The 134861-nt window shown below is 44.9% G+C and overlaps 1 protein-coding gene and 1 non-coding gene across 7 annotated transcripts; both read right to left on the bottom strand.

Moving 5' to 3' along the window:
• Positions 1-13474: 13474 nt before the first annotated feature.
• Positions 13475-133499, bottom strand: CDON (cell adhesion associated, oncogene regulated). Of its 6 annotated transcripts, XM_044281999.1 has the most exons (23): positions 133372-133499; positions 120000-120073; positions 95809-96055; positions 90350-90392; positions 50419-50545; positions 42273-42548; positions 42013-42159; positions 41329-41472; positions 40938-41213; positions 38053-38322; positions 36015-36371; positions 31664-31908; positions 31409-31583; positions 30335-30463; positions 28093-28293; positions 27832-28013; positions 27624-27753; positions 27364-27486; positions 26888-27112; positions 24182-24450; positions 24009-24088; positions 19325-19548; positions 13475-18217 (listed from the first exon to the last, which is right to left on the bottom strand). In XM_044281999.1, exons 5-23 carry the CDS (start codon positions 50480-50482, stop codon positions 18063-18065), a joined length of 3672 nt encoding a protein of 1223 aa, XP_044137934.1. In that variant the 5' UTR covers positions 50483-50545; positions 90350-90392; positions 95809-96055; positions 120000-120073; positions 133372-133499; the 3' UTR covers positions 13475-18062. The 6 variants fall into 6 exon arrangements, with proteins under 6 accessions (XP_044137934.1, XP_044137933.1, XP_044137938.1 ...); XM_044281998.1 differs by lacking the exon at positions 95809-96055; XM_044282003.1 differs by lacking the exon at positions 95809-96055 and having other exon boundaries at positions 27648-27753; positions 133372-133498.
• LOC122929809 lies at positions 98547-98650 on the bottom strand. Its single transcript, XR_006388028.1, has one exon. It is a non-coding gene; the product is annotated as a U6 spliceosomal RNA (small nuclear RNA).
• Positions 133500-134861: the final 1362 nt, after the last annotated feature.

Below are 134861 nucleotides of genomic sequence, written 5' to 3'. Positions count from 1 at the left end.
TGAAGCCTGATTCTCTGCTGACATGAAGCCTGAATCTCTGCTATGGGACCTCTCTCCTCTGTCTGGGTGCCGGGGCCTAAATATCTGACAATGGACTGTTCCAGTTTTGGCTGACGTGAAGCCTGATTCTCTGCTATGACATGAAGCCTGAATCTCTGCTATGGGACCTCTCTCATCTGTCTGGGTGCCGGGGCCTAAATATCTGACAATGGCCTGTTCCAGTGGTGGGTGAAGTGAAGCCTGATTCTCTGCTATGACATGAAGCCTGATTCTCTGCTGACATGAAGCCTGAATCTCTGCTATGGGACCTCTCTCATCTGTCTGGGTGCCGGGGCCTAAATATCTGACAATGGCCTGTTCCAGTGGTGGGTGACGTGAAGCCTGATTCTCTGCTATGACATGAAGCCTGATTCTCTGCTAGGACATGAAGCCTGATTCTCTGCTGACATGATGCCTGATTCTCTGCTATGGGACCTCTCTCCTCTGTCTGGATGCCGGGGCCTAAATATCTGACAATGGACTGTTCCAGTTTTGGCTGACGTGAAGCCTGATTCTCTGCTATGACATGAAGCCTGATTCTCTGATGACATGAAGCCTGAATCTCTGCTACGGGACCTCTCTCCTCTGTCTGGGTGCCGGGGCCTAAATATCTGACAATGGTCTGTTCCAGTGGTGGGTGACGTGAAGCCTGATTCTCTGCTATGACATGAAGCCTGATTCTCTGCTATGACATGAAGCCTGATTCTCTGCTGACATGAAGCCTGAATCTCTGCTATGGGACCTCTCTCCTCTGTCTGGGTGCCGGGGCCTAAATATCTGACAATGGACTGTTCCAGTTTTGGGTGACGTGAAGCCTGATTCTCTGCTATGACATGAAGCCTGATTCTCTGCTGACATAAAGCCTGAATCTCTGCTATGGGACCTCTCTCCTCTGTCTGGGTGCCGGGGCCTAAATATCTGACAGTGGCCAGTGGTGGGTGACGTGAAGCCTGATTCTCTGCTATGACATGAAGCCTGATTCTCTGCTATGACATGAAGCCTGATTCTCTGCTGACATGAAGCCTGAATCTCTGCTTTGGGACCTCTCTCCTCTGTCTGGGTGCCGGGGCCTAAATATCTGACAATGGAATGTTCCAGTTTTGGCTGACGTGAAGCCTGATTCTCTGGTATGACATGAAGCCTGATTCTCTGCTGACATGAAGCCTGAATCTCTGCTATGGGACCTTTCTCCTCTGTCTGGGTGCCGGGGCCTAAATATCTGACAATGGACTGTTCCAGTTTTTGGTGACGTGAAGCATGATTCTCTGCTATGACACGAAGCCTGAATCTCTGCTATGGGACCTCTCTCCTCTGTCTGGGTGCCGGGGCCTAAATATCTGACAATGGACTGTTCCAGTTTTGGGTTATGTGAAGTATGATTCTCTGCTATGACATGAAGCCTGAATCTCTGCTATTGGACCTCTCTCCTCTGTCTGGGTGCCGGGGCCTAAATATCTGACAATGGCCTGTTCCAGTGTTGGGTGACGTGAAGCCTGATTCTCTGCTATGACATGAAGACTGATTCTCTGCTGACATGAAGCCTGAATCTCTGCTATGGGACCTCTCTCCTCTGTCTGGGTTCCGGGGCCTAAATATCTGACAATGGACTGTTCCAGTTTTGGCTGACGTGAAGCCTGATTCTCTGCTATGACATGAAGCCTGATTCTCTGCTGACATGAAGCCTGAATCTCTACTATGGGACCTCTCTCCTCTGTCTGGGTGTCGGGGCCTAAATTTCTGACAAAAGCCTGTTCCAGTGGTGGGTGACGTGAAGCCTGATTCTCTGCTATGACATGAAGCCTGATTCTCTGCTATGACATGAAGCCTGATTCTCTGCTGACATGAAGCCTGAATCTCTGCTATGGGACCTCTCTCCTCTGTCTGGGTGCCGGGGTCTAAATATCTGACAATGGCCTGTCCCAGTGGTGGGTGACGTGAAGCCTGATTCTCTGCTATGACATAAAGCCTGATTCTCTGCTATGACATGAAGCCTGATTCTCTGGTATGGGACCTCTCTCCTCTGTCTGGGTGCCAGGGCCAAAATATCTGACAATGGCCTGTTCCAGTGGTGGGTGACGTGAAGCCTGATTCTCTGCTATGGGACCTCTCTCCTCTGTGTGGGTGCCGGGGCCTAAATATCTGACAATGGACTGTTCCAGTTTTGGATGACGTGAAGCCTGATTCTCTGCTATGACATGAAGCCTGAATCTCTGCTATGGGACCTCTCTCCACTGTCTGGGTGCCGGGGCCTAAATATCTGACAATGGACTGTTCCAGTTTTGGCTGACGTGAAGCCTGATTCTCTGCTATGACATGAAGCCTGATTCTTTGCTATGACATGAAGCCTGATTCTTTGCTATGACATGAAGCCCGATTCTCTGCTATGACATGAAGCCTGATTCTCTGCTATGGGACCTCTCTCTTCTGTCTGGGTGCCGGGGCCTAAATATCTGACAATGGACTGTTCCAGTTTTGGCTGACGTGAAGCCTGATTCTCTGCTATGACATGAAGCCTAATTCTCTGCTGACATGAAGCCTGAATCTCTGCTATGGGACCTCTCTCCTCTGTCTGGGTGCCGGAGCCTAAATATCTGACAATGGACTGTTCCAGTTTTGGGTGACGTGAAGCCTGATTCTCTGCTATGACATGAAGCCTGAATCTCTGCTATGGGACCTCTCTCCTCTGTCTCGGTGCCGGTGTCACAACCAGACAGCTGAGAAGCTCTGACAGAAGCCTTTTCAGAACCTCCTCCTTGAGTTTTCTTTGTTGTGGTGTTCTGTTCCTCATCTCGTCAGCCTCTCTCAGCTGTCATGTAGTTGGACTGATTGCTTCCCTTTAAATTCCTCCCCATAATGCATTACTGGGCGGCTTATACTTCTTCCTGGAGTGTGTGTGCATGCTGATCCTATTTCCCAGTCTGCTACTAAGTTAAGTGCTTTACATTTATCTGTTATTTTCTGTTTGCTGGATCCCAGGTGACCCTGACTCCCTCCGTGTCTGGTGTAGGGAGCCGGTGGTTGTGTTTCCTCACTATTGTAGGGTGTTCAGGTGTTATATAGTCGAGGTACGTGGATATGCAACCATCCACCTTTGGGATTTTTGAATAGGCTGAGCAGCCAGGGAAAGTGCCAGGTCTTGTGCAGGGGTCTCCCTTTTGGTTCCTTAGCTTTGGATCCAGTGAGTCATATATGCATGTTGCATTGTCTTGTTTCCTGTACACCGTCCGTGACATTATAAGCCGCCAAAACCGTTTCAAGCATGGATCCGGTTTCACTTTTGACTGAACGCTTTCAGGGTCTTTCATTGGAGGTAGCTGATCTCCGTAAGACTTTTTCTCAGCTTCAAGTGACCGGTTCAGCTTGCGTTCATGGAGTTTGTTCTGAGCCTAAGATCTCGCTCCCGGATACGTTCTCCGGGGGTAGTGAGAATTTTGTGCGTTTTAGAGAGGCTTGCAAACTCCATTTTCGCCTTCTTCCCCATTCCTCTGGTGATGAGGAACGGAGGGTGGGGATCATTATATCGCTGCTCAGGGGTAACGCTCAGTCTTGGGCCTTTTTGCTGCCGGAGGGGGCACGGCCTCTCCGTTCAGTGGATGAATTCTTTTTAGCCCTGGGTCAGATATATGATGATCCGGATCGTATTGCTCTGGCTGAGTCTAGACTACGTCTATTATGCCAGGGTAAACAATCCGCAGAGATTTACTGCTCAGAATTTCGGAGATGGGCAGCTGATACTGGTTGGAATGATGCTACACTCCGAAGTCAATTTTGCCATGTTCTTTCAGAGGGATTGAAAGATGCATTTGCCTTTCATGAGAGGCCTATTTCCTTAGACTCTGCTATTTCTCAGGCCGTTCGTATTGACAGGCATCTTAGAGAGAGAGGAGAGATATCTCCTTCCTGTCATACTCAGTCCCAGGACAGTGCAGCGGTCTCATTCTGTGCGCAGGGGTCTCGGTCGCTGTCAGCCCCTTCTGAGCAGGAGCCCATGCAGCTGGGGTTGATTGCTTCTGACAATAGAAGATTCAGCTCGCATGGGAGGGTTTGTTTTTGTTGTGGAGGTATAAATCATTTGGCAAATGTTTGTCCCTCTGGGAGATTCAGGCAGTTTTCTGGGAGTAATAAAGAAACAAACAGGAAAAAATCTTTTAAAAATGTTCCGTCTGTTACTATTGGCAGGGTTGAGGCGGAAATTGAAGGTTTTCCGTTTGCTTGTAGTTCCCATTTTGTCCTGCCTGCTAGGGTGGCGCTAGAGAGCAAGAGCATTTTTTGTGAGATTTTTGTGGATAGTGGAGCAGCTGTCAATCTCATTGATAATCAATTTACAATAACTCATGGTTTCCAGGTGCGCACTTTGGGAAAGGATATTCCTGTTTTTGCTATTGATTCCGCTCCACTTTCTCAGAAATCATTAAAGGGCATAGTTCACAATATCCGTTTAATTGTGAGTGATGCTCATGTTGAGGATGTGTCATGTTTCGTCCTTAGCAGTTTGCCTACTCCTCTAGTGTTGGGGCTACCCTGGCTCACTAAACATAACCCCACCATTGATTGGCAAGCGAGGCAAATAAATGGTTGGAGTGACTTTTGCAGAGAGAATTGCCTCACGACATCTGTTTCTGAGGTTGCTACTAAGACTGTACCATCTTTTCTCTCTGAATTTTCGGATGTCTTCTCTGAGAGTGGAGTTCAGGATTTGCCCCCGCACAGGGAGTACGATTGCCCTATTAATCTCATCCCAGGCGCCAAGCTGCCTAAATCTCGTTTATACAATCTTTCCCAACCTGAGAGGATCGCTATGCGTGCTTATATCTCTGAGAGTCTGAGAAAAGGACACATACGACCCTCGAAGTCACCTGTTGCCGCTGGTTTTTTCTTTGTTAAGAAAAAAGATGGTTCTTTAAGACCTTGTCTGGATTTCAGGGAGCTGAACAGTATCACTATTCGTGACCCTTATCCGCTTCCTCTGATCCCGGACCTGTTTAACCAGGTTGTTGGGGCTAAAGTCTTTTCCAAATTAGATCTAAGAGGGGCATACAACCTGGTCAGGGTCAGAGAAGGAGACGAATGGAAGACGGCCTTCAATACCCCTGAGGGCCATTTTGAGAATTTGGTTATGCCTTTTGGTTTGATAAATGCCCCAGCCGTTTTTCAGCATTTCGTGAACAGCATTTTTTATCATTTTATGGGAAAATTTGTATTAGTGTATTTGGATGACATTTTGATTTTTTCTCCTGATTTCAATACTCATAAGGAACATTTACGTCAAGTCTTGCTCATCCTGTGGGAGAATAAATTATATGCAAAACTGGAAAAATGTGTGTTTGCGGTTCCAGAAATTCAATTTCTGGGGTTTCTTCTCTCCGCTTCTGGTTTTCGCATGGACCCCGAGAAGGTCCGCGCTGTGCTTGAGTGGGAGCTTCCTGAGAATCAGAAGGCGCTGATGCGTTTTTTGGGCTTTGCCAATTATTACAGGAAGTTTATTTTGAATTATTCCTCTATTGTTAAACCACTCACTGATATGACCAGAAAGGGGGTAGATTTTTCTTCTTGGTCAGTAGAGGCGCGTAAGGCTTTTTCTAATATCAAGGAGAGTTTTGCTTCCGCTCCCATCTTGGTGCAACCTGATATTTCTTTACCCTTCATAGTTGAGGTTGATGCTTCTGAGGTGGGTGTGGGGGCGGTCTTGTCTCAGGGTTCCTCTCCTGCCAAATGGCGACCGTGTGCCTTTTTCTCGAAAAAACTCTCCTCCGCAGAGAGAAATTACGATGTGGGAGATAGGGAATTGTTGGCCATCAAGTTGGCTTTTGAGGAATGGCGCCATTGGCTAGAGGGAGCCAGACACCCTATTACCGTATTTACTGACCATAAAAATCTGGCCTACTTGGAGTCAGCCAAGCGTCTGAACCCGAGACAGGCCAGATGGTCTTTGTTCTTTTCTAGGTTTAATTTTGTTGTCACGTTCCGCCCTGGAGTTAAGAATGTGAAGGCAGATGCCCTGTCACGTTGTTTTCCGGGAGGCGGGAATTTTGAAGACCCGGGTCCCATTTTGGCTGAAGGTGTGGTGGTCTCTGCTCTTTTTTCTGAATTGGAGGCAGAGGTGCAGGCAGCCCAGTCAGAGGCTCCTGATCTTTGTCCTCCTGGGAGGTTGTTTGTGCCTCTCGCTTTAAGACACAAGATTTTTAAGGAACACCACGATACGGTCCTTGCTGGGCACCCGGGGGCAAGAGCCACACTGGATCTCATCGCTCGGAGATTCTGGTGGCCTGCGCTTCGTAAGTCGGTTGAGGGTTTTGTGGCAGCCTGCGAGACTTGCGCTCGTGCCAAAGTCCCTCATTCACGGCCATCAGGTCCTCTCCTTCCCTTACCCATTCCTTCCTGTCCTTGGACACATCTGTCCATGGACTTCATAACGGACCTGCCTCGTTCCTCGGGGAAGACTGTGATTCTGGTGGTGGTGGACCGTTTTAGCAAAATGGTGCATTTCATCCCTTTTCCTGGTTTGCCCAATGCTAAGACGCTGGCGCAGGCATTTATTGATCACATTGTCAAATTGCACGGTATTCCTTCAGACATAGTCTCTGATAGAGGCACGCAGTTTGTTTCCAGATTCTGGAAGGCTTTCTGTTCTCGCTTGGGGGTTTGGTTGTCATTCTCTTCTGCTTTCCACCCGCAGTCGAATGGCCAGACAGAGTGCGTCAATCAGAATCTGGAGACATATCTGCGCTGTTTTGTGGCGGAGAATCAAGAGGATTAGTGTTCTTTTTTGTCCCTTGCTGAGTTTGCTTTAAATAACTGTCGTCAGGAGTCCTCTGATAAGTCACCATTTTTTGGTGCATATGGGTTTCATCCGCAGTTTGGGACTTTCTCGGGAGAGGGGTCTTCTGGTTTACCTGATGAGGACAGATTCTCCTCGTCTTTGTCATCTATTTGGCAAAAGATTCAGGATAATCTAAAGAGCATGAGTGAGAGATATAAGCGTGTGGCAGATAAGAGACGTGTGCTTGGTCCGGACCTGAATGTTGGTGATCTGGTGTGGTTGTCTACCAAGAATATCAAATTGAAGGTTCCCTCCTGGAAGTTGGGTCCTAGGTTTATTGGGCCTTACAAAATCCTGTCTGTCATCAATCCTGTTGCCTACCGTCTTGATCTTCCTCAGACTTGGAAGATCCATAATGTTTTTCATAAGTCCTTATTGAAACCTTATGTTCAACCCATTGTACCCTCGCCTTTGCCTCCTCCTCCGATTATGGTTGATGGGAATCTTGAATTTCAGGTCTCTAGGATTGTGGATTCTCGTCTTGTCCACGGTTCTCTTCAGTACCTTGTTCATTGGGAGGGTTATGGTCCTGAGGAGAGGATGTGGGTCCCAGTGACGGACATTAAGGCCTCTCGTCTCATCAGGGCTTTCCATAGGTCCCATCCTGAGAAGGTGGGCTCTGAGTGTCCGGAGTCCACTCGTAGAGGGAGGGGTACTGTCACAACCAGACAGCTGAGAAGCTCTGACAGAAGCCTTTCAGAACCTCCTCCTTGAGTTTTCTTTGTTGTGGTGTTCAGTTCCTCATCTCGTTAGCCTCTCTCAGCTGTCATGTAGTTGGACTGATTGCTTCCCTTTAAATTCCTCCCCATAATGCATTACTGGGCGGCTTATACTTCTTCCTGGAGTGTGTGTGCATGCTGATCCTATTTCCCAGTCTGCTACTAAGTTAAGTGCTTTACATTTATCTGTTATTTTCTGTTTGCTGGATCCCAGGTGACCCTGACTCTCTCCGTGTCTGGTGTAGGGAGCCGGTGGTCGTGTCCCCTCACTATTGTAGGGTGTTCAGGTGTTATATAGTCGAGGTACGTGGATTTTTGCATAGGCTGAGCAGCCAGGGAAAGTGCCAGGTCTTGTGCAGGGGTCTCCTTTTTGGTTCCTTAGCTTTGGATCCAGTGAGTCATATATGCATGTTGCATTGTCTTATTTCCTGTACACTGTCCGTGACAGTCGGGGCCTAAAAATATCTGACAGTGGCCTGTTCCAGTGTTGGGTGACATGAAGCATGATTCTCTGCTATGACATGAAGCCTGATTCTCTGCTATGGGACCTCTCTCCAATTGATATTGGTTAATTTTTATTTATTTTATTTTTATTCATTTCCCTATCCCCATTTGTTTGCAGGGGATTTAACTACATTTTGCTGCCTTTTGCAGCCCTCTAGCCCTTTCCTGGGCTGTTTTACATCCTTTTTAGTGCCGAAAAGTTCGGGTCCCCATTGACTTCAATGGGGTTCGGGTTCGGGACGAAGTTCGGGTCGGGTTCGGATCCCGAACCCGAACATTTCCGGGAAGTTCGGCCGAACTTCTCGAACCCGAACATCCAGGTGTTCGCTCAACTCTAGTCTGCATCCAATCTGCAAAAACTGCGGCTCGGATGCTGACCAAAACAACGGTCGTGTGCATGAGGCCTTATCCTGCAAATTGATCCAGAGGAAGGCAATACAAAACTGAGGCAGAAGCCAATTTTTCTCATTTTAGGGGAAAAAAATTCCGTCCCAACTCCAATCAGGCAATCAGAATAACTCCCTGGATCAAACGACCCCTCTCTAGTAGCTATAGCCTGTAATATTATTACACTCCAGAAATACATCCAGGCCCCACTTGAACTCTTTTAGTGTACTCACCATCACCACCTCCTCAGGCAGAGAGTTCCATAGTCTCATTGCTCTTACCGTAAAGAATCCTCTTCTCCGTTGTCTTTTTTGTAAACTGAATAACCCTAATTTTGATAATCTTTTTGGGTGCTGTAGCCCACACATTCCAGTTATTACTTTAGTTGCCCTCCTCTGAACCCTCTCCAGCTCTGCTATGTCTGCCTTGTTCACAGGAGCCCAAAACTGTACACAGTACTCCATGTGTGGTCTGACTAGTGATTTGTAAAGTGGTAGGACTATGTTCTCATTACAAGCATCTATGCCCCTTTTGATGCAACACATTATCTTACTGGCCTTGACAGCAGCTGCCTGATACGGGTTTCTACAGCTCAGTTTGCTGTTCCCTAAAATCCTAGATCCTATTCCATGTCACTGTTAACCAGTATTTTACCATTTAGTATGTACTGGTGACTTGCATTATTCCTTCCCATGTGCAGTGGTGTACCTACAGGGGTCGCAGTTGCAACCGGGCCCGGCCCGCCTGTGGACCCCCCTGGCCCCTGCAGTTAGTGTTCCCTCTAAGGCCGCACAGCAATTATTGTGGCCCCGCTCACAACTTTATAATCCCCGCGGGGTGGGGTGCACCGTATTGTGGGCAAGGGCCTTTGTGCACCTGGGGAATTGTGACAGGCATCATTCTCATGTCGCCCAGTTATCCTGGCATTTAGTAAGAAGCCCCTTCATATTAGACAGCTGGCAGTACTACAACTCCCAGCGAGTTATGTGCACTACTTTCCATTGGGTCACCGGATTCATTGCCCTTCTGTGTGTGGCAGGTGTGCCACCTACTTACGGTGCCCTAGTGTGCAAAACTTTTTTATTCTGCACTTTGGGGCACTGTTGCCGGGTGAAGGTTGCGCCATATTTCCCTGTTTTTCATATGTAGTTGTAGGTGTGAGGCGATGTGAGCTGCCACGTGGCAGATATCGCTTTTATTATGGTGCACACGTCTGCCAGCACCATCGTGTCTTACGTCATCGCTGTTTGGAGGTACAAAGATTGTAGGTTTTAGGGTACGTCCACCTGTGGTAGTCATGCTGTGGATTTTTTGGGAAACAATATTGCATGTGGACAGTCTGCAGTGTATACAGGAGAATCTCGTCTGGGGGGCGGCGGAAAATTTGCGCAATGGAATCAGCACATGGCTAGAGATGTGCTTTGGATTTTAAAGGGGTATTCCGGTTGTTAGAAGTTATAGTATATAACTAGTATATGGGACCCCTGTTCTTGTGATCAGCGGGGGTCCCAATGGTAGGACCCCCTACCAATCTGATAGTTATCCCCTATCCTGTAAAACTGTTGTTAAATCTGCAGCGCATTACGTTATTCCGTGTAGAAACACCTTTGACTAAGCATTGCTCATTTCTAAGCCAACCCCGCTCAGCAGCTGCCAAGGCTTTGAGGGAACAGTGCCTGCACTAGTGGTATAACTACAAGCCCTCATACAGCTATAATGGAAAATTATGTTATGGCTCCGGGAAGGCGAAAAGTAAAAAATGGAAAACTGCCTAGTCCTGAAGGGGTTAAAGGGGTTGTCCTGCCATATACATTCACAACCTATCACCAAGATAGGTCATCAATATCTGATCGACAGGAGTCCGGCACGTGGCACCTGGCCAATCGGCTGTATGAAGAGCAGGTGCCGTTTTCTGGTCATTACACTATGCGTCGTCTCCTCTGGAGCAGAGCCGTAGTATAATTACAAGCACTTGTTCCTTTCACCTGAATAGAGTGAGTACTTTTATTACATTGCACTTGTGAGATGACAATCAGTGTAATGAAGAGGAAGCCACGATCGCATGGAGCACTGCTTCCTCCTTATCCAGCTGATTATGGGGGGGATGTCAGGTTTCAGGCCCCCACTGTTCAGATACTGATGACCTGTCCTGAGAATATGTCATCAATATATAGGGCAGGAAAATCCCTTTAAACATATACCGGTATATATATATATATATATATATATATATACACATACACATACACACAAAATTTGGCAAAAATATGCGTATTTTCATTTTTATATACAGTATAATATATATACATACACATGTATATACATATATGTGGTATATATACACAGAATGTATATACTGTAAATATAAACATTTATATACTGTGTGAATATATAGATATATATATATATATATATATATATATAGTGAGGTAGTGACGGGGCCTCATAGCTGCTAGGGGAGATTTATGGCAGGAGTTTCCATGTCTTCCCCGTCAGTCATCAGGTCTGAGGCAGCACCAGGTGCCACAATCAGTCTGGGATAAGAGCCCAGCCCAGACTGTCAGAGGAGAGGGTCTTGGTGCAACAGAGTCCTGCTGGAGGCTCTGGAAGAGTGGTCTCAGCCAGGCAGGCTGAGGGGCCACGGGGCTAGGTGTTAGCCTGAGCTTTGGAGGACTCCGCGAGGTCTGTGAATCGACGGTCGCTAGCCCAGAGTCAGGCGGAATTCTGGGCCACAATCCCCCAAAGGTACTGGACTTTGTTACAGCCTGGAAGTGCTGGAGTATTGGCTAAGAAAGCCGCATGTTGGTATCGTGTGTGAACGGTGCTATAAGTGAGGTAGGGTTATGTTTTGTTTAGGTAGAGCCCAGACGGGCAGGCTTTTATTTTGTACTGTTTTGTTGTTGCTGTGAAAATAAATCTCACGTTTGGACCTGCAATCCAGCTGTGGTGAAGCCAATTGTGAGAATGACCCCCAAAAGAGAGCAATCCCCAACAATTGGTTGCTAGGAGCAATGACCTGACGAAAAAAGGCAGGTGCTGCTGAATGTAAGGAATTGCTGTGTTGCTGTGCAGTGATTTAAAGGGCCTGAAGCCTGCTAGTTCGCTGGAGCAGGTGCTGCTGGAAAACTGCTGGTGTTAATCTGGACTTTTTTTCTGAGGTGCAAGCTGTGCGGGGATTTAAAGGGCCAGTAGCACAGTAAAAGAAATTGACCTGTCAAAATGGTGGCTTGGGGGAGCCTATGGGAGAGATCCTGCGAGATGGCAATTGGGGGACTCACGGCGTGGGTTACGCTAGACTCCCGCCAACAAGTGTCTCGGGTCAGACACGAAGTTTTGGAATTTCTGGAGAGGGGGCAAAAAACATACCAAGGTGGCCCTGGCCTTTGTAATGGGAGCTCTTGATATGCAAGACCCTGAGGGAGGAATTCATACTGGGCAAAGACTTTCCGTTATTTTGGCAGCTATGGAGCGGAGAGAATGCTTCAAGTTCTAAGGATGAAGTTCCAGAGACAAGGATGTATGCCATTGCCAAGGGCAACCGTCGGGAAGACAAGATGGAGAACAGTGCGGTTTTCCGGAGTTCCTATATCACCTGTGACTGTGCACAGAGTCCTAAAGGGTGCGACTGGAGTGACCATGCAGGAAAAGTCAGGACTCCAGGCCATGCTGTTTCCATCTGCTATGGACGAGCTTGTTGAGAAGCTCCTCTATGTCGCGTGCAGCCATGGATGAATTTGGCTGCAGGGCAGAGCGGGCTCAGGGGGCGTGGCTTCAGATTATAGAAAAAAACTGGCAGATCTGCTTAATGACATATTAGGAAAGGTACTTTTTCCCTGCCTCCCACACAGTAGTATCAAATACATGGAGAGTGGCCAACCTCTTTAAATATAAGGCTGGGTTCACACCTGAGCGTTTTACAGCGTGTTCCTACGCGCTGTAAAACGCTCAACAAGGAGAAACCAATGATTCCCTATGGAAATGGTTCTCACCTGGGCGTTTTACAGCGCGTACGATTGCGCTGTAAAACGCCCGACGCCCCAAGAAGTACATGAGCTTCTTTGGGGCACCTTGTCGCGCGTTCCCGTACCTAGACTTTCGGGAACGCGCGACAATGGGCGTTCGCTTGTCTCTGTACGCGCGATCGCAAACGCTGGTACAATCGCGCATACAGAGCGCTCCTTTCAGAACGCTCAGGTGTGAACCCAGCGTAAGTCTGTCTGTCTAAGGCCTATTGCACACGACCGTAGGTGTCCCCCGTGGCCGTATTGCGGACCGCATATGCGGATCCGCAATACACAGGCACCGTTCCGTGTGCATTCCGCATCATGGATGCGGACCCATTGACTTGAACGGGTCCGCAAATCAGGAGATACGGAACTGAACCCTATGGAAGGACTACAGAGTGCTCCCGTGGGGTTTCGTCCTGTACTTCCGTTCCACAAAAAAATAGAACATGTCCTATCTTTTTGCGGAACGGGCGAATCTCAGACCCATTAAAGTTAATGGGTCCGCGATCCGCTGCCGCTGCCCCACGGTCGGTGTTTGTGCATTGCTGCCCCCAGCACGGTCACGGGGCGCACACGTTCGTGTGCAGGAGGCCTAAGACAGACTTGGACATTAAGGTCATATTGCAAAGATAACCACCCTCTGTTTTCTATCACTGACCAGTTACTTACCTGCACATATGCTTAGAACGGAGCCCGCTAAGTGTTGGAGGGTGCACCACCCATGCAAATCCGCTCTCCATTTCTATGGGTCTTCCAAAAATAGCCAAGCGCTGGGTCGGCTATTTCCAAAAATCTCATAGAAGTGAATGGAACAGTCCTAGCTATATGCCCCCAATGTCCAAGATGGGAATACCCCTTTAATTCTCTTTTGATCTTTTTAAGACACTGCTGCACTTCCTTGGGTCATTTAAACATGAAAATATAGAGGATCGGCACATCGATGGATCATATAATTGCATAAACAGACACTGGACTTGTAAACAGAGACTGGGTTGTATATTAGGCATCTGTTTTTTTTTAATAACATTATATTACAATATAACCAAAAAGATAAAACCCTGGCAAAAAAAAAAAAAATACTACAACAGTTACAATTCTGTACAAATGAGAAAAGAATATTACAGCTTTTGTTTTTTTCTTAGGAAAATAAAGTAATTTTCTATGATAAGAAATAACACTTTATACTTTGCAGAAAAAAAAGAAAAGAAAAAAAGGCAGCAAGTTCTGAGCAGAGGTCCTAACGCCTGAGCGGTCTCCACGTATGTGATTTCTAGAGTATGTACATACAGGGGGGTTGGGGAGGACACCACTTTATAGACTGACAGCAAATGACAAACTTGTACAATCCCAGAAAGTGCTGTACGACAGGCACATGGAGAATACAGCGGCAACGGAGAGTCGCTCTGGTATTTGTGGAACTACAATTCCCAGAAGACCTGTTACATATGTGCTTAGTGGCATAAGATATAATGAAAGAATCACTAGCACAGACTCCGTACCCATGAACAATGCAGCCTTCAGCTCATTAGAGGATACAATCTGTTTAAAAGATTGACGTTTCAGCAAATAAATATTCTTTGTATAATGAAAAGTTAACAGGTTTTCAATATCTTTGCTTGGTGTCATTCAGTAGGAACTTTTTTGGTTTGCTCGAAGGGGATAATAATGTGTCCCAGTCATGTGGTCATCCCCTGGAAGTAAACTATAGGTCCACATGCTGCCAACTTTTTTCGGCTGTGAATCTGCTTGTATGATATGGATGCGGATTTCACCCCCTGCACAAAAACCGGATGCAACATGGACATCATCTGTATTTTTTGTGGATCTGCGTTTTGCGGACCACAAAATACATATGGTCATATGAATACACTAAAAACATAAAGGTGCAGGAAAACTCCAGAAAAAAACCTATAAGTAAAAGCACTCTTAAATGGCAACAAGCAGAAAACTTTGACAAATCGATATGGAAGGTATTTAGGAAAATTTCATAACTTTTCATTCATCATACAAAGAACAACAATTATTTGCTAAAAAAAAAAAATAATATATTACTTCATAAGTGGACATAGGTGACACAGGGCACCTCTGTAAAGCTGGATTTCAATGGGCACCTGAAAATTTCATTTGGTGCCATGTAAAGGCTAATTCACACAGTGTAGTCAGATCATGATACATTTTTTATTTAATTTTTGGTAAATCGTGGCAAAAAAAAACACTGATAGACTATATGTGGTGAATAAGCCCTAATACACACTTTTTGCTGCTAAGGACCACTGGTGTCCATTAAAATCAGTGGCTACCCATTGATTGCAGTTAATACCACGTAGTTTCTCTGGGGCTGGTTAGACTTTACCTTGAGTGACCTACAGTCGGATAAAAATGTTGTCCTACATGAATTCAATGGCACTGAAAATCACAAGAGTAAAAGTGCAGCATGGTGCATGTAGAAATAACTGCTAGCCGCACCATGGTATTATCAAGCCTCCATGATACCTAAACATAAAGTAATAATATATCCTAGGGCAATCTCTAGAAGTCTCGTCATCTCAGATACGTAATTTTAATTGTTAGTCCATTGGTTGACTACGGCCTAAATCTCAAGCTGCCGACCTCCTATTAATATATAACAACCATTGACGAGCCAGCCGGACTATTAGATACTTCTGTCATAAATAATAATACAATAAAACGGGACACTTAGAACAGCGTCATTATAATAAATTACATAAAAGCAGCCGCACAGAAGCTGCACAAAGAAAATTGCTGTGGCTTAATAGTCGGCTTGGGGTTAGGGAAGGGGAGTTTTTTTTCCCTCTAGGTTAATAGGATTTTCTGTGGAGAACACTCTATACAGTCTATATTGAAATACGCTAGTGGAAACACGTGCAAAAATAAAAAAAATTACCGGTATATACATAGGTACATGTCATAAATTAGGTACTCTCATTACAAACATGGGCACTGGATGTAGGCGGGAAATGCAACTGGCTTCTAGGTATGCTTTGGATCAAAGAGATGAGTACTGCAGACAATGCGTGGGATCTAGCCGTGTCCGCCGTCCAGAGAAGACCTGCAGGGTAGTGTGTTAGTAATTAGGTGAGAAAGAATCTGCTTAGGGCATATTGCACCCGTCCAGGCTGGAGGCCACTGCTGCTGCACAGGGTCAAGTATCCATATAATGTACGGTATACGCGACTTCCTGTCTTCGCTTGCCTTCCCAAAAAAAGGAACAATATGCTCAAAAGTCATTTACTTTCTACCAACAGAACAGGGCTTGTAGGAATAATCCAACTCCACTAAAAATTCAGCTAAAGGTATAGCCAATGCCAATGTTCTACTCTGACCAACATGACAAACAGAATGGTCCAGGTAGCTGAGATACATGGAGCTGTCGATAGGGTCAAAGTGCTTCACAAATTTAGGGTACCTGCACACAGTTCAGCTTTGTGTGCAGAAACTCTACATGAAATATACACCAAAACTGCACTATTTATAGCAGCTTTGGTGCATTTTTTGTATGTTTTTTGTTGTTGTGGCTGTGGATTTTCTGTTTGTCAACAACCCCATTGAAGTCTATGGAGAAAACAACTTAACAGAAAGTGCGGAAAAACAATTGACGTGCTGCAAGTTATATCAGCACTGAGGAAAAAAGAAAAATGCACACGAGATCTGTTTTTTTTTTTCGCACAACAACCTGTGCTGAAGAACACACGTAATCCACACCGTGTGACTTCACACTAATGCCTTTTTCACAAAAACGCCTACATTTTTTTCATGGGCATATTTGGTGTGTAAATGGTGACTTGGTCTGAATCTGATTGAAAGCGTTCTGATCTGCCAGGAATCTGATGTCACAATGACTGTAGCATGGAAACAGCATGTCAAAGGCAACTCCATTGTAGTAAGTACAAAGGTTTTATTTTAGGGTGATCAGATGAGAAAGGTTCTAGCTAAATAAAATATCTGTGGGTGTAAATGGCTAATTTCATAATCTTGTAAGATCAGTCTGATTAGTCACAAATAAACTTTTATGGGAGCTGTAGGCCAGTGGATGAAGCCTTCTGCTTCCGGCTCTCCCCACTATTGAGTTTCTGGTGCTGGTGGCTGCTGAAAACAGCTGACCAATGGGGGGTGAGTGGAAACTCCCTTTAAGCCTATCAGTAACACGGAGTAATAAGGTTGTCACCAGGAAGCACCCGTTTAGCAGGGTTCTGTTTTGTTAGTCATGAAAATCCTCTGTGACCCCCATGTTCCCTTCGTGTTACAGGCGAGCACATGAACAGCATTACAGCGTGAAGACCATCACACTTTATATCTCAGCTACTGAAATCCTTTTGCTTGTGTCAGCAAAGAAGTTGACAAAGAGTTGACATTAAACCAACATTTTTAAAAATCTGAGTGAAGTTCTGCTTTATTAGGATTGTTACTTGCAGAGTGGAGGCAGCCACCTAGACACTGCCAAAATCACTGATCCCGAGACTAGGTTGTACGCTTCATTCTAGGCTAATAAGACGCGGCCAACAAAGTGGCTGCCACTACCATTTATAAAACGGAATATGTTCGATTGGAACCATATATTTAACACTTCTTCATTTTCGCTCTACTGACATAGCCCACCATCATTGTGCCGCATTTTGGGTGATGAATATTATGATTTTTCCCATGTCAAAACACAGAAATAAAAAAATTACAAACAAAAAAAGTCTTCGGGAGCACATGTGGATAATCCATGCTGTATACACATCTGTACAGGATTAGGTCGCTACTGGTTATTAGAACAGTCAGTTTAGTGCATAAGTAATATTAAATAGATATCTTTATATAATTTAATCATATATAACACGGACAGAGTAAGAACTAAAGTGCTTCTCTCTGCCATTGACTCATACGCCATCCTGCGATACTCGGCCACGACAGTCTTACAATATATTCACAGGCTGAGAAATGATCGTATCGACACCATGATACCTGCAGAATGTTACAAACTCATCTTCTAGTACCATTCAACCTAGGACTAACAAGGGGGGCGGGGGGTTCTTAACGGCGAGATTTAAAATAAATCCGTCATGATTGGTTGCACCAAAAGTCATGTGACGGATTAGGAAGCAGGATTAAAAAAGTATGATATTAGTTCAATTAGCTATTTCCAGCAGAGGTCTACCTCGGAAGTAGTTCCTCACTTATGCCACGGTATAGGCATGCAGTGGTATACGTTGCCTATAAAACGTCACTGAAAAACATAAAAAATATATACTGTGCAGTATACATTTTTTTACTGTATGCCTAGAGTAAAGTGCAGCAGAATTGTATGTATATGCCTACTGGCCTGGCATATGTATCAAGAGCTTTTAAGGCATCTCTATTGCTGGCCACAACTTGGCTGTCTGCACTGAATGGAGAAGGTGGATGTCATTTGTACTGTGACCGGCGTTTGGCAGGTGGTACAGCATTGGTACATACAAGTAATTTACTCATCTTGATCAACCCAAACCACGACTACAATTTACATTGTAATAGGTGTTGTCTTGTCCACAGTCACGTGACGCTGGTCTTTATAAGAGAAAAGAACAGTACATATAGTTCTGTTCATTCTTCTGGCATTGGCAGCTGCTGATGAAGGTCGTTGGTTGAGTTTTCTAACGTCCGTGTTTTGTTCTCATCACAGTTATTTAGGACAATGGGGAGGACAGGAGGAGTTGGTGATCTGATGCATTCCTCTTTTGTACTGGAGCAACCATCACCTGTAAAAACGACATGGATAAGTTCACCTTATCTATTCATGGATCTCCATCCTCTAATTAACCACAACCTTTGCTGTCTTCAAAACAACCATGAGATCTTTTTTTTTTCTCAACGACATAAAAAAAAACACACAACCCCCCAAATCAGTGCACAAGCATAATCCAAATGACAAATGCATCTTTAAGATAGACTCAGCTCTAAGGAAGGCTATTCCCCAGCCCAAAATTATGCAGCAGGCGGTACTGAAGCAACTCCACAACTCAGAATAGACACAAGTGAACAACTGATACATATATAACTATACCCTACCTATATCATTCTTCTACTACTCTAATAAAACCCCTGATCGTCTACATATTCCCTAGACCTTATCAAATTTAAACAGGTTCTGTGCCTTTGGTATACTCCTTCCTTCAGTCAAACCATAAGATTCATACTATCTAAGAATTCAGATAGAAAGGGGGCTTCACAATCAAGCCAATGTCTGGCTATTAGTTTCTGAGCCTGGTAGATAATACGTTGAAATCAAAGTTCGACGTATTCAAGAAGGAAGCAGAATCCGATAAACTGAAAAAAATACATGTGATAAGACTAGACCCAAAAGCAACCAATAGATACAAATGACCAAAACATATGAAGAACATAATTGTGAATGCCTATGAGCTTCGCTAACAGAAAGCTGAGGAACAGCCGATATACATTGACATCCACTGATCTAAAGACCATGAGTGCACTACCTACCCATGAGACATCCTCTATCCTTCCAAATTGTGTTTTTCCTCTTTGTACACAACATTGACTTTCTCTGTCCACTACCAAACAGTGCAACCTTATTCATCCTGTCCCCCAGCTTTAGAACTTTTGTCCTCTACTTAAAAGCATGATCTTAGTAATCTACTCAACTGTGACACCTTCTCAATCTTCTATCCAACCATGAGAGCTTCTCTCCACTCTACTCAAAGTTGGATTTGTACTTTCTACTCTATGCTCTTCCGATTATCTACATGATTATGTCCATTCTCAAAGCCAAACTATTGAAGAAATTACTGGTACTCTAAGCTGCTACAGCTGTCCTGCAACTGACAGTGTCCCATTAATACAATTACCTTCATGAGACATGGCTTTAATCTCTTGCACCCCATCATGGTGTGTCGGCACATCCTCTTCTTTAAGGTCTCCCTCTAATTCTGGTGTACACTCAGGTTCTCCAGCTGTTAAGTTCATAGGCACCGACACAGAACTGAGTGGTTTACCTTCTTGGGCCACCTCTTGGTATGGAGCCCTGGCTGTGCCATTGCTGATGTAAGAGTCACTGATTTTGTTAAAACACCTGACAGAAGAGAAGAAATATATCATAGAGTACAGTCATCTGGCTGCTGTAATGACTGGTAGATGAGCAATGCATTCAAGGCAGAGCAGTGGTGTGTTCAGGCTTTAAATGTCATCTCGACCAAATGTGTCTGAAAATAAGACGAAGTCTTCAACGAAGAACACATTAAACAATAGGTATGGGCTGCTGGGATCTAGGTAGTGTGACATAAAAAAAAAAATTGGCTCCTCCTATACAGGCTACACCCAGTCTACAGGTACTGAGCTAATTGGTTTGTACCCCCAGCAGTATAAGAAGCACAAAGGAACAAATTACAGATATAAAATGAGAATAAAAAGTGAGAACATAGCCTAAAACAATGGAAGAGTGCTGAGGACTACAAGAGACATTGTTTTAGGAGTGCAAAAACTCTCTTTTCTCGTACATATCATTGGGAGACACGTGTCCTAAAGCAGTCCCAAGAGTGGAAACGAGATTGTTTCAGAGGACAGATGAGCCACCAGTTTCTGTGCAATAATGGTCATATTTAATGATGCAAAAGTATGCACCTGGTAGAAAAAGATGGAGTGGATGCACAACCAGGTAGGCCTGCACACCTGAAGGGGCCCGAATCTAATAGCTGTATCTTGGTCAGTGAACCACCTAGGAAGAGTGCTCTGAATTCTCTCCCTCTGTGCAATTGTACAGTATTTCTCAAATCTTTCTGAACAGATCAAGCAGGATATGATTTATGAAGGTCAGGATCCCCTCATATCAGCCTTCTGGAATGACAATAAGTAGGCCGGAGTGCATGAAGCAAAAGGTGACCGAAGAAAGATGTAGAAGCTTATCTAGCAACTACGTTATGTTATCAACCCTGTTCGCTAGGATGAGAAGAACAGAACTATGGCAACATATCCCTTACTGCAGTACTGAAGGTGGAAATGGTGTGCATTAGGAAGGAAGGTACTGGATGCAGAAACACCTTATCCTGGGGAGCAACTAGAGAGCAGCCAAGTTAGGCTAGTTTCACACTAGCGTTCGGCTGTCCGCTCGTGAGCTCCGTTTGAAGGGGCTCACGAGCGGACCCGAACGCTTCCGTCCAGCCCTGATGCAGTCTGAATGGATGCGGATCCGCTCAGACTGCATCAGTCTGGCGGCGTTCAGCCTCCGCTCCGCTCAGCAGGCGGACACCTGAACGCTGCTTGCAGCATTCGAGTGTCCGCCTGGCCGTGCGGAGGCGTGCGGATCCGTCCAGACTTACAATGTAAGTCAATGGGGACGGATCCGTTTGAAGATGCCACAATATGGCTCAATCTTCAAGCGGATCCGTCCCCCATTGACTTTCAATGTAAAAGTCTGGACGGATCCGCTCAGGCTAATTTCACACTTAGCTTTTTTTTGCAAATATAATGCAGACGGATCCGTCTGCATTATTATGATCGGATCCGTTCAGAACGGATCCGATCGAACGCTAGTGTGAAAGTAGCCTTAGATGAAAGGGAGCTGAGGAAGATGGAGAAAAGTAAAAATAAAATAAATAATAATAATAATAATAAAACTTGGTTCTGGCTCTGTGCATGGATGGGAGTCATGACAGCCGCAATGACATCCAGCTTGGGGTAACGGAGTTTAGTCATTGGCTACAGTGGCACATATTCTGGAAGTTTACACCAAGACTTATGTACAAGGCTGCAAGTTGACAAATAGAGAAGTCAACTATATTTCTGGTTTACCTTTATGATTCTTGCCAGGGTGCTTCTATTTCCTGGCTTGGACCTCAATGAACTCAGAAAGTTTACTGAAGCATTTGTAGGAATGCTATGTGTGTTTGAAAGTGACCTTCATTTGAGAAGGTAGGCCCTCCAGGTGATGCGTGGACAGCTAAGATATGTCTGTCCATATGGCTTCCATCAAAGATGGATGGTCTGGGTTTGACTCAGATCAGAATTCAAGAGTGAATCCTCACCGAAGAACATAGGAGCAACAGGAGAACAGAAATAAGGAAACCTGAGAGATGTTTTCAGGCTCATAAGGACCCTTGACAGACACCAGGGAGGTGGATCTCTGGAGGGGTAACAGGAACTGCCAAGTGTTGGCCACAGGCAAGTATAAGCCTCTGATAAATCTTGGTGTGGGTAGGGTCTGCAACATACTGTAAGGGGTGTATTAGAGGGGCAGATTTTCTGCCCAATGATCACTAACAAGTGTTTGTATGAACGCTCCCTTAGTGATCATCTTGCAGTGTAATACTGCTGCCAATTGCAAATGCTTGTTTATCACGCAATCCATAGCTTTCAGCATTTTGAAAAAAAATCTGGATTTGCCGCCGGCAGATCGTGCTATCTAATAGCAATCTGCGCCAGCCTACCACTGTACAGCATGGGGACGAGCAATGGCATAGCGATCACTCCTCCCCATGTTGCTGAAGAGATCACTGCATGTAATAGTACCGGTCTCCTCAGCAAGCGAGCAGGCGATTGCCGCGAGGGAACACTTCCCTCCGGGCAATCATCTGCGTGATCGGGGGGTCTAATATACCCTTAACAGGGAGAGAACCCAGATGGAGAAAAAACACTGGGTTGAGGGTGTTTTCTTCCATCACAATGGTTTTTACCCTAACTCAGACTCACCCTAAGGCCCTATTCACACGTCCGCAATTTTAAACGGAATTGCGGACCCAATCATTTCTATGGGGCCGCACGATGTGCGGCCCGGCTCTGGAAATGCGGACCTGCACATCCGGGTCCGCATTTCCGTTCCCCAAAAAAATAGAACATGTCCTATTCTTGTCCGCAATTGCAGACAAGAATAGGCATATTCTATTAGTGCCGGCGATGTGCGGTCCGCAAAATGTGGACCGCACATTGCCATGTCCGTTTTTTTGCGGGTGCAGCAATACTCCCCAAAAGAGAAGGAACCAGAGAAAGGAAGGTTTCTATTCTCCCGATCTGTGAAGTGAGAGAAATTGGGTTTACAGAGATCGTGCTGAGGCCCCATCAAATAGGGTCATGTGAGGAGATTAAAAAAACTTCAAGGAACCAGAGCACAAACGCCCTAGAAGGGGAGCCACTACCAGAGTGCATAAGAAACAAAGAGTTTTACGGATAACTTGAGGCCTAGTTCCAGGACTTGACGACATGCACAAACTATGCCGCAAAAATAAGGGGAATGAGTCCTTCAAGTTTGTCCCGCTAAAGCATTATCTACTTGGGGTGAAGCTACAGGAACTGTAAGCTACAGCAAAAACCTGGAAAGGAGGATATGGAGCCATAGCAAGAGATGGAGTAAAGTCCCAAAAAAAGAAAGGGAGACATACATCCCGATGATGCTGTCTGCATATAGCTGGTCTTGAGGCCTCAATGCAACACGCAACACTCCACACTCCAGACCACTGTCTTCATCGCTGCAGGTAAACAGGGCAGCCAGAATTAGCAGCCTATTCTTGATTAAAGTCTGACCACAGAGAGACTGTGCGACTTAGTCGGCACTACTCTGTTGCCTCGTTGTTTGGGAAGGAGGAAGGGGGTGGAAAAAGAGAAAAACAAACTAAACACAGAGGCAGAGCTATGTCTGCCTCCTACTAACATGAAGGTAAAACCGATTAGCTCGTTGCCTGTTGGCTGAGTATAGCCCACGTAGGAGTCTTCTAGTGACAGCAGCCTATACCCATGGCTTCCAGTGTCCCCCAAATATAAGTATAGGAAATGTGGCAACATGGTCATCAATATGATTAATTGATGCGCAACATAACCTTCACCCCCAACCTTACCGCAAACCCAAATCTAAACTCCGAACACAAGACCTAACACTAATTCCAACCTGAAAACCAGTTGTAACCCCAGTACTAACAATAGTTCTACTCCAATGGTATTCCCTTAAAAGGGCTATTCCCATCTTAGACATTGGGGGGAATATTCCTAGGATATGCCCCCAATGTATGATAGATGCAGGGTCCCATGTGCAGCTGTCCTCCATTTATTTTTATGGGAGCGCAAATTTTTGCACTCCAATAGGAATGAATGGAGGGCAGCCACGCATGCGCAGTGTGTCCTACAGAACTTTGTGGGCTCTGTTCTAAGTATAAGTGCAGGTTCCAGAGGTGGGACCCGCACCTATCAGACAACGGGGGCATATCACTATGCCTCCAATGTCCGAGACGGGAATACCCCTTTAATGCTAGCCCCATTAATCCACATGGATGGTCTAATCTGATTTATATACCAGTCTGTGCTTTTCCCAACTACTATAAAACATAAGTGATATATTAAGTCAAGACTCAGGATGTCAACCATTAATATCCTAATCAATGAAAGAACCAAGTACCTTAGTGGCACCTATGTGCTATATACAAGGTGGAGTGGGGATATTGTTGTGAAATGGCAAATCGTCTTCTAGTCAGTGCTGTTTATTGGTTACTCAAATGCTAATTTGAAGTAAAAGATATAAAATATGTAGTATGTGGTGTCACAGTAACCGACCTGTTATTGTTGCAGCAGTTTCTGCATTTTTGACACTCTGATGGGTCCACCTGGGGTACAGATGAATAAATAACACCGCCCTGGAATACAAAATAGAACCAACGTCATTGCCTGTATAGACATATAAAGTTATGCCATGTTTAATAGATAGGTCCATATAACACTAGACGTACATTGGAGGTACTGTGTGGGAAGTGCTCATAGTCAGGACAAGATTTAAGAGAATTCAGACAGTTAGGATATAGTTCTCCATTTATGATGCCGTTCATTCCATTATGGACGTTATGATGCATGTGGGGGCAGCCATTGGTGATGGTTCCATTTCCCATATATCCTCCATGAATGTTTCCGTTGATCAGGCTCGTTCCTGGTAAGGTAGTATATTCAATCATTTGACCATTGAGATCTGACCCTTGGTAGAGGTATCCAGGAGGCTCAAATTCTATGGAAAGATGAAGTCCAATAGGCATATGAGTAACAATATGAAACAATCTGGTTATTACATACATGTAGTGTTCTAGTTCTCACTCCACAACTGAAGTGTAGTAGGGATCGTTAAAGCATATGTGTAATTGCAGCTTTTTCTCTCATTCACTTGAATAGAATAGGAAGCTGTAATTACACTGTGCTGCTGCTACAAGCTAGATGGAATGCAGGTAAACACTAAAGAGGACGCAGCGCTTTCACGAGTCCGCAGCCTCTACCGACAGCTCATTGGTGGAGGTTCCAGGAGTTAGACCCTGCCAATCTGATACTGATGACCTATTCGGGGGATAGATCTTTAATATTTGACATTAGTGATGAGCGAAGCGAGCTTCAGATCCTAGATCCAAAGTTGCTTCGCTCAAAACTTCAGATTAATGCTGTAAGGAGATCAGTCAAAAACGAAGCAGCGTTCAGATCCAAGTTTTAAGGTGTTTTTTTTTTTTCACTTTAAAGATCAAGTGCCGAAGTCTCGCTAGACTTTGCGAATAACTGACTTCGCCTCATCAAAGGCCGTACATTTTAATGCTGTACCGAGCCAGGTCTCCATACAGCATTAATACAAAGTTTTGAGCGAAGCAACTTTGGATCTAGGATCTGAAGCTCGCTTCGCTCATCAATATCTGAAATTGCACAACCCCTTTAAATATATCTTCTACTGTTCCCGAGATACAGCCTGGATTAATCCCCAGTGCTGCACTCACTATTCTGCTGGTGTGTTCGCAGTTTAAATACGTTAATTATCTTGTACTAATCTTGAATTACAGCCTGTTTATACTTCAGAGTAGAGATGTTTGAATTTCTTGAAATTCCTTTAGTCTCCTATTTGCTCAAAAAATTGTTGGGTCAGAATCATTTTGACCCAAATCAAATATACTCCAGTTGACCTGAAAATTGGTATGTAACACACTCTAAGGCCTCTTTCACACGGGCGTCATGGTTTTTGGCCGGATAAGATGCGGGTGCGTTGCGGGAAAATGTGCGATTTTTCCGCGCGAGTGCAAAACATTTTAATGGATTTTGCACGCGCGTGAAAAAAAAAAAATCGGCATGTTTGGTATCCATCCCAAACTTCTTTACAGAAGTTCGGGTTAGGTGTTGTGTAGATTTTATTATTTTCCCTTATAACATGGTTATAAGGGAAAATAATAGCACTTTTAATACATAATGTATAGTACAATAGGGCTGGAGGGGTTAAAAATTTTTTATTTTTTATTTAACTCACCTTAATCCACTTGTTCACACAGCCCGGCTTCTCTTCTTTCTTCAGGACCTGGGTAAAGGACCTTTGATGACATCACTGTGCTCATCACACGATTCATCACCATGGTGATGGATCATGTGACGGACCATGTGATGAGCGCAGAGACATCGCCACAGGTCCTTTTCCTCCTGCACAGCAAAGATGAAGACAGAAGAGAAGACGGGCTGTGCGAACAAGTGGATTAAGGTGAGTTAAATTTTTTTTCTTTTTTTTAACCCCTCCAGCCCTATTTTACTAAGCATTCTGTATTATGAATGCTATTATTTTCCCTTATAACCATGTTATAAGGGAAAATAATAATGATCGGGTCCCCATCCCGATCGTCTCCTAGCAACCGTGAGTGAAAATCGCACTGTATCCGCACTTGCTTGCGATTTTCACGCAGCCCCATTCACTTCTATGGGGCCTGCTTTGCGTGAAAAACACAGAATATAGAACATGCTGAGATTTTCACGCAACGCACAAGTGATGCGTGAAAATCACTGCTCATGTGCACAGCCCCATAGAAATGAATGGGTCCGGATTCAGTGCGGGTGCAATGCGTTCACCTCACGCATTGCACCCGTGTGGAAATCTCGCCCATGTGAAAGGGGCCTAAGGCTTTTTAGGACTCATATTTTTCTCTCAAAAGACAGAGAAAAATCTAAGTCCTAGAAGACCAGAGAGGGAGAAAACCCATGTGTAATACTTCTCGGAGTGAGGTGATTTTCTCTTGGGGCATTCAGTACTCTTGTCCTTCTGGAAGGAGAAATGGCTTGCACAGCTCACTCAGATACATATTACATGTGGGTTTCTCTCTTTTGGGTTAATTAGAATCCATGTTTTGGGAGAAATTCGGGGGCAAATTCTAAATCTGCAAAATCCAATTGCTCATCTTTAAATCTGAGCTACACTCACTATTTTCTGTTAAGACAAAATGTCTATTTCTTCACTCTGAATTGTCAGCAAAATCTGCCTTGACAGGCCAAGCCGAACTGTCATCTCCCCTGACTTCTGGGAAGACAGACACTGTACAGTCATTTGCTGTTGAAATATCTGCCCCCATACCTATGAAAGTATAAACTGTCTCCAACGTTTCCATGAGTAGTTACTAAGCTCCGAGACTGAATTCTCCCTGGCTGTATTTACTTACTGTGCAGGAGGCTCTGCTGCCGGTGTTTCAGGAGACATATAGCAATGAAAACCATCAGGATCAGGACCATCCCACCTAAAACACAGCCCACAATCACATAGAGCATGTCTCCGCTCCGTGCCGGTGTACTGGAGGAGCTGGAGCTGCCCATTTCAACTCGCTTTACGACAGCTGGTGTACTGAGCTCCAACACCGGGTACTCCGAGGCCCCAGGGCTCCTGCGCGCTGTAAAGCAAAACAAAGCTACATGTAGGTGCAAGTTATAGACTGACATTAGACACATAGAATCTGCCGTTGTCTCGACCCCTTCAACCATAAGTGTTCATGCATCGTTGTCTTGACCCCTTCCCCCAATTGTCCATTTATCATTGTTTCGTCCCTCCAAATGTCTGTGCGTCATTGTCCTATCCCCCCAAATGTCAGTGTCATCGTCCTGCCACCAGGTGTTATAGTGGTTTAGCACATTTTGCTCTTACCTTTAGTCTCACACATCATGACATTGCTATAGTCGCTTGCACCCCGCTCATTGAAGCATTGCATTTTGATATCATAAGAGGTCTCGGGCTGCAGGTGACTTATCAGGTGTCGCTGCTTTGTGCCTGTTATTGAGGGAAAAAAATGATCACATTTCCAATTTGTTCCACCTCTATTTTATTCAGAATCTTATTTACGGTATATATCAACCGTATATCTCTATACTAGAAGAATCATCTCTCTCTGAACAAGCTATACATACCCCTCAACTGACCCCACAGCTCACCTTCCACGACCTCCCTCTTGTAGTCGCTGTCATTGTCGCTGTCGGTGGGGCGGTAGTAGATGTAGAATCCTTGGATGGGGGTGTTGTTGTTGTTTGCTGGGGTGTACTACAATAAGAAGAGAATTGTAAGACATCCCATATGTATCATGAGAGAAAGAAGAAGAAGAAGTGGAGAGGCACTCACAGTCCACTTCAGCATGATTTGTGTGTCCGTCACTGCCTCCGTGTGGTCAATATGAGGGCCAATGATCAAGGGGTTGGGGAGGCGACTGATGTATCCGGGTACTTGATAAGGTCGGGATACTGTACTGCGCCGACTCTCCCCATATGTATTAATGGCAATTACCCGGAATTTATACACCGCTCCTGTAAAGAAGAGTAAGTACACTCAGCAGGCTGCAACACAAGCCCAGGTGGTCATGGGTACTGGCAGGTCTTATTATACCTGGCTCTAGGCTGGAGACCTCCACAGACAGCTTAGATGGGTGAATGTTGTCTGCAGCCGTCATCCAGGGCCTCCCTGCTTTCTTATATTCCACCTTGAAGGAGGTTATTGGGGAGCCTCCATTTGCTCTTGGGATCCATGTCACAAATACAGAGCTCTCAGATGCAATAAAGATGGTTGGACGGTCAGGGGCTTCAGGAACTAAGGTAGATATGAATACAATGCAATTAAGAACAATGAATGCAGAACAAATAATAATACATTAACATCACCAGCTCCACTACTTCTGCTGCGTTGCCAACCACACTGCTCCACTGTGAAACCTACCACAATTCCACCTCTGCTGCATCACCAAGTTTAAAAATATATTAATAAAATTTATGAATTAATACATGCATCCCCATGTAAGTCAGGGTGCGAAATAAGTTCACATAGAAGATTTTGTCTCTTCCGGTATCCCACTGCAGAAATCACTGCGCTCTGCTGTGGTTTCTGCCCTGGGTTTTCATGCAGGACCAGCTGTAGGGTTAGCTCCATTGAATGAAGCTAAATCACAAGCAGGCTCCCGCGGCAGCTTTGCGCCGTAACCGCTCCAAGGATGGACCTGTACATTCTTGAGGCGGTCTGGAAAACTGCATGGAAAAACCCTCGGCCCCATGACCTGCAGTATGCCCTCCCATTGAGAATAATGAGAGGTGGTTTCAGCAGAGATTTGGCCTGGTTTTCGGCACAGAATAAACGCTAAAACCCAAGCCCAAAATCCTCCGTCTGAACCTACCCTAAGACGGCAATGAAGCATTTATTAAGGCCACAAAGATGAAGGGATTGGGACTGTACAGGGTTAGTGACGGGGGAAGTGATGAATATGGTGGTCATCTCGTCCATCACAGCAGATACTTACACAGCACAATTCCCTTGGACAAAGAGAGCAGAAAAAGGCAGGAAACAAAGAGAAGAATTAGTAAGGAAAGGAGAGGGTTAATGAGGACCTGTCACCTCTCCTGACATGTCTGTTGACATGGAAAATATATTCTTATGACTATGTTGTGGCATTCCTTAAAGGGGTTATCCCATCTTAGACAATGGGGGAATATCACTAGGATATGCCCCCATTGTCTGATAGGTGCGGGTCCCACCTCTGGGACCCGCACCTACAAGGAGAACAGAGCCGGGGAAAGTTGTGGCCACCAGGTGCAGCTCCCCGCCTCTCCCACTGAAGTGAATGTGAGCGCACCGCTCCCATTTATTTCTATGGAGCCGACGGAAATAGAAATGAATGGAGGGTGGCTGCGCATGCGCAGTGCGCTCACCTCAACTTTCTCCGCTCCATTCTCCTTGTATCAGACAATGGGAGCATATCCTAGCGATATGCCCCTATTGTCTAAGATGGGATAACCCCTTTAATTACTCCTGCTAGATGTTATGAACAAATTACCAGCAGTTTGCAATGAAGGTCCAGATGGGCGATACCAGTTGGAGGGATGTGTTCTTGTACAGTCAGACACTATTTTATCAGTGCTGCCAATGTCAGACTGTGCAGGTATATACACCCAACTGGTAACACCCGTCTGGACTTTCATTGTAAACGGCTGGTATTTCATTAATAACTTCTAGCAGGAGTAATCTAGGAATGGCACAACATATAGTCATAAGAATAGATGTCGCAGAATTGTTATTACATGGGGAGTGCAAGTGGTTACTAAATCAGATGTGTCAGGAGAGGCGACAGGTCCTCTTTAAAAACAAATATCACATCAGGAACAAACCCCCCATCTTGATTCAGTGCATTACTGTGAAAAGTTTAAGGTTAACACAATTGATGTCGTGAATATCAGCCATTTCAGAGTAGAGCCTGTTATCAGTCTGGAGAGTGGATAAAGGGTGTATTAGACGGGCAGATTTTCTGCCAGATGATCCCTGATAAGCGTTCTTAGCAATCATCTTGCAGGGTAATACTGCAGCTGATTGTGCGACGGACAAGCAAACACTTGTTCAACGTGCAATTCAGATCTTTCAGCAAGGTGAAAGATTAGGATTTGCCGGCGGCAGGTTGTGCTGTCTAATAGTGATCTGCCGCCAACAAACCACTGTACAGCATGGGGACGAGCGGTGGTATAGCGAACGCTCCTCCCCATGTTGTGAAGGAGAACTCTGCATGTAATCATCTGTGTGATAACCTTTAGAGGGGAATACCATCTACTGATCTCTAGGGTTCCAGTGACGTAGCCGTGAACAGACATACCACTGCTGTGTCGGAAGGAGTCATGAACCAGCCCAAAGTTGGAGTTGAAGTTTTCCTGCAGAATGTCTTGATGACGTCTGCCAATTGGAGGGGAAGGAGCCTGTGTGTTCTTGGAAGACGAGCTCTTCTCTGCTCAAAAGAAGAAAAATGTCAAGGAATCACGCTGAAAGAAGCTTGCACCAAAATTATACATTAGCTCAGGGCTGGCCAACCTGCGGCCCTCCAGCTGCGGCTCTCCAGCATGCCTGAACAGCCTACAACTATCAGCCTTCAGCAGAGCATGGTGGGAATTGTAGTTTTACAACAGCTGGAGAGCCGCAGGTTGGCCAGCCCTGCATTAGCTGATATGTCTAAATGGCCAGACATTCACAATTCTACAAGTTTTTATTGGAAGCAGTCAGCAGTTAGGTGGCAGACTTCCCCCTAACAGTTTAGCCAAATTTCAATTCAACTGCTCAGATGACAGTACAGCACCTGGTGTAAAGACAACATTTCCCAGAATACAAATTACCACAACAAGTTCTGCACAGCTCCTGAACAAGCAGGAAATGATGGGAGATTTCAGCTCTGTAGCCCACACAATAGTGAGTGCACCAATGGAGTATAGGACAGGATGCAACTTCAGATTAGTATACAATAAGTAGTGTAAACTATGTACACAATAACTTTAGCGTGAGTGTACTGAGTACAGCTCTGGAGTATAGTACAGAATGTAACTTCAGATCAGTATAGAATAAGTAATGAAATGTATGTACACAGTGACATCAGCGGGAGTGTAGTGAGTGCAGCTCTGGAATATAATGCAAGCTGTATGTAACTCAGGATCAGTACGGGATAAGTAATGTTTGTAAATAGTGACTCCATCAGCAGAATAGAGAGTACAGCTCTGGATTATAATACAGGAGAGTAATATAATGTATGTATACAGTGACTCCACCAGCAGAACAGTGAGTGCTGCTCTGAAGTATAATACAGGATATAACTCAGGTTCAGTACGGGATAAGTAATATATGTACATAGTGACTCCACCAGCAGAATAGTATAATACAGCATGTAACTCAGGATAAGGCTCACCTTTGCTTGTTCGGAAGGTCAGCATAGCTGGTTGTCCCTCGCCTGCTGCATTTCTGGCCACCATCAGCACCTCATATAGGCTGGAAGGTTCCAGTTCTGAGAGAGAGAACTCGTTCTCGCTGGCTGGCACCCGTATGGAATGCCAAGATCCCGCCACATTTCCATCATCATCCAACTATAGAGGTGAAAGATAATTTTACAATTTGCTGGATAACTATTCAGGACATCCTACTGATGCTTAAAGTATAATGTTACCTTTCGATAGCGCACAAAGTATGCATTTATTGGTAGACCGCCATCCCGCCCCGATCGCCACACCAAGAAATAGGTGTCCGGCTTGGTGGCCTGTGGTGGACTGAGGATGATGGGAGCGTCAGGTAACATGGCAACATTAACAGGCTTTTCTGTGGGGACAGCGCTGGTAGGGATGGCATCTTCGGATCTTGACCCTCCTGGTGTCACCGGGAGTACCGACCGTATCGTGCTCATATCATAGGGAACTAAATGAATAAAGGCAACAAATCAAATACATTCCACTCATTACCATATACAGCACATAAGTCAATGTAAACCCTTTCAACAATATGGTGGCTATTACAGATGTCACAAGGGTCACCACCCAGTGACTGGAAATGGGAGTGAGACATGCATCAAAGCGTAATTAGGCAGTCATGCCATTCAGGAATGTAGGAAAGCTGGGTGACATCAATAATGGTGGTGTTGTCACCCAACTGTCCTAGTGTACTGAAAGGCAAATATTCTTCACATGAGCCAGGGATATAGTGTTTTCTTCCTAGGCACATTTGCAATGCAGAAGTCTGCGGAATTTTGGTGACAATCTCAGTGGAAGCTGTAATGGCGGCCGTATTGGAGGTCACACTGCTGTCCTAGAGCTTGAAATGCAAATTGTGCCATGCTGGTCATCACCCAGCTAACCCAGAGTCCTGAAAAGCAAGTCAGCCCAGTGGTGCATAGGACCAGAGTATTTAATATTGCCTAACTAGGCAGTTATTTTATTCAAGAGTCTAGGGAAACTGGATGACAACCAGTAAGGGATAGGTAATGGTGGCCATATTGGTTGTCACCTAGTGTCTCAGAGTTTTGAAAGACAATTGTGCCTGGAGATACATAGCACATTGGCAATGTCATAATGTGGGCAGCATGGATATTACTCAGCTTTCCCAGTTAAAGGAGACGGGGGTGTACACAGATCTCATGGGGTCATATAGCAAAACATATTAAGACCCCCCTGCACCTAGTTTCCTACTGTAGATCACTCCCAGGCAATGCAGACCATGCGCCCGACATTTCTGACAAATTGACTTTTTTAATCAAGTGGAAAAACTTTTAATTACATACAAATTGTAATAAAAATTAAAAAGTTGCCTTTAGCCTCACCCAGTTTATGTTGGAAATAGTGGAACAGGTGCTTCAAATATATGGCGCTCATTCTGACCACCATATTTGTCAATAAATTTACACCAGAAAACTGGCAAAAATACGTTGACAAATCTCCTGCTTTTTTTCTTCTATTACAAAGCTAGCTGGCTGCCTGCAGCCACCACTAGGGGGAGCTCAGTGAATAAGAATGATTACAGCTACCATGAAAGTTGTAAAAATCTCTTTGCATTGAGCTCCCCCTAGTGGTGACTGTGTGAAAATGCTGTGTTTTCGCATAGGAAAGAGAAGAGCAAGTTCCATGCCGACCCCTTCACCCTCTGGGCCCCATAGCATTCGTGTGGTCTGCCTCTACTGAGGGTACGCCACTGACAGGAGATTTCAGCTCTGTAACCCACAGAATAGTGAGTGCAGCTCTGAAGTATAGTACAGGAGATGTCACTGAGGAACAGCTGTATACAATTTTTGGTAACCTGAGGATAACACACGGGTTGGCATTAACTGATTTTCGTGGTGTGGGCGTGTGTCTGTACAATTCTAGCTGAGCACATATCGGCTATTCATACACACGTACAAAGCGCAGTTTATTTTTCTTAGAAACCTAGTGCACACAAATAAGGCAACTGCCATGAATCACATCTGCAGACGGAAACTAGTGGTAATAGTTTCCCAGCATTGGCCGCCTGCAAGGCCGTGAAAATACCATTAGCAAACAGAGGGGCCAGTATGAGACGCTATATAAAAAGCGCCTAAAACGTTCAACTTTTCCACACTGGGTTTCAACAACCGAGGTTGCTGGAGGATCCACACATGAAGGTCTCATTGTTATGTGGCCCAACTCGTACGAATCCTGACAAGTGGGACAGCGAGATACTGAGAAATAAAGGCACCAGACATACTATACAGGACGTAATCCCCAACCTGATGCAAGACAACAGTAGGGGGCGTAATACGGTTCTAACCAAACCCCACCAGTTACATCTTCAATGGAAACTCCTTCTAGGGGGCCTGAAATGCTGTGTATGATATCTTAGGTCTGTGGTCCACTTTATAAGGCAAAGAGGCCTTTAGGGTCACTCACACATCAAGGAACAAGGTCAAATATAACTTACAGTGAGGGACAGAAGTATTTGAACACCCTGCTATTTTGCAAGTTCTTCCACTTAGAAATCATGGAGAGGTGGGAAATTCACTTGTAGGTGCATTCCCACTCCGAGACAGAATTAAAAAATAATAATCTGGAAATCATATTTTATGATTTTTTAATAATTTATTTGTCCTGCACTGCTGAACATAAGTATTTGAACACCTGAGAAAATCTGTGTTAATATTTGGTACAGAAGCCTTTCTTTGCAATTAGAGCTCAAACATTTCCTGTAGTTCTTGACCAGGTTTGCACACACTGCAACAGGGATTTTGGCCCACTCCTCCACACAGATCTCCTCTAGATCTGTCAGGTTTCGGGGCTGTCGCTGAGCAACACAGAGTTTCAGCTCCCTCCAAAGATGTTCTATTGGATTTAGGTCTGGAGACTGGCTAGGCCACTCCAGAACCTTGATATGCTTCTTAGGGCTCTTTCCCACTTGCGTTCTATTCTTCTGGTCTGGAACTGAAGAATCCTGATCAGTTTTATCCTAATGCATTCTGAATGGAGAGAAATCTGTTCAGGATGCATCAGGATCAAACCACTGCCGCTATAGAGTAATGCGCCAGACTGCGCTGCGCTTGATAGGTGATGGCGTGTGTCCACACGTCTTGCCGGGGATGCGCATCCCTGGTTAGACGTGTGGACACACGCCATCACCTATCAAGTGCAGCGCAGTCTGGCGCATTACTCTATAGCGGCAGTGGTTTGATAAAGGCCATCTGGGCCGAAACGTCACATTTTGACGCTGCTCTTCAAATAAACAGAATATCATTTGACGCATAAAGCTGGAGTTTGTCTATTTCATTACTATACAGGGTGGGAACCCGACTCCAAGCGACTACTTCCAGAGTGCCAGGAGGTTGACATCTCTACTTAATACAGTGCAGTCACCCTGTCCCCTTCGCAGAAAAGCACCCCCAAAGCATGATGTTCCCACCCCTATGCTTCACAGTAGGGATGGTGTTCTTGAGATGCAACTCATCCTTCTTTTTCCTCCAAACATGACGAGTGAAGTTTAGACCAAAAAGTTCTACTTTGGTCTCATCTGACCACATGACTGTCTCTCATGCCTCCCATGGATCATCCAGATGGTCATTGGCAAACTTCAGACGGGCGTGGACATGTGATGACTTGAGCAGGGGGCGTGGACATGACGGCGTAGTGTTCTACCGACAGTGACCTTTGAAACTGGGGTCCCAGCTCTCTTCATGTCACTGACCAGCGCCTCCCTTTTAGTTCTGGGCTGATTCCTCACCTTTCTTATCAGCGATACCCCATGAGGTGAGATCTTGCATGGAGCCCAAGTCCGAGGGAGACTGGACAGTCGTCCATTTTCTAACAATTGCTCCAACAGTTGATCTACTTTCACCAAGCTGCTTGGCAATTGCCCCGTAGCCCTTTCCAGTCTTGTGGAGGTCCACAATTTTGTCTCTGGTGTCTTTTGACAGCTCTTTGGTCTTGCCCATGGTAGTAGTTGGCGTCTGACTGACTGTGGGGTGGACAGGGGTCTTTAAAGAGCTCAGACAGGTGCTACTAAGTTAGATTAATGAGTGGAGTAGTGGTGAACTTTTTGAAGGCACAGGTCTTTGAGAGCCAGAATTCTTGCTGTTCCTCAGGTGTTCAAATACTTATGTTCAGCAGATCAAGGCAAATTTTTGTTAAAAAAAAAATCATACAATGTGATTTTCAGATTATTTTTTTGTATTCTGTCTCTCAGAGTGGGATTGCACCTACAATGTGAATTTCAGACCCCTCCATGATTTCTGAGTGGGATAACTTGCAAAATCACAGGGTGTTCAAATACTTCTGTTCCTCACTGTAATTAGAACTAAATTATAAACCATGATTCTAATCTTGCCACCATATATATTTCCAGTCACATTCAAAGCCAAGTACAGAACTGGATCGGTTTCAATTTACCAAAAGACTGGTGCATTGTAGGAGCCAGGATAATGCACAGAGTTACACCTAAGCTGTCATTGCAATGCTGAGAATGTTTATCTTTTCACTTTGGATGTGATTGGAGTAGAAAATTCACTTTGGGCATAGAAAGCAACTCACCAACTGTCAAGGTGGCTTCTGCTCGTGTCCAGCCAAACTGATTGGACGCCTCACAGACATATTTCCCAGCATGCTGTACTGTGACTGCTGGGATATACAAGGAGCTGGATCCGGCCTGAGACATGATCACATGCGCTGGGTCCTGGTTGGAACTGACTGAAGTTCTGGACTGCGATGCCTTGCGAGGTTTCGGACGCAGGATCTGGGAAGGGTGACTACTAATTGCGCCATTGCTGTCGAACCAGCGGATGAAGGGTGTGGGGTGACCAGTGGCGTTGCAGGTCAGGGTCACCCAGTCTCCAATCACAACGCTCACACTTGTAGGGGGCAACACAATAGTGGGCCTGGAGCCTGATTCTGCAAGGAGTTAAGGTTTAGGGAGTCAGTGATAACAATTACATAGGATTCAACACAGCAATTACAGTTCCTATAAGTTACCTAAAGCCCTGAATGGTAATCCCCTAAATGCAATTCAGGAATCACCCCCATGACTGATGACACCCGTACTGGCTGAACGGAAAACAGCAGCGATTATAGGTATCATCCAGCTCACCTCGAATCCTGAATGGTAAATCACATCCCATGTATCCCTGTATAATTTGCCATTTAAGAGTTAAATGTGTTGTCTGACTTCAGAAAATGACATCTATCATGTAGAGAAAGTGAATACAAGGCACTTACAGACAACTCCTTTAAGCCCTTTTACTACCATGATGATTGGCAACAGGATTCGCAGAGGAAGTTAAAACTAAGAACCTCCGGACGGTCTGTAGAATTGGCCAGACCCTATGGTCTAGTTGATCATCCATTTTGTGATTTCACCCCCCCCCCCCCAGTCAGCTGTAGTTTATCTTTGTAATTTTTTTTCTTTTATTATGCTCGTTATAAACGGAGAAAGTCCTGATTAGCGTCAAAGATCTCAGGAACTGTTGCAGTAAATATTTCTATTATTTAAGTCCAAAAAGGGAAATCCTGCCACTTCCTGTTTGATACAATCTGGGTTCTCAAAGTCAATTTTATACAATTTGTTACTTTGTATTGAAGATCTGTTTTTTGTAAGATCTGACAGCAGGTGGCGCTAGTGCATTGCCCTGTATGTAATGGACAGGCCACCGTAACAACATTTAATGGAAGAATCAATCAGAACCAACAGTAAATGCTGCAAAATAAGTATCTAATTTGCAAAGGAGGGAATACTTCCTTAAGGGTCCATTCACACGTCTGCAATTCTGTTCCGCATTTTGCGGAACGGAATTGCGGACCCATTCATTTCTATGAGGGCCGCACGATGTTCTGCCCGTATCCGGAATGGCGGATCTGCACTTCCGGGTCCGCAATTTCGTTCCCGAAAAAAATAGAACATGCCCTATTCTTGTCTGCAATTGCAGACAAGAATAGTCATTTTCTATTAAGTGGCCGGCAATATGCGGTCCTCAAAATGCAGAACGCACATTGCCGGTGTCTGTGTTTTGTGGATCCACAGATCCGTGGATCTGCAAAACACACACGGACGTGTGAATGGAGCCTTAGGCTACTTTCACACTAGCGTTTTTGCTGGATCTGGCAGGGTTCAGCAAAAACTCTTCAGTTACTGAGAATACAACCATCTGCATCCGTTATGAACGGATCCGGCTGTATTATCTTTAACATTGCCAATACAGATCGTCATGAACTTCATTGAAAGTCAATGGAGGACGGATCAGTTTTCTATTGTGGCAGAGAAAACAGATCCGTCCCCATTGACTTGCATTGCATCTGTCTTGCTCTGCATCCCAGGATGGAAAGCAAACTACAACATGTTTGCTCTCCGGTATGGGAACGCAATTTTGGAGCATTCCGTTCTGTTTAGTTCAGTTTTTTCCCCATTGACAAAAAATGGGGACAAAATTGAAGCGTTTTTTTTCTGGTATTGAGACTCTATGACGGATCTCAATACCGGAAAACTAAAACGCTAGTGTGAAAGTAGCCTTAGAAATGGAAAATGTCACCATGCCAAGTATGCTCACTGGACCCCACCTCCATCAGTCATTATGCCTACCTGATTGTACCCGGAGTCTTGCTGCCGACTGTACTGCTCCTACTCCATTATCCGCCATACACTGATACATCCCGGAATCTTCCCCCATCACATTGGCAATGTGAAGTTTGCTCCCCAAAGGGCGGAGGCGTGATGAAGGAGAAACCGTCTTGGAATTGTGCAGCCAGGTGATATTAGGAGATGGAATACCCTGTGCCTCACAAATAAAGCTGACATCGCTGCCTAGCACCACAGACTGGTCCTCAGGGGGCTGATAGATAGAGGGACGCTCTGCAAATAAAAATAAAAAATAGAAAAAAGGTTAAAAAAAAAAATCATACGATAATAAAATAGTCCAGACATAATCTATTAGCTGAAGCGAAGGACAAGAACAACATCTAAGGTAACAGGTCAGACTACCACAAATCTCCCCTTGTAATTCTTCCAAGACAAAGGCAGCGCATTACCACAGCAAATCACTATGAAACGCCACAGCTATTCCACGGTAATTTAGCCATTCACCATGGTGCATGTTCCCTTTAAGACAAACTGCACAAGACACATTTAACAAATTGCTATGAAATCCTATGTGATCTGCTTAAGAGGGAACACAGGCTCCTTTAAGTTTTGATATCTTACAGCTGCACAATGAACACTGCACTAGAGGGCGCTATAGCAGCCACTGTCAACCAACTCGCCATACAGTAGAGCCCAAGATGGTCAAATGACAATGCTCTGTGGCCCTTATCCCCAAGAAACCAGTTTCCTCCTGGATGGGGCCAACCTATTTAGCCCTTTAACCTGACCTCAGGTAACCAGCTAGTAGACTGGACAGGTGGCTCCCTATGTCAGTATTTTTTTGAGGTTTTAGTCCCAACTGGGCTACTTGTGTCTCCTGAACTACTCTTTACACAGAACCCATTGGCATAAGTACTGGTTTTTGGCTGGACAAAAAACGTTGCCGAATCAGTTTCTCATGGCTAACGATTACTCATGAATTGTTGGGACATAGGGGGCTGTTTCATGTGACATGGGATGAGGGGCAATCACCCCAAAACAGCTGTCTGAAGATGAGATGCTGGCTTATTTTATATTCGAGTCATGACTTAAGGCCTATTTAAAGGGTGGAACATTGACATATAGGATAGCTGCCTTATATTTGGTGGCATTAGAGGCAGAGCTCGTTAAGAGCTCATTTGCATCCCTTTCTTCCCAGAATTCCATAGGAGCATGTATGGCCTATAAGTCTCCCCACGCCGATTAAGGTGCTCTCTCCCCAAGGAGAGATAGTCCCCCCAAATGGGATATAAGGTCCCATATGATGTTCCTGCACAGGGGCCCACTACTATTTCCTGCCCCTGATGCAGCTAGTACATTATTGTAATTTTCCATGAATGCCAGATCAGAGGTGTTGCACTTCACTGTGGAGAAAATGAATAAAAACTGGGCAAATAATGAAACTGAGGATTTTCATAAAACATAATATCCGTATATTTTCTTAAGATTTTAAAATTTCACTCTGAGCTTTGTTTTACTGCTGAAATGACTGGAACCGGGACAATGTACATAATATATAAAAAAACTGTCGTGAATGTAAGAAAACAAGTCCAGTGCCAAAAGGAGCTGTAGACTGGTGCGAGCCACCACATCTGGAAGTGACACGTTCCTGCATTGTGCTGAGTTACACAACCGGAACACTCAGAGGTAACTATAGATCTGTGCCCTGAGATATGGGGGATAGCGGTAATGGATGTGATCAGGAGGTGGTATAAATCTCTGGCTTTAGCAGCTGTCTCCATGTGATTAAGGTTGGACTTTACTCTGTGGACATAATGCCAACTGGGCCCTCTGCACGCTCCATCCATCACCACGACACCTTGTCGAACATAATCGAGGGTTTGTTGTGGTGGCAACAGTAACGTGCCAGCAAGGATGTATGCTTTCTGCTGCCAGCTGCGCAGGGTCCCAATGCCAAAGTAATGAGTGTGTCTATTACATAAGCCTGGAAATAAATCCAGATAATTGCAGAGTCCAGACCTCAACGTCGACATAGGAAAAACTAAAAATGAAAGGCAATGTCCAACAATATATATGTGGAATAAAGCAAAAATAAGAGAAGACTGGCTTCTCCATTTTATCCCATGAGGCCACATATAGTGGGTATCAAAATCTATAAGATACCCAATATACTCTTATAGCATACGGTGCATTTTACAGACCTAGTGAGAAGTTGGAACCATTCGTCTATATGGTCCCTTGGACTTCCAGATTCAGGCATTCTTTCTGTAACACCATTATTGTGATTTTCTGTGGGCATACCGCTCAGATATCTACCAAACCTTTCTTGGGGGCAGGCTCTCTTTGGGCATCGCACCTGTCCTCACATTTCTGACTTAGCAAATACATGTATTCGAGTTATAATAACCGAGATATCTTTTCTCAAAATTTGTGATTAATAAATTCTGGAACATCTATTCTTATGACTATGATGTGGCATTCCTTTATTATTCCTGCTAGAAGTTCTGAATCAATTGCTAGTAATTAATTTATAACTTCTAGCTGGAGTAGTAAAGTAATGTCACAACATAGATTCATAAGAATAGATGCTCCACGGACATGTCAGGAGAGGTTACAGATCCTGTTTAAGAAACGTAGGACCTATAGCTGCAGTCAAGGGTTTAGTGGCTGTAGTCAGCTTTACCCAAAACCTGCTAAATAAGAGGATGCCAGTATTATAAATGGCATATGATATGCGAAGCCCTTGTACATATTTTGCACTGGGGCCTAAAAGATCTGTTCTTGAACTCCAAATTGCTTCTCATAGTCTAAGAAAATCTTGTAAAGTCAAGAGTCACAATATAAAATCTTCCATATAACAAAGACATAACAGGAGTTCTGGTTCTTACCTAGAATGGCGACTGTATAATTGACAGAAGTTGTAGCTCCCACCTGACAGGAGTAGTTACCCCCATCCAGGGCTTCCACATCCTCAATCACTAGATGGGTGTACCACAGTTTCCTCCGATCATCTGCCATAGCATTGTTTCCATCTTTATACCACTGAATGTTCAAATCGCTTGCTCCCCCACCTGCACATTCCAGAGTCACAGAATCATGTAGGTATACGGACAACTTGTGAGTGACGACCGGATGCATGACACTGGCATCTTCTTGAGGTCGATCTGTCCAGAAAGAGAACAAAGTGCTATATAAGGACAAGCGCCAACTTCACGCTAGGCCTAAAGTAGGCTGAAGGGTATGGGTCTATCCTTCCTGCCACCAGTGTATGGCACTCACCGCTTATAGACAGCTTGTAGACCGAGGGGCTTATCTTTCGCTCGTGAGTCATTGGATTATAGGCAGCACACTTATAGGGTCCGCGGTCCTCCAATGAAACACTGAAAATTTGGAGATTTCCTGAGGGTAAGATCAGGTACTTATCTAAAAACATTAAAAATAAATAAAAGTCATCATTATATGTATTGACAAGCAATGTCCACCCTACTTGACCAACTATGATGGTTTGGAGATATTCTTGGTTTATATGGTGCTGGTTTAGTTGTGTGGGGAGCTCCATTGGGATGAGACAAAACTGGGTACTGGCAGCTCCTCTAAGCCTTCATAATGGAAATTATTGAAATATTGAATGGCCTGTATTTCTATATGCAAGGGGAATACATGCCACATAGGCAACCAATAAAGCTGTAAGGAGGTCCAAGAGATGTGAGGGCCAGCATTAGTTGGCTTCGCCCAATTTTCCTAGATTCTATGTTAAGCACCACGGTGGTCCCCCCATCCAAAATCAGGGTTGTCATTAGATGGATTTTTGGGTGCCATGGCTGTAGAACAGCCTGGGTCCAGAGGAGGATTCTTTGACACTCCTGACCCATGTGGAATGTAATGGTATGGACTAGTACTAGCATGTAGTGTAGGGGGCATCTGTCTAAGTAAAAGCACAAAGTGTCCTATATAGTCACCCACCAGTCGATCGGTCCAGCCATTTCCCTTTGACTTTATAATGCATCTCAGCATGGGGGGCACTGCGGGGAGTGCTGCAGTTAATAATCACGCTGCTTCCTTCTTCAGCCACCAAGGTGACTTTTGAGGAGTTTGCAAAATCTTCCAAATCTGCAAGGCAAGATGTGAGAATGTCTCGTGAAGGGGCCTATGTTGCTGGAGGGGAGGTCACTGCATTTCAGGTTCATATGCTACACTTCAGACCTCAGGACCACAATACTCACATGCCATAGACACGACTGCGGGTGCACTTATTATAGACCCAGCACTAGAGTTCATCATGCACTGATACCGTCCAACATACTGGGGAGTAAGAGCTGGGATGGTCAGGTGCCCAGACTGAATGGCCACATCCTGGCTTTGTCGTCTGTCCAACAACTTTTCATTAAATAACCATGAAATGTGTAGCTGTGGTGACTCTGCAGAACATAATAATGTCACCACACTCCCCGGCTTCTGGACAGTGGAAAGGGGTTCAGACAGAAAGCGAAGAGTCACATCTAAGAAGAAGGAAGAATCACAGTTATTTCGTTGTGATGATGCAGGGAAAATCAATACGACCTGTAGATGGCGTAGCTCATGCATTTACCAAAAATCTAAGAATAGTCTTATAATAGCAGGGTTTATCTAGGAGTTTAAGAAATGGCGCTAAGAGCAGGAAATGATAAAAAAATAAAAAAGCAACTATTAGCGTTTATATCCTCGGCCACTCCAGAGCCCCCACTGGTCTTTAGTTTCCTGCAGCGGAGACATTCTGCAGCTTCAGGTGAGTGTGGAAGCCAATCACTGCTGGTCTCAGTGGTCTTTTTCTGTACATGCAACAATCACCACTGAGGCCAGTGTCTGGCTGCAGCGATCACATGGATGTATGACACAGACACGTCATTACTGCAGGAAAATGAAGACTGGCAGGGACGACTAAAGAGGCAGAGGTGAGCAAGTTTATTTTTTTAATAACATATTGGGTAATAGTTGTTTGTTTCCTTTAATACATTTTTTTGCTCGTAGCTTTAAACATGAAATTAACTGGGTACATACATCACTCTACTGAACCTGAGTTACATCCTGTATTATACTCCAGAGCTGCACTCACTATTCTGCTGGTGGAGTCACTGTGTAAATACATTACATTACTTATCCTGTACTGATCCCGAGTTACATGCTGTATTAGGCTACTTTGACACTCGCGTTTGGTGCAGATCCGTCATGGATCTGCACAAACGCATCTGTTCAGATAATACAACCATTTGCATCCGTTCAGAATGGATCCGTTTGTATTATCTTTAACATAGCCAAAACGGATACGTCTTGAACACCATTGAAAGTCAATGGGGGACGGATCTGTTTTCTATTGTGCCAGATTGTGTCAGTGAAAACGGATCTTGAATTACAGTTGCAACTGAAAAATGTCAGTAAGAATAGGACCAGATAGTTTTTCCTACAGAAGATGACTGTACAGTAACTGCGGCTGTTCACCAGTATACTCCTAAAAACTAGGATGTCTGACGTGACTGCTGCCCAGCACAGGACCAACTATATATTGAGATTATCAGTGGCCACACTAAGTCTATCCCATCTAAAGACTGGTTTACGCTGGCACCACGCAACAATGATTTTGCTACTGAGAGAAAATGAGCGCGCCGATTCCAAATATGAACTCTGAATTTGCCTGATACGTCTAGATTTTAACCCCTTAAAGAGAACCTGTCACCTGGATTTTGGGTATAGAGCCCGAGGACATGGGTTGCTAGATGGCCACTAGCTTATCCGCAATACCCAGTCCCCATAGCTCTGTGTGCCTTTATTGTGTATAAAAACCGATTTGATACATATGCAAATTAACCTGAGATGAGTCAGAGTTTGAAAATATGACTCTTCTCTGGTCACACAAGTAAGATATGACTCTTTTATGTTATCTTGCATATATATCAAATCGGTTTTTTTACACAATAAAAGCACACAGAGCTATGGGGACTGGGTATTGCGGATGTGCTAGTGGCCATCTGGCAACCCATGTCCTCAGCTCTATACCCAAAATCCTGGTGACAGGTTCCCTTTAAGGACCCTGGGATTTACCATTTTTGCGTTTTTGTTTTTCCCTCCCCGCCTTCCCATAGTCCTAACTTTTTTATTTTTCCATTCACATAGCCTTATGAGGGCTTATTTTTTGCGGGACAAGTTGTACTTTCTAATGGCACCATTTACAGTTGTATACCATGTAGTAGGAAGCTGGGAAAAAATTCCAAATCGAGTAGAATTGGGGAAAAAAATGTACACTGTACTGTACACTATGCAGTAAAATTGACCTGTTATCTTCATTTTCCAGGTCAGTACGGTTACAACAATACCACACTTGTATAATTTTTCCGAAAAGGCCCATAAACAAAAAACTGGGTGGGAGCTGTGTCCCCCAATGAACGGAAGAGAAACAGATTTTACTGGGATTACAAAAATCAAGTTTTCTCATCTGTCTCACTGGGGGACACAGGCATTGACCATGGGACGTTTCATAACAGTCCCTGGGGGTGGACTTAACTATAACCCACCTGCCAATCAGAGAACCGCTGTTTGCAAAACTCTACTCCCCAAAGAAGCGTCAGGAGATGCAAAGGTGTGCACCCTGTAAAACTTAGAAAAGGTATGCAAAGACGACCAGGTTGCCACTTTGCACACCTGAAGGGCCGAAGCCCCGTGATGCATCGCCCAAGAGCCTCCCACTGCCCGAGCCAAATGAGCAGTCACCCAGAAGGGTGGGGGACGGTCCTTAACGCGGTATGCTTCCACAATAGCCAAACTAATCCATCTGGAAATGGAAGTCTTTGATGCTGCCAAGCCCTCGTCTCGGTCCCTCTGGAATCACGAACAGGGAATCCATCCACCTGAAAGATGCCGCCTGGGACAGATAGATACGCACTGCACGCACCAGATCCAGAGTAGGGAGCGACTGCTCCCGAGGATGAGACGGGTCCGGACAAAATGAAGGAAGAATAATCTCCTCGTTTAGATAGAATGTCGCCACCACCTTCGGCAAGAAGGACTGCACAGGGCAAATGACCACCTTATCCTGATGGAGGATCAGGAAGGGTGACCGACATGACAGAGCCGCGAGTTCCAACACTCTACAGGATAGAAGTATTTGCAACCAAAAAAGCCACCTTATAAAGACAGGAAGCACAGAGACACCTGCTGCAAAGCCTCAAATGGAGAAGATTGGAGAGCGTTGAGCACTAGCTTAAGATCCCAAAGATCCAATGGAGGACGGAAGGGGGGGGGGGGGCGCAGCATGTGCCACCCCCTGCAGAAAAGTCAGAACCTCCGAAAGCGAAGTAAAATTTTGCAGAAAAATAATAGAGAGAGCCGACACTTGCCCTTGAGAGCCAGCCCCAAGTCCATGCCCGACTGCAGAAAACCCAAAAGTCGCGGCAAAGAAAAACGAACGGGAGACAGCCGTCTCCGCTCGCACAAACTAAAGTAGGACTTCTAAGTCCGGTGGTCGATTCTGGAACATGACGGCTTCCTGGCACAAATCATAGTCTGCACCACTGCATCCGAAAAACCCTGAGCCTTCAGTATGGTGGCTTCAACAGCCATGCCGTTAAATGTAGCGACCATAATTTCAGGTGGAACATCGGCCCCTGTGACAGCAAGTCCTCCCGAAAAGGAAGATGCCAAGGTTTGTCGGCAAGAAGTGCGACTAGGGATGCATGCCACACCCTGCATGGCCAATCTGGGGCCACGAGAATGACGGGCAGTCCCTCGGACCTGATCTTCCGGAGAAGACACTGGAATGAGAGGAAGAAGCGGGAACACTTAAGGAAACGTGAACTTACTCCACGGAATCACCAGCGCGTTGAAGTCCTCGACCTTGTTGTTGAAGCGTGAGGCCATTAGATCCACATCTGTCCGACTCCACCTCTCGCAGATGTCCCGAAAGACCTGCGGGTGAAGAGCTCACTCGCCGGGATCGAGGCGCTCCCGGCTGAGAAAGTCCGCGATCCAGATGTCTACGCCTAGAATGTGAACTGCCGATTGATGTATGCCACCGCCTAGGAGTTGTCGGACTGCACCCGCACTGGGCAACCCCTGAAATGGTCAGCCTAGTGTAGCAGAGAGCCGAATTGCCCTCCACTCCAGAACATTGATTGGAAGGGAGCACTCCTCACGTCCCCCCAACCCCTGAGGCTTGCGTCCATTGTTAACACCCTCCAATGGAGAGGGAGAAACGAACGCCCCGATGTCAACATCGGAGAGGCCATCCACCATCTGAGGGCCCGGCGCACTGGGGCAAGGAGATACATTGGCCAATCCAAGGAGTCTGAGGAGCATTCCCAGCTGTATAGATTGGCTTGCTGAAGCGCTCTGGTATGGAACTGAGCATAGGGAACTGCTTCGAAGGCAGAAACCATGTGCCCCAGAGCCCGCATGCAGCAACAAATGGGAACCGGAGCTGGCCACAACAATGAGCGAATCTGAAGATGGAGACCGGCCTGACAAGTGTCCAGTGTCACCAGGATGTCATCTAAGTAAGGGATCGCCATGATCCCCCTGGCATGCAACAGGGCCATGACTGCCACCAGAACCTTTCGTAAAAGGTTGAATGGGAGGGCTACAAATTGATAGTGAAATGGACCCACTGCGAACCGGAGAAACCTCTGATTACTGACGCATATGGGCACATGAAGACAAGTGTCCTTGATGTCTATCGAGAACAGGTACTCCCCCGGTTCCATGGACGCAATGACCGACCTCAGTTACTCCATCCGGAATCTGCGGACGCAAAGGAAACAGTTGAGCGCCTTGAGGTCTAGAACGGGACGGACCGTCCCCTCTTTTTTGGGAACCACAAAGAGATTGGAGTAAAACCTCTGAAAACGGTCTTGCGCAGGAACCAGAACAATCACACCTTGCTGCAGCAGCAGCGTGTGAATTGCCAGAAAAAAATAATCTGCAGCTGCGGGTGAGTCCGGAGGAGACGGACGAAAAAAACGGGAGGGGAGGATTTGAAATCCAGTTTGTAGCCCTCTGCAATGACCTCCCACGTATCTGAGACGTGAGCCAGCCAAACATGCCGAAACACATGAAGCCGGCAGCCCACCCAAATGGAGGGTGCCGGGAGCCCCCTGTCATGCAGCGGAGCTCTTGTTGACGGAAATGCCCTGTTGACGGAAATGCCAGGAAGGCCACGGCTTTAAGGAAGGCTTGCGCTTCTGGCCTGCGGCCGACTTATCGGTCTCTCCCTTGGGGCCGTAAAAATTCTGAAAGGGACGAAAAAAAGGCTTCCGCTATTTTGCCTTATTAGACCTCCCCCTGTTCTGAGGTAAATGGGTGCTCTTACCACCTATAGCGTCCAAAATGATCTCATCCAGGCGCTTACTGAAAGGTCTGCTACCAGTAAATGGGAGTTTCCGCATTGAAGCCTTATCTGCCACCCAGCATGAGAGCCATAGGGTACGGCAAATAGCCACCAACAGGACATAAACCTGGCCGTGTCCAAGAATGCTTCACAAATATATGCACTGGCATGCGAGAGCAGCAGGGCCACATCTATAAGTTTCTCCGAGGGGACTCCCGACTCAAGACCCAGACGTAAGTTATTTGTCCACTCCCCAATAGCCTTGCTCACCCATGTAGAGGCAAACACCGGCTGCAGTGCTTTGCCCATTGCTTCAAAGGCAGATTTTGCAAGCGCTCCAGCTTCTTATCTTTGATATCAGAAAAAGAAGCCCCATCCGCCATTGGCAAGGTAGTATGTTTAGCCAAGCGGGAAACTGGCGGGTCCACTATAGGTGGAGCCGATCATTTCTTAGTCAATCCTCCGGAAAAATATAAAAAGGAAAAACCTGAGCTGGCAGATGACAGAGCGGGATCTTCAACCTGCAACGTCTCAATAACTGCTGTCATTAAATTGTCCACCATGGAGGATAGTTTGGGTGACAACATCCTCATCTGACCCTCTCTCCTCGGAACATGCCTCTTCAGCTGAGGACATGTTGGAGTGAGACTCTCTAGCAGGAGGAGGAGAGGTCGAGGACACGGGAGACAGAGAACCCCTTTTGGGGGGAGAAAGTTCTGGCCCATTTTGTGGGGCGGCTGTGATGGGCACGAGCCCCATGATGCCCAGAGTCAGAACTGTCAGAAGACTGCCTTGCCAACAAATGCCGCAATATATCCACAATAGCTTTGTTGGTATTGGAGACATCCTCTACCACCCTAGACAGGGAACGCGCCTATTCCGGTTCTTCCGTAGGCAGCAGGAAGCAATGGGTCCAGAGCCGAGCCGCTTGATGGCGGAGCAGCAAATGTAAAGCAGAGGGAGTCTGACTGAGAGGATGGAAATTTTGCACAGGCAAAATGACGCACCAACGGGACTGCCTCCTTCGGGACCTGGGGCCTGGGTTCAGACATAATGACACCCCTGTGACCCCAATGAGGCAAATGGGAAGGTTAGGCCCTGCCAGAATGGACAAACAACACTTACCCAGCCTGTGTCCCTCCAAACGCCAGTCAGACCCTCATTTCCTGCCAGGAGCTTTAAAAATCCAGAAGTGGGTGGAGTCCACTCCCCCACTGCTCTGCTGCTGACGTGGGGGCAGGGTGAACACAATCCCCGCCTCAGAAAAATGCCTGTCCATCCTCCCAGGCCACGCCCCTCTCTCAGGACAATTATAATTAAAATCTCTCAGGACACACATTCTACGCAGCAGGAAAGCCTACAGTCGCAGGCCGCACAGAAACCGGGGCCTCGAATAATAATGGACCCAGAACCAAGCCGACGCGCCGACATAGGAAACGGTGATTCATCAGGTAAACCCCGCCCCCTCCTCTCCTGGTGTGCTCCAGAGAACGCAGTCAGCCCAGGAAGCCGCAGCAGACGCGCGGCGTGTACAAAGAAAGCAGCCACCCCCTTGCTGCAGCAGCGTCCCAGGTATGTTAGATTGCTGCCCAAGTCCACACGTGGGGAGGAGGGAATACTGGCCAGGGTCCTGGAGGGGGCACTGGAGGTGGTATTGAGGTAGTTACTGGAGGGAGGGTGGAGGGGAGCACTGCTCCTACTCACCTATCCGACGTCTTCTTACCCCCTGACTCCAGCCATATCACCATCTTTGGTGTGCGGCCCCTTGGTGAGGGACGCTACACCGGAACAGAGGGGACTTTCGCTGGGGCAGTTGTGGTGCTGCGCTTGCTGTCGGGAGACAGAGGTTTTTACAGTGACCTCTGGTCCTCCTTTTCTTCTAGAGAGCGGGAGCGAGCAGGGGGTTTAGGTGACCCCTGGTCTCCTGGGAGGAAGTGCAGGCAGTTTTACCTGGACTGCCTGAAGCTTACCACTAGAAAAAAAAAGAGAGACAAAATTTGTAAATCCGCAGACCTGCAACGCAGGAAGTTCTGCCTCCTACAGACACTAAGCTAAAACTGATTAGCTTGGTCCCTGCAGGAATGGTATAGCTGAAGAGGGAGGAGCTTACACTTTGTGTGCTTAGTGTCCGCCTCCTAGCGACAATAGCTATACCCATGGTCAAAGCCTGTGTCCCCCAATGAGACGGATGAGAAATATGACCATAAGAAATGCAAAAGCAGATGCCTAAAGCACTTTTAACAGTACTGGGCCTTGCTCAAGTAAGACTTTTAAACTGAAAAACAAGACTTTTTGAAATTTTGTTATTCCATTACATTTTCATACACTGTTTACTACGCAAACTTTGATGTAGATCAGGTAAATCAGACGTGTTACAATTCTGACTTCGGATTTGTAATCCGCACACTCGATTTAGTATAGGACAAATGGTTTTTGCCCAGTAGCACAGGAAAAGTTTTTTATTGTTGCGTGGTGCAATTGCCTATGGTTCAGCAAAGGGAGGAGCAGCATTTACATGCAGCAATCATTCCCCCTGCCTTGTATGGTTGCTCGTTCATTGGGCATTCTTGCAAACACACATCACAGATAACTGCTCCGATCCTTGGCCCAGTGTAAAAAGGTTTTAAAAGGGTTGTCCAGGATTTTACTATTAATGACCTATCCTCAGTATAGACCATCAATCTATTATCGGCGGGAGTCCAACACCCTGCATATCAACCAGTCGGCTGTTTTGGGGTAGCTTCGTCTATTGTGTAGTGACCAGATCTCGTTATGCATACATTTCAATGGGAATAGGGCTACAGTACCCAGCTCCAACCACTAAACAGCAGATTGAGCTTTGTAGTTTTGGCACACACTTCCGGAACCGGAATTACTGGCGAACAGCTGATCGGTATATGGGTGCGGGGGTGTCAGACCCTCACTGATCAGATACTGATGGACTGTCCTCAGGATAGGACATCAATAATAAAATCATGGACAAGAGCTTTCAACATTATGACAAACTATTCATGTACCTGAATCAGCCCTTGTGGACAGAAGTGAGAGACAAAGCAGCAGATGCCACAGTCCAAGATGCATAGCGCCGGGTCACACCGATGCACAGGGCAAATGTCTGGGAGAGCAGGGAGAAGCCAGTACAGTCTAGAAAGAAAAAACAGAAAAGATAAGAGTGGGGCACCCTTAGGGTGCAGGCAGACAATACCACACTAGTACTCAACCTACATGCACATAATTATAGACAGGGGTACTTGCTCCTTGTTTGCCCCGGTCTCTTTCCCGTGATCCTGGAGTTAGTTACCCGCACTCCTGATGTAGAACCCATGGGGAGGGAATCCTGGCAACGGCTCTTACCACCGATTAACATAAGCATCAAATGGAAGCACTCCACAAAATAAGCTTCTCCATCAGTACTACACCCAGAAAACCCCCAAGGCCTCATGCACATGAACATTGTTTGGGTCCACATGGGAGCCACATTTTTTGCGGCTTGGATGCGGACCCATTCACTTCAATCGTGCCGCAATAGATGCAGATAGCACTCTGTGTGCTGTCCGCATCCGTACCTCCATTCCGCTGTCCCGCAAAAAACAAACAAATGATGTCCTATTCTTGTCCGTTTCACACACAAGGATAGGACTGGTCTGTTGAGGGCCAGGCATTTCATTCCGCAAAATGCAGAACTCACACAGCCAGTATCTGTGTTTTACAGAACCACGATTGGTGGACTGCAAATAACGGTACTTCTGTGGGCATAAGGCCTAAGGGCGAGTTCACTTCACTGCTAGATCCGCTACGAGAGCAGAACAATAAAAATAAAGGATTACTACATTCAGTTTCTGTTCAGGAACCTCTTTCTTTTTTTTACTGGACAAAAAAAGTCTTGAATATAGGACGTTTCTGCCCAGTCTTTTTGACAGAATCTCCAAGCGTACCATTAGAGGACTCTTCCACCCCGAGATGCCTCAATAACTCCAGCACCAGAATGATGCCACATTCAAACTCTCCACAGATTTGAGTTTAATATGCAGAGACACCCCGTAGAATCGTGTATTACACCCGGCATAAATGGACGGATGTGACCCTTTCTGACTGGGGCAACGTTGTTACCATTCCAGGAGCAGCAGCTGGTTGGAGGCAGCAGCTGTCCGGGGTTTATTTTACATTCTCTTGGTTCAAGGGCAAGAGCCATCCATAGTGCGAAGAGGAGAACATGGTAACACTTCACTGAAGAGAAGAGCAGGAGGGCAGGGACTGGTGCCAGGGTATATACCATGATGTACACACCAGTACATCAATGGCCAGCATTATTATATACTGAAACTTTATCATATACATCTCCAGAGGCAGAAACCCTGGTCCTGTTGGAAAGCAGTCTAGTACAGTGCAAGAGACCGAGATCTGGGATATATAAAGCTTCCAGAGGATTGTCTAGAATGGATACAATGTAGCTGGGCAGTTGTGTGAAAAAGACCAAGTCAGAACAGGTTTTCAGCCTCTAGATATAAACAGGAATGTTGCAAGCAGCAAGCAGAGATCCTAAAAATCTTGAAGAAATGGAAAACAAAATCAGTGAAGGCCCCTTTACAGGAGTGGATAATTGATTAGATTGAGCAACAAATCAAAGTAGCAGAAGTGTTTTTAAAACAATGATTAACTTGTGTCCCTTTATATCCTATTTCCAGCTATATTATCAGTCTCGGACTGGGGTGCCTAGGGCCCACCAGTAAAATGTACTTTGGGGGCCCACCATACGGATACATCCAAATATGACCTGCTCACACGGCAGCAATATGCTACCAGATGATTGAATATGAGGATCCCTGCTTTGAGAAGGTAGGTCCTGGGAAGAAGAGGACACTGTCAGCTTTCCTCTATACCTAGAAATCATCTCCGCTCTGATCGTGTCTATAATAATAAACTGGGGAGTGTCTTTAATAATCTATCCAGTTTCTTATATGAACATAGGCTGGTTGAGGTGCTGTACATTGAATATATGTACATGTGAAACTCAAATATTGTGCAAAGTTCATTTATTTCAGTAATGCAACTTAAAAGGTGAAACTAACATATGAGACTCATTACATGCAAAGCGAGATATTTCAAGCCTTTATTTGTTATAATTTGGATGATTATTAATTACAGCTTATGAAACCCGAAAGTCATAATCTCAGGTACCCTTTGCTCAGGGGGTATGGATTAGGCTACTTTTACACTTGCGTTCGGAGCGGATCCGTCTGGTATCTGCACAGACGGATCCGCACCTATAATGCAAACGTTTGCCTCCGCACGGCCAGCGGACATCCGAACGCTGCAAGCAGCGTTCGGGTGTCCGTCTGCTGAGCGGAGCGGAGGACAAACGGTGCCAGACTGATGCATCCACTCAGAATGCATTAGGGCAGTACGGATGCGTTCGGAGCCGCTTGTGAGAGCATTCAAACGGAACTCACAAGCGGAGCCCCGAACGCAAGTGTGAAAGTAGTGTTAATTAGCTGACTAGAGTGTGACACTTTGAGCCTAGAATATTGAACCTTTTCACAATATTCTAATTTTAAGCTGCATTAATGCAATTCCTTTTAATTTGCATTACTGAAATAAATTGACTTTTGCACGATATTCAAATTTTTCGAGTTTTACCTGTATGTAGTGCAGCATGTTATGTGAAACTTCTGCAGGGGGTGGGAGACTAGGGGCCTACCTTGCTCAGGGGCCCACCGGGAGATTCACCTGTACACCTGTCGGCCAGTCCGAACCTGCATATTATTACAATACAAACTGAGGGAAGCTGTAGATGCAAAGTGAAAAATCTGCCCAATTTATCAGGCATGGGCCAGGGTTCAGTTTTTGCCCTGTTACCAATATTGTGATCGGTCTGACAGATCATCATGTGCATTTACTGCTACCAGCTGTGGCGGCGGCAGCAGAAGGCTCCAATCACCCACAAATGTCATAACAAGGAACATAGCAAAGGCTCAGGCTCCTGGGGATGGGGTGGGGGATGGCAATATCATGCCATCTATGTGCAATGCTCAGAATAATAAATGTATAGAGTTAAAAAAAATGAAATAGTATATATCCCTGACCATCCAAAAATCCAGAATGTTTGATAGCCAGGCAATCTGGTTCCACTGACAGATGAAAAAAATGCTACAGGTTTAAATCCCTTTGGCCTCCTTCACACGAACGTGGGCTTCCCGTTGCCATATTGCAGAACGCATTTGCGGATCTGCAATACACGGGCGCCATTCTGCTTCACGGATGCGGACCCATTCTCTTTAATGGGTCTGCAAATCCGGAGATGCGGAATGGTGCGGGTACGGAAGCACGAAACGGAACCCTACAGGAGCACTACAGAGTGCTTCCGTGGGGTTTCGTCCCGTACTTCGTTCCATAAAAAGATAGAACAGGTCCTATCGCGGAACGGATCGCGGACCTATTAAAGTGAATGGGTCCGTGATCCGCTGCGGCTGCCCCACTGACGGTGTTCATGCATTGCAGCCCGCATTTTGCGGGCCTCAGCACAGCCACGGGGCGCACGTGTTTGTGTGTAGGAGGCCTTTGAAGGGGTTGTACAGAATGAGAAAAGCATGGCTGTTATCCTGCATAAAAAGGTCACACCTGTCCATGGGCTGTGTCTGATATTGCGGCTTGTGTTTATTGAACAGAATGTGGCTGATTTGCAATACCACACACAACCTGTCTTCAGCTGTGGTGTCATTTCTGGAAGAAAGTATCCTAATGGTGTTCGGCAGAGACAGTAACAAGACCTTCCGATTAGGCTAGACTACTGTTATACTAGTCTCTTTTGCCTAATTTAGGCCACTTGAGAGTAATGTATGTGCACCCTGACCATTGGTACAGTACAAATATACTAACTTAATCCTTCTATATAAAGAACTATTGCACAGGATATGGAGAAGAGAAGGCAAAAAGGAAACTGTACTAGAAGATGGACTGCAAGTTACCAATACCCAAAGCCAAAATTAAACAAATACAATAATGTATTACAAATACAGCAAAATACATTAATAAATTAATAATAGTAAATAATTAAATTAACAAAAAACATAAAACAAAAAATAAATGCCCTATTTAAACAAATATACATAAAGTAATACAAATCCTAAATAACAATACAAAATTATAAAATAGTTGAATGCATATATAAAACCCTAAATAAGAAAAATAAAAAAAATCCTGAATAATGAAATAAAGATAAAATAAGTAAATCTAAATTAAAATCACTAATTTTTATTTTAAATAAGTAATAAAGTAGTAAGTACAATAAACAAATGAATGAAATACACTATTTACAGACACTCCAGGCTCAGTTTTCCTTATACAACACACAGTAAAGGCTTGACCCAAATTTACATTATATTACAATCTGCAATAAAAAACACTGGATCAAGAGGTCATATATCCAGGCTGAACCCCTCTTCCCATGTCACACGGGTCTCCTGAGTGTTACCTTTGTAAAGGTAGAAGAGCTGACAGGTTTCCTACAGAGAGAATAAACTGACACATTCCTTAGGCCGGGGGCTCCTTGGTGATTGAAGAAAAGCTTTTATCCTTTGGCTGTCTTCATGCTGTTCCCTTGGCTGAGATTCCAAGTTGATTTTAAAGTATCCCACAGGGCCCTCATCGCTTCCCCTGAGAGCGCCCATTCACTTCAGATGCCAATGTATGAGCAAAAGATGAAGGCTTCCAAATGTCCATTATAGGCTGAGACCATGTGGCAGCCGTAATTCCCCGGGCAGTGGTTTCCAACCTGCAGCTCTCCAGCTGCTGCAAAACTGCAACTCCCAGCATGTCCCATCCAGCTGCCCACATATAAGTGAGGTTCAGTCACTGAGACATGAGGCACATGGTGTCTCCCACCCAATGATGATACTAGGCCTACAGTCTTAAAACGACCTTCTGGTTCAAGTAAAAAAATAATCACATTAACTAGAGAATGGTCAGAACACTTACATGGTCCCTCCTTCTCATCTGCTAATTCTTGGGCTCCTTTTCTGTCATCCAAGATGGCCTCACCGCTTCTGAGACTACCTGATGGCAGCCCAAGGCACTTCCTATTGTGCAGCCATGCTCATGGATTGGCCAGCACTGTTCACGTGAGCAGTACTGGCCAATCCAAGGGCAGCAGAAAGTGTTTGGGCTACTAAATGTACAGTATGCACCAGGTAGTGGGCTGCCATCTTGAATGGCAGAAGAGGAGCCTGGGAATTGACAGATCCGCAGCTACTACAATGGAAAGGTGGTAACCATATAGGTCTTCTGTTTGTTCCTCAGTTTATGTGAACTTTTTCTTCTGAATCAGAGGGTCACTTTCAGTATAAAGTCTATGTTGTTTGACAGGATGAATATGCATTGGTACCAAACCCTTTTAAGATTGTAGCCAGAATACAACATGGTAACCTTGTTGCAAAGCATCATGGTCCAAGCCATGGTCTTACAGGCCATGTCAACCTTCACCATTTCGGCACACACATCTATATGTTGCACTGACGTAAAATAAATGATTAGGAATTACAAGAAGCCGTCTCATATACACTTGAATAGGAACTAGCCGTCCCATAGAGGTGAATAGGATGGCTCGTAATTACACCTGCTCACCGCTGCGATGTCACCAGCAAGCAGGTAAACAATAAAGAGAAGACAGTGCTGGCATGGCGCGTGACTTCTCTTCAACCAGCTGATCGGTAGGGGTGCCGGATGTCAGACCTCTGGCAATCTTATATTGATGACCTATCCTGAGAATAGGCCATCAATAAAAATAACTTGGACAAGCCCTTTAACCAGAAAAAAGGAAAAATATCTCAGCCTCCTATTATACTCACTATCCATCCGCTCAGGCACTGTTCACACTTGTGTTAAATTACCGCAATATATTTTTTGCACCAGTTAGACACATCACCACAATTTTTTTCCGGAAATAACGGAAGTGGATAGAGCACATAACTGAACCGAACAGAGATGAACAGGCTCCACTGAGTACTGAGGCCTGTTTAGTTTCCATCTGTAATCCTGTATTTTAACCGGACAAAAAAGTCCTGCATGCAGGACTTGTTAGTCTGGTCTTTTTAGTTAAATTTGCCACGGAGACCTCAAATGGAGCCTCCAATGCAGAGGTGAACATGGCTCGCCCTTATGCAATCCGTCTGTCATGGGGCATAAAAGCACATCAGGCTATGTTATTTTAACCACACAATCCTCTCCTAAAATACTCTGTCCTGCTGTGGGGACCCTTCCCCATTGACCATAAGACTCTTAGTTTGTGACTTCCCGCAAGATCAACGCACAACTTTTGTAAATATTCTGTGCTGATGGGACAACAAAGGGCATAAAGGAAGTTACCTTTTATTATGTTGAAAAAATAATAATAATACATTTCACAATTAACACTGTGAAATTTTATTATAATGTGATTATTCCTGAATCCACAATAAATACCACAGGAGAGGCTGATTGATGTACGGGGCTCCCTAACAGGACAGATAGCCTTGTCGTTGGCGGACAGAAACAGATAATTATGTACAAAATGCATTTTTCAAGAACTTCACATTTATAATGCAGCATTAGCACATTTCTATAGTGACTATGGCAGTATTGTATTTACTTATTATTTGTGTTTGCAGAGTGCTGTTGCATTGTGTTGTTTGTTTTTGCTTTTGTGCTTTCAGCCATGGGGACGTGCACCTGCGCATTGGGATGTGCTGACTAACCCCCACTTTTTCTTTTCTTTGCTGACAGGACAGATTATATGAAGCACAGAGGAAAGTTACTTTTCTTCGTCAATTTACCATAAGAAAGAAAAAAAAACACAAAAGAAACAAAAAATATTTGCTGTGGCTGGACATGGCCAAACATAACATTTATGTTCCCCCCCTCCATAAAAAGGCGCCCGACTTTAAACTGCTGTCAAATGTGCTGAGAAAATGAAGAACAGATGAAGTTGAAGAGAAGGCGCAGACGAGAGGGAAATGTTTGTTTACGAACAGAAAAGAAAAACCGCTACAGAGCGTTCCACCAACAAAGCGGAATGACTACCAGAGCATGACCATCTATCTACTCACTTACTCTCTAAGTGACCCCATATGTCAGCATGTTCTTGTCCTGTTGTCCCATATCAGAATATCTCTACTCTCATCCCCAAGTGTCAGCATGTCTGCCTACTATCATCCCCAAGTGCCCTTGTCCTTACTTCCTAGTGTTTGCGTGGCCTTGTCCTGTAACTCCCCCTAGTGTCTGCGTGTCCTTGTCCTATCACCCCAAGTGTCAGAATGTCCTTCTACTGTCACCCAAGTGTCAGTGTTTTCTTGTCCTTCCCTCCTAGTGTCAGCAGGTTCTTATCCTGCTGACCCCAAGTGTCAGTGTGTCCTTATCCTGCTGACCCCAAGTGTCAGTGTGTCCTTGTCCTGTCACCCCAAGTCTCAGTGTGTCCTTGTCCTGTCACCCCAAGTCTCAGTGTGTCCTTGTCCTGTCACCCCAAGTCTCAGTGTGTCCTTGTCCTGTCACCCCAAGTCTCAGTGTGTCCTTGTCCTGTCACCCCAAGTCTCAGTGTGTCCTTGTCCTGTCACCCCAAGTCTCAGTGTGTCCTTGTCCTGTCACCCCAAGTCTCAGTGTGTCCTTGTCCTGTCACCCCAAGTCTCAGTGTGTCCTTGTCCTGTCACCCCAAGTCTCAGTGTGTCCTTGTCCTGTCACCCCAAGTCTCAGTGTGTCCTTGTCCTGTCACCCCAAGTCTCAGTGTGTCCTTGTCCTGTCACCCCAAGTCTCAGTGTGTCCTTGTCCTGTCACGCCCCCCCCCCTTCCCCCCCAGTGTCAACGTGTCCTTGTCCTGGCACCCCAAATGTCAATGTGTCCTTGTCCTGGCACCCCAAATGTCAATGTGTCCTTGTCCTGGCACCCCAAATGTCAGTGTTTCCTCCTGGTGTCAGTGTGTCCTTATCCCGTCAATCGCCCTAGTGTCAGCGTGTTCTTGTCCTCTCACCCCCTAAGTGTCAACATGTCCTTCTTCTTTCCTCCTAGTGTCAGTGTGTCCTTGTCCTGTCACCCGAAGTGTCAGTACCCCTTCCCCCCCAGCGCTGACATGAAAACTGTTACTCTGGTTTATTAATATTATCAGCAGTTTTTCTTTATATAAAACAATGGAGAAGTCTGGAGAAGATGCAGTTGCTGTAGTCATATCGCTGACAGCTCTGGAATCCTGCACCCCCTCTGTTTCTTCTCACACACTGGCCTGGTTACAGGATAGGGGGATAGATAAAGGAAGATAGAGGAAAATGAATAGTCCTTGGATCCTCACATGTGCATAACAAGACCTGGATTAGATCATCTGCAGTACGTACAAGTCTGCCTCTGGATCCCCCACCCTGATGTGCTTTAGACTAGCTGTGAGGTCTGTCTGTACACAAACCAGATTATATATTTAAAAAAAAATTATATATATATATATATATATATATATATAGAGCTTGTTTATGGGCAGGCTATCTGCCCGTGTAAACGGTAAGCTTGTGCCCAGCAAAGGTTAATGTCCCCTAGTGAGGACTAATAGGTTATTGTGACCCAGTGAGCTATTATGTCACTGTCAGCCAGACATTGTGGGCTCTGCTGTGACTGCTGGCCCCCATTAAAATCTAAAAAAGGAGTGGATGCTATAGTGGGTCAGACATTCTTTTATATAATCATATAAACAAAGGGGTTATCCAAGACCTATTATGCCCCCAATATGCCCGGACCCCTCACACAGATAGTACTTACCTCGCTCCCTGGTACCTGCGTTGCTTCTGATGCCGGCATGGCCACCGATGCATCTCCCCGTCGCACAGATGAAAACATCCGGCGACCGGCTTGGTCAGCAAATAGCAGGCTGCAATGGGAACAGGCCTCCCTAACAACACAGGGATGTTTTGATTCGTGCGACGGGGAGATGCTGCGACGGCCGTGCCGGCATCAGAAGCAACGCCGATACCGGGGAGCGAGGTCAAATCTGTGAGAGGTACATTTTCCTCACAGTGAAAAAATCCTCAGATTAATTTCAATGGGAGACCGCATCAGTTTTTTTCCACGTGGGAAAAAAAAAAGCAAGGGAAAAGCATGGCCTCATGGCGCTGAATCTCCCACTGAAATGAATTGGAAGTGGCAAAAAACACTCAGAACCCTCTTTATGTGTCCGCGTGCCTTAAAAAAGACCCTCTTTTAAAATCAGCATGATTCTGTGGTGATTTCAAACTTATGTTTTCAAAATCTAAGGCCTTATGCACAGGGCCGTTGCCCCGCCGTGGCCGTATTGCGGCCCGCAAACAGCGGGTCCGCAATAAACGGGCACCGGCCATGTGCTCCCCGCATCACGGATGCGGACCCATTCACTTGAATCCGTGTGCGTTCCGTATTTTGCAGAACGGAACAGCTGGCCCCTAATAGAACAGAAAAAGGAAGGTCAAACAGGATAGGCAGTCAAGCCCACCTGAATACTGCTCCAGAGGATGCAAAAAAAAACGATTGAGAGGCTGGGATGTCAACGTTGGTAGTAGTGGTGGGCTAGGCAAGGATAAAGACGTGAGGGATAGAGTAGGGTATTAACATAATGCATGTACTGACCCTAATGAAACCCTACTTGTCCTAGTCCGCCCTATTGATATATCCAGAGGACGGGGTCCAAAAAAAACCTGCAAGGGGTGGCCCAGACAGGAACTCTGATCCTACGCTGAAAGCCCTAATAAGGCCCTAATCAGCGACAAACAGGCCAAGTATCCAATGGATAATATCAAATTGTAACCACACATTGAATAGGACTGAGAGATAGATAAAACAGTCAGGCCCACACAAGTGAAAGAAGAAAAATACTCAAGTGTCTCGACGCGTTTCTTCAACATAAGCCCCAGGATTCTTCAGGGGACACGGGGCATAGTGATGGTTACCCCCACTGGCATATGGCCCAGCAACCGGGGGATAGCTGTATAGTGGCTACAGTCAGAATGTGGCTGAGCTGTTTCGGTGGCTGCGGTCAGCGTATGGCTGTAGACCCTAGTGCAGAAAGGACCCACAGTAATGGTGTCCGCCAGGGTAGATGGACCGGCCGTTTTTTTGTCGCTGATTAGGGCCTTATTAGGGCTTTCAGCGTAGGATCAGAGTTCCTGTCTGGGCCACCCCTTGCAGGGTTTTTTTGGACCCCATCCTCTGGATATATCAATAGGGCGGACTAGGACAAGTAGGGTTTCATTAGGGGCCGTACATTCATTATGTTCATACCCTACTCTATCCCTCACGTCTTTATCCTTGCCTAGCCCACCACTACTACCAACGCTGAGATCCCAGCCTCACATGGTATCGGCCATGTTTTCAGGCTGAGGGTGTATCTGTCTTATATGTTTGTTTGTCTGTAGGGGCTTTTTTATCTCCTGTTGAATTAAGTGATATTTTATCGTAGTCTACTGCCCCCCCTCTCAATAGTTTTTTTTTGCGTCCCTAATAGAACAGTCCTATCCTTGTCCGTAATGCGGGCAATAATAAGACATGTTTTATTCTTTACCGGAACAGACATACGGAAACGGAATGCATCTGTTTCTTTGCGGACCGATTGAAATGAATAGTTCCGCATACGGTCTGGCAAGAAAACGGACACGGAAAGAATATACGTTCGTGTGCATGAGCTCTGTGACCATTTTTTTTATTTGATTTTTTATTATGGCACATTGATGTACCTCTTTGCTTTATATATATATATATGTAATGTACAGCTGATCAAATAACTAAGAATCCCCCCCCCCTCCCAAAAAAAAACCAACAGACGCTACTTCCCCCTGGGTATATGAGGTTCCTGGAACCCACTGCAAAATATGTACCCGTGTCACTGTATGCAATCTGTCTATTAGAAAGGAATCTCTCTACATTATGGTGTAAATGGCCTGATCCATTGGAAAACTGCAGTCCTATGTAGGATCAGGGGTAATGGGGCCCCTCAAGCACCAGGCCCCGGGTCTATGCATGTCACAGCTGGACACATAGGTGTTACATCTTGTCATTGTTCCTGAGAAGTGACGTCTATTAGTACAAAGTTTACCAAAGTCCTGAGCCACCGAGTAAATACTGACACTTTGTTTCCTTGTAAGATTGATGGAAAGTAACCGCCAACCCTCAAGGGTTAAACGAACAAAGACTCCAGAAAAGGGGGAAATGTGAACTTCTATGGGCTCCCCTATGTCTCCATTCACAGCCCAGACATAGCTCCCAGGCCCAGAAAGAGCAGCAGGAATGCTGCCCAGCACAATCACCCTGTGTTCGCCCCCACCCGGGTGTCTGTAGGTGCTTGTTATGAAGTGGATGACTGCAAGAGGTCAAACTAAAGCAAGATATATAGCCATGGAAATGACACCGGCCCACACCTCTGTCCTGCTGTCCCCCACTGCTAGGAAAGGCCTGAAAAGCCGCAGGGTACTGAGAGGGAGAGCTAGGGTTGCAAATGTGTAAGAGTTCCTTTTTTATCCCTTGCATTTGTCTGCCAGGATCCTGCAGAGATACAGTCTAGACCTGAAAGAGACTCCAAACAATGCACAACTGGCAAGAGGCTTGGGGGGTGATCTGCGCTCCCCCCAGTAGGTGACATGGCAGCGCCGACAAAGAAAAGCTAAAACAAAACCCAAAAAATCTCCCTGCCATACATTGTATCAAGTAAATGTAAACAATCCCCAAATGTTACATTACACCCCCAAGATAGAGCTATAATAGGGGTACAGGGGCTGTGGGAGATTAAAGGAACTTCAGGTTCTTCAGCTTTTGCCATGGGCTAGTTGAGCCTGCTGAGGGTTGTAGTCATACAGCAGCATGCATATGTATAGGATGGAATAGTATATGCTTATTTATTCAGCTGGACAAAAGTAACAGAAAATAATAACATCTGCTCCATTCATAAAAGATGGACTACACACCACCAATGCAGGAGAGGATGATGAGGACACATGGACACCACTTATCACACACTTTCCTGCATTTTTCATTGTAGTGTTCTGCAACCTGTGACTCTTTTGCTGTTGTGAAACTACAACACCAATCATTGTGTCAAAGCCTACTGGGAGCTATAGTTCCACTACAGCTGGAGAGGCATAGGTTGCCTGTCATTTGCTGCACTGTCTAACCCATACAATAATAATAAGGCCTCATGCACTCGACCGTATTTTGGATAAGCGCCCAATATGCATTTATTACGGATCGCACGTGGACCTATTCGTTTCCCAAAAAAAAATAATGGGCAGCACACGGATGTCACCCATGTGCTGTCCGCATCTGCATGTCCATCCTGAAAATGATACATGTCCTATTCTTGTCCATTTTGCAGAAGAGAATTACGGTTTCTATGACTGGGACTGAGAAAAAAAGTAGATAGAATAAAGGTTATGTGTATTTTGCAGATCTGCGGTTTGCGGACCGCTAAACGGATACGGTCATGTGCATGTAGCCTAATAATTAGTGTTGAGCGAACTTTGTGTTTCAATTTCAGTGTACAAGGTTCGGGTTATCTAAGAATTCCCTTATGGATTCCACTACCACAGACCATAAGGGTCCATTCACACGTCCACAAATGGGTCCGCATCCGTTCCGCAATATCCATGGGCTGCGGCTCTGCAAAAAAAAAAAAAATAGAACATGTTCTATTCCTGTCCGCAATTGCGGACAAGAATAGGCAGTTCTACCGGGGGTGCCCGCCGGGTGTATTGCGCACCCGCAATACAATACGGATGTGTGAATGGGGCCTAACTTATATGGTCCGTGATAGCAGAAGCCATAATAGAATTCTTAGATAACCCAAACCTTTTATGCCGAACTTGAAACACAAAGTTCGCTCATCCCTACTACTACTACTAATAATAATATTATAAAAAAATAAATAAAAAAATGTTGAAAATTGTACAGGAAGCACAAATGACTATAAAACAGTAATAACAATACAATATAAGGAGTTGCAGAGCATATTCCGACCCTACTTAAACAGATTGTAAGCTCTGTGACAATAGACTATTTTTGTATTATGGAAGCAGCTTACCTCTGACACCGGCTCTCTTTGCCCATAGGATCTGAGATAAATCCCAGAGAACATCACTTATAGTAAATCCAAACAAGAAGAAAGTTCAAGCCAGAAGAACCTTAGCTAAAACCCTAAACCAGGAGAACCCACAAGCCAAGTCCAGAAAAGAGGATTCCCTCAGGACAAGACAAAACCAGGAGACCCCTCAAGCCAAGTACAGAGGGGGATCCTCTCAGAACAAGCCGAAACCAGGAGACCCCTCAAACGAAGTCCAGAGAAGGGGATTCTCTCAGGACAAGCCCAAGGAGGAGAATTCCTTGGGATAAATCCGAGCCAAGGGATCCCCCTAGGACAAGTCCAACCCCAGATACCAGGTCAGCGCAGAGACTGTACAGTGAACAGGAACTTCTCAGTTACTTGTGAAGTAGCAATCCTTTGTATGAAGTCCCTGGCAGACAGAGCTCCTGGTCCCAGTTCTGGTCCTCCTGGTCTGGGGGATCTGAAGCCCTCTCTTCATGCCAGCAGAAAGGTGCTCAGGTGTGATGGGATCTATACCCCAAGAATAGGCACTGACTGCCTGCAGCGTCCGCGATCAACTCTCGGGAGAAGTGACTGGGAAGAAGGTAGAGGAGGAGGAGGAGAAGAAGGGAGCGGGGGTGGAGGAAGCTCTGAGGGTTGGACTTTGTGTGGGGAAGACCCTCTATCCCTAATACACCTCAGAAACCCCTTCAGTGCCGGGACGATAAAAAGTGTTAATGGCCCTATACCCCTCCCCCACCCTCATTCCTTCTAGGTAAAGGGTCGTCCTACACTGACCTCTCACTCCCAGGAATGACAGCTTGGGGCAAATGACATTACATTCAGAGCATGCATTCCAGCTACACCCTGCAGTACCTAAAATACACCGTGCCCCTACCTGCACCATCTCTAATGTATCTTATCTACTTCCATGGTATCTAGTGTATCTTATCTATGATCTCCTCTTAAATATAAAGCTGATACTTGTGGTACAGGACAATGACACATTGATTCTTTGGGTACAGGACGTTTACACTGTAACACTTGGGGTACTAGAAAATGACACACACACTTGGGGTACAGGACAATGACACACTGACATCTGGGGTACAGGACAGTTACACCCTGATACTTGGGGCACAGGACAGTGACACACTTATATTTGGGGTACAGAACATGGACACACTGCTCAATGACACAATGATACCTGAAGTACAGGACAATGACACTATTAGGACAAAAACACTCACACTTGGGGGTCATCGTAAGCGCTTATTCAGACAGGTGTTGTAAAATCCATTTATGTTCTAACAATGACACACTGACACTAGGGGTACAGGATAATACCACACTGACACTAGGGGTACAGGATAATACCACACTGACACTAGGGGTACAGGACAATGACACGCTGACACTAGGGGTACAGGACAATGACATACTGACACTAGGGGTAAATGACACGCTGATACTAGGGGTACAGGACAATGACACACTGACACTAGGGGTACAGGACAATGACACACTAATACTCGGGGTACAGGACAATGACACGCTGACACTAGGGGTACAGGACAATGACACGCTGATACTAGGGGTACAGGACAATGACACACTGACATTTAGGGTACAGGACAATAACACACTGACAGATGGCGTAAAGGATACTGACACTAGGGGTACAGGACAATGACATGCTGACACTAGGGGTACAGGACAATGATACACTGACACTTGGTATACAGGACAATGACACACTGATACTAGGGGTACAGAACAATGACACGCTGATTCTAGGGGTACAGGACAATGACATGCTGATACTAGGGGTACAGGACAATGACACACTGACAGGTGGCGTGAAGGACACTGACACTAGGGGTACAGGACAATGACACGCTGACATTTAGGGTACAGGACAATAACACACTGACAGATGGCGTAAAGGATACTGACACTTGGGGTATAGGACAATGACATGCTGACACTAGGGGTACAGGACAATGACATGCTGACACTAGGGGTACAGGACAATGATACACTGACACTTGGTATACAGGACAATGACACACTGATACTAGGGGTACAGGACAATGACACGCTGATTCTAGGGGTACAGGACAATGACACGCTGACACTTGGGGTACAGGACAATGACACGCTAACACTAGGGGTACAGGACAATGACACGCTGACACTTGGGGTACAGGACAATGACACGCTGACACTTGGGGTACAGGACAATGACACACTGACACTAGGGGTACCGGACAGTGACACACGGACACTTGGGGTACAGGACAATGACACGCTAACACTTGGGGTACAGGACAATGACACACTGACACTTGGGGTACAGGACAATGACACACTGACACTTGGGGTACAGGACAATGACACGCTAACACTAGGGGTACAGGACAATGACACGCTAACACTAGGGGTACAGGACAATGACACGCTGACACTTGGGGTACAGGACAATGACACGCTAACACTAGGGGTACAGGACAATGACATGCTGACACTTGGGGTACAGGACAATGACACGCTAACACTTGGGGTGGTAGAACTATAACACACTTGGTACAAAACAATGGCACACTGACACGTGGGGTACAGAGCAATGACATGCTAACACTAGGGTGACATCACAGTGACACTTCAGGGCTATGGCGTCTGCAGGGGTATTGGGGAGAACACATTAGAGCAGGACGCATCCTGCACACAGCCCCCTTTTCATATACTACAAGGGCCAGAAGCTGAGGCCGCTGCATTCCAGGACTTGCCCTGTGGGTGTGTTCAGCAGCGGAAGCTCGTGCATTGCAGCCTGTGTGCTACATTTGTGTTTTATCCTGCAGGCCTTTGAAGTCACCAAGAGGAAGAACAGAAAAAAAAAACCTGGCCCTGCAGGCACATGAATAGCTCCAGTATCTCCAGCGAGGCTGCACTAGATAAATCCCAGCACTGGGGAGGCCCGCAGTGTCTAGGTGCTCAGCAGTTCCCAGTCTGATGGGAAAATAATTTACAAAAGGCAACCATAAGATGTTATACACCGGGTTCATATTCCAACATATTGTAACAAAGAAAAAAAAAAAAAAAGAACGCTTGTGTGTCCCGCGTTTCATATTTCCCATAGACCTTCAGCTAAGTCTACTTTCACACTCGCGTTTTGGCTTTCCGTTTGTGAGATCCGTTCAGGGCTCCCACAAGCGGTCCAAAACGGATCAGTTTGCATTCTAATGCAGTCTGAATGGAAAAGGATCCGCTCAGTATGCACCAGTTCAGTCTCCATTCCGCTTTGGAGCGTTTTGGTGTCCATCTGATAAAACTGAGCCAAACAAATCCGTCCTGGCACACAATGTAAGTCAATGGGGACAGATCCGTTTTCACTGGCACAATCTGGCACAACAGAAAACGGATCCGTCCTCCATTGACTTTCAATGGGGTTCAAGACGGATCCGTCTTGGCTATGTTAAAGATAATACAAACGGATCTGTTCTGAACGGATGCAGACGGTTCTATTATCTGAACGGATCCGTCCATGATGGAGCCGCACAAAACGCGAGTGTGAAAGTAGCCTAACAAAATTGCTGAAAAATGCAGGCAAAAAGCTACATCATTCTGAAGCCACGCTATCTCCTGAACTATGGTCTTGGTCCTTACCCCGGGTGATATACATTTATGTGGTTCACTGTTTCTTTTTCTCACGTAGTAAAGTTCCAATGTCTAGACACTAGATCCTGAGGAGAGTAAGCCTAGTAAACACAATCACCATGGTAATAGGAGGTGGCCGCGTTCCCATGAAAGATGGCCGCCGTGTTGTGAATGAAGACAATTCTCTGTGTGTACTCAGCACACAACTATATAAATAGCTGCTGCTGTTTTAGGCTTTTCCTGTCAAAGGATTCCACAGGCTGAGAATAAAATAAACACAGGCCGGGCCACAAATAGCAGCCGGGCAGATAGTGCACTGCCTTGCGCCTCTCCTGGTACGAATCCAAGTAAGCCATTGCCATTAGAGGGAGCAAATGTCATCCTGAAGGACAGCAGCAAAAATGTATTAGGATTATAGTCTGTGATGTCCAGCAGAGGGCACTGTTATGGGGTAACATTGGTAGCACAGTGGGGGTGATTTATCAAACTGATGTAAAGGGAAACTGGTTTAGGGCTCATGCACACGACCACGCCGCGTTTTGTGGTCCGCAGATTGCAGATCCGCAAAACACGGATGCCGTCAGTGTTCGTTCTGCAATTTACGGAATGCATCACCCATAATAAAAATGCCTAGTAGAAATGTTCTATTTTATGCGGCCCCACAGAACGGAGCAACACTGAGTGCCGTCTGCATCTTTTGCGGCCCCATTGAAGTGAATGGGTCCGCATCCAAGCCGCGGAACCAAACAGCGTTCGCGTGCATGAGCCCTTAGGCTTGGTTCACATCACCGTTTCATTTTCCGTTCTTCTGATTCATCAGAAGAACAGAAAACCAAAACAGATCCTGTATTTTAAGATGGAAATAGCTAAAACGGATGCAAAATGTGCATAACAGATGCTCAGGATCTTTTTTATTTTTTTTACAGGATCTGATTTTTATTTTTACAGAATCCTTTTTTCTTCTTTTCTTCTGATGGATCAGAAGACCGGAAAATGAAACAAAGATGTGAACCTGGCCTTAGTTGCCCATAGCAACCAATCAGATTCCGTCTTCATTTTTTAAAGGAGCTCTGAAAGATGAAAGGTGGAATCTGATTGGTTACTATGAGCAACTAAGCCAGTTCTACTTTACACCAGTTTGATAAATCTTCCCCAGTATACTTACATGTAGGTGGTAGGAACCATGTAAAAGGACAGTAGTGAGGTTCTTCTAATGATTTTGGAGTACAAGAACCTCTTTGTTGTGAAAATCATTCAAAGGCGTAATCGCAAGAATATTCCATTCATTTTCTTTAGACTTCTTTTGAGTGAAACTTCTTTGTTCCTGTTTGCTTCTGAGGTGTCCCTTTTTCCTTGGGCTGGTCCCCCAATCCTCCTCTGTTCCAGCTGGGTTTTCTTGTCGTTACTGCAGTGGCGACGTGCCCGTATACTGCATATGACAGCTGCAGCCAATCACTGGCCTCAATGGTCATTTGCTGTATACCCCCTAGGTTGGCTCCAGAGGTCACACGTGGTATATTTGTATGTCATGGCTGCAGTAGTGGAGAGCAGTGATGGCCAGTTCGCCCGCGAACACATGCGGGCTGCCATTTTTTCTCACTACGACAGATACGATTTTTTCTCACAAGTCTGGCGAGGCACAGGTAAGCCCTTATCTGTGCCTGTGCCGCGAGCCTGTCTGAAACAAATGCGGTCAGCGGGAGCAGGCAGTTCCGAGAACAGCCCGATGAAGGCCCCCGGCCTGCCTGCTCCCGGTGGCCACATTTGATTTCAGACCGTCTCGTGCACACGCACAGGTAAGGGCTTACCTGTGCATCGCCAGACTTGTGAGAAAAGATGGCAGCCCGCATGTGTCCGCGGGCGAACAATGCGAACTGGCCATCACTGGTGGAGAGCATAAGAGCCTTTTTTAATAAAAACTAAAATTTTACTTGTAGAACGCTCACAATAACAATATATGCATTGAGCTCATAAGCTCCCCCTAGTGGTGGCTGCAAACAAGCAAAATCGTATCTGTCGGATGTAGGAGATTTGGAGGAATGTATTCATTTAATAGGTGTTGAGACCCTAGGCATGGATTCCCTCTCCATAGACACTACAATGTTAGCAAAGACGGGTAAGGAGGGGGTCAGCACGAGGATTTTGGAAAGGAACTAGGGAAGGGCGTGCAAACAAGCACTGAGTCATCCTGTCCTATGTGCTTAGAGGAGTGATAGTAGTAACCTATTTCACGGCCCCCATAAGCTCTATGCTGACTGATGATGAGGAGCTGATTCCTCTTGGTCGTTGTCTGAATTGAGTCGTCCCATTTCCCAAGCATCTGATAATTATTTACATCCCTTGGCGGGAACCCACATTTAAAACTCTGGCAAAGACTTCAAGCGTGAGCACAACCCTGTGGAATTACTACACGTTCAACATCCTCCCAACAATGGCAGCACAGAGGATTAACACCCTGAGATTGGGGTTCAGCTATCGGCAATAGAGCTGTTGTGTGAGGCAACCTCTCCAGATTTGCATGAGAAAAGCGACTTTGGGGAGGAATTGCTGCTTAATTAAAGAGCAGCCGTCACCTTAATTAGCATGATCCTGCTTCTTGGTACTTTGCATGGGTGTAAATCACTTCCTCATTAGCCGCTGGCACCAATGCAATAGAAGATATTACCTCCTTGGTGCCAGATGTGGGGGGTAACAAGCTGCAGAATATGTGGGGTTGCGATGCTCTGCCCAGGCAATGGACAGCAATGATATTGATCATTTGTGGGGGTTGCTCTGCTCAGTAAGGTCTATGGGATTAATAAAAAATAAACAAAGTGAGATACAATGCAGCGATCCGCAGAATATGTGCCCCAAGTGCTTTTTCAGTTTTGCAGAAGGCAATGACCTGCAGAAAATATAGGGAACCCTGCTCTGCCTATTACGTAGGAGTAATGCTCAGCAGCATTAATTCCAGGGTGCTGTACATATCAAAAGCGGTTTTACATACACAATATAATAGATAAAAAGGACAGCAACCATGAACTGCTTATTTGCCAACATTGTAGCGGTAAATTCAGGGCATGTGAGCTATACCCACGGGAACGCCCCAAACCAAAACCCCACCCCAGGCTCAGACTGGCCCACTGGGGCACAGGAGAATCCCCGGTGGGCCCTTAGTCTCCCACCCCCTGCACAAGTGGCACATAACATACTGCACTACAGATATATATTCAATGTACAGCACCTCAACCAGCCTATGTTCATATAAAAAACCTGAAAGATTATTAAAGACACTCCCCAGTTTATTATTATAGACACGATCAGAGCTGAGATGACTTCTTGTATCCGTACAGTGGGCCCCCAAAATAAATTTTACTGGTGGGCCCTAGGCACCCCAGTCCGACACTGCCCCACCCTGTGGGACTTACATAAACCCTGCCCAGTTTTGGACTGATTTTGCCAGGACTGTCTCTGAAAATTAAGGATGGCACCTGCAAATTCAGGGCAGTTGGCAACTACAGAACTGAGAGACCGCCTTGTACAGTGGCGGGGAGGACCCTGTCCATGAAGGTTTACAGTCTACAGTAATTTAAAACAAAATAGGGAAAAACCCGGCACTCGCTTCCTTCGTTCAATATGTTTATTCATACATCAGTTGCAATAAGGGGACGCGTTTCGGCCCATCCTGAGCCTTTTTCCACCGGACGGGCCGAAAAGCATCCGCTTATTGTAACTGATGTATGAATAAACATATTGAACGGAAGGAGCGAGTGCCGGGATTTTTCCTATTTTGTGCCACGTGCACCGCTGGTCTCTGAGTGCCGACCGCATATACAGCTTTACATTCATTGGAAAGACAGGTGGGAGCAATGTGCTTTAAGGGCATGGTCACACGGTGCGGCTGCTGTATGGCCAAGTTCGCTGCATCATATTAACTGATGAGAACTGAATTATTCTCATGCTGTACATTGTTATTGGGCGATTGGTTTTGCAGGTTACTGCGTGGCCACTAATAATGTTCATATGATCCCTCTGTGCCACGTGGTCGTACCCTTTTGTCTCCAGAACAAGCGCAAGGGTTTTTGACATAATATAAAAAATTGCAAGACCCTTTTTGCGACTTTTTATAGCCATTTAACGCTATCTCCATCACCAATTTGGAGTGGCAATGTAGTGGCAGGGGCCAGCCTGTGGATAACTTTTACCTACCAGAATATCCCTTTAAAATCCAACTTCAATTAAGATCTAAAAAAAAAATATTATCCAATTTCCATCTAACCCCATTTTACAGTCCAAGAAGCTGAGATATGAGTAGCTGTTTGCAGGGCCCTTAACCTGTAGAGATGCTTTAGTTGTCCCTCTACTGCCTCTGACAAGGGGGAAATAAAGTGGTCACCAGTTGAACTATGCACTGCTGTCCTTTAATGGAGCAGAATTAGCTCTGCACTTTGAAGATTTTTAGGACACCATCCAAAGATGCTGATTGGGGTCATAAGGTCTACAGAGCATCATGGCCTCTTCCTTAGTATAGCTTGTTGAGTTCTTTTTGACAAGTCCGAAGCTAAATTTAGGTGAAATATCCCTTTAAAAATAGAATTTTTGAGTCAATTGTATTTTCCCAGAGGGTTTTTTGTCCTGTTCACAGGAAACAGAATCCTGATTTGCACGGCTATTATATGAGGCAGCCATAATCTCTTCTCCTGCACCTGAATGAGGAAAGCTGGCGATCTGTCATCTCCATACCTGCCTCCACCACCCAGTGTCTCTGCTCTATGAGGAGGGCATTGTTCTCACGTTGACAGCTCCTCCAAGCCCATTTTCAGCACAGCCCTCGTTATCTCATCAAGCCCGCTGTCGTCTCCGTTGTCCCAATGGATTATTCTTTGTTAGGCTGTTGGGTTTTTGCAATTTATGTCTGTGACCCAATGCTATTCACTAAGGAACGGATGACGCGGGAACAATAAGATTATGTACTGCCATCTGGGAATGGAAATTATACAGGGATCAATTATGGGAGTGGGTGCAGTCTCACCTGTGTGGATGAGACCAGAAGTCACTGGCTGGAAGGGTGCCTTCACATGCGGCAGATTCTGTTGCAGACATTTCTACAAACTGCAAATCAGTTCCATTTGTCTATTCATTAAGATGAATTGAATTGATTTTCGATCGAAGAAATTTCTGCGAAAAAAAAACTGCCGCGTTTGAAGGCAGCCTAATGTGGGCAAAAATCGTAAAACCTAAAGTTCATTGTACAAATCGTACTGTTCATCCTGCGTCTCCTGGTTCATAAAAAAATGCTAGAAGTACATGACTGAAAATTGACACACTGGCAGAATGGCCGAACAGATGAAGTCAGAAAAGGAACAGGGCCACTAGGGACGCAGTATGGCACATTTTGGCATGTTATGGTGATCTAAATTCAGTTCAGGTAAGCTGTAGGAGGTCTATATATTGAGTCTAAGGGCTCATTTACCCGACCCATTTATTTAAATGGGGCTGCAAAAGATGCTGTCCACATCCATTGTTCTGTTTTGCGGTCCCGCAAAAAATATAGAGCATGTCCTATAGGCATTTAATGGGCCGCCCGTTCTGTTCCGCAAATTGTGAAAGGCACACATGCGGCATCCATGTTTTGCAGGCCGCAAAACACGGCACAGCGGACCGCAAAATACGTCTTTAAGTAGTTTCTTAAGTGAAGTTTTCTTATTCATATCACAGCACAATATGGCCTTCAGTGCAGCTCACAAATCCTATCCAGACTCCATGTGTCACAGTACCTCCTGTGACAGAGGTTTGAAGATCGGAGAGACTGACTGCACGTGAGGTTAATTGACAGTCTCTTGATTCTCAGTGTTGTGGTTTGGTAATGACCACACCTCTTGTCAGGTGCAGCCCATGGTCATTACTGCATTCCCTACTTAGTTTGGTCTCACACTTCATACCATGCGGTTGATATTCTTTGCTTGAATTTGGAAAAGTAGGTGTGTGGACCTTTCCTGTGTTCCTGTCATCTATTTTATATAAGATAAGTTGTGTTGCTCTTTGTATTTGGTTGTTCCCCTGTGCTTGTTGTTACTAGGCCTCAGGGAGACACTGGTTCATTCACCTGGGAAGGAACCAGTAGTCTCATTCCCTGTCACTACCTCTAGGGAATTTCAGGAATCCTAGGGTTTAGGTTCCGCCGTATGTATTTTCCCACCTTCAGGGTCTATACATATTGACAGGAGTCAGGGTCTAGGGGTTTCCTAGGAGGTGACCTTTTCCCTCTCCCTAGCCTTGAGGCCTAGTTCTTTGTCTTTCTCCTTCTGTTGTTATTCTGGTGTCCCTCCCCTCCTCATTATTCGTGACACCATGATTGCCAGGTGGACCTTCAACAGCACTAAAACTATGCAGACTTATTGAGGACTACCCCTGTAGGAGCCATGCTGGTTGTCACCCAGCTTTCCGAGAGACAGATATGGCTGAATAGAATTGGAGTCGATTCAACAACTTCTACTGAGAAGGGAAGTTATGCCTTGGACAGTACAGATCTTTGTTGGTTACATATCAGGACATGTGGTCGGCTGCAGAAACACTTACACGGACAATTTGGTTTTGTGATGTTTTTTGACACTGCAGCAATACAGAACATGTCATTTATCAGGGTTCACTCTAGGATATGGGAAGCTCAGGGAAGGCCAGATAACTCTCCATTCCTCCCATGACCCTCTGCTGGATAAGTGGAAAGCCCAACTTGTGAGTATTCCCAGAAGTCTAATCACCCTCCCGCTTCTTCCAGTATCTGTTCTGCTCCATTTCTCTGATCATCACTTGTGCAATGATTTCAGCAAGTACACAATAGAGTCAAATTATTATGACCACCAGCTAATATGCAGAGTTACTGCCGTGTGCATCACAGACAGCAGCTAGACGGGCTCGGAGAGAGTCAGTAAGGTCCTGGTATGTTGTCAGAGGTATCTGGAGCCATGCTGACTGCAGTGCATCCCATATCTGCTGGAGAGTACGCGAAGGAGGATCCATAGAACGAACATGATGATAGAGATGGTCTCACAGATGCTCAACTGGGTTCAAGTCTAGGGAACTAGGGGGCCAGGGTACTACTGTGAAGTCTTGATCATGAGCTTGCAACCAGTGTTGGACATTTCTAGCCGTATGACATGTCGCATTGTCTTGGTGGAAGATATCATCCACCCCATGGAAGACAATTAGCACATATGGGTGTACATGATCTGCAAAGATGGAGTCATACCCAAATCTCTTGAGCGTGCCTTCCACATGGATGAGTGGGCCCAGAGAATGTCACAAAAACATTCCACAGACCATAACACTGCCACCACCAGCTTGTGTTTTTCAATGGTTGCAGGGTGTTTGTTTTCTGATGTTTCTCTCCTGACATGCCAACATCCATCCATTCGATGAAGCAGAAAACATGACTCATCAGAGAACGCAACCTTTGCCAATCCGCGAAGATCCAATTCCGGTACTGCTGCTAAAATTGAAGCCTTTTCAGCTGACGCAACTTCGTTAGCAGAGGTGCAGTTGCCGCAAACAAGCCGCAGGGGCATGGGTGTGACTGTGGGTGGCCAGATGGGTGTAGTGGTTGTGATACTTACAGTTCTGATGCCCCTTGGGCTTGTGTGCAGTATTGAGAAGGGTGCACGGTTTCTTCCCTTTGGGGCACACTCTAGTTTTATTTATTTATTCTGGTTCTGGGGTTCTCCTGCCTGATGAGAGTTGAGGTGACTTTGGTGGTCAAGGTTTTGAGGTGTGTCGTGATGTCGATACTTTGCAGTGTAGTAGTAGTGCAGGGAGCAGTGATAAGGCCATCTTCACAGTATTTTACTACAGAAGTCAATGGATAAGTCACACAGGCACCGTACAAGTTAAATGCAGTTTCCAAAGTCAGCATATGCAATTTCCAAGATTGTGTATGGGAGGCTATTCTCTTTCCCTTTTCAATCAAACAGTGCAATCTTTAGCTTTCTGGCCTAAGAGGCCAGTGAATGGGGTTGAGCAGCAGTAGCAGGCAAAGGTGCTATCCAGTGGATGATACTGTGATTGGTATTCAGATATTGATAACCTATCCTGAAGATGGGCCATCAGTATTAAACTCCCAGAAAACAGCTTTAAATAACTGAAAGAGTAGGGTTCTCCCAGCAGCACAGAGTATTTTTGCACAGCAGTGTGCTGATCTTGTGGCAGGTCTCAGATCGAGAGTTTGATTGTGGTATTGATACCACGTAGTATTTCAGGAGAGCAGTGTACTGATCTGGCAGGAGGTCAGAGACTGAGACTTACATAGTGGAAGGGCCGTGGTTCCCTGCAGCACAGAGTGTTTCAGGAGAACAGCATTCTGATTTCGTGGGAGGTGACGATTAAGCATTACATGGTGAAAGGAGCAGTGCTTCCTAGCAGCACAGCTTATTTCAATAGAGAAGTGGGCTGATGTTTGGGGCAATGACCTGTCCACCCATGTGACAATATGAGGAGGAAATTGGGGACATCTGTAAAGGGTTAGAAGAAACATGGTTCCTTAGAAGCACAGAGTATTTCAGGCGATTAATGTGGAGACAGTGACCTGTCTAAGCTGCATGTGACAAATGTTGTATAAAACCACATATAACAGCTTATAATGTGCTGCTCCTGTCATCTGCCTAGTGTGCCATTATGTGGAAGCCGAGTATCATAAAACCCATACGTTCTTCACATGAGTTACATGCTACACATGGATGAGCTTACTGCAACGTGAATGCTCTACATATGAATTATGAAACATAGAGCAGGCACTTTGGGTTCATTTTTCGTATGTGACCCTTGTGTGTCCCAGCCCCCAGCCCCTCAAGTAACAGGATAGAGTTTCATGCTTGCAGGACAAAAGTAAAGACGGAGGAAAAAAGAGAGACTGCGGAGTGTGACCAATCAGGAATGATCCTAATGGATGCACACAGGGGGTCCTAAACTATTCACAGAGCTGGACTGTACAAAGCGAGGAACCTGATCTTCTACCTCTCATTCACTATCATGCAGACAATGCCAGGTCAGCGCCACATCCAGGGCTTCACACACCTTCTCTAAAACACAAGCATCTGAACTATCAGATATCCATAAGGTAATTGTGCGAGGACAGCAGTAGGTGACATGATCTCTATTTAGGGGCCTCAGGAGTCATCTTGGTTCCATATGAGGATCACAAATTACACTGGTAGAAAAATATCAGGTTACATTGTGAGAACAGAGCAACAGCATGTTGGGGGAACTACTGCTGATTTTATCTACAGTTTAACCTGCTACATAGACTACATGACATCACTGCATTCATATGACATCATCATCCAATCAAACTCTGACCTGCTACATAGACTACATGACATCACTGCATTCATATGACATCACCATCCAATCACACTCTGACCTGCTACATAGACTACATGACATCACTGCATTTATATGACATCACCATCCAATGAAACTCTGACCTGCTACATAGACTACATGACATCACTGTATTCACTGTATGACATCACCATCCAATCAAACTCTGACCTGCTACATAGACTACATGACATCACTGTATTCACTGTATGACATCACCATCCAATCACACTCTGACCTGCTACATAGAACCATCAACTCATAAACGCATCTGCTAAACGTGCTGTGCGGTATCACGGCGATCTGTGACAATCACAGAATGACTTTCTACTTAGACTGTGTGATCTTATTGCGCACACCCTGTGACAGTAGGTGTGACATCATCAATCAGTCGCAGACTGACCTGCTACATAGACTGTTGACCTCACGGCGCTCACTCTGTGACATCACCATTCAGTCATAGGCTGACCTGAAACTTATACTATGTGACCTCATGTCACTTACTCTGTGACATTATCATCCAATCACAGACTAACTTCTTGCATAGACCATGTGATGTCACTGCACTCCAATCACAGACTGATCTGTTACACAGACTCTGCGACCTATCTGCACTCTATGAAGTCATCACCCAGTCACAGACTGACCTCTTACATGGACTGTGTGACCTCACTGCACTCCATGACATCATCATTCAGTCACAGACTGACCTCTTACATGGACTGTGTGACCTCACTGCACTCTATGACATCATCATTCAGTCACAGACTGACCTCTTACATGGACTGTGTGACCTCACTGCTCTCTATGACATCCAGGGCAGTCTTTAATATTGATTGGACCCTGGGCAAAAATTTACTTGGGCCCCTGGATCCCGCCTTCCCACACCTTAGCAGGCAATCACGTCCTCCACCACAACACACACACAAAAAATCTACACATCTGGTAGAGTACAGTGAATGACTGTAAATACTTCCAGTTCTGAAGACTCCAGCGGCTCAGGATCAGTGCTCTGGGCTGGAAGTGGGCACCGCTCTGCAGGAAGGAGACCAGGGCTCGGCTCACCCTAGTGTTACAGTGCACCCCAGCACCCCACAGTATGCAGTATAGCACCCTATAGTATACAGCACCACACAGTATGCAGTTTAGCACCCCACACTATACAGTACCCCACAGTATATAGTAGAGCAGTATAGCAGCCCACAGTATACAGCACCCCACAGTATACAGCACCTCACAGTATACAACACCTCACTGTATACAGCACCCCAAACTATACACGATACAGCCCCCCCACTATACAGTACAGCAGTATAGCACTCCACACTATACCGCACCCACAGTATACAGACCCCCACAGTATACAGTACAGCAGTATAGCCCCCCACACTATACAGCCCCCCCCACTATACAGGCCCCCCCACTATACAGGCTCCCCCCACTATACAGGCCCCCCCCCACAGTATACAGGCCCCCCCACAGTATAAAGGCCCCCCACAGTATACAGACCCCCCACAGTATACAGGCCCCCCCACAGTATACAGCCCCCCACACAGTATACAGACCCCCCCACACAGTATACAGCCCACCACACAGTATACAGCCCACCACACAATATACAGCCCCTCCCCACAGTATACAGGCCCCCCCACAGTATACAGCCCCCCCCACAGTATACAGCCCCCCCCCCCCACAGTATACAGGCCCCCCACAGTATACAGCCCACCACACAGTATACAGCCCATCACACAGTATACAGCCCCTACACAGTATACAGCCCCCACACAGTATACAGTCCCACACAGTATACAGCCCCCCACAGTATACAGCCCTCCCACAGTATACAGCCACCCCACAGTATACAGCCCCCCCACAGTATACAGCCCCCCCCACAGTATACAGGCCCCCCACACAGTATACAGCCCACCACACAATATACAGCCCCCCCACAGTATACAGGCCCCCACAGTATACAGGCCCCCACACAGTATACAGCCCCCACACAGTATACAGTCCCACACAGTATACAGCCCCGCACAGTATACAGCCCCCCACAGTATACAGGCCCCCACACAGTATACAGCACCCCACTATTCAGTAGTTTACAGTATATTAACATAACAGCCCCTGTCACCTTTTTCTGATGTAATCTTAACACAAAAAAGCTCCACAGTTAACTTCTGCAACACTCCTGGTAGGACCTGTGATGACCTCATAGCCATGTGACCAGTAATTGCTAGGTTACTGGTCACATGGTGATGATGTCATTAAGGTCCTAGATCACAACTTTAACACAGTACGATCATGATGCCTGGACTCAGTGCCAGCTTGACACCCGGGGCAGTAGCTAGCAGGGCTCAAGAGGCAGCTGCCTTGGGCCCCCCAGGAGCAACTGGGCCCTGGGCAGCTGCTCCTTTTCCCCTTTGGTAAAGAAGGCCCTGATGACATCATCATTCAGTCACAGACTGACCTCTTACATGGACTGTGTGACCTCACTGCACTCCATGACATCATTATTCAGTCACAAACTGACCTCTTACATGGACTGTGTGACCTCACTGCCCTCTATGACATCATCATTCAGTCACAGACTGATCTCTTACATGGACTGTGTGACCTCACTGCACTGCATGACATCATCATTCAGCCACAGACTGACCTCTTACATGGACTGTGTGACCTCACTGCACTCCATGACATCATCATCCAGTCACAGACTGACCTCTTACATGGACTGTGTGACCTCACTGCACTCTATGACATCATCATTCAGTCACAGACTGACCTCTTACATGGACTGTGTGACCTCACTGCCCTCTATGACATCATCATTCAGTCACAGACTGACCTCTTACATGGACTGTGTGACCTCACTGCACTCCATGACATCATCATTCAGTCACAGACTGACCTCTTACATGGACTTACATGACATCAGATTGACTAGCTAAGAGGGCCACAATCATTTTGAAAGTGAAGGCTAGGAAGTGTGAATGTAGGCACTTAGCACTGATTTTCTTCCTTCTGTACACATTTTATACCTTTCATCCCTTCACGTTGTTGCAGTGCATCAGTGGATACAATTTTGAGGACCTTAGATTGTTCGTAAATCAACTCCTAAGGCTACAATGGCTTAAGATCCTGATAATCGGAAGGAATTTGGGCAGTGTCCTCTCCGTATATTGTGTGACCAGTGTACACATCAAACATTCTCCCATCCTGGAGAATACAAGTGTCAATATACTGGTTTCCCGGAGACGGCAATGGCCACTTACAGGAGCAGAATAATGTGGCTGGAGGGCAGAATGTGGCCGGCTTCTCTGAAAGGATTTACTGAAGGACAGAACCATCTTTTTTTTTGACCCTCATTCAGGGACGGTGTTTATCCCCTCATGGCTGCTGCTCGGAGCTCAGAGAATCAGTCTTTGGAAAGTGATCATATCCTGCTGTTTTCATTATTGGGCTCTGGCAGAGGCGGCATTGAGCGGTTTTCTTTGGAAATTCAGCAGGCAAAGATCAAAGACCTCTGTACCTTTCCCCCTATGTATGCTACAGTACACACAGGCTACAGAATGATGCAGATCCTCTGTGTCATCACATATTGCCATGTTTTATGCATGCCCAGAAGAGAAGATGGTTGAATAAGAGGTTTGTTTCTGAGCATCATGGCTCCATCCTGTGCATCAGTGCCAGGGCTGGCAACCTAGGTGGAAGCTTATGGTCTGCTGGGTATGCAAGAGGCATTGTAGCCAAATAACATTTCTGCAGATCATATGTAAGTAACTGACCAGTTCAATTTCTTTCTATTCTTCTGACAGATCAGAAGAACTGAAAGCTAAACAGTGATGTGAACCCAGACTTTCCAGCAAGAACTCCCCAAAAAGTCCTGTTGTGGAAAACAATGACATGTCCTAAATAGGTTAAAGTCTTCCAAGTACACATTGACTGGCCCAAAGAGAAATGGTGCAACATTTAGTTTTTTTGGGGTCCACAGTCAGAAGACCCCTGAGCACTGAATTTAAGCCACGGTACACTGTAAAGACAGTAGAGCATAGCGGTGCCAACATTAGGATATAGGGATGCTTCTCATACCCATCATAACAGCTGTAAGACGGATGCATACCTGTTTTACAGCTGTCTGATTGATTTCAGTGGAGTCTGTCTGGCTGTGAAAACGGACAAAAATAGGACATGTCCAATTTTCTTAATGGGAACTATTGACTGCAAAAAAATGAACAGAACTGGTGGGTAACCTCAAATAAGACTTAACTTTTAATACATCATTAGAAATACCCAAAAGGAGGCGAAAAGGTCGCTTGCCACAGTACAGGACACTTATTACAAATCACTCAATGGTGAAAAAGTACAAAATTGCTATATGTAGTGCCAACAGACCTGAACGGTAGCAAAAGAGTGGCAGGGGAAAGGGAGACTGGGACTCCTCCTATTGATCCCTCCCTATATGTCTACACCTCCTAAGTTGTCCCTAGGTGTCCCTACGCCATGTGACTGCCCAGTTTCGTCAGAGAAGGGAGCAAGCGAGGGAACTATGTTGGCATACTAAGGGATATACTATAAATGAGCCCACAATAGCAAACAAAATACAGCTATACCCCAAAAACACGCTGCCTAACGCGTTTCATTGGCCTAGGGCCAATTCATCAGGGGACTTGAATAGATGAAGTACACCAATGCAAAGTAGTCAATATATGAAGTGCACAAAGCAAAAACGTCAAAAGATAAAGTGCAAACAGCAGCCAAAACTTAGCTTAGCATCAGCGGCAGAGGCTCCATCTGATCAAACTAATGGAGTGTTTCTTTCTCATAGCACAGCCCTCTAGTTTCTTTGAAGCATTTTTTTGGTTATCGTTTTTTTTTTTGTTATCATTAGTGACCATTTTACTCCAGTGGTTAATTAAATATTTGAACTATTGACTGCCCATTAAAAAAAGCCCATGTGAAAAGCCTCAAAGACTTCAATTGGTTCTAAAACCAGTCGTGCGACGGCTGTTTCAAAAACGTCATGTGAATGTAGCCTAATGATGTGATGAAATGGGAGTGAAGGATACATGATTTTCCCATTCAAGGGTCTGAGAAAGCTGACAACCACTGTGTAATGGCAGACTTTGGTAATGCATCGTCTCCTCCAATATCATTGCATACTGTGAGTGTCACGGTGGGGAGTGGGGGAAACCCCCCCCACCATACAATGTAATAAGGATAATGGTAGCAACTAGGCCAGGACGCCGGGATCAGGGAACAGGACACCTCCTATTGCATCCCTAATCCTCTCCCTAACTTCTAACCGTATGAGCGGACCCCGATGGTGGGACGGCTCATACCCTGGATACCTAATATCCGGAGTTGCCCTGGAAATACCTCACTTAAGAGCAGGGGAGAGATGACCTGTTCATCCACAACACTGAGGAACAGGAGACCCTAAAGGCCTAGAACTAGGGAAAGGGGAACACATACAGCATAAGGAGATGGCAGGTAAGTGAAACCAATAACACACTTACCTGCCACAGACACACTGACTGGAACCCGTGCACTAGTGCTGCTGTCCACACCAACATTAAGGACACAGCACAAACCACAACCACACAGGAACCCAGGACACACATAGCTGCAATAAAAATGAGACAGGGGAATGTCTAGTAAACATGCTGGACACCAAACACCACCAGACAAGTAACAACAAACTAGACATACAAACACCCTAAACATAACCCACTCCATACAAATTTGGACAGGAAGGGAAGAAGACACCGGGATGACATTGAACAACTACAAGGGTGGCCCTCACTGGACAGATGGAACACCCTGGACTGGAGCATAGCTCCAGCACCAACCAGAGCTGAAGTACAACACACTGCAGCCAGGAAACCACAGAAGATATAAGCCAAGGGACCACACCCAATCAGGGAGTTAACCCTTACAGCACCAGACAGAGGGAGGCTACAACTTAAAGGGGAAATGCACACACAAGCATACCAAACACGTTACCACCGGCAACAGCATGCGTGGCAATCATGTCACGGCAATCACCCAGAAGGCCGAGACACTGCCACCGCATGCGCTCACAGCAACTCGTTGGCAAGTGTGGCAAAAGTGTCACAGCGTACACCATAGGCCGTGACACTGAGGCAGTGACAGGAGTCATTTATGATGGGAGATATGTGTCACCCAGAATGCTGCAGGAAGCATTCTAAAAGAGGCTTTGTTTGCACCGGGAACGTGTCACCAAGGCCTGGCCTTGGTGGAGTAATGGCCCCTAGATTTGGTGTCCACTAAGGTAGTTGGTGGACACCATTATAGATAGCATAGCTGGTTCCAGCTAGTCCAGGTCGGGCTTTTACTGGGAACAGGCAATGTGCTGGGTGGGTGCCTGTTCTCCATGCTCCAGTCTGGGACTTGGGGCATGCTCATGTCCAGGGATTCTATTTAATCCTGCTGCTGGACTTAGGTGTGTCTCAGTCTGGGGAAGAAGGCAGACAGTGTGAGGTAACACTGTCAGTGTGTGCTGTGTTTGTTGATCCCGGCTATGATCCAGATTTATCGGCTGTACGTATTTGGAAAAGCCTAAATAAAGAAGACTTTGATGAATTTTGTGGTGTCCCTGCCTCTGTACACTGGTCAAATGAGTACGGTTCCTTACAATACTTATATACACATTTGCCATTCAGAAATTTGGGAACAATCAGTGGCAGCCTCTTTTGAGGAGGGGTGAACATTTTCGGGAGAAATGTTTTCTTAATGAAAGGGTTAACATTGCATATGGAAGAAGATGGAATATAATGCAGCGTTCCCAGCTTCCCGCCAGGGTGACAGGTTTGCTGGATCAGTGCTGTAGTCTGATAATCATTGACACCCGGAGCAGCTGACATATTTCAGTCGCTGCTCGGTTCCCTGTATGCGCTGGCCATCCCGCCTTCTGTACTTCAAAAACAGTTTAGTCGTTCCCTCCATTAGAGCTAATCCAGAAATCTGCCAGAGTGGATTGTGTTTCCCAGCAAAGTCAGGAGAGGAGGAAAGGACGTCGATTAGTGGGAATTAATACAAAGTCTGCGCTGCTCGATGCAAGGATGGAAAAAACATTCTGATCCATGCCGGAAAATGTCCTAAACACGGGGAACATGCTGCCAAATTCTCCACTGCCAGATCTACAGTTTGGCTCCATGGCGGGGATGATCACTGGCATTGTAGGGGAGGTGAAGAAAATAACCCCCCAGCACCTACAGGCAATAGCTACCCCAGCATCCCACTTGATGCCTCTATTGTATGTATCAATTTGATCCCAATAAAAAAAAAAAAACATAGTGTGGGTCAGTACCCACTGAAGCCGGCCCATCTGTGAGGATGCTGTCTTAGGGGGCTGTTCCAGGTCAATGTGAAGGGCTAAGACACTGGGGCCAATACCTCCTAACACTGGAATCCTTATGTGGGGATATATAATTTTTAAGCCGACCCACGATTGTCCAGAAACGTTAACAGATTCCTCTGAGAAACCAGTTTTCATAAGCAAAGCCCCTTTTTTCATTAAAGAGGCAGACACTTTAAAATATTGTCAATGACTGAAACAGTAGACTGGTATTTTACTGTCCTGCATAGTTTTTATCGTCCCACAGGCTTATATGAGTATGGCTCCAATAACCAGTGGCGTTGCTAGGGCTGGTGTCACCCAGTGCGGTAGAAAATGGTGTCACCCCCGGAAGCAATAATTTTTTAGTCATATAACCAATAATTTAGTTATATAATGATTTAGTTATATAATGTGGTACAATAATTTAGGCTACTTTCACACTAGCGTTCGGGTGTCCGCTTGTGAGCTCCGTTTGAAGGCTCTCACAAGCGGACCCGAACGCATCCGTCCAGCACTAATGCATTCTGAGTGGACGCGGATCCGCTCAGAATGCATCAGTCTGGCAGCGTTCAGCCTCCGCTCTGCTCAGCAGGCGGACACCTGAACGCTGCTTGCAGCGTTCGGGTGTCCGCCTGGCCGTGCGGAGGCGAGCGGATCCGTTCCGACTTACAATGTAAGTCAATGGGGACGGATCCGTTTGAAGATGACACAATATGGCTCAATCTTCAAACGGATCCGTCCCCCATTGACTTTACATTGAAAGTCTGGACGGATCCGTCTGAGGCCATTTTCACACTTAGAAATATTTTAACAATATAATTTAGACGGATCCGCTCTGAACGCAAGTGTGAAAGTAGCCTAAGTTAATAATAATTTAGTTATATAATGTGGTACATAATGTGGGCAAAATATACCTAATTACATACCATTCCCAATACATAAACTTATTTTTATGTGAAAAATGGCTATTTTTTTTTTTTTATTTTTTTTAAAGTGATACACTTTGGTGCCAGGTGGTGTACCATAATAAAAATGCCAGGGTACACCCCCTGGCACCAAAGAGTATCACTAATAAAAATGTAAATAGCCTTTTTTCACATAAAAATAAGTTTATTTATTGGGAATGTTATGTAATTAGGTATATTTTGCCCACATTATGTACTGTGGGACTCTTTGTTTATTATATATAAATATAGGGGACACGTACTGTGCAGTAAAAATATTGCTATTGCCAAAGTCAGGAGGTAGGCAGGCTGGCAGCTCCAACAGCCCTCCGATGCGGCGCTTGCCATCCGCCGCGGCCCCACTGACGGACTCAGTCACGCCTCCTTGGGCCTGAGCACCGCACGCACCGCACGGCACACACGTAGGCTGGCACGTAGGCTTACACAATTTAGAGATGGGAAGTTCGGATCGTTTTCATGAATTGGATTTTCGGTTCACTTCCTGAGCCGGCAGAAGCAAGTGAACTGAAGATCAATGCGCATGCGCAGCTCATCGAATCTTCGGTTCACTTGCTGAGTCGGCTCTCAAGTGAACCGAAGGTCTGGAGGGACTCGCTCCTGGCAAACACAGCTCTGCTGCAGTGAATGCAGTGGAGCAGACTGATGTAATTACACTGTATAGTTATTGCAGGGATTTAGATAATTGTCTAAGAGTTTATTAGTTAAAAGAATCCTGTCACCGAGTCCCTGCCAGGCTTCCTACTCTGCTACAAGCACCCTATACACACACAGTTACACACACAGCTCTGCTACATGCAATCTATACCCCCCTATACACACACAGCTCTGCTACATGCAATCTATACCCCCCTATACACACACAGCTCTGCTACATGCAATACACCCCCCCCCCCCCCCCCCTTGTCAGGGGACAGGGAGCCGCAGGAGCCTGGCAGGGACTCAGTGACACGATTCTTTTAACTAATAAACTGAGACGATTCTCTGAGTCCCTGCGACTCACCCTGTGCTGTGAGTCAGTGCTGGACTGCTGGCTGCCTCTGATTGGTTGGAGGGCGGGGCTAGCTTCCACTCTCGGCTCCTATTACACTGCCTGCTGCTGCCGGCTATCTGACTGAGCTGTTTCACTCGATCAGCTCAGTCAGAATACACATAGTAAGTCAGTCCGGCGGCAGGAGGGGGCGGGTGACACCCCATCAGACTGGTGTCACCCGGTGCGGCCCGCACCCCCGCACCCCCCTTGCAACGCCACTGCCAATAACTCATATTGAGATTAATATTAAAGAAGCACTCCTACAACAATTTTATTTTGAATCAAGCTTCAGATCATAGATTCGAAGTCGATTCATTCAAACACTATGGGGGTCATTTATTAAGACAGGCGTTTTAGACGCCAGTCTTAATAAAGCCTTGCACTGCGCCGGCCTCTACATAGCTTCAGCGGATCCACCTCTGCTTCTAAATGTAAGCCAGCTTCCTTGCTGTCTTACATTTAGACCATTTTTTTTACACCCAAGGCCTCATGCACACGGCCGCTGCCCAGCCTTGCCGTATTTCAATGGGTCTGCAATCCGGAAGGTGTGGAATGGAGGCATGGAATAGCGCTTCCGTGGCGTTTCTCTCCATGTCTCCGCACCGCAAAAAACACGTTCTATTTTTTTGCGGTGCGGACAGATCACGGACCCATTCAAGTTGAATGGGTCTGGATCCGTTGCGACCACCGCACAGATAGTGCCCGTGCATCGGGAACAGCCAAGCAATGGCAGTGTGCATGAGGCCGAAAACAAGCGTAGAAAATGATGGATGAGATGGGCCTACCAGCCCGTCCCTTTCCCTGCCCATGCCACGCCGACTCATTTAGACCTGGCGTGAGCGGGGGGAAAGTCGCAGATCTGCACCTGAAATACACCTAATATAGGCATATTTCAGGTTAATGAATGACCCCCTTTGTTTCAATGCTGCCCAGAGACCTGTCTCCGTACAGCATTAAAATGTAAAATTTGTTTCAGCCGAAGTTGTGCGAGACTTTGGTGAATGAATTTGGTAATCACTTCTTTAAAAACATTTTAAAATAGCAATCCAAAGTCGGGTTTTGTACCGAGGTACCGGCTGGTACCAACCCCGACTTCGGATTCAGATTTTTAAATGTTTTTAAAGATGCAGAAATGATTGCCGAATTCATTCACCGAAGTCTCGCACGACTTCGGGTAAAACAAGTTTTGCCTGGGGTGGGGCTTAATGGAGGGTGGGGCCTAGTGTGACCTGCAAAATTTAGTATAACTGACGCCAGGAGGAGTAGATTTGAGATTCTGATGCGCAGTGCCAGAGATACGCCTAATTTACTAAGAGGCATTTGCATCTTAATAAATTAGGCACATCTTACTCCCACAGAGGGATCAAGACCGGCGTATGGGAACTCTAGTCTTGATATATGTCCACCAGTATTTTATGGTTGGACAGGAAGTCAGTTTCTCCATTCATATGAGACTGACATTGAGGCTTTCATAGGAATTTTGTGGGAGTGCTTTTTTAAAGGTACCAACGTAAAGAATGCAGACTCATGGACACCACAATGATTGATGTATAGTGTTGAGCGAACTTGTGTTTTGAAGTTCGGCGTACAAGGCTCAAGTTATCTAAGAATTCCGTTATGGAGTCCGCTACGACGGGCCATAAGTTATGGTTCATGGTAGCGGAATCCATAATGGAATTCTTAGATAATCCGAACCTTGTACGTCGAACTTGAAAACACAAGTTCCCTCAACACTATTGATGTAATCGACGATGATTGCTGATCAGTCATATTTGCTCATTTTTCTTAGCTTTTTCTGTATCAAACCAAACCCCTATGCAACAGGAATAGGCATCGCCCCTTCAAATAATTCACCAGTGTGATCCAGTCCTAAGAGTGGGGTGTTATCATCTATGTCTGGTTGGGATCACATCAGCTGTTTGTGTATTCTGTATACGATGTGTCATGGGCTCCTGCTGCATTTTTCATACAGACCTCTTCATATTACTAGTAAATATGAAGGAAAGTGCATGTCACTATTTTCTTTGGCACTTATTCAAAACTGAGGTCATACCCAACACTGAGGAGAAGTATATGCGGTGGCTTATAATTGTCTCATTAAATACAATGTAACATGTTGTAAAGTTCATTTTAGTCTGATCCACGTGTGATTCAAAGAGAAAATATAACCTGAAGGGAAAACATTGTGACCCCCCCTTAAACAATCTGTGCCCTATATTCACATGCAGCCCTCTAGACACCAGCTAGTACCCAGATAAGCTGAGAGGGCTCATATGACATTTGCATACAATTTGGAACCAGTATAAGGGGGAGTGAAAGTGTATAATGTGAACCCGCTTGGCACTTCTGACAAGGGCACATTAACGGGTGGGACTATACATCCGGTTCGAGATCCCCTTTAAGGTTTAAAGGTGCACACCAAACAATTTAAATTACTTTACATAGCCAAAATCATCCTGACACTAATCCACTCACAGTATTTATTGTTTAAAGAAAAATCTCATGGTTACACTGTGAATAGACATGGTCACTTTGTCACAAGATCCAGTTAATCTCTAAAGATACACTAACAATCTAGTGGGCTGGATATTTCCCAGAAATATGCTGGGCAAGGGTTAGCCTCCATAGCAGAGAGGGTATGTTAAAAAAGCTCTCCCGCAAGTTTAATTGATGCCTATATAGTGCAGCATAGTCTATTATTGAATAAAAATGTATAGGCTATTGTCTATGCCTTTTGCACACTAGTGTTAGTTGATGTGCCACTTATGGGTTGCCACCTATCTGGGCTCCTTCTTCCCCTACATTATGATTCACCTAATAAAACAGAATGCATAGTGACAGAATTTCTATATCTTAAATGACACAGCAGAATATCAGTCTTTTGCTTCACACTGCTCTCCCCTGCCTCCTGACTGTGATAGTTTCTCCCTATCAGCTATTACAAGTAGGAGACTATGAAAAGCAGTGTGAAGCTGCATCTCATATGAATACAGTGGAGATTCTGCACATAGCACGTACATATGGTATAGACATACAGTGTGAGTCAGAGGAGTTCTCTCTGCTGCTAATCACTGCATGGACATCTACTATATCATTGCACTTCTGCGCTCCTAAAGGGGTTGCCCCATGAAAAATAGTCTACATTTTTCAAACCAGCATCCGGATCTGAATACTTTTGTATTTGCATGTAATTAAAAATGTAGTATAGCCGCTAAGTTATTCACTGAAATCTATCTGCATAGCGCCACCTGCTGTTTGCTCTTTTTCTAATTTCTCTGTCCTGTTCACTATGATGGAAGCACATGCTCAGTTCCATCCTTCAACTGCAACCAGCGGCAGTAGAAAGGACATGCCCCATGAGAAAATGTATGCCTCCCTAAGCTGCCAACTTGAAATCTAGCAGAGGAATGAGAGCAATGAATGAGGAGATTTCTGGATCCATGTGAGGTATAGGGATGGTTCTAAGTTTGTTATAAAGAGATAGTTGTATACTATATGCTATTGGGTTTTCATTTTTTAAATCAATCATGGGTAAATTCCTTTAAGGCAAAAATGTCTGCAGCTGCACTCTATGTATTGGAGTAGGGGTGGACTGGGAACTTAAAGTGGCCATGGAAAAAAATCTAAAAGTGGCCCCATTTTGTAGGCAGGTCCAAATTAACAGAAGGCGGGCCAACACAAGTAGGTGGGGTCAACAATACCATAGAGTAAGATACCATCCCAGCAGAATCAAATAACACACTGTAGCACAATATACTGCCCCAAAAGCTGTCCCTCTGTGGTGGCCATCAATAGCTAGCATCTTCTGTCCTCCTCCTCCAGTTGTCTATGGAGCAGGGGGCTTAGGAGGTGAGGTGCAGGCCACAGCAGTTTAATTCAGGAGGATCTGTGCGGTCGCTGGCTGGGTACATGGGTACCTGATTCTCTCAGACTTAATTACTGTTGAGAGCTCATTATGTACCCGGTCAGCGGTGGAGAGGCGGACTGGGATGGCCCCTTGGGGCATCAGCCCACCGGGAAATTTCCTTGTAGGGTCTATGGCCAATCAGTTCCTGAATTGGGAGAACATACAGAAGAACAAGGAGGGCAGAGCTTAGTGGGGGAACTGCTAGTGTGGATTTCATAGACGCTGATGTAATCCTATAGTTTTCAGGAAGTTAGTCACACAGGAGAGACTGACATCCTGTCTACACAGGACAGGACGCTCTGGACTGGTGGTCACACATGAATCACATGACACAGCTGGCCATAATGAAAGGGTTCAAATTGTATGGATATGACTGAGCTGGCATGAAACAACGCTAGAATAATGCTGGTAAGTCCATAAAAAGATTCCTGAAGTGTTTCCTTAATTTCGGAGTAAGGGAACATAAGTGGTTGACAGATCATGTGGCTGGCAGTTAAAGCTTTACCCATGGCAACAAATCACAATCTGAACTCAGAGTCGTTAGTCAGAACCATGGCTAAATCATTTGAACAAGTTTTCATTCTGCATTCTGTCTTATTCATTCTTTATATACAGTTACTGCACGCTTACCTAGAGCAGCTGGCCCAGAGACGTCTGTCCAAGTGCCAAAATCCTACAAGTAAAACATATAAAAATAACAAAGAAATGTTATTAAATGAATTACGTATTTTAGCAAATTTACTAGCAGCAGTGAGATCAGATTTAAAGCTGTCAGGCCGGCTCTGTGCTCAGTCCCTCACCCTTTATACACATCTACAGTAAGATCATTGGGGCCTGGGCAGGAAACATGGCTACTTAACAGTCTGACATTAGTGTGACGGGATTATGCTCCGCACATAGACACAAACTATGTCTATATACAATGCACCCAAAAAAAAAATGTAAGCCAAAAGATAAAAACAAAATCATCTAAATAAAGAGCAACCGCCCATATATATCAACACCAAGCAATATGCAATCCGCACATGCCTATGGCAAGAGCATTTACATATACCTATTAAAAATTACCAGACCGCATGAAGTATAAATATAATTTATTGACATAATTCATAATTGACAATTCATACATAAAAACAAGTGCAGGGAAAGAGGCGACATCCACATAGGAGACACAAATGGTGATTTTCGCAATCAAGAAAATAATCACAAATTCTCAAATTCATGCCGAATATTCGGCCATATATTCGCGAAGTATCGCGAATTTGAATATTGCCCCTGCCGCTCATCACTACTGGACACCAAACGAGAGAGACCTGTGCACCTGAGCTGTAGCTAGCAGAGGAGATCCCTGCCCTGGTGAGGAAAATGGAGGAGCTGAAGGAACACAAACAGATGCTGCAAATGGAGATTGACTGTGTTTACAAGCTCAAGACTGCAAACCCAAACTGTGCAGCCGTATACGACCATAGGCTACACTCACTCAGCTTGGAACTTGGTGGCCTGGTAAAGTAGATGGACACCGTCCTGGACAGGATGGGACTACTTGCTGAGTCCTTTAGGAACCAGGAGCGTTTTTCCAGCCACAGTTTGAACTTTGAAACTGTTTTTTCTAATGCTGAACTGGACTCCATTGTTGCTTCTGAGGAGGCCCAGCAGGCGACAAGACCTGTGTTGTAAGCCACAAAGTTTTCTTTTCAAAAAGGAGAGATCCATAAACAGGACAGTGTGCAACAGCGGCCACAAGAATCTGCAGCTGTCCCTGAGGAGACGCATGGACCTTAGACACCAGCACTACAGTTCCCAGGAGGCACAGAGCAGCAGTAGCAGGACAATGGAAATGTATCCGTACATCCAGGTGATGGGGTGGCAGAGCAGAGCTCTACTGCTAGGGCAGAGACTGGGGGTGATGGTGGACATGTGCCTAAGGGGTCAGTGTCTGGTGGGAATGTACAGTCTGTATGGGAGATATCTGAGGATGGCATAGAGGTGGACAGGCTGGAGGAATCTCCGCAGAGTAATGAGGGTGATTTTCCACCTTTTTCCCTCGAGCATAGAAGGTGTGAGTGGCACCTCTAGTGCAGACACCCCCCCAATAAGTCAGGGCCCTGAACTCCGCCAGGTTCCCCCTAGCAATGCCTGGAGCCGCGGCGCTCCATCTTTTTCCTCTGGCGCTCACTATGCAGATCAGGCCTTTAAAAGGAGAAATGTAGTGAGATTCAAACATCGAGGCGCCAAGAAGACCTCCCAGATCGGAAACTCCTGTGTCGCCAGATGGGGTTTGTGCCAGCAGACATCTTGGCAGTCATTAATCTACCAGATAGACAAGGCTATGATGTCTATCTTCAAGCTTACAGTCAGGTCCATAAATATTGGGGCATTGACACAATTCTAACATTTTTGGCTCTATACACCACCACAATGGATTTGAAATGAAACAAACAAGATGTGCTTTAACTGCAGACTATCAGCTTTAATTTGAGGGTGTTTACATCCAAATCAGGTGAACGGTGTACGAATTACAACAGTTTGCATATGTGCCTCCCACTTGTTAAGGGACCAAAAGTAATGGGACAGAATAATAATCATAAATCAAACTTTCACTTTTTAATACTTGGTTGCAAATCCTTTGCAGTCAATTACAACCTGAAGTCTGGAACGCATAGACATCACCAGACGCTGGGTTTCAACCCTGGTGATGCTCTGCCCAGCCTCTACTGCAACTGTCTTCATTTCCTGCTTATTCTTGGGGAATTTTCCCTTCAGTTTTGTCCTCAGCAAGTGAAATGCATGCTCAATCGGATTCAGGTCAGGTGATTGACTTGGCCATTGCATGACATTCCACTTCTTTCCCTTAAAAAACTCTTTGGTTGTTTTTGCAGTATGCCTTGGGCAGTTGTCCATCTGCGCTGTGAAGCGCCGTCCAATGAGTTCTGAAGCATTTGGCTGAATATGAGCAGATAATATTGCCTGAAACACTTCAGAATTCATCCTGCTGCTTTTGTCAGCAGTCACATCATCAATAAGTGCAAGAGAACCAGTTCCATTGGCAGCCATACATGCCCACGCCATGACACTACTACCACCATGCTTCACTGATGAGGTGGTATGCTTAGGATCATGAGCAGTTCCTTTCCTCCTCCATACTCTTCTCTTCCCATCACTCTGGTACAAGTTGATCTTGGTCTCATCTGTCCATAGGATGTTGTTCCAGAACTGTGAAGGCTTTTTTAGATGTGGTTTGGCAAACTCTAATCTGGCCTTCCTGTTTTTGAGGCTAACCAATGGTTTACATCTTGTGGTGAACCCTCTGTATTCACTCTGGTGAAGTCTTCTCTTGATTGTTGACTTTGACACACATACTCCTACCTCCTGGTGAGTGTTCTTGATCTGGCCAACTGTTATGAAGGGTGTTTTTATTCCAATATCCAACCAGATACCGTCACGGTTAAGATCATCTTCTGGAATGAAGCCATCCCTTCCCAGGATATTGTGGTGTGGCTCAGGAGGCACTGTGACATGGTCTCTGATCTCACCAAGAACAGAGATGATAATGGTATCTGGACTGGAGGGTGGAAGGTTTTGTTGAAGCTGTGCCAGCATGATAATATCACGTCGCATCTACCGAACTCCTTCATTGGGAGAGAAAAAGGCATCTGCTTTTACCCAGGTCAGCCCAGGAAGTTTTTAAAGTGTGGCAGAGCCGGTCATGTCGCAAGTGTGTGCACTGTGGTCAAGTGCAACCTGTGCAGTGAGGTCGGCCATGTAATTGCAAATTGTCAGAATATCAGATGTAATCTATGTGGCACAATGGGTTGCCCTCACAGGGATTGTCCGGATGCATGGCACAATATCTGTAAGGAGCTTCCTGGTGAGGAATTGTTGAAGGCAGATGCTGTAGATGAGGAGGCCTTAATGTCAGGGTCCATTCTTACTAGACAAGAAGTCCAGCAGGGATCAGGTACTGCAGCTCCAGAACATGAGGTCCCAGATACTGCAGAGGGGAGTATGGAGGTTGTCCCTGAGGGTCAGCAACAGTCAGAGGTAGCTTCTTCTTCTTCATCACCAGCAATATTTGAGGAAAGTAAGAGCAACAAGAGGAGGAAAAAAGACAAGTCCTCCCACAAGCCTGAGGGTGAGTACAGCATGACCGAGAGTGTCGGGAAGAAAGTCCATAAAGGGTCAGAGGTGATGGTCATTTCTAACAGGTACGAGGTCCTGTCAGTCTGAGGGGGATTATGAGAGAGAACTGAAGAAAATAGATGACAAATGTGAAAGGGACACTTAGGATCCCCCAACCAAAAAGAAACCCTATGCTGTAGAGTCCCAGATAGAATCAGACATGGAGACAGGTGGTAAGCAGGGTGTAACGAAATCTGAGGTAGATAGATACATTAGATAGATTTTCCTAAACTTGCATTATCAATAGCTGATTGTATGTCAGTGTCTTTTGATCTATTAAGGACTTATGCAAATTGTGCCACTAGATGCCAACCAGTCTGCAAAAAGGTGAGACACTCCACATTCTCAGAGGAAACTCCATTTAGCACTGGCCTGCTACTTACAAGCCATATGGGCATACTAATGAATATCTGGAAGGGGACACTAAAAATGCAGGGTAACCCCAGACATGGCAGCTGATAACAACAGGTACACCTCCCTGGTCACCTGATCCCTTTGAGATCTGCCGGGAGCATGTGGCGAACAAAGTAGTCACAGGTCTCACTCCAAGGGTGTTTTACAGGAATCTTAGGAGGGTATCCTGTGGGTGGTAAGATCTTACTATGCTGACCTATTTCAGAAGAAGGTTTTGGATAAAGAGAAGATGACTCAATTATTGGAGGCAACTCCAGGACCTGATACTAATGATGTGGACTTTTCTCCTTTAACAGCAGAATTGACGGTGGAGGAGGTTAAAGTGGCAATTGATAAATTACATCTAAAGAAGGCACCAGGTCCAGATGGTATTACCGAAGAATTCTATAAGTTCAGAGACCACTTAGCTCCAATCCTTGTGGATGTGTACAAAAATTGTCTAGGAAATCACCTGATGCCTCCGTCCATGAGGGTGTCCTCGTTGATTCTGCTGTCTAAAGGTAAGGAGCCTAGTGACATCAAGAACTGGAGTCCAATTACCCTCTTGAATGTCGGCAGGAAGATTCTGGCAAAATTCCTGTTTTGTAGATTAGTCTGTTTGTCCTGGGCACTGTTGGCAGGCTGTCAGTTCGGCACAGTAAAAGGGCAGAACATCTCTGGAGCAGTCAGCTTGATAAGGGAGATGTTTGAGAGATGTAAAGCTCTACGGTGTGGGAGATATGTTGTTGGTATTGACCAGACTAAAGCCTTCGACAAAGTAGACCATGAGTATCTATTGGCCACTTTGTCAAAGTACGGTATTCCAGGACAATTTGTTGATTGGCTGAAAACCTTGTATAGAGATTCAGAGAGCTTTCCTCTGATCAATGGTTGGCAAGGGGACATGTTCAGGGTTGAGGCAGGGGTGAGACAGGATTGCCCTTTGAGTCCACTGCTCTATGTGTTTGCCTTAGACCCGTTCCTGAGGTCACTGCAGGAGTGTGATTTTTCAGAGGGTGCCGGTCCCCAGCTGCTTGCCTCTGAATGTTGTTACCTACACGGATGATGTGACGGTGGTGATATCTGAACCTCGTGAGATGCAGATGTTGTCTGCAGCCATCAGAAGCTACTCGGAGGCTTCAGGGTCTCTGGTCAACCTTGAGAAGAGTCAAGCTTTCTGGACACTGAATTCTGATCCAGACTTTGATCTGCGACAATTCGCGAAAGCATCCACCTATATTAAGATCTTAGGGGTTATATTCGGGAGGGACGATAATGCCAGGATAAGTTGGGAGGAGAAGTTGGAAGCCGGAAATGCAAAGGTTCAGCGATGGAAGAACTGGAAGCTGACCTATAGAGAAAGGGTTACTATGTTAAAGACTTACCTGGTTCCTGTCTTCTTATATGTGTCTGTCATTTTTCCTTTGCCAGAATCTTTCTCGGCTAAGCTCTTTAGCCTGTTATTCCAGCTTCTTTGGGGGAACTGGTTGAACCCAGTAAAAAGAGGAATCACCTACCTACAGAGTAGAGAGGGTGGGCTGGATATGTTAAATCCAAGGGTGTTCTTTGACTCCTTGTTCTTAAAAGTTAATTTTGGTTTGGTTGCCTGGACTTGGAGAACAGCTCCCTGTGGGTGAACAGTGTCAGGGACTGGATATTGCCTTTTGCAGAGTCTTGGGTGCGAGGCAGCAGTCTCAAGAGGGGTCGGTTGACTCGTGGCTTTCTCCCCCAGGACCTTGAATATGGTTTTAGGTGCTTGAGAAACTGGAGGATTGAAAAAGCGTGTATTGAGAGTAAGACCAGAAAAGAGCTGTACCTGACCATATGTAGGGCTTTCTTTTATATACAGCTAGCATTAAAAGACTGCACAACGGTAACCTTAAAAGAAAGTCTGAGGTTTCTTAATATAATGTTTTTTGATATAGCCTGGCTGTCCTTGCATGGAAAGCTTTATGTTAAGGGGAATCTAAAGGTCCATTCACACGTCCGTAAGTGTTTTGCGGATCAAAGGATCCGCGGATCCGCAAAACACAGACACTGGCAATGTGCATTCCACATTTTGCAGACCGCACATCTCTGGCACTTACTAGAAAATGCCTATTCTTGTCTGCAATTGCGGACAAGAATAGGACATGTTCTCTTTTTTTTTATTTCGGGATCGGAATTGCGGACCCAGAAGTGCGGGTCTCCATCTCCGGATCACATTGTGCGGCCCCATAGAAATGAATGCAAAATGCGGAACAGAATTGCGGACGTGTGAATGGAGCCTAAAACATCTGAGTGTATCAGAGCGTAAGTGTCCCTTAGGATGTCAACAGGAGGAGACCATGGCACTTTTTATATCTGAGTGCGAGGAAGGGCAGAAAATATGTCAGGAAGTATCCTACAGGTTAAAGATTCCAAGACTGCAGTGTCTTACATACCCAGACATTATCTATGGGGTACCAACTAGTATACATGACATTGACTGGGGGACCATGTACCTGATTATAACAATCAATAAATACTACCACTGGCATACTAGAACAAAAGTGTCCATACAGAACGAGTCGTTCCATCACAGGCAAGCGGTGAACCTGAGCCTGTCAGAGCTGAGGTGGATAAAGAGAAACAGGATGAAACAGGATGTTATGGAGGAATGTACATATGGTGGATGTGGACTTATCTCCATAATGGAATTGTGTTTATTGCTGATTTATTTAATTTCTTTCCCTTTAACCCTTAGGCCCCTTTCACTCGAGCAAGTTTTCCGCGTGGGTGCAATGCGTGACGTGAACACATAGCACCCGCACTGAATCCTGACCCAATAATTTCCATGGGTCTGTGTACATGAGCGTTTTTCTTCACGCATCAGTTCTGCATTGCGTGAAAAACGCAGCATGTTCTGTAGTCAGGGTTTTTCACGCAGCCCTGGCCCCATAGAAGTGAATGGGACTTCAGTGAAAAACGCATTGCATCCGCAATTCTCCTTTGCCGAGATAATCCATCCCACCTAACAGGTGTGGCATATGAAGGTGCTGATTAGACAACATGAATATTGCACAGGTGTGCCTTAGACTGCCCACAATAAAAGCCCACTCTGAAATGGGCAGTTTGATCACACAGCACAATGCCACTGAATGCAGGAATGTCTACCAGAGCTGTTGCCCATGCAATTAATGTCCATTTCTCTACCATAAGCCATCTCCAAAGGAGTTTCAGAGAATTTGGCATTACATCCAACTGGCCTCACAACCACAGACCACGTATAACCACACCAGCCCAGGACCTCCACATCCAGCATGTTCACCTCCTTGATCGTCTGAGACCAGCCACCCGGACAGCTGCAGCAGCAATCGGCTTGCATAACCAAAGAATTTCTGCACAAATTCACAAACTGTCAGAAACCGTCTCTGGGGAGCTCATCTGCATGCTCGTCGTCCTCATCGGGGTCTGGACCTGACTGCAGTTCCTCGTCGTAACCGACTTGAGTGGGCAAATGCTCTCATTCGATGGCGTATGGTACGTTGAAGAGGCGTTCTGTTCACGGATGAGTCCCGGTTTTCACTATTCAGGGCAGATGGCAGACAGCGTGTGTCGCGTCGTGTGGGTGAGCGGTATGCTGACGTCAACGTTGTGGATCCAGTGCCCCATGGTGGTGGTGGGGTTATGGTATGGGCAGGTGTATGTTATGGACAATGAACACAGGTGCATTTTATTGATGGCATTTTGAATGCACAGAGATCCCGTGACGAGATACTGAGGCCCATTGTTGTGCCATTCATCTACGACCATCACCTCATGTTGCAGCATGATGATGCACGGCCCCATATTGCAAGGATCTGTACACAATTCTTGGAAGCTGAAAACATCCCAGTTCTTGCATAGCCAGCATACTCACCGGACATGTCACCCATTGAGCATGTTTGGGATGCTCTGGATTGGCGTATACATCAGTGTGTTCCAGTGCCTGCCAATATTCGGCAACTTCGCACAGCTATTGAAGAGGAGTGGACCAACATTCCACAGGCCACAACCAACAACCTGGTCAACTCTATGCGACGGAGATGTGTTGCACTGCGTGAGGCAAATGTTGGCCACACCAGATACTTACTGGTTTTCTGACCCTCCCACCCCCAGTAAGGCAAAACTGTGCACATTTCAGAGTGGACTTTTATAGTGGGCACACCTGTGCAATATTCATGCTGTCTTTTTTTTATTTTATTAATGCATTACGGAAAGTGTATTAAGATACATGGAAGATGAACTGAGGTGGATAACTGACAACAATCCGAATTTGCGTGTCATCCTTGCGCAGGGGCCATGCTAATTTTCTCTGTATCGTTCCAATTTTAGTATATGTGCTGCCGAAGCAAGCACAATATATGCTGTCTAATCAGCACCTTGATATGCCACACCTGTGAGGTGGGATGGATTATCTCGGCAAAGGAGAAGTGCTCACTAACACAGATTTAGACAGATTTGTGAACAATATTTGAGAGTAATGGGTCTTTTGTGTATGTAGAAAATGTTTCAGATCTTTAAGTTCAGCTCATGCAAAATGGGAGCAAAACCGAAAGTGTTGCATTTATATTTGTGCTCAATGTATTATAAAAGTAGAGAAATGGAAATTTGCTAATTTTTCAACATTTTTGGTAAATTCTGTATTTTTTATTAATAAAAATGAAATTTTTTGACTCAATTTTACCAGTGTCATGAAGTACAATATGTGACGAGAAAACAATCTCAGAATGGCCTGGATAAGTAAAAGTGTTTTTATTACCACATAAAATGACACATGTCAGATTTGCAAAAAATCCGCCTGGGTTTTAAGGTGAAAAGTGACTTGGTAGTGAAGGGGTTAACAGCAATGGACTATTGTTAAGTTAAAGTTATTATCATTATTATTTATACTGTTGGGTATGTATGATTTCTGCGGTCTGGTAAATGACCATTGTTTCTGTTCATTCTGATTGAATGTCTTGTTAAGTTTGTTTATACTAATAAAAATTTCATCCTATATACAATAATTTAGCTACTATAATACTGCTCCTATGTACAAGAATATAACTAGCAAAATACTGCCCCCAATGTACAACATTATAACTACTATAATACTGCCTCATATGTGTAAGAATATAATACTGCATCCTATGTACAAGAAAATAACTACTATAATACTGCCTCATATGTAGAAGAATATAACTACTATAATACTGCCTCATATGTAGAAGAATATAACTACTGTAATACTGCCTCATATGTAGAAGAATATAACTACTATAATACTGCCTCATATGTAGAAGAATATAACTACTGTAATACTGCCCTCTGTATACTAGAATATAACTACTATAATACTGTTGTTTATATACTAGAACATAATACTTCCTTCCATATACAAGAATATAACTACTATAATACTGTCCTGTATGTATAAATAATTATAATTATTATATTACTGAATGTGTATGGCCTTTGTGACCACTATGCCATCACCTTTTATGCTAATTACTCCCAAGCAACCTCTGATACAAATGTGCATGTCACTGAGCTCCCCCTCTGCCGAATTGGAAGATGGCCCCCGACCACTGAGTGGTCACAGTCTCAGTTCAAGGCCTTGTTAGGATAAGGAAACCACCTCTAAAAGGCCTGCTAATCTTTAGCTTCCAGTGATAACAACACAGTGGTAACTATGTCAGTGTTATCTTTAAAGGGGTTGTATGACCTCCAAAATAATTACCACATTTATGGAAACCCAATGCACCCCTTTATAGTGAGTGGCGTCCGCGAGTGGTGTCCATCAAGTCAGTGAACTTTCACTTTCTTTATCTTCTCCGGTCAGATATGAACAGAGCCTAAACTGCAGCGCAATGTGTAGTACTTGAACTTTTCCCTTCACATAGGAGAAGGGACGCTGTCTAAACATTTGGCCTGTTTCTCCCTTTGGGTAACACTCTCCTCTTAGTCTTTTCAGTCCACTAGTTTCCTGGGACTGGGATAACAGGTCACTTCCCAGGCCACAGAGCAGCCAATCTGTCCCTAACCGCAGGTCTCTACCTCTCTTGTTAAAGGCCGGTTTACACAGCCTGGTTCAACAGGTAATTGTTGGGAGGGAATCGTTCCTTCACAACAACTGCCTGCTCGTCAGTGGAGGAGAACACTACATTTACATGCAGCGATCCCCTCCACCGTATGGGGATGAGCGATCTCTACTGCCATCGCTTGTCCTCGTACAGATTCATTGTTTCTGGGCAGCAGAGCGACATTTACACAGCACGGTCTGCTGCCCAGAAACGATGATTTAGGTGTCTACATGAACAACTGTATCACCCGGTGATCGCCGGCACCTTAACATGGGCAGATTATAGAGAACGAGTGTTTGTAGGACTGTTATTCCTTGATAATCTCCCCGAAATTTGGGCAGCCTTAAGGCCTCATGGACACGGGCGTAAGTATTTTGCAGTCTTCGAACCATGGATCCGCAAATTGCTGATCCCACACTTTCCTTGGTCCTTATTATAGAAATGCCTATTCTTGTGCACAAAATGGGCGAAAATTGCGAAACGGCCGCACGGATGCGGAAAGCAAATGGATGCTGCTCAGCTACTGTGACAGAGCATGGCAGCGCTATCAAGTACAGTGGTCCATCAGTCCCCTATACAATGGACCACAAGTTGCACAGGTAGTGTGGCATACTGTATAATACAGCATCACATCCATGGCATATATGCATGACAGAATATCAGTCTAAGGCTACATGCACACGACCGTTGTGTGTTTTGTGGTCCGCAAAGCACGGATGGCGTCCATGTGCGTTACACGATTTGCGTGATGGCTCGGACAGCATTTAATATAACTGCCTATTCTTATCCGCAAAGCGCGGACAAGAATAGGACAGGTTATATTTTTTTTGCGGACCACCGAACAGAGCAACAGATCTGGACAGCACACGGAGTACTGTCCGCATCTTTTGCGGCCCCATTAAAGTGAATGGGTCCGCATCCGAGCCGCCAGAACTGCGGCTCGGATGTGGATTAAAAACAACATTCATGTGCATGTAGCCTAACATTGTTAAAGGGGTTATCCAACACCTATAATGTCCCCCAAAATGCCCGGGCACCTCATACAGGTTATACTTACCACTCCTGACACCCACATGGCTGCCACTGCATCTCCCCGTCGCGCAAAACATTTGGTGACCGGGGATGGGAGGGGGGGTGTTGGTTTGCGCTGCAGCCAATAGCAGGACACAATGAGGACGAGCCTCGCTAGCATTGTGGATGACACTAGGGAGGCTTGTTCCCTTGCAGCCTGCTATTGGCTGTACCCCTGCCCCCCCATCGCCGGATGTTTTGATGCAGCGGTGGCTGTGCGGGCATCAGGAGCGATGCAGGTGCCAGGGAGCGGGGTAAGTATTACCTTTATGAGGTGCCCAGGGCATTTTGGGGGTCATAGGTGTTGGATTACCCATTTAACCATTTTCTTAAAGTGGTATACCTACATTCTTTAAGATTAGGGGGAATATGATGTTTAAGCCTTTACAAATATGACTACTATAATAGCGCCCCCTCTGGACCATGTGACTATGGAGATTTATTTAAGTCTTAGAGCTGTGGATACATTACAGTAGACACATCCTCTGCCGTCCTTCTGCTTTATAGTCAGTGTACGCTGCTCCGCTTATCTTGGAAATTTTACTACAAGGGGCTAGATGCCAAGACCACCAGTTAAGAGCAAATATTACACTTTGGCGGACATATAGACGCCAATGATCTGTGTGAAGAGACACACGTCTGAATGCACTGGAGTCTGTACAAGTCACTGGGAGGAGACAATGATATGATATTACTCGTGGCAGCAAATCAAGGCCACAAATAAGATGTTTTCTTGGAATTGTGCTTTTTTTAGGCCTAAGGGAGATCAAAAGGCTTATACAGGGAAAGGAAAATAAGGGCATTAATATTACCCAATCTTAGACCCCTTTACACGAGTAGATAATTGTTTGAAAAATCGTGACATCGAACAAAAGTGATAAATTATCAGGTAGTATAATCGTTTAGCTTGTCCTTGCAATCACCGATGTAGACATCTTCGATCGTCGTAAACAGGCATCGTTTCCAGCACAAATGTTTCCATAGTGGGTGAAAATGCAACTGTTTGCCTGACAAATGATCTATCAGACAATAATCTGCACATCTAAAGGGTTGTCATTCGAAAATTAAAATAAAGTTCAAATAAATATGACATGTTAGTCGCTCGATCTAATCAGTTATCTACTCGTATAAACGGGCCTTAAAGGGCAGCTGTCAGCAGATTGGTACCTGTGACACTGTCTGACCTGTTACATGTGTGCTTGGCAGCTGAAGACATCTGTGTTGGTCCCATGTTCATATGTGTCCACATTGCGGAGAAAAATGTTGGTTTAATTTATGCAAATGAGCCTCTAGGAGCAATTGCCGTTACACCTAGAGGCTGAGCTCTCTCTGCAACTGCTGCGCCCTCTACACTTTGACTGACTTTAGGCACAGGCATGATCACATTTTCACTGCCTGGTCCTGTCATCAAAGTAGTGAGGGTGCGGCAATTGCAGAGAGAGCAGAGCCTCTAGGTGTTCTCATTGCTCCTAGAGGCTCATTTGCATATATTAAAACGTCATTTTTCTCAGGAATGCGGGCACTTATGAACATGGGACCAACACAGATGTCTTCAGCTGCCAAGCGCACAAGTAAAAGGGTACTTTCACACTATCGTTTTTCTTTTCCGGCATAGAGTTCCGTCACAGGGGCTCTATACCGGAAAAGAACTGATCAGTTTTATCCCCATGCATTCTGAATGGAGAGTAATCCGTTCAGTTTGCATCAGGATGTCTTCAGTTCAGTCGTTTTGACTGATCAGGCAAAAGAGAAAACCGTAGCATGCTACGGTTTTCTCTCCGGCGAAAAAAACTGAAGACATGCCTGAACGCCGGATCCGGCTTTTTTTCCCATAGGAATGTATTAGCGCCGGATCCGGCATTCAGAATACCGGAATGCCGGATCCGTCGTTCCGGCATGCGCATGCGCAGATCGGTAAAAATGAGAAAAATGTACAAGACGGATCCGTCGGTCCGCATGACAAGCGGAGAGACGGATCCGTCCTTGCATTGCATTTGTGAGACGGATCCGCATCCGGATCCGCATCCGGATCCGCATCCGGATCCGTCTCACAAATGCTTTCAGTCAGCAGCAGATCGGCGGATCCGGCGGCCAGTTCCGACGACGGAACTGCCCGCCGGATCACACTGCCGCAAGTGTGAAAGTAGCCTAACAGGTCAGTCAGTTTCATAGGTACAAATCTGCCGACAGATGCCCTTTAAGTGAATTTCCACCTTGTCACCCCAGGTCATTATGTGATCTCCACTAACTGATTACACACTATGGGAATACACACTATAGGAACAAGAAAGATGGCGCTTGGTAGGAGATGTCTGAGAGCCGCAGGAGGGATTTGATAGATGCTGATAATCCTGTAGTTCACAGGCAGTAAGCAATACAGGAGAGACTGGCAACCTGACTACACAGGGGACAAGCCCTGGACTGATGGTCAGACTGTGGTCACCTAAGCCATGTGCCAATAATGGGTTCAGAATGTATGGATGCAGCTGAGCTAAGGTGAAGCAAATTACACTGCTGGAATTCACCTGCACGGCAAGAAGAATCTCAGAAATGTGGAGAAATTCTTAATTGGGTTTTCCAGGTTCCCAGTATTGAAGGGCAATGGTGAAACAAATTACACTGCTGGGGTATTTCTGGAGTGCTTCTTTAAGCTATAAAATTCTGGATTCTTACAGGAACCCCCCCCTCCCAAATGGTAATTTATAGCTGTGGAGAAAAGTTGGAGCTCTCCATCAGAAAAATGTAGCTCCAACCACATGCTGAGCAAAAAATGTCTTTTTAGGCCCCATTCACGGGACCGTATTTTTGGTCCGCATCTGATCTACATTTTTGTGGATTGGATGTGGACCCATTCATTTAAATGGGAACACAAAAAATGTATACAGCACACTGTGTGCTGTCTGCATCCGTATGTCCAGTTTGCAGACCTGCAAAAAAAAGATAGAACATGTCACATTCTTGCCCGTTATGCGGACAAGAATAGGAATTGTTTCAATGGGTCCACAAAAATGCAACATGGACGTCATCTGTATTTTTTGCAGATACGCATTTTGAGGACCACAAAATACATATACAATACATAATACACCACCCTTATTGTCAGTTCCTCCAATTATGGTATCTTGAAGGTCATGAATAAAATCTATTGTGTTTTTTCTATAGTCTATCCAGAAAATAAATCCAGAATTCTACTTATTTCCAGTTAGCAGGTAAGAACTCAACAGTAAGGTCACATGACTGTCATCAGGGTGGAGTCACATGGTTGTCTGTTTCCATGGGCAACCAGTAGAGTTTGACAAAATGACTGGCACTAAACGGATTCAAAGGGAAAAAATTGGAAATTCTTTCCATCAATGGAACCCAAGAAATACTGGATTATCACATATTCTGAATTACGAGATGTGGTATGGAAACTCTGGGGATAGAGGATAAAACCATCAGGAAGATCCATAATAAAATGTTAAAGGGAGTCCGTCACCATGAAATTCCCTGTCATACCAGGCACAATGCCTTGTAGGGCTATATCATCTGAATGTAGTGACATCTTTCAATTTGGAGGAAAACTACTTTTAATCCATATGCAAATGAGTAAATAAGTGCACCGAGGACAGGTCCAAGCCTCGGTGCACTTAAAGGGTTTCTACCACTTCGTTTTCACATAATTAGCTTTCAGAGACTAGCGATCCGCTAGTGTCTGCTCTACCAAACAATCCTAATATAATAGCTTTTTGTGCAGACGTTTCGTTAAAAAACAAACTTATATTGATATGCTAATGAGCCTCTAGGTGCTATGGGGCGTCTTTTCAGCACCTAGAGGCTCCATCTACCTACACAAAATGCCGCCCAGCGCATCCCTCCAGCCTGCCCACCTCCTCTGGAATCTGATCCTTCCTCTGAGCCAGCGGACAAAATCTCGCGCCTGCGCCGTGCGCATCTGTATTCGGCGCAGGCGCAGTGAATGTCTGACCGCTCCCTGCTCAGACATCTCCACTGCGAATACAGACGCGCACGGCGCAGGCGCGAGATTTCGTCCGCTGGCTCAGAGGGAGGATCGGATTCCAGAGGAGATGGGCGGGCTGGAGGGACGCGCTGGGCGGCATTTTGTGAAGGTAGACGGAGCCTCTAGGTGCTGAAAAGACGCCCGCATAGCACCTACAGGCTCATTAGCATATCAATATAAGTTTGTTTTTTAGCGAAACGGCTGCACAAAAAGCTATTATATTAGGATTGTTTGGTAGAGCAGACACTAGCGGATCGCTAGTCTCTGAAAGCTAATTATGTGAAAACGAAGTGTTAGAAACCCTTTAATTACTATGGATTAAAAGTAGTTTTCCTCCAAAATGAAGCAACAGATCAGTAAGTGAAGGATGTCATTACATTCAGATGATATGCACCCATTCAGAATGTGCACCCTTGCTTCCTGCTTCCTCTGACAGCCCTTCCATCTCCTACTTGATTAGGGCTCATCCGTTTCATGCATTTTGCGGTCCCCAATGCACGGGCACTATCCATGCAGCTGCAGTGACGAATCCAGACCCAGTAAACTTGAAAGGGTCCGTGTTCCGTCCACACTGCAAAAAAAAAATAGAACATGCTCCGATGCTCCTGTCAGGAGGGCTGCCGGGGTGAAAATTTAAGTATGTCCGGGTTCAGCTCTGAACCCAGACAACCCCTTTAACAACCCCTTTAAAAAAAAAAAACATTTTAGATGTAAGATCATCCCAGAAACACAGACTACGACACTATAGCACAGTAACATAATAGTACATGACTTATGTTATATTGGTTTCACAATTGTCTTTTATGGTTTTATCCATACAAATAAACTCTCCTGCAAGAGCAGAGACATCATGGTTTGTTTAATGGTTTATTAAAGGGCTAGCATCTTCGATTTCCTTGTAGGATATTGTGTCAGGAATGTCCCCATCAGCCATTGCTGTGCCGCACTCCCAGGTCTGCTCATTGTTGGCTGCTCCTCCGTTCCACCTACTCCTCTAATCCTCCGCTGAACATTCCTCTGATGTCAGATTATTACAGATCAAAGCCAGCGCGTCCCTCATCACAATTATTTGAATTTAGCAGAATGATTTTGTTTTGTGGAGAGGACAGAGGACACCCTAAGGCTGGAAAATGAGATAATCCTTCCTGCCAGTGGTGCTCCCTGATCCAGCTATTCTATGTGTCACTCTGTGGTGATGATGAGTCCTATTCAGCCCAGGACTGCAGGGAATCTGGATCTAATGTAGAGATCATCCACTATGGTAAACCCCAGTGTTGAGCGAATCGAAGTCAAAAAATTGACTTTGATCCGAATTTCAGGAAAAATTCAATTGGCCGCAAAGCCAAATTTCCTTGTGCTTCGTGGCAACTAATCAATTTTCCCTAAAATGGCAGTAAAAAAGAAAATTCAAAATTCCTCATCCATGACTGTCGCAGCCATCTTGAATGAAGATATCGTGCTAAATCTCACGCGCGGGGTGTTGACATCATCACGTCATCAAGATGGTGGTGAAGGCCTCTATGCGATCAAATGGATAAGGTGAGTATTTATTTATTTTACCCTGAATAACCCCTAAAAAAGCCTAAATGGTAGCCTCAGATCGTGCGATCAGCGATTAACGGGGCATCTGATGGGTTCAATGACAGGGTGCAGTGCGATCGCTGTTCCCCTTCATTGCACCCTCTACATACAAACAAAAGCGCTTTGTCACAAAGTAATTCGAAGGGAATTTCTTTATGAAATTTGGCAAAGCAGCCGTGTTGAATTTTCCATAACTTCCCTCATCTTTAGGGAACACATCAACAGGACAGCGATGGAGGTAATGTCTCATATCATGCCAGGAAATGTAATTTATAAACCATTAAACTGATCACTACAGTTATGTCATGCAACAAGTGGCCCAAAGATGACAGCTATATACTGTATTGCATGTAACATGATTAACATTTATTATGGCACTTGAGGTGACAAAACACTGACACTTGTGGTCCAGGACAGTGACACACTGACACTATGGGGGGGGGGGGGGGGTCTGACTGGGGGTCTGGAGGTCTGACTGGGGGTCTGAAGTGGTCTAATGGGGGGGGAGTCTGGAGTTCTGACAGGGGGGTCTGGAGAGGTCTGACTGGGGTCTGAAGTGGTCTAATGGGGGGGGGGGGGTCTGGAGGTCTGACAGGGGGGGGGTCTGGAGAGGTCTGACGGGATCTGACTTGAGTTTAATTGGGGGTCTAGAGGTCTAATGGGGGTCTGATTGGGGGTCTGGAGGTCTAATGGGGGTCAGATATGGGGGTCTGAAGGTTTAATGGGAGTCTAGAGGTGTGATATGGGGGTCTGGAGGTCTAATGGGGGTCTTATCTGAGGTCTGATATTGGGTCAGGGTCTTACATGGAGGTCTAATGGGGATCTGATCTGGGGTCTTATATGGGGTCTGACATAGATGGGGGTTTGGTCTGAGATGGGGGATCTCATTTAGGGTTTTATATGGGGGTCTGATCTGAAAGGAAGGGGGGGGATTTTTTTGTACTAGTGCACAGTATAAAGGGGTGTTTTTGTACTGATGCACTATCTGTCTGGTACCAGTATTTTCAGGGGGACTGTTTCTGCAGGAAAGTATTGGGGAGCACAGTGGACACAGTATTGGGGGTGGCAGGATGGGGTGTTGAGAAGGTGAAGAGGAGGATGTAAAAGTAGGAATATAAGATGTCTGTTTGCTAAACTCTGCAGAGATGAGGCACAGCTGAAAGAAGTCACCATGGTGGTCTGGTCTAATAGGAGAAGAAGAAAGAGAATATCTACATCAGAGAAGAGAAGTCACTGGAAGTAAGAGGTACATATGTGGCTCTGTATGACCCTGTATGTTCTGTAGCACTGTATGTAATGTTTTCCAAGTATGTCTTTAAACAGGTTGTCCGCTTTATTTTTTTTGTATGAGCGCTGCCTTCTCTGCTCTGTTTACCTTCTCATCACTGCAAATGCTACGGCGAGCAGGACAGAGAAAGCAGCTCTCATATGAGCACTGCCCTCTCTTCAAATAGCTGATCGCCAGGGGTGCCGGAAGACCCCGGCTGATCTGATATTGATGACCTATCCTGAGTAGTAAAAAGAGGACAACCCCTTTAACAGTAGGACTGGAGGGAAGGGTCGGGGCATTTCAATATTTGCCTTGGGCAGCAGAAAAGCGAGGTGTACCAGCGCTGAGTGAAGGGGAGGGGGCCAAAGCTGAACTCTTGCACCAAGGTCCATGAGCCTTTAGCTACGCCCCTGGGTACAGGACAATGACACCCTGACACTTGGGGTACAGAACAATGACACGCTGACACTTGGGGTCCAGGACAATGACATGCTGACACTTTGGTACAGGACAATGGGGTTTAGTACAAGACAATGACATGCTACAGTGGAATTACTGAACGCTATATGGGATATTTATAATGTTACACTATTGCCTTAATTAGTTTCAATGTCACAATTATCAGTCATTATTTCTCTTTGTGGCATCCTCATGCCTGCACTCAGGACCTTCCCTGGTAATGATTTTTTCCCCTTGGCAGCTACCATGTTGTGGTCATGCAGTAAAACCTCAGGAAGGTATTAGCCCATTGAAATCGGCCAGCTTCCTCTCTGGAGATCTGATTTCTGAATGTTACTAACCCAAGAAACACAAATCTTTCCCTTAAAAAGGAATCCAGCTAATACAACTCTATTATATTATCCCATAATTTAGTCTAGCACCTGCAGAGCAAGAAGAATCTCAAAAATGTGAAACAATTCTTAAATGGGTTTTCCAGGTTCATAATATTAATGGGCCATCCTTAGAAGAGGTCATGGTATCCATCTAGTTTCTAACAGGGAGCCTGACATCTTACCAGACAAAATAACGCAGCATTTTGTCTGGATATTTTTATGGAATCTGTCACAGAGACTCCAAACAAAGCTTCTGACATAGATGTGATGAGAAGATACATCTTTACACTGCTCTCCTTTTCTTGTTATTGGTTCTTTCCTGGCAGCTCTTAACAGCAGGAGAAGCCGGAAAAAAAGCTGCATCTCATAGGATACACAGGAGATTCTGCTCACAGTGCTCACCGAAAGCCGAGACATGTAGCCTGACTGGGTGGAGCTTTATAACTCTGCAGCTAATCATTGTATGAGCTCACCTACTATACCTCAGCACTTCTACTCACTTAGATAAGGCAGAAAAGATATCTTCAGCTGAACAACTATAAATGGTGAGGAGAGCGATAAGAAGAATAGTGCTTGGTGGGAAAATTTGAGAGCTGCAGGAGGGATTTGATAGATGCTGATGTAACCTTGTAGTTCACAGGCAGTCAACAACACAGGGACTGACATTCCGACTGCACAGGAGAGCAAGCTCTGAACTGATGGTCAGACTGTGATCATTTAAAGGGCATCTTCCACAGATTTGTACCTATGAAACTGGCTGACCTGTGCACTGAAGGCATCTGTGTTGGTCCCATGTTTATATGTGCCCACAATGCTGAGAAAAATGATGATTTATTATATGTAAATAAGCCTCTGGGAGCAACGGTGATGTTGCTGTTACACCTAGATGCTCAGCTCTCTGTGCAACAGCTGCACCCTCTGTACTTTGATTGACAGGGCCAGGCAGTGTAAACGTCATGGTCCTGTCAAAGTGCAGAAGGAGCAGCAGTTGCAGAGAAAAAAGGGCCTCTAGGTGTAACAGCAACACCCCCGTTGCTCCTAGAGACACCTTTAACCCAGGTGCCCAATATAAATTCAGAATGTATGGATGCAACAGAGCTAATGTGAAACTACTTACACTGCTGGAATTCACCTGCAGAGCAAGAAGAATCTCAGAAATGTGAAGAAATTCTTAAACAGGTTTTTTAGGCTCACAAAGTTGATGGGTAGTTGTTAGGATAGGTCATCAATAAAAGATAGGTGGGGTTCGACTCTCATCATCCCTTCCAATCAATTGTTTAAAGGTGCTGTGGCGCTTGGTGAGCACTGTAGCTTTGCCCATGTTCACACTACACACCAGCCGATTCTGCAGGCGATTGTTGGAAAGGGGTTCATTCATGACAATCGCCTGCTCGCTAGCGGAGGAGACCGCTGATATTACATGCAGTAATCTCCTCCACAGTATGGGGAAGAGCGAATGTTATACCATTGCTAATGCCCATGCTGACTAGTTACTTGCCGGCAGCAGATCGTGATTAGACAGATCATGCTGAAAGATCATGAACGCCCGATGAACGAGTGTTTGCTCATTCATTGGTTAATCGGTTGCAGTATTAGGCTAGGGCTACGCGGCTGCTTACAAATACACTGCAACATGTGTCGCGCGACATATTTTGTATTGTTAGTCTATGGTGTCACACTGCGACATGCTGCAATTGCGACACGACAGTCGCACAAAAATACAACCTGGATGGATATTTTGCGTCTGTCGTGTCGCAGTCACGGCATGTCGCATGTCACAATGCAACACCATAGATTAGCATTACAAAATGTGTTGCAAGACACATGTCGCCGTGTAGCCCTAGCCTTAGAAAGACATCGCTAATGAGCGTTACCACGAAAATCTGCCAGTGTAATACAGGCTTTAGTGACAGCAGTGCAGGCTATTGCGACTTTGTCTCCCTCACGTGAATGGTACAAAGCTGCAATATCCTCCACAGCTACTGCTAAGTAGATGGAGTGCAGTGTAAGCAATGAGGAGGATGCAGTGCCCAGCAACTGTGATGGCCAGTTCGCATTGTTCGCCCGCGAACATATGCGGGCTGCCATCTTTTTTCACAAGTCCGGCGAGGCACAGGTAAGCCCTTACCTGTGCCTGTGCGTGAGCCGGTCTGAAAACAAGTGCGGTCAGCGGGAGCAGGCAGTTCCGAGAACAGCCACCGGGGGCCTTCATCTGGCTGTTCTCAGAACTGCCTGCTCCCGGTGACCGCATTTGTTTTCAGACCGGCTCGCGGCACAAGCACAGGTAAGTGCTTACCTGTGCCTTCGCCGGACTTGTGAAAAAAGATGGCAACCCGCATATGTTCGCGGGCGAACAATGCGAACTGGCCATCACTGCCCAGCAAGTGCTGTGTTTGCATGGGTTTCCTCTGGATACTTTCCTCCCACACTCCAAAGAAATACTAATAGGGAACTTAGATTGTGAGCCCCGTTGGGGATAGCTTGATGATAATGTCTGAAAGCGCAGCGGAATATGTCAGCGCTATATAACTAAATAATCTGGGGAAAATCCATGACAAAATCTGCAAGTAACACATTCGGGGAAAAATGGTCAAAAATCCACATAAACTACAGTGCTGTTGCATATAACATAAAAGTGCAATGTTTGCTATCACCCAACTTTTCCAGAAACAAACTAAGAAATGTTAGTAGAGTAGAATTTTTAGAAACTTGTCAGTAGGGGAAATAGGTAGGCCACATGCTCACGAGTGCGGATGAACACAAATAATTTCTGTGTAGATTTCTATGTGTTTCTGCAGCATATCCACACCAAAATCTGCAATTTCTAATTGTGGATTAGATGCAGTTTTGCTGCAGATCTCACCCATCCATTGCGGGATGTGAAATCCGCAGACAAAACCGCAAACATAAATGACATGCAGTGAATTTGGAAATCCGCAATGCAGGTCAATTTCCACACAGAAACAATCCGCAAAGTGTACAAGAGATTTGTGTCATCTCATACACTTTGCTGGTACTGTACTACTCTGTGGTTCTGCCACATGGAAATCCGCTCCGAAAAACCGTGTGTACTCCGCAATGTGTGCAGGTAGCCTTACAGGTGAGGATTGTGTTCTTGGGTCAAATGCTCCTGGATGACAAGAGCCCGGCCCCTGGTTTTCTCGTATCCCCTATAGGTTGCCTCATTATCTTTGGCGACAGGATAATATTTATTTTACCTTTGCACCTTGGTCGGCATCATCCAATCTCTTAAATTCCTTTGCCGTTACTGGAAAGCTAATTATAAATGAATGCCCAAAATTGTTTTAAGGAAAGTGGTTAAGAAACAGCGTTTAATGTGGAAAGTATTGTACAGCTGGAGATTTTAGGAGGAACAGGGGTCCCATAAAGCCTCTCTCCTCCAGCTGCTCCATTAATTAAAACAGGAGATGCATTACTTTGTCTCATTTTTTTGCTATGTGCTCAGGCAGCGATTAGAAGTTCTGCCAGCAGTAATTGCAGTCGCAGAGCATCACATTAGAGGGTGGAATCTAGAGGCAATGCTCTGCAGCCGTTCATATGTTGCATAAATTGAGTCCCTGTTAAGCTCTGAAGCTTTTCATGTGTCACATACATTAGGATGTGAAAACGTGCTACAGGTATCCATATGTTATATACATGGAGACCCCGTAATGATCTTCATATGTGACAATACACACATAGGGGGAGATTTCTCATCTCCCTTGCACCTGAAAAGTGGTGTTAAAAAGTCGCAAACTATTGGGGTCATTTATCAAACTGGTGTAAAGTAGAACTGGCTTAGCTGCCCATAGCAACCAATCAGATTACACCTTTTATTTCCCAAAGGAGCTGTCAAAAATGAAAGGTAGAATCTGATTGGTTGCTATGGGCAACTAAGCCACCTCTACTTTACACCAGTTTGATAAATGACCCCATATGTGTTTGCCACTTTTCAAAAATTATTGCAAATTTATCTTCATTTACGGCAATTTTCGGGCGCAAATGAATTTCTGTTTAGGCACACGGACTGCAAGAGGATGACGAGGCCTGAGCATCGTCATAAATTAGGTATATCATCCGGCAATTCAGGCAATATCATGATCAGCGAAGAAAGGGCTGGTCTTGATAAAGTTCCCCTTAAAGTGGGGAAATGCTCCGCAGACATTCATATATTATACAATTATGATCCTTTACTATTTAGAGATTAATGTAGCTAGGGTGAAGCTGGCAGAGTATTTGCCTCAGGTGCTGGGTGCCAGGACAGATACCTACAAATCACGTTGGTAGTCATTTACCATACTCGCTACACCATTTATTGGCGTAAAAAAATGTTGCAAGATCTCGTTTTTAATACCAGACGCACAGGAGTTTTTGCGCCATGATTGCCACTTGGGAGTGGAGAGGGAGTGACAGGAGCGTGGCAGGAGCTGGGACATCGGGCCCAACACATTTACCATCTTTAATGCCTGGAATCAGGCATAAAAGTTGAGTAAAAATGACTCCAGCCAGGGGCCGGAGTAGTTTTTACTAGATGCTTTAGGTGCTTTCTCTGCCAGCGCAGGGGAAAACAAAGACCGTAAAACGCCAGACTTTGTAATGACCCCCATTGGAGGAGATTAGCAACCAATTATATTCCATCTTTCATTTTTTAGAGGTCCTTTGGAAGATGAAAGGTGGAAACAGCTCCCCTTTATGCCAGTTTTGATCTCCCCCATTGTGTCTATGCCTTGGCACAGTTAGGGCTTCTACAGTCTTTCTTAAAGAGGACCTTTCACCGATTATGACACTGTGAATTAAGTATACAGACATGTAGAGCGGCACCCGGGGATCTCACTGCACTTACTATTATCCCTGGGCGCCGCTCCGTTTTCCTGCTATGCCCTCCGGTATCTCCGGCCACTAAGTTATAGTAGGCAGAGATTTCAGTCACTAAGTTATGGTAGGTGGAGTCTGCCCTTGTTCTGCTCTAGCGCTGGCCAATCGCAGCACAGAGCTCACAGCCTGGGAGGTTATTTTCTCCCAGGCTGTGAGCTCTGCAATGCGATTGGCCAGCGCTACAGAATTACAAGGGCAGACTCTGCCTACCATAATTTTGTGACCGGAGATACTGGAGGGCATAGCAGGAGAACGGAGCGGCGCCCGGGGATAATAGCAAGTGCAGTGACATCCCCAGGCGCTGCTCTCCATGTCTGTATTCTTAGTTCACAGTGTCATAATCGGTGAAAGGTCCTCTTTAACCACTTGCTTACCTCCACACAACTATATACATACTGGCAGTAAGCTCTTATCTGTAACTGACCGTATAAAGGGTTATATTATGATCTGACAGCCCACTGTGCCGCTGCAGATTTCTGTGATTGTACTTTCATTAGACAGCTGCGGTCACAGTAAGTATCCTTGTGACTATCAAAAGTGGTCTCCCTCCATGGTTTTGCTGTAACAGGGTGTTAAAGCCATCCATTGCAAAGTAAAGTAAAAAAGCCAGCAGGGGCACGCTCAGCTAAAATCCTCTTGATGTGAGAGTGCCCCCTGCTGGTTGTAAAGTTAACTCTGAGCCTGCAGTCTGTAAATTAAACTGTTCCTGCCCTGACTGTGGCAGGAAGAGGGTTAACTCACTTTTTTTTTACTAATTAAATTAATTAAAAATTAATTTTAAAAATTAATAAAACATTTATATAAAATAAATAAAAAGTAAAATAATGAATAAATTACATGAATAATGAAAAAAAGTAATATCTAGAGGTATTAGTTTTAGCAATAGTATAGAAGACTGCATTTAGACACACACATACATTTTCCCCCTTTTTCAGTAATAAAAAAAATCAAATAAACATATTTATTTAGTTATAGTTTATATAGTTTTAGCAATATTTTAGAGGACTGTCCAAAATATACAAGTTTTTTTCCTTTTTCCTTCATGAAAAAATTTGAATATAGTTATTAATTTTAGCTATATTTAGTATAGCATTTTTTTGTGCGTAAAATATACAAACGTACATCCAATTTTTTTATTCATAATTTTTCATTTTTTTTAAAGCTGAAAGCTTAAGATGTCAGTTTCCCCAAAATGAATACCTTAGAGGGTCAACATAAAAAATAGTCATTTTGAAGGAGTTTCTCATGTTTTGGCCATGTACAATATCTGTTCTGTATTGTGCCATAGAACCAGCAACAAAACAATAGGCCGCCAAAATGCATTCTAGTCATTGCGCTGAGCCCAGACAGTAGATAAATTACACAAGTAGCGTCCATTTTCATAGTACAAACATAAAGTAATGATTTTAGAAATGTTTTGTCTTGAAATCTTTTGTAACAGAAAACAATTGATAAGAAAGAAAAAATATGCATATACAGTTTTTCCTTCAATATATATTTTTTAAATATTATATCTGTCATCTAAGCACAAAAGAAAGGTCTAATGTGTCCTGAGAAAAATATTATCAAATACATGTAGGTTGGCTCATAAATTACTTAGTTATTTGCAGTTAGATAAGCCCATTGTTAAAATGTAAAAATTGACTAGGTAAGGGTGCACTCACACGTTGTGGATTTTGTTGCAGAAATATCCGAGACTGAAAATAAGTTCCATTCACCAGATTTGGGCTTACAGAAATACATGTGCTTGGCTCCGAATTCAAATGAACAGAACTGATTTCTGCAACAAAATCCGCACCATGTGAAGGCACACCAAGGAAGGGAAGTAAACACTCTAGTAATGAAGCGGTTAGCGTGTTTGACAAGTGGGTGGGGCTTAGCTGGAAGGGCAGGCTTTGTGTGAAAGAGGAGGAGCCTATTATGCAACTTTTTGTGCCAAAATTCTGGCATTAAAAAGTCAAAGCAAAGTGTCCGTCCCTGGACCACATTTATCCTTTAGCCTGAGCCCCTGTGATACATCTGGTGCACCCTGTAAGTTTATGCCATCTACAGGTTTAGTAAATTTGGGCCACTATACAGGGCTAGGACAGTGAGCTGAATCTTTTCCCCACGTGAAGAAAAACCTAGATACAACTCTGCACATTAGATAAATAGGCATCCCATACAGCTTACTTGCTGGTTACCTGCTGACTCTACTTCCTGTATATTTTTTTGACACACAGGAAATGACCACTCAGCCAATCACTGCCCATCACTGGCTAAGACAGATCACCACTGCATCCAGTGATTGGCTAAACAGTCATTTCCTCAGTGATGAGAGGGACCAGGAAGTAGAGATCAGCATGGGATCTGCAAGCATCAGAACGGTAAAGTGAGTATGATTTATTATTCACAAAAAGCAGAGTTTATAAAAATCAAGTAAATGTATCCTAAAATAGTGCCATTGAAAAATAGACATCACCATGCAGAAAATCTCATACAGGTACACTGGCGGAAAAAAATAAAAAATATGTGAAATGTAGCAGTAAAAAAAGAAAACGGTGTCCTTGCGGTCCAAAATTGTCTGGGTCCTTAAAGGGTTAAGAAAATTTGGCAGATTTCCTATATAAATCAATGGAAAATCACTGGTCCCCACACACATGAATTCGACCCTTTTTTTTTCACCTGTAAAAGAATTACAAAATAAGTGCACATTTTTTGGGGGCTACGGAAGTTTTTTTGCTGCAGTATTTGCACATAGCGTATTAGCCAACTACTGTTTTCTTCATGGCAGTTTTCTCCTATAGAGAAGGTTTTGGCAAAAACACCAGAAAAAATGCCAATAGCTATAGATTCTTACTTGAAAAGAAGCAGCAGAAAGTCTAAAAACCCCACCTAATTAACAAAAAGACCAGGAACAAAAAATATTTTCAATACAACATCCGCTAATATCTGGAGCTGGACTTTTTACTGCAAAAAACACAGGTACAAAAAAATGCAAAGTGCAGAAAAAACTACACGTAAAAGCAGGCTTCCTCCATGCATATTTTTTTTTTTTTTTTTCCAGTGGTAAAACAATGCCATGCTATTTTAACTTTTTTTATACTTAAAATAAGCATTTTTCCAGGCAAATTTTATCTCAAATGCTGAAAAAGCCATACCTAGAGCATGCTTCATTTTGACAAAAACAGTAAAAAACGCATGAACAGCAAGCAAAAAACAGCTTTGTAGTGAAATTTGTAATTTATTATAAACTATAAAGTAACATCTGCCCACATAAAAAAGTAGAAAAAAAAAGCGACAAAGAGAATGCTGTAAACAATGCGAAAATGCCAAGCATATCCTATGTGTGAGCCTCACCTAAAGCTGGGCAATCTTATCATCAGTATTGTGGGGATTCGCTCTGGTAGACATGATAAGCAGACGCAGTATAGAGGCACCAACCAGTTCTTAAATCAAACAGTTCAGTGTTTATTCACACTCTTGGCAAGTTCATAAACAAAAAGTCACATTCAACACAAAAAGTCACCTTTTGGTTTTGGTGTTAGTTCACACCCAGCTGGCAGTTCTGCCTCAAAGAGTCCATGAACAGACTTTAGGCGTTCCACTCACACTGGTCTCAGACCTTAAGGCCCAGCACAAGCCTCAGATCCCAATACACATATCCTTTCTGCTGCCCCAGCTGTCTTTTAAAGGCAGCTAGGTGTTGTCAAAACCCGGACCAGCACATGAGTCCAGTCCGGTGTTTGACCCCACCTGGCCACTAATCAGTCCAGCAGCACACACTGGGAGGAAAATACCTGCCTCTCCATACAACTCCCTTTACTGTGTCACATCCCCCCCCATTTGTTCAACCTTGAGGGGGTGAACACATGCCAAACAGTGCACCTGGTACAGGGCATCCAGGTTTCCCTGCAACAGGCCTGTGTTCTACCGAGAACTTAAAGTTCTGTAAGGATAAGAACCATCTGGTGACCCAGGCATTCCTGTCTTTGACCTGGCTCATCCACTTGAGAGGGGAGTGGTCGGTTACCAGACAGAACTTTCTCCCCAACAAATAGTAGCGGAGAGACTCAAGTGCCTACTTGATAGCCAGGCACTCTCTCTCCACTATACTATACCTGGTCTCGGCTGGGGTGAGCTTGCGGCTTAGGAAGACAATGGGATGCTCCTCCCCATTGACTTCTTAAGACAGTACAGCACCGAGGCCCACTTCGGAGGCATCCGTCTACACCACAAACTCCCTCTTGAAGTCGGGTGTCACGAAAACCGGTGACCCACACAGGGCCAACTTCAAAGCAGAAAAAGCCTCTTCTGCCAGATCATCCCAGCGAACCATCACTGATTTTCGTCCCCTCAAGAGTTCTGTCAAAGGTGTGGCTAGAGTAGCAAAGTGGGGGACAAACCTCATGTAATAGCTCACCATTCCCAGGAATGACTTTGCTTGGCTAGTGGTGACAGGTTGGGGCCAGTTCCGTATTGCCTCTATTTTGTTCAATTGGGGTTTGATGACTCCGGGCCCAATGACATATCCTAGGTATTTAGTCTCCTCTAACCCTATCGGGTTAGCGGTTAGTCCAGCCTTCCGAAGGGAGTCCACTACGGTCTGCACCTTGGGCAGGTGACTCTCTCAGTCAGTACTATGAATGACAATATCGTCCAGGTAGGCAGAGGCGTACCTACGATGGGGACGAAGTACAATGTTCATTAATCGTTGAAACGTGGCAGGGGCGCCATGAAGACCAAAGGGTAACACTTTAAACTGATACGGCTCCTCAGGGGTGATGAAGGCAGTTTTTTATTTGTCAGCCTCCGTTAAGGGTACTTGCCAGTGAGGTCTAAGACCGAGAAATACCTTGCCTGTCCTAACCGCTCGATTAGCTTTAACCGGACTTTTGCCTGGGGCTCGGTGACAATATAATGCTGGATTATGGAAGTGCGTCCTGGGTGACGTATTCAATAACACTTTTATACAAAGTGGGCTGTTGTTCCCATGCCTCCTTGGCTACATCCAACAGCCAGCGAGGATATCTGCCATATAGCAGTTTGAAGGGCGAGAACCTAGTAGAGGCCTGGGGCACCTCTCGCACTGCGAACATGAGGTAGGACAGGAGGAGGTTCCAGTCCCTACCATCTTTGGACACCACTCTTTTTAACATATTTTTTAAGGTTTGGTTAAACCTTTCTACCAGCCCGTCCGTTTGCGCATGGTAGACGGACATCCGTAACTTTTTTACGAGCAGCAACTTGCACAATTCCCTCATGATCTTGGACATGAACGGGGTCCCTTGGTCCGTCAAAACATCTTTGGGTAGTCCTACTCGGGAAAACATCTCCATTAACTCTTTAGCTATGAGTTTGACTGATGTATGTTGCAGTGACACCGCCTTCGGGTACCGGGTAGCGTAGACTAGGATAACTAGAATGTGTTGGTGCCCTTTAGCGGACTTTGGTACTGGTCCTATGAGATTCTTTCAAACGGGACCTCGATGATTGGGAGAGGTACTAAGGGACTAAGGAAATGGGGCTGGGGGCTAGTTATCTGGCAGGTCGGGCAAGACAAAAGTCTTCCACCTATCTAAACAGACTAGGCCATTAAAACCACTCTAGTATACAGTACTGTGTTTTCTGCAGTCCCAGATGACCCCCAAGAACATGTTGGTGCGCTAGATCTAGTACCAGTTTGCAATAAGCCTTGCGCACCACCAACTGTTTCACATTCTCCCCCCGTAGTTGGTTGACCCGATACAGCAAATCACGGAGAACCACAAAACGCGGAAATATAAACTCGGCCCCTGGTTGTTGTGGTTCTCCATCGATCATTAACACATTCTCTCAGGCTCGGGATAATGTCGGGTCCCTGTGTTGTGCTGTATGTAGTATGTAGCATTTTATTTATGGCTGTTCTGCAGAGTCTTTGCCCTTACAGACAAGATCTGTATTCGTTTGCTAAAACTATCTGATAATCCAAAATGTTAGTGGGTTACAGATTAAAGGAATGTTACTGTATACAAAAACAGCCAGAAGTACTCACTAGGCCAGGGTTACTCCTCTGTCTCTGTGTCTTGCATGTTCTATGTCATCGTTCTCCTGCTGCTTCTCATATATCTGAAATATATAACCAAAGTCTTGTATTTTTATTTATTTTATATATATTATATATTAATGAGGTAGATAGGAAATAGATTAAACACTACAGCGTGTAAGCAGTACGTTTGTGCCCCCTCTGAGAGACTATAATCTCATGCTTGTTGCCTCAATCTAAGTAAACTGCTGTTCATGTTAAACTTTGCCAAGCTTGTGTGAGTCAGTGCCTCTTCCTCAATTGGGGTACCCTTGAATTTCTGACCATCTAATAGATAGGTATGGGATAGATAGAGATACGTAGATTAGATAGATACAGTATATAATAGACATTAGATAGATAGATAGAGATGAGCGGCAGGGGCAATATTCGAATTTGCAATATTTTGAGAATATTTGGACAAATATTCGCTATAAATTCCCTAATTCGAGAATTAGCGATAATTTTCTTGATTGCGAAAATCGGCAATGTAATATGCGTTATTGCGCGTGCAATACAGGCGTGGGTCACTTTTGCTACATTTTTTAAGCTGCTAAAAGTTTCCTGAGACTGGAGAAAATGGTTGGCACGGCAGAACATTACAATAGCTTTATATGCAGATAGAGTGCTCCAATATATTCGCAACTGCGCAAATTGGCAATTAATGATGCGCATATTTTGGCGCAATACGTGCAACTTCACATTTAAGCAGGTCAGACTACATATTACTGATTGGTGTACTAAGTATTGTTGTGAACTTGTGACATCACAGCACTATGTCTGTAGCATGTATGTATGGACAGCAGAACCTATCAGCTACACTATATCACGATCTAACCTACACTGACTATCTCCCACTAACTATCTGTAATATATATATATATATATATAAGCTATCTAACTAACTATCTAATGTAATTACACAGCAAAGCACAGAGCACAGCAATGACACTGCTGTCTCTCTCAGAATTGCAAACAACTGCAGAAAATGGCTGCTGGGGAGGTTCTTATACAGTAAGGGGTATATAGCACTATATTTTAAATCTTTGCGAATTCTCGAAGTGGCGATATTAGCAATTAAAATTTGCGATTAGAATATTCGCGCCTAACACTAATAATAAATAGATAGACAGATTTGACTCTTTGCCGTCTCAGCATTATCCTCGTGATGTCTGTCATTGCTACCATCCATTTTGATACCACTAATCTTTCTCTCACCCTTAAACCTTATCTAAAATGCAATCTATTTGTTAGGTCCATAATATTTTCTAACACGGTCTGACATTGATGTACTTTATTTCTTTTTTGATACATCCGCCCCCCAAAAAATCAGGTTTGCTTATGATGACAATGACAAACACTGGTAATGTGTTATTCTCAAAACGACTCAAAACGCAGGGAGGATGGGGTAGATGTTGCCCCCATTGCCGTACTCTTAAATTGAAAGTAAAATAAATTCTTTTACATTAAAGATAGATAGAATGATATAGATAGAACTAAAAAAAAAAAAGGTGGAATTCTCTTCACTGTCATTGTTAGGGACCTATTACACTGTATGATTTTCGGGCCAATTATCAGCAACGAGCATTTAAAGGAACACTCGTTCCCGATAATTGGCCTGTGTAATTGAGCATCCGATCATCCAATGAATGAACAAATGCTGGTCTGTTGGCTGACTTGTATCTTTTTATCAGGATGAAATATACCTGATCATCGGCAGGACATATCTGTGTGTAATCAGGGATGTGCTGCTGATAATCAACAGAACTAAATCCAATCCAGTACCAATCATCCCCCCCACACACTTTCCATCATCCTGTGTAATCAGGCTGCTGCAAATGGGAGCTAATGGATGTGTTTTTATCCATCGGTGCTCGCACTGCCCGAACATCCGGCAGTGTAATATAGCCCTTACAGTCTGGTTACTACATTATAGCAACTTATGTCTGTTCCCTCCGTGACCAGTTTTGTTTCTCGCACCAGTAAAAAAAATATTTAGACTCCATCCCCTCATTTTTTCCCTACTTTGGTATAGAACCGATCCCAGTGTTTGTTCAGATGGTGGATTTTGGTGCGTACTCGATGCTGAAATCCATGTAAAAACCACGTGTATTCAACTTGTTTTCCATGAAAATCTGCCCTGTATGAACATATGTGCGGTCATTTATTAAACTGGTGTAAAGTAGAACTGACTTAGTTGCCCATAGCAACCAATCAGATTCCACCTTTCATTTTCCAAAGCAGCTGTCTAAAATGAAAGGTGGAATCTGACTGGCTGCTATAGGCAACTAAGCCACTTCAACTTTACACCAGTTGGATAAATGACCCCAATGCAATGTCAGTGCACATTGCCAATCCACTGCAGAAATCTGAGACCTGTGGATTTTATTTCAAATCTACCATGTGAACATGCCCCAAGGGAGGCAGCGTTATATGTCCCTGGTGTGCGATACCCACTGGCAAGCAGGACCCAGGCTAAAAAAAAATAATTCATATAAAATTTGCAAATGAATAGTCGGGTGTGAATGGAATTTTAGATTGGAGCAGTGAGTCATCATTCTGCCCTGGGACAGGTTTGTTTTTTTGGTTTGGGGTCTGTTAAGTTCCTCAATGTATATGATAGACGCAATAATCTCCCAAACGTTTACATTCCCATCACACAGCGCAGGTCCACATTGCCTTTTATAGGCCGAAGCCTCACACGGTTACTGTAAACACGCCTGGGTCCTGCTGGCAGTGGGTACTATCTCACACCAGGGACGTTTAACTCTTCCTCCTTGGGATGAAATAAGCCACCAGCCTGGGGTCGGCTCGACACCTCCTTGGCTGATGCTTCTGTGCAGAGGTGTCAGGATCCTGGGATCAGCCTTATCATTTGCCTTTTGTGCCAATTACATAGGGGAAGGTGGCTTTTATAAAGACGATTTGTCCATAGGAACCAATCAGGTTGCTTTTCTCGTTATATGGGGTCATTATGGGTCACCAGGAAAAAATAAGGCAATTAGTCACGAATTAACATACCCTCCCATTTTGTGTGCACAGCTCCTATGCAGACCTATGTGTCCCCTTGGTAACCTACAGTCACACTCCCTTCTATCTGCTCCCTACTTCTTGCTAACTTTGTAACCTTTAGGCTGTCACCTACCAAAAGATTAGCACACTCTTTTTCTAAACTACGATGTGCTGCTGGGGAGACCTGCTACTTTTAGTCTATGACCACCCACATGACTTACTCATATCCCAAAACACATTACGGCTGCTGGTAGGACCTGTTCTTTTCACTATGTAACTTTCTGTCTGGACCACCCACAAGATTACCTCAATCTCCTAAAATACTTTGTGCTGCTAGTTTCACTTTGTAAAGATATTGGTCGTAAACATTAGATAGCTGTTGGTCTGAACAGAGGACACTCCTCTATTATCTCAGAATCACAGGGTATATGAAAATGGGTTTTCGAAGAACAAAATGATTGGGCAAGCTGAAATCCAACTGCCTCCGAGCTCTTCCCTAGTAGATATAGGATTGTGTCATGAGGCCTCCATACACATAATATGGTCAGCCAGGCCCTTCTAATGGGTCTTATATGTGTAGTATACTTACAAACTTTTATAAACTGTACTCTGGGAGATCCGAGCATGCGCTGCAAACTCACACCTGTTTACACATGGCCACACCTCATTTCTAGGCCACAGATATAAGGGCTCAGTCTGATGATGCAACATCTTGGAATCACATGCTGTTAAAGTTCAGGATGGCTGCTTACTGGAGAAAGCCGTCCTCCACAGGAGGCTTGCCAACTCTTCCTAGGAGGTTTTTTATGTTTTTGGGATCCTCCAGGGCGTTCTGGGAGAGTTTAGTATAATGTATGGTCAACCTAAGTCTGCTACCTGCCGCTTGTCTCCATTCTCCTCCCCACATCATGAAACTGAAGTCTATGACCTGCTGCTTGTCTCCATACTCCTCCTCATGGAGATCATGATATTGTCCTGTGTGTACGTATTACCCTCATCACATAAGTACAGGTCACCACCCCATATTATCAGCAAACTCATCTCTTGCAGTGATAATCTCCGTGATCTGATGGCTACATGGTGTTTTATACCTGCCCTTTCCTAATAGGTGGAGAGTAGCACATCTCATAATTCTTAAAGTTTAGACTAGTTGGGTGACAACCAATATGGCGGCCCTTTTAGAATTTTTAAGACTACTGCGAATGTTATTTTTGATGAAGCCAACAATCTGGAGAACTCACTGAGTTATAATTTTTCAGCATCATTAACAGTAATTTTATATTAATAACCTAAGATATCATCTCCCTAAAAACAGTCCATGTTCTGTTATAACTAAAACGTTTGCAGATGTGTAACATCCACCCAAGCTCCAGCAATACTCTGCACTGTCTGCTTCCATTTACTCAACAGTCCTTGCTATGTTCCAGTCATCAGGCACTTCTCATGCAGAGCCCGAAACAAAAGAAAAACACTGCAAAGATTATCATTCCTTAAAATTACAACTATATTTCCATGAGTTCTCCTCCACTGTCAAAATCTAAAATCTCCAAGCAGCTCCTGTAGCTCTGCTCAGCAGCAGTAGTCAACCCTGCAGGTCTGCCTTCATAGATGCAGTGGAGGACAGCAGAGTCTGTGATGGTAGGTAAACCATCAGGAGGAGCAGAACTACCACCGTGATCTGGTGCCCGAGGTCCTAACACTGCCCAGTGTGTGTACATTTTGTGTGTCAGCGCCTAGGAGAGAAGATAACCTAGGAGCGGTATATATTTTTTATGTCTGGGGGCTGAATTTGTTTTCTGACGAGTCTGATTAGGTTTAGGGCCTGTTTGGGGTCTAATGTCAAATTCATTTTAGGGGTATGGGGTATAATTGACTTTCGGGGTCTGGTCCGAATGAAATTGGACATCTGGTTTGCCTATTAACACATAATAATAAATCTTGATGTAAATAGTTTTACAAAATGTGACCTGTGACATCAAGATATGTTATCATCTGTTATATCATTTTATCATTTTTTCATAAATGATATAATCTGCGACATACTGTTATCACATGTGACATCATTTTATCATCAGTGGCATATCTGTATCACATCAGAAGATACAATATGGCAGGTTGCTTCTTTAATTGTTACAAGCTTGTGATATATTGCATTTTATGCCATATATACTGTTATACTGTGTTCTATCTAATATAGGGCTTGGTACAAGAATTAACGTTTTGGTGTTCCTTGACGATTTGTGAAGAAAGGGAAGCAAATGAGCTCTCAGCAAGCTGTGCCTCTAATGCCACCAGATGTAAGGCAGCTATCCTAGAAGTCAATGTTCAACCTTTTAAATAGGTCTTGATAAATGACTTTCGGGGTAATTGCCCCTCCTCAGTGCAGAGCAGAGAGGACTGACTTAACTGGGTGAGAGCCTAGGTCAGGATTTGGGGGGGGGGGGGGGACTTTGTCTCCTTGGAGAGAGAGCCTCAATCGACATGAGGAGACTTATAGGCCATACATGCTACTCTGGAATTCTGGGGAAAAGGGATGCAAATATAATGGTCAAACACTGACTTATAGGATAGCTGCCTTACATCTGGTGGCATTAGGGGCAGAGCTTCTTAAGAGCTTATTTGCATCCCTTTCTTCCCAGAATTCCAGAGGAGCATGTATGGCCTATAATTTTGGTAGCCTGCTCCTCTGCCGGAACAGACTACAGGATTTACCATCCAGTGCTCTAAGAAATGGTGGCACCTATAATGGCAGCCACATTACAGCTTTATAGATAAAGAAAAGGAGGCTCTGAACTTCATAGAAGAGGACCACTCAAGGACTGGTATAACCAAGGTACTTTCCCCCTATTTTAGGAGAAAATGCTCTTTTTTTTTAACTTATAAATACCACTGGAAGATCTAGTGGATTCCAGAGGACTCTCCCAAGGATTAATTATGAGAATTATTCCTGAGGCATGAGAATTTGTTTAGCAAAACCAGTGACCTAATCAGCAGAAAATATCTATGTGACGGGAGGAAAATGCAGGAAATGATGGATGAGGGCTGTGGAGCGCGGTACTTTTCTGCCCAATTACTGCTTTATATTGTGTAATACAAGGCTGCTTCATGTATGACGAAGGGTTAAATCCTGGCAACATACTACAGACTGTAACATGAGAGAACAGCGGGGGCTCTGAATTACAGTACAAGCCATAGTGTATGGAAGACAGGCCGGGGTATGAACGTTAGGAGACTCTGCTCTCCAGATCAATGGGTATTAGAGTGTAGTGCAGCAGTCAGCAACCATGGGTTCCCCAGCTGTTTTGGAACTACAACCCCCAGCATGCAGACTTACTCAGCTGTTCTTCTATCATAGAAGAGAATGGAACATGCTGGGGGTTGTAGTTTCACAACAGCTGTAGTGTTATCTGTCTTTCACTTTATCTATCTATATATATATATATATATATATATATATATATGTAATCTATCTATCTATCTGTTCTGAGTCTATTTCGCTCCACTGGTTTTTTGAGTTATGCAAATCCAGAGCAATAAAGGAATGCACACCCAGGAATGAACAACGTCTACTTCATCCAAACTCCTTGGAAAACTCACATTTTCCTGTCTGATATTATTTATTTTATCAGCAAGAGCTGTAGGGAGGTGAACTGAGGACCCGAAGAGTTATTTTACATATTCAGATTAAGAAACTACAACATAAATGTGAGAAAAGTGCCATATAGAGGCTGAAGGTGAAGGACGCCAGGTCTAATCAGCATATGCCACTGTTATGATGCCTCCAGTGCTCCAGAACCAACCATCAAATACAGTCCTGATCAAAAGTTTAAGACCACTTGAAAAATGGCAAAAAATCATATTTTACATTGTTGGATCTTAACAAGGTTCCAAGTAGAGCTTCAACATCCAACAAGAAGAAATTAGAGTGAGACAAAAAATTTTTGGAGCATTCAATTAATTGAAAATAACGATTAAACTGAAACAGGCTGTTTTCCAGCTGATCCAAATTTTAGGACCACATGCCTTTAAAAGGCCAAATCTGTGCAAAGATGTGGATTAATTGTCATTTTCTGTCAGGTAGTCACACGTTGTGATGGCAAAGGCAAAAAAACTCTCCCTTTTTGAACGTGGTCGGGTTGTTGAACTGCATAAGCAGGGTCTCTCACAGCGCGCCATCGCTGCTGAGGTGGGACGCAGTAAGACAGTCATTTGGAATTTCTTAAATGATCCTGAGGGTTATGGAACAAAAAAGTCAAGTGGAAGACCCAAATTTATTTTTATCAGCACTGAGCCGGGGAATCCAATTGCCTGTCCGTCAAGACACTGGACGATCCTCGACCCAAATTAAGGCCCTTACTGGTGCTGACTGCAGCCCCATAACCATCAGACGGCATCTGAGACTGAAGGGCTTCAAAAACAAAAAAGTATTCAAAGACCTCGTCTCCTTGAACACCACAGAACTGCTCGTTTGGACTTTGCAAGAGAGCACCAAACGTGGGACATTCAAAGGTGGAAGAAAGTTTTATTCTCTGATGAGAAAAAATTTAACCTTGACGGTCCTGATGGTTTCCAACGTTACTGGCATGACAAGCAGATCCCACCTGAGATGTTTTCTACACGCCACAGTGGAGGGGGCGCCATAATGGTCTGGGGTGCTTTTACCTTCAGTGGAACAATGGATCTTCAGGAAGTGCAGGGGCGTCAAACGGCCTCTGGCTATGTCCAGATGTTGCAGAGAGCATTCCTCATGACTGAGGGCACTCGTCTGTGTGGTAACAACTGGGTTTTTCAACAGGACAATGCTACAGTACACAATTCCCGCAGGATAAGGGACTTCTTCAAGGAGAATAACATCACTCTTTTGGCCCATCCTGCGTGTTCCCCTGATCTAAATCCAATTGAGAACCTTTGGGGATGGATGGCAAGGGAAGTTTACAAAAATGAACAACAGTTCCAGACAGTAGATGGCTATCGTGCGGCCGTCTTCACCACTTAGAGAAATGTTCCCACTCACCTCATGGCAACGCTTGCATCAAGCATAAACAATAACGGCGGAGCTACTCATTACTGAGTTCATGTTTGGAAGTTGGATTTCTGTTTTGGGGGGTTTATTTTTTTTTGGGAGGTGTGGTCCTAAACTTTTGATCAGCTGAAAAACAGCCTGTTTCAGTTTTTGTTGTTTTTATTAAATTGAATGCTCAAAAAATGTTTTGTCTCACTCCCATTTCTTCTGTGTTGAAGCTCTACTTGGAACCTTGTTAAGATCCAGCCATGCTAAATATGATTTTTTGCAATTTTTCAAGTGGTCTTAAACTTTTGATCAGGACTGTATCAGTAGGGAAATCTCCAACCCCATAATGTATGATTGCAATGTAAAGTGCCTGTTCCAAATCATATATATACCTTATTGTAGGTCTGTCTGTCTCATATCTATCTCACATATCTAGATCAATCTGTCTATTATCTATCGATCTATCATCTATTTATGTAACTATCTATGTATCTATCTGTTTATCTATCTCATATCTATAAATCTATCATTTATCTATCTATCTCAAATCTATAGATCCATCTGTCCATCTTTAATGTAAAATAATTTATTTGACTTTCAACTTAAAGGGAACCTGTCACCTGGATTTTGTGCATAGAGCTGAGGACATGGGCTGCTAGATCGCCGCTAGCACATCCGCAATATCCAGTCCCCATAGCTCTGTGTGCTTTTATTGTGTCAAAAAAACTATGTTATAGATATGTAAATGAACCTTAGATGAGTCCTGTCTCCTCCATGCTTGAGAGATGAGTCCAGCGTTCTCTGACTCTGAGCCCAGCCACGCCCACTGTGAAGGAACCCAGCACCGCCCCACATCCTCCGAATCTCCTCCTTGCTCCCCGACGTCACAAAGCTAGAGCTCCGTAATCTCGCGATCCGCGAGCTAGCGCATGCACAGTTCATTCCCTGAGGCTGATGCCAGCACAGGGAAGGAACACTATGCCGACACTGCGCATGCGCTAGCTCACACATCACGAGATTACGGCGCTCTAGCTTTGTGATGTTGGGGAGCAAGGAGGAGATTCAGAGGATGCGGGGCAGTGCTGGGCTCCTTCACAGTGGGTGTGGCTGGGCTCCTGAAACGTTATTAGCCTCATTTACATATACAGTGGATATAAAAGGTCTACACACCCCTGTTAAAATGTCAGGATTCTGTGATGTAAAAAAATGAGACAAAGATAAATCATTTCAGAACTTTTTCCACCTTTAATGTGACCTGTAAACTGTACAACTTAAATGAAAAAACAAACTGAAATCTTTTAGGTGGAGGGAAGAAAAAAACCAAAACTAAAATAATGTGGTTGCATAAGGGTGCACACCCTCTTATAACTGGGGATGTAGCTGTGTTCAGAATTAATCAATCACATTCAAATTCATGTTAAATAGGAGTCAGCATACACCTGTCATCATTTAAAGTGCCTCTGATTAACCCCAAATAAAGTTCAGCTGCTCTAGTTGGTCTTTCCTGAAATTTTCTTAGTCGCATCCCACAGCAAAAGCCATGGTCCACAAAGAGCTTCCAAAGCATCAGAGGGATCTCATTGTTAAAAGGTATCAGTCAGGAAAAGGATACAAAAGAATTTCCAAGGCATTAGATATACCATGGAACACAGTAAAGACAGTCATCATCAAGTGGAGAAAATATGGCACAACACTGACATTACCAAGAACTGGACGTCCCTCCAAAATTGATGAAAAGACGAGAAGAAAACTGGTCTAAGAGGCTACCAAGAGGCCTACAGCAACATTAAAGGAGCTGCAGAAATATCTGGCAAGTACTGGCTGTGTGGTATATGTGACAACAATCTCCCGTATTCTTCATATGTCTGGGCTATGGGGTAGAGTGGCAAGACGAAAGCCTTTTCCTATGAAGAAAAACATCCAAGCCAGGCTACATTTTGCAAAAACACATCTGAAGTCTCCCAAAAGCATGTGGGAAAAGGTGTTATGGTCTAATGAAACCAAGGTTGAACTTTTTGGCCATAATTCCAAAAGATATGTTTGGTGCAAAAACAACACTGCACATCACCAAAAGAACATCATACCCACAGTGAAGCATGGTGGTGGCAGCATCATGCTTTGGGGTTGTTTTTCTTCAGCTGGAACTGGGGCCTTAGTTAAGCTAGAGGGAATTATGAACAGTTCCAAATACCAGTCAATATTGGAACAAAACCTTCAGGCTTCTGCTAGAAAGCTAAACATGAGGAGGAACTTCATCTTTCAGCATGACAACGACCCAAAGCATACATCCAAATCAACAAAGGAATGGCTTCACCAGAAGAAGATTAAAGTTTTGGAATGGCCCAGCCAGAGCCCAGACCTGAATCCGATTGAAAATCTGTGGGGTGATCTGAAGAGGGCTGTGCACAGGAGATGCCCTTGCAATCTGACAGATTTGGAGTGCTTTTGCAAAGAAGAGTGGGCAAATCTTGCCAAGTCAAAATGTCCCATGCTGATAGACTCATACCCCAAAAAGACTGAGTGCTGTAATAAAATCAGAAGGTGCTTCAACAAAGTATTAGTTTAGGGGTGTGCACACTTATACAACTATATTTTTTTATTTTTTTCTTCCCTCTACCTAAAAGATTTCAGTTTGTTTTTCAATTTAGTTGTACAGTTTATAGGTCACATTAAAGGTGCAAAAAGTTCTGAAATTATTTATCTTTGTCTCTTTTTTTTACATCACAGAAACCTGACATGCCACCACCATGCTTCACTGTGGGTATGATGTTCTTTTGGTGATGTGCAGTGTTGTTTTATAGCCACTGTATAAAAAATCTTTTTTTTTTTTTACACAATAAAAGCACAGAGAGCTATGGGGACTGGATATTGCGGCGATCTAGCAACTCAATATCTAAAATCCAGATGACAGGTTCCCTTTAAGATTACGGCAATGGGGGCAACACCTACCCCATCATCCCTGTGATTTGAGCCCCTGAGAGAAAAACGGATCCGTCCCTTTTGACTTGCATTGGGGGTCATGCCGGATCCGTCTTGCTCTGCATCCCAGGATGGAAAGCAAACTAGAACATGTTGCGGTTTGCTCTCCGGTATGAGAACGCAACTAAATGGAAGGGAATGCATTTTGGAGCATTCTGTTCAGTTCAGTTATCCCCATTGACAATGAATGGGGACAAAACTGAAGCATTTTTTTTCCGGTATTGAGACCCTATGACGGATCTCAATAACGGAAAACTAAAACGCTAGTGTGAAAGTAGCCTAAGAGAAAGGGGAGATAAAGATGAATGGTAACAAAATGAATGCCGGCAATGACAGACATCACGAGGATGACGTTGTCAAAACAGAAATTCTAACAGAAAGCGGAAGATACAGGAAGAACGGTATTTATAGGGTCGACAGAAGTCATACTAAATCATAATATTACTGTTACTGCATTTAATATTAGTAATTACTAAAAACTATAACTTATTTTTTGTCTTATAGTCTAATACATATTATTATTATTCTTCATCTTTACACTAGGATATTGTTGCTCAAAGTTCAGCTCCATCTGCTGTGATCATCTTCTACTTGGCCTAGTGAAGTGAGGGCATCATCAAACAAATCTCCCTGCGGAGCAGAATGCATTAGAGATGGCAGCGCTGAGCCCCGGGTGTACCAGTCTACAGCTCAACTAGTTCACTAATGATCAAGATCCCCGAAAAAAGTTGTAAATAACTGTGTTCAGTGGATGAAACCAGCAGGGGCGATATTACAGCTCTCATAAGGGGTAATAACCACTCGGCTTTCCCTGCCTCCTGAATAACAAGCTGTATCTGCCCCACTCAGGACTATGGGAAAGCTGGGTGACGCTCTAAGGCAGCCTTCCTGGACGCCAGCTGACGGATTAGAATGACTAAGGGTTTTATATTTTCCAGAAATTGTTGCTTTTCATTCTCTTTTTTTTTAAGCTTTTACCCCGTTGCCAACACAATTGTTTTGCCCGTTACTTGCAGGGAACCCCGTGTGTGTCCAGACCGCGTGGCTGCTGCGCTCACATCTGGCGCTGCGTACACGGGATCTTCCCGATATAATGTGAATTTACTTTAAAACTGTTAAAGGAAACAAATAAAGCAATTTTGTGGTTAACAGTTAGAGGCTGAAATCCAAACGATCTCCGTAAACATACACTCAGGCCTGGGAGGCTTGGAAACCGCCGCTGTGAGCGGCCACGATTAACTCTTACTGCTACAGACAGCATCCGCCCGTCAATCAAAAAGTAACAGTAATCAAACGCACAGCCTGCTAGCGAACCATATCGTTACAATGACTCACGAATAGGCAGATGTAGCAGTGCTGAATGTGTTGCTCAACGACTTGGATTAAAAAAGATACATTTACACGATACGGTTACTTGCAGTCCATTGTAAAGACACAGATATCAGATCAACGCGTCTTGATGTCGCCATGAATTGTTCTAAACTTAGCCCTGCTGCTTCTTTTACATAATTTGCACTGCAGAACGGGGGGATTAATTATAGCTAAATATGCAGTATTGGTTTCGTTTTATTCCTTCCCACCTGCCAGATATTTCTCTGTACAGCCGATGGCTTGTATGAATTGTGCTAAATGACAAACTCAGCCCTAATGCACCTTGCACATCATTTACACTGCAGAACGGGGGGGGATTCATTATCTACATGGGTAGCGTTAGCTTCTTTATATTCCTTCCCACCTGCCAGATATTTCTCGATTCGGCCGATGGTTGGTACATAATAGTTACAGCAACATGGAGCAACCAGCAGTGCGGAGTTTGTGTTGGAGCAGTGCTGAGTTTGTCGCATGAAGCAAAGTGCATTCTGTCAGTGCAGAGCTGAGTTTGTCAAATGGAACTGAACTGGGCTTCTTATATATGGTACCGCTGTGTTTGTCAGATGTAGAATCGTTGATTATGTCAATGATAATAAAACATATTTTGTGACATATTGCGCACAGAGCGGATTTTGTTTAATGCAGCGGTGCTATCTTTGTGAGCATGAATGAGCAGAGGTGACTTCGTCAGATGCAGCAGTGTTGAGTTTGCTAGTTGCGCACAATCAGCATCAGCCATGGTAATAACACAATTTCCAGATTTTTGGTTTTTCACAGGACTGCAAGTAAACCTACTTACTATTCCATCACGCCACCAACTCTGCTCCATCTGTACAGTTAAATACATATTTTCATACACAGTAATTGATCGCTGGAAACTTTTGAGAAGTGTGAAAAGTTATGGATTTCCCAGCATTGCTGCAATGATGAGGGTTATGTCTAATTAGCGGATAGTGGTGAGGCACTTACCTTTACGCTGCCCTGAAACGTCTGGTGTCGTAGCCTCGTCCGACTAACGCTGGTCTCAGGCAGCAGATACCTCAGTCATCTCTTCCTCCAGAGCTCAGCCCCTCCGCCATGGCTTTCTGCCCAGTGACTCTTGCTTAGCAGCCAAGAAAACTTTCTCTGAAGGGGGAACGAGAGCCAGGAATCGCTTTGAAACGAAGACACAGAGAGGACGAGGGCGGAAGGGAAGGTTCTTGTCTTCGTTTGTTCTGTTAAAAAAAATATATATATATATTTGAAAAAAAAAAAATCTTTTTTTTATTTTGGAAATTGACAACACATGCCTGCTTTATGTAGCAGAGGCCTAGTAAACAGCCCATCCTCGCCGAGTGTGTCGCCACGGCAACAAACATGCAGGAAATAGCCAAGATAACAGAAATAGTGACTAAAAAACATGTGTTTTGGATGGAAAGTCAACATCCCCCCCCCCACACCCAGACATTTTTTTCTCTTTGCTGTCGCTGATTATTTCTCAATGTGAACGTTGGAGCCTCAATGTAAATTTATGAGTGGACGAAGCAATCCATCAGAAATCACGAAATAACACCCATCTGTTTCTACAGTTAAGGAGTACCTCCCCCTCTAAAGTGTCTGGTAAGTATTAGCCCCCTTATCAGGGTTTCTTAAAATTACACAGTTACTTAGTTTTATCGTTTACTCATGAGCCCAGCTTTCCCAGATTCCTGAATGGCAGATATTCTCAGCTGCTACATCACTGTATAAGGGCTCATTCAGACGTCCTCATTCAGATGTCCTATACTTGTCCGTGAAAATCAGGACATGGCCCCATTGAAGTCGATGGGTCCGCAAAAATACTGAATGCTATCAGTATTTTTGCGGACAGCATACGGCCGTCTGAACGAGCCCTAACTAAAAGGACATGTAGTTAAAGGGGGTCTGACGTTCATCACCATCTAACCAACGGACACGCATAGCAGCATATTTTACCGTATTCACAGCTATATCTTTCTTTATAGAAAGTGCTCTTTCCTATTTTCAGAAGAATGACTTTGATTGAAATGCAGATTAGGCTGCAAAGTGCCCATCGGGGCGTGAATCTTGGCTGTAGGAGCCCAGGCACAACTGAGCCCACCTCCATGAAGAGCCCGAGCCCACCTCTCAACAAATTCATAGCAACGCCCCTTGCCCCATTATGTACGTCCTAGGGGCATAGCTATAGGAGAACCAGGGGAAGCAACTGCTATGGGGTCCGAACCCAGAAAGGGCCAACCTAGGGGGAGGACTAAAGGATTTTATTGTCGGGGCCCCCTCAACCATATTATACAGTGACATTATATACAGTGACACTGTAGGAAACGGACGGAGCGGCTGCCTCAGGAGCAGGGGTTGCACGGGAGTCAGGAGTTGCGAAGAAGTTGCTAGGGGAGGGGGGCCCCTTCAAAAATTTGTGGTAATTTCAAATGCGCCTCCTCCTTTGCGATGTCACATTCTTG

This window comes from Bufo gargarizans, chromosome 2 (genome assembly GCF_014858855.1).
Source record: "Bufo gargarizans isolate SCDJY-AF-19 chromosome 2, ASM1485885v1, whole genome shotgun sequence".
Taxonomy (NCBI): domain Eukaryota; kingdom Metazoa; phylum Chordata; class Amphibia; order Anura; family Bufonidae; genus Bufo; species Bufo gargarizans.
This window is presented reverse-complemented; position numbering and strand designations above follow the sequence as displayed.

Bases quoted from the DNA above. Each gene is read 5' to 3' on its own strand.
- CDON (XM_044281999.1), bottom strand. From the start codon at position 50,482: ATGCATCTTGGACTGTGGCATCTGCTGCTTTGTCTCTCACTTCTGTCC. The intron at 42,549-50,418 runs GTACATGAATAG...CCTTCTTCTTAG, and splicing joins GTCCACAAGGGCTGATTCAG to ATGTGACTCTTCGCTTTCTG. The intron at 42,160-42,272 runs GTGAGTATTGTG...CTTGCCTTGCAG, and splicing joins CGCAGTCGTGTCTATGGCAT to ATTTGGAAGATTTTGCAAAC.